We start from the raw sequence: 144,179 nt of genomic DNA, 5'->3' as shown, positions 1-144,179 counted from the left end.
GAAAGTCTGTATTCTATTGGCATCTTTTTATAGAAGATTTAGAAACACAACATAATATTTAATTTCAATCTGAAGCATAGTCCAAACTAGAAACGCCTATTAATGACAATTAAATAACACATGCATGGAGATACTGATTCCTAAAACTACTAGAGTGTCAAGCTTAAACAGAACATTATGAAAGTGCAAAGGTTGCTATTATATCCCAGAAAACTGAGAGTTTTATGTCCAGGAAACAATAGGACACAATATTTAATTATGTAATTGAATCCTAAGAATTAAAATAATAATGCCTACTGAAAAATAAAATAATAATAACTGCCTACTGAAAAGTATAACTTTACAAGTATGAATGTTTTGCAAAATGTTGGACTGACATCTATAGATAATCAATTTTAAATTAAAACAGCATTTTCCTCAAAGTAGACTACCAAGCTTCGACTAGATCTATAATGGAATGCACTATGCATTCTTTTAAGAAATAATTTTGCATATTATATTTTCTTTTTGAGAACAGAACCAAAACTATATTTTCAAACTGGAAAATGCAACCGGGAGTAATTGAATGATATGAAATGCACACAAGCTACTGTCTAGCCCAATTCTGTTGCTATTTGGAGAAGATCTGAAATATTCTAATATATATAACTTCATATTAAACTGTAGTTAAAGTGAAAATTCATTGGGTTATGCGTGCTTCAAAAATTATTTAGACCAGCAGTCCCCAACCTTCCCAGATTGGCAGCCCAGCCTGGGGCAGGGGAGGCATGTGAGTAGCAGACACGCACAGCTCCACTCAAATGGCTTGCAAGTGCACATATGTGCATGCAAAGCTCCACTTGCATGAGTAGAGGACGCTTACACTCACACATGAAGCTCCACTCGTCTGAGCGGAGGACGTTTGCATGCAAAGCTCCACTCACACAAGCGGAGGGCACTTGTGCTCGTGTGCAAAGCTCCACTTGCACAAGTGGCAGGCACTTGCACTCACACACAAAGTGGAGAGCACTTCGCCACTGCTCACACAAGTGGACCTTCATGCACATGGTCTTGCCCATCTCTCCTGCAACCTAGTTTCGTACAGGCCGCAACCCAGTAGTAGACCACGGACTGGGGTTTGGGGTCCCCTGATTTAGACAAAGTACTTCAGACCTTATACAAGCACAGCAACTCTTTATGAGTTGCTTTATGAGTCAGTTTAACTTTAATAAATCTCTTTAATGCAGATGCTCCTTTTGAAGGTTCATATGGAAGCCTGGGGGAGTAAGGGGGAGTACTTTTATTAAAAGCAGAATGATGTTCTCCTTGTGCCCACGTGCAGTTTGAAGCCCAACTTTTGAATAATCTTCAAAGTGTTCATATCTCTAAAACACAGAAAATAGAATGGGGCAATTCTATCATAATTTCTCTGGGTATCATTGGATAGGATTGATTGAGTTTGATCTTCATTTCTGAAAGTCTATCTATATAAGGTAAAGGTAAAGGTTCCCCCGCACATGCGTGCTAGTCGTTTCCGACTCTAGGGGCCGGTGCTCATCTCCGTTTCAAAGCCGAAGAGCCAGCGCTTGTCCGAGGACATCTCCGTGGTCATGTGGCCGGCATGACTAGACGCCAAAGGCGCACGGAACGCTGTTACCTTCCCACCGGAGTGGTCCCTATTTTTCTACTTGCATTTTTACGTGCTTTCGAACTGCTAGGTTGGCAGAAGCTGGGACGAGTAACAGGCGCTCACTCTGTTACGCGGCACTCGGGATTCGACCCGCCAAACTGCCGACCTTCCGATCGACAAGCTCAGCGTCCTAACCCACTGAGCCATAGTAAGAAGAATTTAATATTTATAATCTTTCCAAAGCTTTGGTCATCTTCAGGACTAGCCCCACTGAAAGAGGATAAATAACCAATCACATATATTTTAGCTATTATATCCCCATTTTGGGGATTTAATCATCATGATAGGCCATTTAAAAATCAAACAAAACTTAATTAAAACTAAAGGTTCACATATGCAAATATAAGCATGAAGTCTTTATCTGATCTGGTCAAACATCTTACACACAAACACCATCTATTTAGTATAGCTTTCTCACTAATAGTTTTCTTTATGTAGGCAAATATTAATTCAAATATGCAAGCACTCACAAGAGTCGTTAGCAGCTAGTCAAGACAAGCCAAGGGAGCAACAATAATGCATTTTCTTTCAAAAGAGTTATGAAAAATACAATTAGCACTGTTCAGAAGCAAATGTGCAATTACATGCACATTTATCTGAGAATAAACTTCATTTAAAGATGTTAAAATAGTGTTAAATGTTCCTCATCAAACCTGCATGATTCCCACTTATATTTTCAAAAGGAAAAATTTAGTTTTAATCAGGGAAGGAAGACATTGTACTCTATTAGCTGTCACTACCATTAACTGCATGATTACATAGCTAGTAATTACATGAGATATTTCTCCATTTCATTCATTCCAATACAGTATTGTAGGCCAAACTTTCCAAATCAATAATGCTAGAGGAAAATATCTATAAAGCAGCTATCACAATAAAGTTAATGATACATATTTAAGCACTGACAATACAGAGCTTGGAGATTGTTTATGAATATACTGCCAGATGGGTAGCAACAGACATTGGTAAAATCTCCAGGGATGAAAATGAGTATAAAGCAGTCAAACATTGTGCAATTCTACCAAAATATTTCTTAAACATTCATAATTTACCCTGTACTACTAGTGTAACAATAATAGCTTTTTGACAAAATAAAATAAAATAATCCATTTACCATTGTGTATCACACAGTATATTCTTGGTAAAACTATCTTAATCCCAAATACAAATTTTAGGTTATACATCCATATAAATAATGTTTCCAAATTTGTGATTACATTTTGATTCTATCAGTTTATTATAAAATTATGGAAACCTATTACCAAAAACTAGAAGCAAACAAAGTTATAACTAGTAGCCAGGATGAGTTTGTTAAAAACAGACCATGCTAAACCCATGTTATTTCATTCTTTGATAAAGTGACTAAATTAGTAGACCAGCAAAATGCTTTGGACATAGTATACTTAGATTTCAGTAAGGCATCTGACAAAGTAGACCAGGGGTCCCCAACCCCCAGTTTGTGGACCAGCACTAGGCCATGGCATGCCAGAAACCAGTTGCACAAACAAGCAAAGCCCCATCCGTGGGATGCAGGCAGTACATGAAACCACGCCCCCTCTGGTCTGTGAAAACACCCCATGGAACCAGTCCCTGGTGCTCAAAAGGTTGGGGACCTCTGAAGTAGACCACAACCTGCTGCTTAGTAAGCTAGAAAAAGGTGGGATAGACAACATCACCACCAGATGGTTTAGTAGCTGGCTGACAAACCATACTCGAGAAGTAGTCTTCAATGGCACTACATCAATATGGAGAGAAGTAAGCAGTGGGGTACCAAAAGGCTCTGTCTTAGGCCCAGTACTCTTCAATAGTTTCATAAATGACTTAGATGAGAGAAGAGATGGGGAACTCATCAGATTTGCAGATGACACTAAACTGGCAGGAATAGCCAATATCCAGAAGACAAGCTCAGGATCCAAAAAGATCTTGACAAACTTGAACAATGGGCCCTATCCAAATGAATTTTAATTTGGAGAAAAGCAAAGTTTTACATTTAGGTAGGAAAATTCAAAGGTATAAATACAGATTGGGTGAGACCTGGCTCAAAAACAGTAACTGTGAGAGAGACCTTGGAGTCCTAGTGGATGATCACTTAAATATGAGCCAGCAGTGTGCAGCAGCAGCCAAAAAAGCTAATACAATCCTGGGTTGTATAACTAGAGGCATAGAATCAAGATCACATGAAGTATTACTACCACTTTATAAAACCCTAGTAAGACCACACCTGGAATAGTACAACCAATTTTGGTTACCATACTACAAAAAAGATGTTGAGACTTTGGAAAAAGTTCAGAAAAGAGCAACCAAACTGATCAAAGGCCTGGAGACTAAAACATATGAAGAACGGTTGCAGGACTTGGGTTTGGTTAGTCCAGGGATAGGGAACCTTGGCTCTTTTATGATTTGTGGACTTCAATACCCAGAATTCCTGAACCAGCCATGCTGACTCAGGAATTCTTGGAGTTGAAGTCCAAGAGTCATAAAAGAGCCAAGGTTCCCCACCCCTGGGCTAGTCTAAAGAAAAGAATAAAAAAGGGGTGACATATCAGGGCCATATGTGAAACCACAGCCTATTTATAGCACAGTTTGTGCTATAGTGGCATAGGTTTAACATAAGCCCACAGATAATTGCTAGTTGAACTGCCCAGAAACAGGTTCTTCAACTGCTGTATTTGACAATGTTCTTGCAAGTACCTGTCTTAGAAGATAAAACCACTGGTTTTCCTGCATATGATTGGAATATTCAAGCCAAACAAATGTTTTCTGCAGAGAATTTTTCACTCTGAAAGCTTAACTTTCTATTCGTCACTGAGCCAATAGCAAGTACCAGCAGGTGGGCAGGAAGTCCTTGAAGCTCAGATTCCGAAGTTGAATCAGAAAACCAAAGTTTTTAACAGTTGGATTATTATATATGAACAGAGGAAGAGAGAGGATGAGTTCAGGATTCAGACAATTAGATTTGTACAGTAGGAGTTACAGAATACTGCAGAACTATTAATCTTTTTTATGGTTAGATAAGGTTTTAAAAAGCTTTTTGAATCTACTTCTATATCTGGTCAAAAGACCTCAAAGGTATGTAAACACACATTGTATATGTATTACATACAATATAATACAGCAATGAAAAGCTGTTAAATATCCAAAATAAAGAAAATATGCATACATTATACATCTATAGCTATCATCTATCTATCATCTATCTATTTAACTATAATATATATAGATATAGATATACATACACACACACATACATACACATATGCATACATATTTATACATATATATAAGACATACTGCAAACTGGTATTTCATGGAAATAAATAAACTACTGCTTCTTAGGCTTTTAACACAGGTGAATACAACAGACGTGCATCACACATTTCTAATACCCTCTTGTTTTCATGGAATTAGTTACACTATTGTTTAAATCCTAGTTCTAAACAGGTTTTATGAACAAAATACACTTTTTGTCCATCTGTTTGTATCTCATTGATTAAGCTAAGCATTAGATGGACAGTGTATTATTAACATAATGTAAGTGTCACAAGCAGTTTTTCTTAATGTTATACCTTATAGTTCAGTTAAGAAATAGTAAGCCATAAGATAAAATTATATAAAATGTAGTTTAGCAGCAACTAGAAACAATCTTAGAATCAAACATTAGGAATAAAGATAATAATGTGCCATTGTGCCTTAATAATGATGCATATAACAATGAGCTACAATTTAAGCTGATTTGGCCTTTTCTACAGGATTCATGTTTCTTTGTTTTTAGATTAACACTGACCTTTTCAAGTTGCATCAGGCTGAAGTAATTTGTCAGAACAGATATGAATTGCATTTGCAAACAATAATTGTGATGTATCTTGCCCATAAATTTCACCTAATTCTGGCTAAATAAATTAACATATTTTTCTAAAGCAGCCTAAACCCAAAACCACTGCACCTACTTTTTTGAAATTAGTGTTTTTCGTTGCCTTATGTATCAGATAGTCTAATATTCCTGGAAATTTTACCCCATTCTTAGAAAGATTTAAAAATTATTTGTGGTTTTTCCTTGCTAGACCAGAGTCAAAGTTATAAATATAGTTTTTAAAGGCAAGTTTGATTACAGGGCAATTAATATTCAGCCAATATTCAGCTATTTGACAGGGATGTCAAATAGCCCAAAGAAGTGACATCATTATTGGAAAATTTATAAGAAAATTTCCTTCATTCAGGCCTTTAAACAATAAACAACATTAAATTAGAAGGCAGATGAATCCCCCCAAATTATAAAATTTTTAAAAATTGTCCAAGATATTTTGATAGCAAGATATTTTGACACTTATCCCTTCCCATCCTATATTCACCAAACACAGGTTTGTATTATTCAAGTGGCAAATGATGGAAGTAATTTGTTTTGCCTCAGTGCTGTTTGTAGTTAAGTTTCAAAGCTTTTAGAAAACTATTTGATAAAAATTATGCTAGAAAATTAATTAAAAATTAAAACATTAATAGAAAAAATAGGTAGCAATTGTATGTTATTATTACTATCAGCCATATGGATTGTCTTCATATTATTTAGGCTTCATTTTGTAATATTCAAAGGAATATATTTGAATTAAATTATAAGTGTAAGATTTTAAGTAACTGCTAATTTACTCTGTCCTTTATAACTTCCATTACTAATCTAGTGATTTTGATCTCTTCTAACCTGTGCTGGATTCTAAACATGAAAAAAAAGTTCTTACTTTATTTAAAATAAATCAAGTGACAAATAGGTTCCCTGTTCTACTGTCCCGATAAAATTCTGACAAAATGGAAATATAAAGTCTCAGTCCTTAGCTACTGCTAAGCTTGTAAGCCGCCCTGAGTCTTCGGAGAAGGGCGGGATATAAATGGAATTAAAATAAATAAAATAAATTAATTAATTAATTAAAATGAGGACACTTGCTTTCTTAGGTGAATCTATGAACCTGATGTCAGTAAACAAGCAAATAAACAGATAAATCTTAATTGCAAAACAGGGTACTCTAACATAAGATTATTCCAGCATATTCAAATGCCTGCCAATTCGAATTGCATTTGTTTACATCCTTCCTTGTGTTTGCCATTATTATTATCACCAGCATTTCCTTGCCATTCTTGGGAAAGTTAATCCAAGGTAACTTCAGTGTCCAGACCAGCTACAATAAGTAGATCAAGAATACTGTGTTAGTCTTATCCAAAATATCTTGAAATTGAATAACAATAATAGGATTAAGTGTTTTGTTCAAGAAGGGAATGAATGGTGAATGAGCCCTATCATATCTCAGTTTTCTGAGTGTCTGCTAATACTCCTGGCTGGATGTTTCGCATAATGTTGATTTCAAACAGAAGAAAAACCCTGCTGGATTAGGCCAAGCCCAATTTACTCTAGACCAGTGTTTCTGAACTTCAACTTTAAAATGTGTAGACTTCAACTCACAGAATTCTACAGCCAACTCAATAACTGGTCAATTTCAAGCAATGAGAAAAGAAAATCTTAGTTGACTAAATATTTGCATTCAGTGGCTGTATTGTTTAAGTAAGCTATGATTGGCTGAAAATATTCTCTGCCAGCTCCGGAGTCCTGGCCACATTTTTTATTTCGTGAAGACAAAGGAAATTAAAATACCTCTAACGCAGGGGTGTCAAACTCACAACGTCACGTGACATGTTGCAACGTATCGCGACTTTTTTTCCATTGCCAGCAATGGGGTGGGCGTAGTTTCGGTATGATGCATCCGGCCCATGGGTCGGCAGTTTGACACCCCTGCTCTAATGCATGGTTAAGAATGAACTAAAATATACAAAGTTCAAATGATAAACAAGTTAGATTAATTAAAAATTGCATATTTCCATAGATGCAATAATTACAAAACATTCATCAATTCAGGATCACAATTATGAAGGCAACAAAGATGCATTTCCATATTTTCCTGAGGTTGGGAGAAGAACTGCAAAAACTAATCAAAACATGGCTAAATACCACTTTATATCAGGAATGAATTTTCTACCAAGAATTGCATTTTATTTCTGAATTAATTTTAGCTTGTAAAAGCTACAAGATGCATGATTAATTATATCACTGTGAGAAGTTATGGTGAAGTATTTTGACCTTTCCCCTCCTAATTTGCAGTATGTAGCAAAACTGGGAAATATGTTTGTTAAACATTGCAAAGGCTTAGTGTGTCCCTTCTGCAAGATTACAAGTGGTGCTATGATCTCAAGAGTGCTCTGTGACTGGCAAAAATTATTGCTGAGAACTACATACGACCCACCATTCTAAGCAGTTTGATTTATGTAAAGACATTAATATGGAAATATCCACAGGAATGTAAAAATGTAAAATGTAAAAAAGTCAAGATAATGGCCACACCCACACAAGAAAGCCCTAACTCATTTTACACATGCCTGCTTTGATCATGCTGTTGGGCTATCATCTTAATTTTTTTAAAACCCCCCCCTTCCCAGGTACCCTTGCATTTGCAAGGTTTATTTCATTATTAATCGTGATCTATCATCTAACTATTTTTTATTCATGTGTATCATGTATCATCTATGTCTATCTATCTATCATCTATCTATACCTACCTACCTTGAGAGCGGTAATTATAAGTAGCACTTTATGGTGGTCTACCAGACATACTACATGTGTTCTCACAATTCCTTTTTAAAAAATGAAATTTGATTGTACGTTTTTCTTGAGAAATTGATTTATGTTCCAAATTACATTCCTTATTACTATAAGATCCTGAGGCAGAATGATATAATTTATTTCATTTTTTCTTATTTTTAATTTTCCAAAAAGTCAAGAAGGGATATGCCTTTGCTCTAGTTTAGAAAGGATATCATGTGACTTTGCCTCTCCCAACACCCTGAAAGATAAAAGCTTCAGAACTATGTACAGCTACAGCAGAATAAGAAGCAAAGAGGGGCATATAGATTTAGTGAGCTTCTGGAAGAGAAGATTTGAAAATTCGACCTTTCTCTCTACAGGTCCTGCCATGTCACTATAAGAGTGATGAAACAGAACCATGGCTGACTTCAGACAAACCATGCTATTGTTTTCTGCATTGCCTGAAGTCATTAGATTTGCTTCAAAAGAAGCCTAAAAACACATTTTATATATGTACTTCTCAGAATAATTCCTAAATTGTTCATTACATTCAGAGGCTTTTTTTTCAAAAGTACTACACATTTTTGTGTGTATTTTAAATTGCTACTGTTCTGCTACTGGGCACTTTATTACTTCTCTAGCCCTATTAAATATAATAAGGTGAAAAGAAGCAACAGAGAATAAACTGTGGAGTGCAGTTCATGAACAAATCACCAAAGCAGTAAAAAAATGGTTACTTCCTGGAAGTAATGAAGATGAAAGATATAGGTAGCTCAAGTAATAAAATGAGCCCAGTGCATTTGTCAAATAAATATGATTTGCTGGTGGGACTTACAAACTAAGTTCAAGAGTCAAGGGAAACCCAGCATACAGTGAATTACAATAATCCAACTTGGAGATAACCAGGGCATGTCATAGCTGTATTTAGATGAGAACCTGAAAGAAAAGGACAGACCTGATAGAATTCACAGGTAACAGAAGCAACTCCAAATCACAGCATTAACCTGAGAAGACATGGTGGGAAATAGCTCTAAGACGGCCACTGAACCTTGGACACAATCTGTAAGTCCTCAGTTTCTAAGAATGATCAGGACAACATTCTATTTACATTCTGTCAAATGCTTCTCCCTACCTAACACCAACATTTTTGTCATGTCAAAGCAGACCTTCACGTGATTCATGAGCATTCATTGGGATAGCACACTGAAAGCCCAGCCATGTCCAAACCCATTGAAATATAGAGCTGGGTATTATCTACAGGTAGTCCTCAATTTACAAGCAGTCACTTAGCAGCTGTTCAAAGTTATAATGGACCTCCAAAAGCCACTTCCCGATTCCAAAGTTGCAGCATCTCCTGCCCAAGAGTCAACTGATAGCATTTTGGGTCTTGGCAACCAGCCCACACTCATAGCTATCTGCAGCACCAGGAGGCTATCATTCATTTATTAGTGTCCTTGGGCTCAATAGGCCCTATGACATGGGCTCCCATTGAATGAGACTTTCTAAGAGCACCTAGCATTAATTTGGGCCCTTAGCATACTTGATGTTGCTAGTATCTCTTTTCAACATCCAAAAACATTTCACTGAGCATATATATTCAAATTCATGCATCATCAAGAATTTCTTGTGAATCATGATGCAGCCATCTCCGTTAAAGGCAGGAATGTAGCAATTCCCAGCATTGCCAGTATTAGCTGAAGCTTCTGGAAGCTGTAATTCAATCACATTTAGAAAGCTATAGGTCACCAAACTGGAGAAAACTGAGATAAATGCTGGAGCAAAAGAAGTTGTGGTATTTGGTATTTGTTAAATAATGGGGAAAAATAGTATTATATTTCTACAATAGTTTTCAAAGAAGAGCAGAGTATTCTTCTTTCCACTGTACTTTTACAACTGTGAGGTAACTTTGACAACTTGGCCCAAAGTCATTCAGTGAAGTTTACAGCTTGAACTTGAGAATCACCACTTAGTTCCAATGACATATGTAATTAGTTTCAAACAGGAATGGCACTTTGCAAAGCATTGCAGGACAAAAATTTGCCATTCCTTATCAACCGGGCATTCCTTATCATCTGGCAAACAGGTTGCTACATCCCTTGCACTGAGATCACTAAAAAAAAGAATCAGAGGAATACCAGTGGCCCCACCTCAGTATGCTTGCTGATAGATGACTTATTGTAGCTGAGATCAGGGATAAACCCTATGGCATTTATACCCTTTTTTATTTCTGCCTAGGCAAATTTCTTCTCACATCTAGTTTCTTCTCTCTTCTTTCTTTTTCCCTTTTGATAGAGACATTCAATCTACCCTGCTATATTGGACCTCAAACAGAAATAAGTTATGTTGACTGATTACCACGTTGCCCCCTGATAAATGGGACGTTATAATATACACATCCATTTCTAAGATTCTGTAAACCTTTTCACCTCAATACATCAGACCATAAGAAGACTCTGGAAATTCTAGTGTCGTGGTTCCGATAGATGAAACCCATTAAAGAACTTCAAGGCAAGAATTAAAGAACATTTTATTTAGGAAACAAAGTATCAGCACTATTTAGTTGAACCTAAAACTAAATTCCCTTCCCCCAGAAACAAAGTAACAAGTTGCAATTCCCACCCCCATGAAGCAGTCATAAATCACATTCTCCAATTAGCCTGAAGCGCAGGCTCCCTCTCCAGCTCCTCAGCCCACCAAAACGTTATCAGTTTCCATCCTTGAGTTCCCACAAAGCTGCATTATTGTTATGACTAGTTGAGCTCAAGCATTCACCCCATCCCCCCCTTCTACATCTGTTTTCTAAACAGCAGAAAAAGCAAGCTGTAAGCAGAGTAAAAATGGCTGCAATTTCCCTCAGTTGTCAGAGCGGGAACATCCATTGTCACAGCGTTGACATCTAGCTTTCTTTGTTAAAAGCAGCTGTGAGGGATTGTGAGAAGTATGGCAACATTGTGACAGGCTGGCTGATTAATAAAATAAATGAAACCTAATCACAGCAGTCATGATGTCAATGCTGGTAGGTACTCTAAGAATTTGCAAACTTTGGTAGTACCTGAGCATTCCGAGTGTTGCTATGGGACCTGTCCAGATGAGTACAATAATTCTGATACAAATATGAACATGGATGCATTTTTGTTTCCAAATGGGCTGCTTGTAAGAAGGTTTGCTTCTGCATGTAACCTTCTTTGCTGTGATGGGTCAAAGGTCTGTAGGTCACTATTGAACTAACCCATCCATGTGAATTAATCCAATAGTACTGGAAGTCTAATGATGTCTGCTCCTTTTACAGATACAGCTGGGACAGAGCGTTCATAAACAGACTGCTAGTATAAAGTGACAATTTGTCATAAGGGTGACATAACTCTTGGTGTTGCAGAGTTACAGGAAATTATGAGCAGTACAAAGATAATCTTCTGAATTGCAGAGCTCTTTGTTTTAAAAGGCTACATGGAAAAGATTAAGATTACTACATAATGGCCTTTCAGAAAGGCAACAGCTCTGTGCACATGTGTTACAGGCAGAAGATCACATGTCCAGTCTCTATTAGCTACAAGTAGCATTTGGCAAAACTTCTGACTGATGACTCTAGATGTTCATAGTGAATATAAGGACCTGATTCAGCAGGCAGCTCTTTTCTGCATTCCTAGCAAGATGGAAGAGACAACACCTCAAGCATCTAAAAGCCATCTGCAAAAGTATAATCATTAGAGACAAACAAGTAATAAGTATTTTACAGTGAATTAAAAATCAAACTGTAAAGCAATTTGAATACAAAAGCAAAATGGTACCTCAGAGTGCAGATGGTCAATCTATACCTGCAACTGCCTAATTTCTATTTTTTTCTGGAATTGCACAGCTGCCCTCCATAACTGCAACACAATCCTAAGAAAAGGCATGTTGGCTTTACAGGGTTGCTTACAGATGCTATGCCTGGCCTTCTGCAGGCTCCAAAAGGAAATTTTTAATCTATCAACCCAAACTGTTTCACAGCTGTTGAGACTAAAGGTTTCAGCATCAGACCTATTTTGCTAGCTGCAGATTAAAGTTCTGCCATTCTACAAAATAATTGAATGACAAGCAGAATGAAATACTTCTGTTTCTTCAGGCTATAAAATTATTACCTTTCAAACATTTTAGGGTTTGTTTTGGTTCTGTTTTGTTTTTAGAACAGTGATGTCATCAAATTGCTAGGTGTTGCATAGCTTTACTACCTGTTTCACTTGTTTGTTTTCCCAAAAAACAATCAAGAATTTATCATTATGAAAACCAGAATGCCAGACTGGGTGAATAAAAATAATGTACTACTACAATGGGGAAATCAGTGCTAAATTTCAGTGATTATAACTGGATTTAGATTAGAATGCTTTTCATGCAGAGCCAATTTATGAAAGTTGTATTTCAAAATTTATAGAATCTTCCATATTTTCAAAATCACCATGATGATAATTATTCTTGGAAATATGTCACAAGTGTAATCTGCAATTGCATATCTGGTCTCCTCTTTTCTTTTCCCTCCCCCGCCCCCTCAAAACCATCTGTTTCAGTGATATCTTGACCATAGCAACCAGAAGTATTTCCATTAAGCCTGTTGTGGAAGCAACAGAGGAGAAAAAGTCAAATAAAGTTAGGTTTTAAATTTGTGTAAAATGAAATATATGTATATATATATATATATATATATATATATATATATATATATATATATATATATATGGATCTTTGGTCATTCGGGTTTTTTCCCGCGTAGAGTTGAAGGTGTAGGAGCAACGTTTCGACAGAATCCCATCCGTCATCCTCAGGCTGGTGGGTTCAGCTTCCTTCTTCTGGGAGAAGCATGTCCACATAATTTTGGCCATATCAGCCTCCCAAAATTCTTTATTAGCAATTTGAATAATTTGCATATATATATATATATATATATATATATATATATATATATATATATATATATATATATGCAAATTATATATATATCCTTATATTCCTTAGTTAATTTAGCCTTCTCTTTTTTTAAAAAAAGTCCACATTCTTAGTTCAACCATTTTCTTTAACCATGACAGATATCTTATTAAAGAAATTGTTTAGTAAGGATCAATACGGATTAGGAATGTACTGAGGTTACCTAATTTAACTCATTCTATAGACTATGCCTGTATCTGGACTGAGATTCAACAAATTATAATTTTGTATTCAAGTGGAAAAAGGAAATACAAAATGGTGCAATGACAAGTGCAAGCAAGATAGAAAGTAAAAGGTACTGATTCATACTGATTCAAATTTTGCATAGGTTGGTACCAGATTTTTGGAGTTTATATATTTTATTTTATTATTTTATTTTCTAAGAAGGGTTACTTGGCCACTTTGACATGGAATATACTAGAATCTGCAGTGGAAACAAAAGATTCTGAATGGAGTTAGTACAGAGCAATCAGTTATGCCCTGGGAAATTAATAGTCAATTACTTCATCACATAATCCAATGTTGATTAATCCTAATATAGATTGTTAATGGTCCTATCAGCCCCGACATGTAGAAAAGTGAATATTTTTCGCTCAATGGACCCTGGCAGGGATGGTAAAGCAAAACAAGAATTAGTGTCAGGAATATGGCAAGACTAGAACCTGGGCTCATTTGAGTTTTTCTTCAGTAAAACAAAACTTTATAGGAATGATGAAAATCATATTGTAAAATCTGCTTTTTTTTCCTCTCAGAATCTCAAGGATAGCCAGCTGGACTTATTATACAAAAAGTCATGCCACTAAAGAAACTGGAGTTCAAGCACCACTATCCAGACAGAAACAAATTGTAATAGTCAAGCTATGATGTAACTAATATGCTGTCATCCAATCTAAGTAGAAAAAATGGGGCATGCATTATATCATAAACTCAAATATAGGTAGCCTATTTTTATTCATAGCACATAGTTAGGTGGTGGATTTTGAAATGAAAAAAATACAAAAATGGGTCTTGCACTGCACAAAAATATAAGCACATATCAAATGAAAATACTAAATACTAAATTTATACCAATTTGTGCTGTAGAAAGGAGATCAGACATATTATTGGGATAAATACTAGTCATAAATATTTAAATCTGGCATTAATTATTAGTTAAGAATACAAATTCTTTGTGGAAAGATGGAGTATAATATTCTCCAGTATTGGAAGCAGAATATCAGAAATAGTGCTCTTGCATTCAAAACATGAATGCCTATTTCAATGGATATTTAAAAGCTTATCTTGTGGAGATGGATTGCTAAATTTTATGTTCTAATTCAGCACAGATTTTTTTTTAAGTAAGTAAGTACTGATTCTGCCAAGTAATGATTGATTATCTTTAGCACAATAAATTATAGCTATTTTGATTCAGGACATGCCCCTGAATGTTACCTGAAATTATAATACAGAATAGGACTGCAATGTTGTCGCTTTACCACCAAATAAGCCACAGTCAACTTCACAGAGATCCTTTTGTGCCCAGGAACCTCTCTTATTTTTTAAAATGAAACCCTGCAGATGTATAAACATTCCATACCACCCTTGCCAGATTCTGCTTCTTGAGAGAAGTCCAAGTTACAAGAAAATAGCACTTCTCAGGAGAGAAATCATACTGATGCTTTCTTTATTTTTTATTTTAATTTTGCTAAGCTGCCTCAGCTAAAGCTAGGCAATAAGGGTCAGCTCAAATCGGTCACATATTTCAGTTACTTTCCCAAACTTCACCACTGAAGACTTATGAATAACCCTTTATGATAAGACACAAGTCCCTTTGGTGTAAAGCTAAAACTTGGCTAACCATGGAAAAATGTCCACCACTTCATGAGAGTTAAACACTACAACAAATTGTCAAAAGAATCAGAAAGAACATATTTTACTTACAAGACATTAATTATGATTGATGTCCATAGGAGGAAATCAATAAACTCATATTTTTTTCCTAGAACTTCATTAGTTGGCAGTAGTCAATATTTTTGGCTATGTTCTGCAAAGGTAAGAAAATTTACTTTTAGGTTGTTGAACAACCTTCCTAAACGTACATCCTGCTATGTATCTGGGGGATGGTAAGAATTCAAACACATTTAGCTGACTGGCTGATTGGATGGCTGGTTATGAATGTGAATAGAATTCACATATGATCCGGTTTAACACGTTTAATCATGACATATTTCAACTAGTCCAAATTCTAAATATAATTTGATAAGAACTAGTCAGGTAAGGCATTTCTCTGACAGAATTGTGTTTTCATTGGTCACCTATTAATTTGTGGCTGAGTTTAAGACACAGTTATATTTTAAGGTGTGAGTGACCTGAGAGCCAGATATTTAAGGATTATCTTTTTCTCATATGTATCTTTCTAAATACTTATCACATCATCTACGATATTGTTCAGAATCTTTCTACCAGCTGATGCAAGAAATTTTCTCAGTCCTGATACTGAGAATATCCCTTGGTATTTCCAGTCCCAACCGAGGATCTGGTTCTTTAAAAGGAGGAAATATAATGAGCAATTATTTTAGCTATTAATCACTGAAGTTTGTTTTAAAGGTTGTTCTCCATTGGTTTTTAAGATGTACAATAATATTTAATTTTACTTTGTTTTTTTAATATTTGATATAAACTATAATGAGCTCCTTACAGAGATATTTTTTTCCTTTCAGAAAGTTAAATAACAGAATAATTTTAGCTCGATATTGAGGCCATAATTGTTTTGATGAAATATTAGTTTTATTCAAAGAAAAATACAAAGAGCACTTTTTTATGCATTTCTTCAGAAGTCCATTGAATTAAGTGGGTTTACCTTCAAATATGATTACAGGGTTGCAACTGAATTGCTTTTTCAGTTTGAAAATTGTGAACCAATGAGAAGCAAACTGAATATTTTATATATTTTACTCACTTCCAAACTGAATAGATTTGATTGTGCTTTTTTCTATCCTGAGTTATATTTCTTCAAGAATTATAAACCACTTTTCCATTCTTTATTCCAATTTATACTACTCAAATTCCTGCCTTTTCCTAAAACCACAAGGGGGGAAAAAGAGTAAATGTACAGTTATAAAAGTATGCATAGCATTGCTTTTACCTTTCTTTTAAGAGTTAGAATTTGGTGTTGGCAGAAAATGATTGAATTTATTGAGGTGAACTGGAATATATTGAGCAAGTAAAACTATCAGAGATCAGCATAGACTCATATGACACCATTGGGTTAAAATGTTGTCAGATACAGCCCAGTTTGTCTGGATAAGTCTCACAAGAAACAGTCTGTTGCCAAAACAAAACATTGATGGAAACCATTGCTGCTTCCCAGAAAATATAGAAGAGAAAGACATGAAAAAATGTGATTTCATTATAAATAGGTCTTGCATTTTATGCAAGAATCACTGGAATCTTTTTTTATAATGGTTTCTTTTGCTTTTCTGCAATTAGCATACTTATTAGAATTTTTTTGTACCTTTGAGTGTCGGTTTATCTGTTTTTCAGTTCAGTTTGCTGGAAGAAACAAGACAGTCTGTTTGCATCTTCTGCAATGAAATGATAAATGAATACAGTTATTTTTGCACTAATGTATTAAAATTAGATACAAGAACTTCTGAAGTCTTAAAATACCCTGATCAATAGTGTAAACGAAAAAGAGGGAATAATATAAAGGAGCAAATCACCTACTACTTTAGAATCCTGATTTGCCCCACTCCCATTTTGCCATTCAGTAACTTTTCTTCTTTTATTTTGCCCAACTCCTTCAAGAATGAGAAAATATTTATGCAAGCTACTAAAGAAACTAATGAACCCAAGACCTCCTTCTGTCTCATCAATCTTGAAGCAGGACAATAGCAAGCCTGTCCATGCTAAACCTCCCCAAAAATAGGTAAGACTTGTACTCATGGTCATAAATTCCAGAAGAAAGAATAGAAAGAACTCAATGATTCTCCCTAAGGGCCATGCAGAACAAAGAGATCTATAGTATGACTCTGGGGAACAGGGGGCAAAAAAGGTCTAAAGGGCATTCTTTGTGGTTTGAGTTAAAGCTAGGTAACTGAGCATTCCAATAGCTGTTAACTTTGGAGAAAACCAAAAAGATGAACACACATGAGCAGACTGTAATCTTACAAGCTTCTGGTGGACACCCAACCATATTTCCCGCTACAGTTGCAAACTAGATAATATTTGTTTATTTACTTTCTTATTTATTTAATATTAGACTTTTATGCTACCCATCTTGCCAAGGCAATCAAGTGGCACCCTCATGAATTGCTAAAGGTAACTTAAAAGGTAGGAAGTTACCTGCATTTATTGACTGTAGCACCTGTCTTTACTATATCAACAGATGGATAAGATCATTCATTTACTTTAATTATTCAGTTTAAATAGTTACATTCTAAATCAAGGGTGTCAAACTGCCAGCCCACGGGCCAGTTTCATCATACTGAAGCTGTGCCCACCCCATTGCCGGCAATGCAAAAAGAGTCACGATACGTCGTGACATGTCACGTGATGTGACGAATTTGACACCTGTGTTCTAAATCATTATTCCTTGCAACTATTTGGGGACCTCATGATATTCTGGATTGCTCCAGGTTTCTTGCCTCTCCTGTCCTTGCCAGAACAAAGTAGATTCTTGAGTCAACATGGCATAGGGGATAAGGGCACAATTGAAATATATTGTATATTGTTAGTTGTTATATGAGAAGAAATATAGGTAATAAAAATGGTCTCCAGGGGTGTGGGTGCACTGTAGCATTTGTACTTTTTTATACTGTTTTTTATTTAGATGTATATGTTATGTTTGTATTATTTGTATTTGAATAAAATAAAATTTAAAAAAGAGTCAATATGGCATCACAATACTAATAAAGATGCACTACAGATTTATAGAAATGTGCTAACAATTTTTTTATAGCATTGTTTCATTCCTAGCACTTTAACTACTACATTACATAGGTTTTCCTTGTCTAAAAAGTTTAACTTTGTCTCTATTATGCTTATATGAAGCTTAAAAAAGAAATAACCAAATCTTACATAAGAGATTTGGTGATTTTAAACATATCTTTGAAATGAAAGAAAAATTCAAAACCACAATATTGAATAAATAGGATTAGGCAAATGTTCAAAAGAAATAGTAGCTATGGTGTTCATTTATTATTTAGGAATATGTCACTTGTATTCAGACAGACCTTTAAGGAGTTTTATTATTGTTGAAATTTAGCCATAAAGAACATAAACATGACCAGTCTGTGCTTCAGCATAAACCTTTTAATGTACTGAATTAATGAGTATCATGTTGGTTTAGTGCCACCAAGCGACCAAAAATAAGAAGTACTTAAGTTTTCCTTTGTTTTTTGAAACATAAGGTGGGCAAGAATTAAGAGTTATTCCCACCCTTCTGAAAAGCATCAAGTTGGGAAAAGCTGTTTTACATTTACTGAGATTAGAGGCCAGATAAATGATAAATATGGAAGATGTTGTTTCTGTACAGCCAATCCCACAAACCATTTGCATTTTTAACATCTTTCATTGTGCTTAGACCTGAATTATAAAATGTAATGACAATATTTCCTTATTTCAACTGAAAATTAGATACTGATACCAAGGATAGTAGAGAGTCTGAAATTTTGTGAGATTCTAGAGAGCGCTGATGGTTGGTACACAGGGAAAGTTGAATATCCCTCTTGCTGATCTAATACCTCTTCCAATCTCTAATGCAGCCTTTTGAATCCTGATGGCCCAATATCAAATTAACCTGATTACAACTGGGAGGAAATGAATAATATTTTACAACTTACCTTTTTCTATAACTGATCATGACATGCAGATACAAAACAAGCCAAAAGAAGTTTTCAATGCTTGCTGTACTTTTGCACCTGAAAAACATTTTTAGAATACATTTCAGAATTAACAATTAAAAAATCATTCTATTCTCTGAAAGTTATTTCTAATGTCAACCATTTTATTAAAGATATACAGACCACATTTGTCATCCTTTGTATTAAAACAATGTGCATGTTGCCCATTCTCTATTTATTTTCACTATCCAGCTGACAAGTCAGGGTAGAAGGCAGTATTGTATCAAGGTTATTGATGAGTTACATAGCTGAGTAGAGATTTAAACTGGGACTTTTCTGTGACTAAACAAATGGTCTATCAACTAGGCTACAATAGTGATAATACTACAATGTCTAATGACGACTCTGCATTGCAATTAAAACTCTGTATTTTGGCTTTTTATATGTAAAAATGCAAATAAAGTGTCAGGTTTGAAAAAGAATCCACAAATTCAGTTAACTAAATGATAATGTGCTTTCCAAAGCTAAATGTGGGCTGGAAATACCAACTTTAAAATTCTATGCACAAGGTAGTTTTTTTTAATTGAAGATCTATGGAAGATCCTGGTATACTAGGAGAAACTAAAGCAAAAAATTTTCAAAAAATTCATACATGCATATTTTTGCCTTGTGAATATATGCTAAGCACCTACTAAGGCAAATTTCATTAAATTGATATCAGCTGAGAATTATTTCCCAAAACCTGAGCTGTGCTAAGCTATTTTTTAAAATTATTGTTGAACAAATTACCTTGTAATTAAGACATTAGAATTAGATTCATACATAACACATATATAAGATAGTATTTATATTTTCAAACACATCATGCAATTCTGTGTGGGAGTATACATCAAGTGGGATAAATATATAAACCAATAATGGGTATAAACCTCATTAAACTTCCAGAGGTGAGAATCTGTCTTAATTCTAATGCTTAATTCTCATTCTTGAGCCATTTTAAATGAATTATCATTATTAGGGATGTCTTGGATACTTATTAGGGTTATATGAGCTCTATTTTCTTGATCTATAACAAGCTATAACTATGTTTTGAAACCATAATAGTGGCGTTCATAGATCCTAAAATGAAATATTGTGGTTTAACATAAGGAATGAACTGAAGTGGGATTAGGTGGTATATAAAACAGTGGGAGGTTGCAGATGTTTCTAAAAGGCCAGGGAAAATGAGATTACAGATTACTCTAAGTCACAACTTGGTTTTACTTTATTTATTAAATATATCATTTTGCCATATACTAAGGAAGCTCACAGACTTACAATAAAACATTAAAATTAAAAAATACATAAAAATAGCATTTTACATGAGTCTAACCACTATGATTTGTGAAACATTATTTATAACTTAAGGGGAACTCAACTGTGACTTATTCAACAAACTATAGTTAAACTATGTTAGCTGATTAGATGAATTCACCAGAGTATGGTTTGTCTTTAGCCCTAGCCACAAACTTTCTTCCTTCATATTAATTACAGTCTTTCAGGGAAAGGTGCTAATCATTCTATAATCTTTTTAAAGAGAACATGTATAACTAATTCTGACTTGAATTGTCTTCCTATTGTTTATAAGATAGTTTAAAACTGTGATGACTGAACCTTAGTCTGATATAGAAGACATTTCCAAATACAGTACTTTCTCATAGCAATAATTAGGATTGCAAAGAAAAACAAGTAATCTCTGTTTTCAAGAACCTATTTGCCTTTAATTAGCTATTGAGCTAACCAGTTTAAATTGCTCAAGGGAACTAGTTTCTGCAGCAGTCAATACATAATAATTTTACTGAACTGACTTTCTAATTAACTAACTTTAAGATGAAACACCTTCATAGTGTTTAAGAAAGCTACGTGCTGTAACCACATATGACCACAAGAAGGAGCTCCAAATCCAGGTATTTTATAGTTAATCAAAGCAAACAATAAGGGAAGAAGAGCAAAGGAACTATAAAGTCAAAATATAACAAATTTGGGGAGCATAATAACCAATTATAATCTTTATCAACCCAAGTAGCATATCCCAAATATGATTTTAGTATGTGTATGTTTTGCTACAGAGTTTTATTTGAAAATAAGGTGGTATGTGAACAACTGATTTTAATTTTGATGAAACAGTTTAAAATACAATTTGCAAAACACTGTCTTTAACATAGCAGATTTTCTACTTCCAGGATAATAATCTAAAAAGAAATTGAGGAACTAGAGATGAAATATCATTTCCTTTGGTTTTCATATTTACTCGAATGAAATTGAAATTTGGAACAATTAAAGACGGTATCACTTCCTTTCTTAAAATATCAGCAATCAACATTTCTGAAGACTGAATTAGGACAGGCTACAGTGCTAGTCTTTCATTCTTAAAGTTATATTTCTCTTTCAAATATATAATTTAATAAAAAGTAGCACTTCTATAATTCATACAAGAAAACAGAGCCTTGGTGGAGCAGTGGGCTAATGCCTCCTTAAGTAACACCAGCTGCCTGCAATTAGTGCAGGTTCGCATCCCACCAGGCTCAAGGTTGACTCAGCCTTCCATCCTTCCGAGGTAGGTAAAATGAGGACCCAGATTGTTGGGGGCAATTAAGCTGACTTTGTAATAATGCCGCTTGGGGTGTGTGTGAAAGCCCTAATAAGCAGGCATATACATAGAATGAAGGCTACTGCTAAGCTTGTAAGCTGCCCTGAGTCTTCGGAGAAGGGCGGGATATAAATGGAATTTTAAAAAAAATAGGAACACACTTTTAGCTCAGCTCATATGGTAGTGATGACATGAACATATCAATGTTTTATTGACAACTGTGTGACATTGGTTATCTTTGCCTGATTCTGAATTTTCTCTTTTTTACTTCCCTTCTTCATTTACAATACTACCATTTGCAGGAAGCACGAAGTATGATCACATCTCACTGTTTATAACTGTAAACTGACCATGACTTTACCACACATTCAAATGATTGCTTATGAGACATTACAAAAGTACAGTTACAATTTCCAAAAGAACTGTCAACTGTATTCATGGGACACTACTCTGGTAGCATATAGAAAGAAGAAATACTTCCAATGTAGGCAAAGTTACCCCTACTACCACCAATAAGGAAAGCCCCAGGGGCATACAGTAGTTAAATTTCCAGGATAACTTCAGATAGAGATTTCAGGCTTTTTTTCTCATAGAACGCTCAGAACGGAGTTCCGGCACCTTTTTTGGATGGAACCAAGGCAGGTTGTATGACCAAGGCAGGTTGTATGACATGTGTGAGTTCTGGCACCTTTTTCTTTTACAAAAAAAGCACTGGAGATTTGTAATATTCAGTATTGGTACACACTGGTGCCAGAAAATCAACCCAAAGTTTCAAAGCAATTCTCAAAATTCACAGTTATCATGAAGATTGCAACCTGGATATACAGAAATATTCTGCTAATGAACTGTTGAGTTGTAAATTTATGCTGATATGAACAAAGTTGGAAGATGGTGGGAAAGGTTCATTTCCAGTGCACTGCATATATGCGATAAACTTGATAACTGCAACTCCAACATATTAGGTTCTGGAAGTTAGGATAAGTCAGGAAAGGGCTGGTTTTTGGTATTCTAGATACGTATGTAGTGTGCCAGAATATTACTTGTATTAGAACTGAAATTATTAAATCATGTTTAGTCTAGTGATAATTTAATATATCCTTTCTCAGAGCACTTGGGTGCCTAACTGTAGATTAATATATCTGAAGAAAGACATAATACTGCAAAGACAATATTAAGTGATATTTATTTATATTCAAAATTTTGAGATCACCCCTTTCCATCTACTTCAGATGGCAAAAACTCATCAAGAAAACTGCAGGGACCAGTCTAGAAAGTTGCAAGGAGTCAACACTGCCTTGAAAGTGTTGCAAAAAACACAATAAAAAAATCAAAAGCCAAACCTTAAAGATAGCATCACCCAAGGAAAGAATCAATTTTCTACCAACCCCAGGAAATAAAAACAGAACCGCCCCATGGGAGTTTCCTCTTCCCTGATGATATGGAAGAAATTTACTTTCAGACTTGTAACACCAGTGCCAGCCTTGTGAGGTAGTGCAGACAGGAAGCATACCCAGATGAACTAACTGCATCTTTATTGTAAAGTTGCATTAACAGAATCTTTCCAGTCTGAAAGTACATCTCTCACCCTTCACCCAAAAAATTAGGAAGGGTCCCATCTGAAATGTTCGCCATACCCCTATTCCTGCTGTAGGCTAAGATGCAGTAAGAAATAGCAACTAGCAGCACTGGAAAAAGGATTTTTAATTGCCTTCTTTGATAAAGTGACTAAATTAATAGACAAAGAAAATGCTGTGGATGTAGTATGCTTACTTTAATATGACATTTGATAAAGTAGACCACAGCCTATTTCTTGGTAAGATAGAACAATGTGGCACAGACAGTACCATGACCAGATGAATTTGCAGTTGGCTGACCAACTGCAGTGGAACTACATGCAATAGAGCAGTGTTTTTCAAACTTTTTTGGGCAAAGGCACACTTGTTTCATGAAAAAAATCACGAGGCACTCCACCATTAGAAAATGTTAAAAAATTTAACTCTGTGCCTATATTGACTATATATAAAGTAATTCTCTTGAATAGGAATCAAATAAACACAAAGAAAGTATTTTATAATTACTTTTCAATTTTTCCCACGGCACACCAGGCAACATCTCGCGGCACACTAGTGTGCCGCGGAACAGTGGTTGAAAAACACTGCAATAGAGTACCTCAAGGTTCTGTTTTGGGCCCAGAGCTCTTCAACAACTTCATAAATGACCTAGATGAGGAGACTGAAGGGGTGTTTAAATTTACAGATGTCACCAAGCTGGGGGGAATTGCTAACACTTGGAAAATAGACTCACGATTCAGAAGGATCTTGACAACTTGAGCACTAGTCCAATTAAACAAGATACAGTTCAGTGGTGAGAAAAGTAAGATCCTGCACTTACTTGGGAGGAAAACCAAATGCACAGGTATAGAATAGGCAGTACCTGGCTCAATAGTAATGTTTCAGAAAGATCTAGGTGTCCTGGTGGACCACCACTTAAGTATGAGCCAGCAGTGTACTGCAGCTGCCCAAGAGCCAATACACTACTAGACTGCATCAACAGAGGGATAGCATCAAGATCACAAGAAGTGATAGTACTGTTCTTTATACTGCACTAGTGAGGCCACACTTGGAATATTGTGTTCAGTTCTGGCCATGATACAAAAAAAGATGCTGGGGCTCTAGAGAGCAGAGAACAGTAAAAAGGTCTGCAGGTTAAACTAATATGAGAAATGTCTAAAGAAACTAGTATGTTGAACCTTACAAAGAGAAGGCTTAGATGAGACATGATAGCTGCCTTCCAATACTTGAAGGGCTGTCATGGGGAGGACGGGTTGATTTATCTCCAAAGCACCTGAGGACAGGACAAGAAGTAATGGGCAGAAGCCAGTCAGAGGGAAATCCAACATGGAACTAAAGTAGAAACTTCGTTTAGGGCAGTGAGAATAATTAATCAGTAGAACTGCTTGCCTCCAGAAGTTGTAGATAGTTCATTGTTGGAGGTTTTCAAGAAAAGATTGGACAATCATTTGTCCAGGATGGAATAAGGACCCCTGTTTTGGATGAAGATTGGACTAGCTCACCTCCAAGATCCCTTCCAGCCTTAACAATTCTAAAAGGCTGACATCCAACTGGGGCAATGCACCTTTCCTCTGTTTATAAGTGAAAGCTTTCAGTTAAACATAAATATGCATTACAAATGTTAGAGTCAGAGATGAGAATAGTGTCACACCTTCTTGAAACAAACACTTTTCAGAGGTCAGATAGCAAAGTTGACACTGCTCCTTGCTCATTCTTCTAGAGCATCCTGTACAGATCAAATGGTGAATTAAAAATCTTCTTAGGCTGCAAATATCTGATACAGAGCCAACAGGAACAACTACTATCATTTTTTTCATCAGATTTATATCCTGTTTTTCTTCCAGCTCAACCGCAAACTCATCTCTTATGGCTAATGATGGACTGGAACCTGGGTCTCCTCACTCCCAGGTTTAATTTTTAATCACTACACTTCATTTGCCTATATCCTTTCAAATGCGTGCTAAGATGATCATGGCTCAATTCCAGCTGCTCTAACATCTGTTCACGAACAGAGCAGGTGGGGGAGAAAGAAAAGGCAGAGGGGGGAAAAAGCACAGCAACTTTTTTTTTTTGCCCTTTCTTGAGTTTGCCTTTTCCAAACCGATTTTCCTCCAGATGTACCGGATGACAACTTCCACAAATACGAGTTGTAATTCAAGCCTTTCGAAAGCTGCCTGTTTGCGGAGGGAAGGGGGGCGACATCAACTACAACATAAATCATTATTACACCCCACTCGGGTGTGCAGGCACACTGAACCGAGGTGGCTCTTGATCTTGCACATTTTTTACCCCAGAAAATCTACTGTGAGGGGAAGAGGGCAAGAAGAAACCGTCAAAGGCCATAATCGGCAGGGAAATCCCGATCTCCCAAAGGCAAGCGCACATGCCTGCCACAAGGCAAGTTTGCAGAAACGAAAGCCGGCCCGAAAACCAGCCGAGACAGCAGAGCCGACGCTCCTGCGGCGGTATAAATGGCCGGCGAGGGCCGTCTGCTGCTGGGCCCCTAGCGGCGAATGAAGTTTCTGCCTCTCGGCAAGTTCCTGGTGCAAAAGAGAGGCGCTGCGGAAGGAGGGTCGGCTCAGCTCCATGGCCTTCATTCGGAAGAGACGGCAGGAGCCGGAGTTCTACTCCAAAGAAAGGTGGGTGAAGGGCCCTGGATTAGTGCCGCGCACCCAGTTCCTCCAAGGGAAGGCGGCGGCAATGTCAGCGAAGGAGCAAACGCTCAGGAGCTGGGCCGCTCTGAACGCCGCCCCTCTTCCAGCGGTAGCGCCGCTGCTGTTGAAGTGCGCTCCGATCCGGAGAAAATTGAAAGTACCCAGCGGCTCTCAAGCGGTTGGGGGAGCAGGGAGGGGAACCCGTCCCCAGAAGGCACGAAATCGCTCTTGTTAATTGTGTGCAAAGAAGCGAGAGAACCGGGAACGATTTGGGGGGCGTGGGGGCGTGAAAGAAGGGACTCCTAATGTTTGTGTGTGTGTGTGTGTGTGTGTGTGTGTGTGTGTGTGTGTGTGTGTCTGTGTTGTTGTTCCTTTTGCTTAAAACTAGCATACGGTATCGTCAACCTTCCTAGCGCCGTCCCGGTGCGCCCTATTGCGAGTCATAATCTTGCATTACGGAAGTGGCGTGGGGAACTGTTGTCTTGGGACACTGCAGTGTATGCACGTAGTTGTCCCTCCTCTTAAAGCTACAAAGGCTCCAATTCTAAAACACGGCAATTGGGGCGTAGGACGGTGTACGTGAATTTCACGAGATGTTGAAACATTGATTCGTTCAATAATATCGTTTCCCTCCGGATAAAATCGTAAAAACATGCTTCACGTTTTGCACTGCTTTGGTGTAGCCAACAAGACTACTATTGCATTGCGTGCCACACGGGCCTTTAATTAAACAAATTACGGTTTATCAAAGCAATTTGCTGGATGGTTCTGAAGGCGATAGCACTACTAAGCTAAAGGGTGGACGTCTTAATTCATGTTTGTGGGTAGTGCAGCTTAACCAATGAATAGAAAATAGTTTAACTTTGCAACTTTAGTTTCTATACATCAATCTCCTCAGTTTTGTCCTAGAACTGATTTTGGAATAATGAATGTTACGTAGTGTTTTATGTAGTATCTTTTTCTCGTTATTGTAGTGTATTTCTATACATTCAGAATAAACCCTTCTAGACAGGATTTTTTTGACAGAGGCAAGAAAAAACAAAGAATAATCACATTCTATAAATTCTGAACAAGTTTGAAAATGTTTAAAAATAAATGCTTTTCAAAAATTAAATAATTTGACTATCCATAGCTCATGTACCAGACCCAAATAGTAAGGTTTATGCAGAAAAGAAAATGAATCATACTACTTCAGATCTACTTTCTCTAACCCGTATGAAAGGTTATGTGAAAATTTCCTTATTTTATCCCTAAAATTATACAAAGTTGATTTTATTCATCACCATTCTCCCAGATTAAAAATAAGGAAACTAAAGTTAATTCCCATGCCAAGTAGTTATGTCAACATCCTTAAGCAGTTAACGTTATCTATAGATCGTTCTCATCTTATGATCGCAGTTGAGCCCAAAATTACAGTCATAATAAGTTGAGGCACCTAGTGACCAGAAGTAATTTTCTGGCCTTTTCCATAGTGGTTCTTAAATGAATGCCATGGTCATTAACTGAACCACATTCATTTGAATGGGCATTTTTTTTGCCAGAAACAGACCAAAAATAATCACAAAATATAGTCATGAGACCACAGAGCACCATGATAGATCTTAAAGCTAATTTGTCTGACACGCAGTCAACCATCAGCTTAGGCATTCATGCGAGTGAGATGGTAAGGGGTGCAAGTGGGAAAACATATCTCAAAATCATAGTACAAATGGCAAAACTGATGTATTAGCATCTGACTTAGGGGACACAAGTACAAAAGGACTGGATTTCCATTTATGATGTCACTGCGTGCATTGCAAGAATTTTTGATATTGTGGTGCTAGAAGAAAATTCTGTTCTGCAGCCAGGTAAATAAGCATAGGATACCACCTTGAAGTGGAGGTAGAATCTAATTGACAGCAAATCAAATGATTCAGCTCTCAAAGTAGCTACAAAATCAGAATACTGAGAGTAGTAATATTTATAGCAATAATGGGCTTTGATTGTGAAGTGTGTACATGTGTTAATTGAGGTCTCTTTGCCCTGGAGATCTGCAAAGTCTGGTGGAGAAAGTTATCTTTTCCCCTCCAGGATGTGTTGATCTTTTCTAGGTGTGGAATTTTATGTGGGGTCTTTGGTTGGGAACTGGTATAGGGGAGAAGTATTGTGATTAGAAGATTTCTGTATCTTTGAGGGATCTTGCTTCCTGACTGATTTGCTGGTATCGGAGGGCTTCCTGGGGATACTTCTTTTTCATCCTACATAGGGTGAAAAGGTTTAAGTGATTTTATATGTGGGTCATAGGAGTCTGCCTGTGGAATAGATAGAGAAGGGGGTTGATGTATGGCCTGTCTAGAAGAGGTATCATGGAGGCTTTTACCTTCCAAAAGTAGCTTGATGCAAGCGTCTAGGTCAGACATGTCAAACACAAGGCCCGGGGGTCGGATCCGGCCCGCGAAGTGGTTTCATGTGGCCTGTAAAGCCATCCTGGAAACAGTGAGGGAACAGCCCCCACTGCCTTGGCCCTGGCCCAGAGACCCTCCTCCTGCCAGAGACCCTCAGATCTGTCCCACTCCTGCCCAGGCCCCCATAGGCACCCTTGATGCCAACGATGTAGAGCTGGCCACGCCCACCCAGTAGGCCACACCCACTCTAGCACTCTAGCCATGCCCACCTAGTAGGCCATGCCCCACCCAGGCCACACCCACCCGGCCCCTTGAGAGCAACCGCAATGCTGATGCGGCCCTCAATGAAATTGAGTTTGACACCCCTGATCTAGGTTATCAGGCCTATAACTGGAAAAAACAGACCCTTTGCAATGTTCTTTTCTTATTATTCCGTGATAGCACATTTTCAGATATTCTTGTTAGATTGTTGTGGATATTCCAATCAATAAATATAAGTTAGAATTTTAGTGCACAGTTTTTTAATGTGTTAATCATCTGTACATATTGTTTGAAGGTTAGGCTCTGGGTGTGAAATCTTATGCTAAGGTAAATCTATTAATTCACCAACCCTCTTTGGAAGAGTGTTGCTATATCCATTACAAATCAGTATCCATGCTGTGATATTTGTGCAGATTTTTGAAATTGGGATTTCTTTTATGATAATTTACTCATCAATATTCTAAAAGGGAAGATTGTGTAGATTAGCAAGTTTGTATCAAACTACTTGGAAAAATTATGGTGTTAGGCAGTATAGTAATTACTGCTGTACCATTAAAGCTGAGCTCTAACAATTTACTTAATGTTTCAAGTTTCATTGGTAATGAAGCCCAACCTCTACAAGTTCAAAAATAGTAGTCTTATTGTGCTCTTGCTATTTTCTCTCTTCCATGAAGACTCTGAGTAAAAAGAAAAAAGCTGGGGAAAGTTCCCTGTAACACATGACATTCAGGATCTATCTTGCCTGGGAAGGATCTTTGTGATGGGGTCACATGTTAAGATATTTTATTTAAAAGTACATACTGATTACTATGTAACATTCCAAATATTTATATTTACTATGTGAAATCCTGCATGAAATCCTCTCTTAGCAGTTCATAGGAACTGCATCCTTCAAAAACAATGTAGACTTGTTTCCATTTTTTATTGGATAAAAACAGAACAGGACAGTGGAAGTCAATACTCCTTGAAGAATAAACCACTAGTGAAAATAAAGTTTCTTAATTATCTTTTAGGCTGGGTTAGTAATTAGCTGGAATTTTTTAAAAGATTCTGCTTCATTATTACTTATTGATGTTATAAAAATGTTTTTGTTTTTTTTCTTAAAGAGATACTTTTGTTACGATCATCCAAAATTTTCCAACATTAGACATTTTTTGTTATTACTGTTGGATGTATGTTTCTTTTCTGTTTTGTTTTTCTGTTTTATATTTTATTCCTATTGATAAAACATAATAAATATATACATAAAAAAGATCATCCAAGTTCTTCCCCTTGGATTGCAAACAAAATATTCTGTTGTGTGTACCAGATATCCTTAGTTATCAGATTTGCTTTCTGATCTGAAACTAAAGCACTTCCAACATGTGGTTACTTAAATACAGGGGTCTTCAAACTTCTCTGCTTTAAGACTTGTGGACTTCAACTCCTGGCTGTGGAATTCTGAGAATTGAAGTCTACAAGTCTTAAAGCAGACAAGTCTGGAGACCCCTGCTTAAACACATCAGTGATGACTTTCACTTCCATGTCTAATTGTTTCCACTGCCAAATTACTTTTACTTTTAGGCAGGGTGGATAATAATGACTTTTTAAAAAAAATATAAAATTGGATTTTTTTATTTAAATTGGATTTTTTTTATTTTTATCAAATTAATTTTAATAAAATGCTTTTGAAGTAAAAAACTATCTAAAGATAATTTTCTATTTAAGATACATTAATAATTTAATTTATTCAGCATGAAATGGAGCTTAGTTATGTAGCATGATGCTGTATATTCTGCAATATTTACATTTTTTGGTAAACTCATTGAATGAATCCAAGCTCTGCAAGAGGATATAACATGCACTGCATTGATGCATTCACACAATTTCACAGTAACCATAGGATAAATCATAAAGTTCAGGAATAGTCCTTTATCCCATTGTTTTACAAATCTATGTACACTACAAACTGTATGATTGTTTGAAGAGAAATGCCAGTCTCTAAGTGTTTAATTAAAAGAATGAGTAGTTCTCCAACTATGTGTGACCTATTAACCTAAAATTGGTTCTGATATCACTGTTTTACTAACCTGACAGCTTATTATTCTAAATAGGAAACCTTTGTTTTGTTTGCAAATAATAATATTAACGATTCTAACTACCAGCAAGAATGAGTCCTTACTTTTAAAGAGCACCTTTCATTTCAGATCCATCATGGCAGTGCCTGTTAGCGGGCATCCACTCATCTGTTGCCTGCCACGTCCCTTGGCTTGTTGTGTCACTGCCGCATCACCAACCATCCCATTAAAGTGAATGGGACTGTCGGTGAGTCAACAGCAGGTCAGAGGAGGAGCTGCTGCAGGACAGAAATGACAGTTGCTCTTTAAAAATTATGATTTAAATTGAGTTGATTTAAATCAAGCCTTTTTACTAGTGATTTAAATCACGTTTCCTAAAAATCCACCCTGCTTTTTAGGAAACGTTCTTTACCTTTTAGCCAGAAGCTACCTTCTTTGGAACACATCTAGCCTGCCCATCATGGCTGTAAGTCATGACAATTGTAAAATTACTGCCCTTTTCTGTGGTGGTGATCATTAAGCAAATGTCACAGTTGAGTGGCAGCTGAAGTAATTAAGCAAATGCCACAGCTATTAAGTGAACTAGTGGTTTGCTATGGGTAACGTTTTGCCACAAATCAGAAGTAAATGCCGGTTTTCAGCAAAATTGTTATAAAATGTGGTCACGTGATTGTGAGATGCTGCAAACAGCTGTAAAGATGGCCCAGTCACCAAGGGCTGAAATTTAGCCATTTGACTCGCAGAGCAGACAACTGCTGAATTGGGCCATAAGTAGATCTGAGGTTAGGTCCTTCATAACTTTGAACAGTCGCTAAGTGTCTGGTGATAAATCGAGGGCCATTTGTAATGCGTATTAGTAGCAAAGCACAGCTGAGTTCCATTAACACATTTTTTTATTATTTACTTTTAGATTTTCCTTACTACTCCTTAATCTGGAAGAATACTACTTTGAACAACATACAGCTAATTACATTTTAAAGAAAGATGGCAAGGGAATAAGGTATTACACTCTTGATAAAAGAGAAAACATGAATATTGTGCTGCATCAAAATTCTGCAATAACTTTCTAATGTCTTCTAATGCTTAGGAAAATTAAAGGATCATTTAAAATCTGCTCAAAATCAGTGATATTTGAGCCCGATGAAATAAGCCACCCCATTATTAAGGTGAGTAGATTAGTAAGTAATGCCAAGAATTTTACTTGGTTTTAACATCAAACTCAAATGATTTTTTTCCCTGTAAATTCACGTAGATTCCTTTGAGAGATTGTGTTAAAATTGAAGCACCAGAAGATAGTGGGAATTATTCCTTCTCAGGGTAAATGCTTTTAAAGATCTGTTAAACACTTAATTGTTTAATATCAATATAACTGAATAGTGTGATAATTATTTTCTTTTTCCCCAAATCTGTGTTTTAGTGGTACTTCTGGGCAGATCACTATTTTATCTAGTCAAGTAAGTAATGGATAATCTAAAAAGTCCTTGTTTACAGCTTTTTAAATGTCATTTTTAAATTAAAATGCAAATTCCTGTTAATTTTTTTTAGAGTTTTGCCTTAATCTCTGAAAAGGCTTTTAATTCACACCAAATTCCATTTGTTATCAAATTTGTATTTAGCTCAAGACAGTTTTGAAACTTTCATCATAATTCATACCGAAAAATTACTCCAGAAGCAATGCTTGATGATGATATATTGGTTAACACTGGAAAGATAATAAAATCAGATTTCTGTTGTATAAACTTAAGGGATATAAGAGATTTGTCAAATAATAAGCATAATAATACATAAGGAAGGTCAGTGAGGTTATGTAGTGTAACAATAGGTGACTTTGACTTTAGCTCTGCCATTTGAACAATAGTGCTACAGTGGGACATAAATCATGAATATCATAAGATAAGCACCCCTGATTGAACACTGCCAGACTGAATAAAACCGGTTTGCCTCAAAAATGTAGATTCACACAACCCTGTCAGAAAAAACTTCTCAACTTTGAACAGCAAAGCTTTTGCTGTGCCCCAGACTCATTAGCTCAGGGAGGCAAAATATTTTTATCATAAACCTTTGCACAAGCAAATATTTGTTTTAAGTTCTTCAAAGCAGAATTATACAGAGAAAAGTAACATGGTATTAAGAAAAGAACAAGAGATCTGATAGCAAATGGATAATGGATATAAAATGGATAAAGGATAACATCAGTCTGCATGCTTAATAAGTTCATAGGCAACGGGGAAGAAGATATTTTTATTTTCTTCACTCAGGAATAGATTAGCTGCATGCTTAGCACGTAAGAAGTAAAATAATACTAAAAAGGGAAGCAACAGGAAGCTCAGATAAGATCATGAAGCCAAAGAGTAGTTCTATGACAACAAAGATCAGAATGTGTCAGAATATCAAATATTCTCTTCTATCAAGATCAGAATAGTTAAAGCAGTGGATTTACTAGTGATACTGTATGGATGAGAAAGTTGGACATTGATGGATAACTTTTAACTGCAGCTTTGATTAGGGTTATTAAGAGTATCATGGGCTAAAAGAAGAACCAATCAATTAGTCCTGAAGAAAAAAGGTAGTGAGGCAGTGATTAATAAGCAAAAACTGCAGATGATGGACTAGAAAAAATAACTGCTTGGCATGATTGGAGGAAATGAAAAAAAGGGAAGGCAATGGAGAAGATAAAAGGATCAGGAATATCATTTGAATGTCAGAATAATAACTGTGATTTGCCACTATGTATGGTGAATGGCTGGCTGGGGAATTCTGGGAGTTGAAGTCCACACATCTTAGAGTTGCCAAGTTTGAGAAACACTTCACTAGAGAAACATCAAAATAGAGGATGTTTGTCTATAAAGTCATCAGGATTTGTGTCTGACAATGACATTAACTATAGGGAAATGTTTAACTTTTCAATAAAGACAAAGTTAAACTAGGTTCACAGTGAAATATTAGCCTACAATTTGGTTTTGTTTTATGTAAAAAAACTATTTTAAAATTAAAATGTAATTTTCATTTAAAATGAAAAGAAAAGGTTAGGAACATGATCTGAAGAGGAACTTTCTGAACAGTTACTATTCATATATTCATACTTTATAAGCTTCCCTGCACTTCTGATAATATCTAATAGCTACAATATATTACAGAAATAAATACTAAACAAGTTTCCTTTTCTGAAGGCTTTTCTCACTAAAGAACAAAATATCATTGCACCCTTTAAAGCCAAAAGAGTAAGTATATATTTTTCTTCCATTCAAAAAAACAACAACCAAATGTTACGTAATTATATGCTTTGTCTCTGGAAAAATATATATCATTTTTTGAAAAATAACTGTGTGTGTTAGTATTTAAACATATTCTTGTTTTTAATGTAAAAGTATTAAAGTGCCTTTTAATAGTCTAGGATATGAACTGTTAAATAGGTGAAGTTTACAAACTATGTTTGATTTGCCAAATGTCATAAACAAGAAAAAGAGTAATAAGAAACTGGAGATACAATATAGCAGCTAGGTTAGAGTATCAGAACTAACAGGGATTAAATCTAGAATTAGTTTGGATAGAATACAGATACCAGACTAGACCCTTTCCTAGTTTGAAGAGGTTGTGTGGGGTTTAACTACAGTGGGTTGTAATATAATTTTAATTATCTCTTTTTGTTAGGGTGAAACTAAATATGTATTTGAACTGGATGTTGCTGGAAAAGTCGGAGATGTCACACAAACACTTCACCAAGTATGAATAGATGTTGGTTTTGTTACTGCCTATAGCATGTGATTTATGTGATACATTGTGCGATGTCACGTGACATCGCGAGTTTGACATGCCTGCCATAGAGCAATCTCTGGTGCAAATGCTGTTGAAAATTAATAGACATTTATAGAGTCACAGTTCCAGGCAATCAAACAAAGGAGAAGTTTATATTGTTGTTGTTTTTTTTCCATTTGTAACAGTAATGGGTTTATCTCTGCTTAGAAAATCTGTGCTTACTAATCATGAACTAGTAGCAGCACCTAGCCAACTTTAAGTGATTTTGAAAAGACTAAGCAAGAATGTGATCTGATTTGTATTTACATGGGTAAATTTCTTGCTCTGCCAAGGAATCTACATGAATGCATCTGTGTAAGCACCAGAGTCAAACTTGAATCAAGGGAAACATTACTGTTGAGAATAGTACCGATTAGGGCAGAATTCTTATGAATGCATGCATATAGATGGATGTATAAAAATCTTGGTAAAGTTAAATTAGTTAAGAATCTATATCAAGAAATGACCTCTCAGTGAATGCATGAGACTCTTTGGGGGCTTTTGCTACAGTTCTTAAGTTTTTATCATTTCAAAGTGGTTATTACATAGGCTAATAGTTTTCAGCAGTTATTATTGGGGGGGCTCTTGATGATATAAAAAGGGGTTCCTGAGGGGTATATGTGGCCCTAAAGCCATGAATTGTGGCTCTTGATTTATGATTTATGATTATATATGTCTGTTGTGATGCAAGTCTGTAGATGAAAATGGATGTAATTGAAAGTGGGTAATTCTGACAGAAGTCTTGCCTTTATCTATGGTCTTCAAATCCCTTATATCTGGGAAAACATCTAAATTTCATTTGATTGCTTCTGTTTTTTCACAGTTATACAGAGCATCGCACCTGGACAAACTAGGGGACCAGGCTGCTATGGTAAATATGTAGCAGAGATGCAGTATTAATGAAGGGAAAATTGTGACAATCTTATTTGTATTAAAAATGTAAAGCTGATTATTGTTATTATTTTAAATCAGATAACTGCTATTCTACAGTCACGTTTGGCCAGAACATCATTTGATAAGAACAGGTATGTTTATGTTGATTCAGGAAACTTCTCATCTTAGTTTCTAAAAAGAAATTAACATGCTTACGTAAATATGAAAAGCAAAGAGTAGATCAGCAATAGGAATCTATTTTTTGCCTAACATCGATTTACAATATTTTCTCTATTTATATATGTTTTTCTTACTCTGATGAATTCTGAATTTTTGAATCGCTTATTTCTGTGACAAAATAATGATAACCAAAGAAGTGTAAAATATGCTTGGAGACACCCTTTGTTGGTTCATGTTTTGTTCTGCATTCATGTAGAAGGGGAAAAATCTTTCTTTCATCATGTTCTCCTTGGCAAAGCTTGGTTATTGGTCTTAGCTATCTTGAAATGCTTTTACAAATGTGTTCAGTTTTTAGGTGGATTATACCTCCTAATATGCTAAGCAGCAAAAATTTCACGTGTTTACAATATAATGTAAAGTAGATTTCACACTGGTTGTTATAAAATATGTAAAGTAATAAATATTATATTCTAAAAACGCATGTAAAGGTGTGATAGAAAACTGATGTTCTGATAAGGAATAAGTAGAAGCTTACACGGATTCTCTGTCATTTGTATAGATTTCAGAACATTTCTGAAACGCTACATATGGAATGTAAAGCGGAAATGGTCACTCCATTGGTAACTAATCCAGGACACGTATGCATCACTGATGCAAACCTGTATTTCCAGCCTCTCAGTGGATATCCTGTGAGTAACTTGCATTTTCTAGACTTCTGCTATTAAAACCTTGATAAGTGTGCTAGCAAAATGTTCTCCACATTTATAGAATATGTTCTTTATTTGGCCCTTGGATCAAATCATACAGTTTAGTCTCCTATAAGTTCTGCTTTTAATGCAAATGAAACAACCGTGTCATTTCCCCTAGATGCTATATTTCCCCAGGCTGAGGAAAACTAGTTTCAGCTTAAGTCTGCTTTTTAGAAATATCCATGTTATAATTAAAGGTAACAAAATTAAAGCACACATACAAGTACTGGCCAAGTAATACACTGCCCCATCAGTGGTGGAAAACTAGTGTTGGGTCATTTCCTAATTGGTGACTTACAGCACTGGATTCATCCAACTATTGTTGTGTCAAAGTAGCAATAAAGAGGACAGGCTTATATCACTTCATTAAGGCTCAATGATGCCATGAAGATGCTATGAATTAATAGATGGAAAATGGCCTTAATGGCTATTCTGTTACACACTAATGATTCTAGAACACAAGAATTGGGATGCTATGTTCTACATATGTAGATTTCCATTGGCATTTCTGTTGGCATGCAGATTTCCATTGGCATCCATCTGGGTTTTCTGATACAATAAGTTAAATGCTTCTAGCTGTTGTCAAGGTACCAAACTATCTCAGTTAAGAAAGGCAAAGGGTTCTTTGACTAGAAAGTAGATTCATGTATTTAGAAAGTAGAACTAGAAAGTAGATTCATGTATTTCCTTATGGGAAGCCATGGTATCTTCTGCTCACGTGTACATTTAATAATATCACACAAAGTTTCTATACTGTGAATCTGTCCTTAACATTGAGAAGAGGTTAATTTACGGTAATTTTTAATTAGCTTCCTCGGATAACAAATAGCTGGCTGTTTCCAGAACACATACAGATTACTGAACAGTCACAGAGGTAGCCTCTCTAAATTAACATAATTAACCCATCCTGTTCAAAAAAAATCCCAGCAACCCTCCAAAATGGTCTTTTCTTGGATGCAATATTGAAATTCACTGTTGGTAAAGTGCTAGAGGAGAAAATGCATCTTCTGTCTGGAACACGTGAGTAAAACTGGAAGAAATGTGTAATCTTTTCAATTCTTTCCTTACAGAAACCTGTGGTACAAGTGACACTGCGTAGTGTCAGACGCATCTATAAAAGAAGACATAGCCTGTCACCTTTGGTAAGATAATACTTGCTTTTGATCCTTGGTATCATAGATGTGCTTCATGGGTTTAAATTTAGCTATTTCAATTCCTGAGGGAAAAAGTTTTACACAGTACAAAATCCTTCTGGACTTAGTGGAGCCTGTTTCACACAACTGATACAAAATTACATTTTGATTGAATTTCCTAGCAACTTACTTTATGGAAAACCATTTAACAGATTCATGCATTATATAATCATATATTCATATATTATATAAACAAATGTGCATCTCATTGTGGAAAGCTAGGTTATTGCTTTGATCTTGGAAGAATTTTGGTAGTGATAAATGCAATAATTTAACCAAGTGCTTGCCTAGTAAAAATAAATTAATTGCAGTGACTTTTTATGCTATAAAAGTAATCTAGACATCAGTTTTGCTATTTTGAAAACAATAAGAATAAGATATCTATGCTTAACATCTGCTATATGGATTCTGAATAATTCAGTAATTTTGTTAACTTCATTACATGTTATTTTTATCTCTTTTTAATTTTCAAGGGTCTGGAAGTATTTTGCACTGAAAATGATTTATGTTCAGACATCTATTTGAAATTCTACAACACTGAGGACCGAGATAATGTCTATTTCTACGTGTCAACTTATTTAGGTTTCAACAACAATTCTAATAAATAATATAATGTGTAGGGGTTGGGAATCAGACTAACTTCAGCTTTTTGTATAGATTTAGCTTTTATAGGAGATTGGAAGTATTGCCTAGAAAAAGAGCTCTTTTTTATTTTGTGGAGATAATAGCAGATTCTTAGTACCATCTTTAAATTTGTGTAGGATTAGCAGAAGAAAGCCATTGAAAGGTGACAATCAGGCAAGGAGAGTTCTATATCTTCCATATGTTGTCATTTGATAATATCCCTGTCTATATAATCAGAAGAGCAGCTTTAATATAAGCAAGAAAAATATTGCAACTTGGGGCAAATAACAAAGATATTTTGATTAAGGCTTCCATTGTTACCTATGGCTTTTTCCCTAGTATTTTTTTAAAAAAATAAAAAAATACTCTTGGCCAATAATTTTTAGATTGGCAGATAGAATTATGGCAGAATGTATTAACAAACCAATGTATTAACAACCCAGTGTATTAACAGCCGAACTCACTTGAAACTTCAAGTAACAGAATTTACTTGTCTTTGTCATAGTGATCATCCCAGGCATAGACCCATAAAAAGTAGCAATAGCAATAGCACTTAGACTTATATACTTAGTCCTCTCTAAGCAGTTTACAGAGTCAGCATATTGGCCCCAACAGTCTGGGTCCTCATTTTTACTGACCTGAGAAGGATGGAAGGCTGAGTCAACGCTGAGCTGGTCAGTATTGAAGGAATTGAACTCCTGTCAATGTTAGCAGAGTTAGCCTGCAATACTACATCCTAACCACTATGCCACCATGGTTCTTATTATGTAACTATAATAGTAACTATTATGATTTTTTTTGCTGGAATGTTATGCCTATTTTTTATTTTGTTTTTGTTAGAAAACTACTGCTGAAGACTTTACAAACCAGTAAAAACTGGATTTTAAGTGAATTTGGAAGCCCAGCATTAGCACAAGAGCATGGATAGAGAACAAACATTAGATCTGTATAACACTTCAGAAGTAATATAGAAAAGGTGGTTCAGAATGTGCAACTCTCTAGACCAGCCAGTTTTTTTCTGCAGTTGCACAGCTGCCTTATGGAGCTGCCATGTGATATATGTAGTCCTCAACTTAAGACCGCAATTGGGACTGAAATGTACATTGCTAAGCGAAGGGGTAATTAAGTCAATTATGCTTGACTTTACAAGTCTTTTTGCTGTGGTCAGTAAGTGAATCATCATGGTTGTTAAATGAATCACAAGGTTGTTAATGAATCTAGCTTCCTCCATTGCCTTTGCTTGTTGGAAATTCACAATTGGCAATCACATGACCCCAGGATACTGAACCTTAATAAATGAACGCTAATTCCTAAACTCCCAAACTTCGATCAAATGAACGCATCGATGTTGTGACAGTAGTAAGTGCACGGACTCGTCATAAATCACTTTATTCAGTGCCTTGTAACTGAATGGTTGGTAAATAAATAGTCATAATCCAAGAACTACCTATATTTGGAAAACGTGCTGATTTAAAAAGAAACAGGTGGCACATTTTCATCAATTTCTTGGAACTGAATTGCATATCTCTTACAAGCTAATAACAAAATTCAGCAAACCAAGTCAAACCATAAATGTAGTAGCATTGGAATAACTCAGCAGTACCAGCAACACATCTGTCTGAAGCAAATGAATCATAATAGTTACTATTATAGTTATTATACTATTATTATTATTATTATTATTATTATTATTATTATTATTATTATTATTATTGTTGTTGTTGTTGTTGTTGTTATATAATAACTATAATATAATGGCACAATGGTTAGACTGCAGTACTGCAGGCTACTTCTGCTGACTGCCGGCTGCCAGCAATTCAACAATTTGATTCTGACCAGCTCAAGGTTGACTTAGCCTTCGATCCTTCCGAGATCAGTAAAATGAGGACCCAGATTGTTGGGGTCAATATGCTGACTCTGTAAACCACTTAGAGAGGGCTGTAATGTTTTCTCCTACATAACAATCTTTGTATTTGGCTATCTTTTTCAATCTCAACCCATCTGCCTAAAAAACAAAAGTGGAACATGAAAGCACCTATAGTTAATTTGCATGAAATCTAACTCCCCCACAGGAAATTTGTTTTTAAAAGGCAGCAGCATATCTACTAGGAAGGCAGGCATGAAGTTCAGAGAAATCTTCATTTATGCAGAAGAAGAAGCTGAACAAAGCCCACAACAGCTCTTATTGCTTTGTCATAGTTGTAGGAGCTGTTGCTTTTGTCCAACATTTGATCTGATTTAAATCAATACTGCTGGGGAAAAATTTAATAATTCAACCCAAGCCACAAAACTAATTCCTGACACAGCATTTGAAACAAGAAGTATAAATAGCCCTTACAATGGATTGGCTTTAATATAAATCTTGAGACACATGAAAAACCTAAAACTTGAGCTCAGAATATTTAGTACACTACAACAAAAGATGTTGAAGGATAGGAGGGCAGCTATATATGGTGTAATCCAAAATCAAATGAGGTATGAGCATGGTCAGTGGGATACTAAAAGACAAGTCTAGTCTGGATTAAAAGCAGCACATCAAAATGTGAGCAGGGTCAGGATAAAGAAGGATAAAGTCCTTAAAGAAGGGCTAAACAAAATCGTTAATATAACTGATTTTATTCCCATCATATTACATTAATTTGTGTATTTTAATACAGGCAAATTATCTTCTCCATCATCACCCATCCCAAGATTTTCATTGTTAACTTTTTTGTCATGAAATTTCCATGGAAGACAACTGCTTAGAAAACAATTACTTAGAAAAAATAGTGGAAGATTTCTTTTAATCATTGCTCATTTTTATATTAGCAAGTAGACATGCACAGAATAGGGATGGCAAGATACAGTAATTATTTTGTGGGGTACAGCTTTACCCATTTCTCATAAATCCATGAATACTTGTTGTCAGGTGAGTGATCTACCTTATCTGATCAGTGATGAACGATGGCTCTACAAGCTTTGTTGGATAGAAATTCAGCCTGATGCATGATGCATGGAGAGCCTTAATTGCAAATTACATTTATTTCTTATTTGCATTCTGTCACATTTTCTGTATCTTTCTAGAAAATCATATTACAGAGCACACTGCGGAGAGCTACATGTTACAATGGCAACGAGGGCATATCTCAAACTACCAGTACCTTCTTCATCTCAATAATCTGGCTGATCGGAGCTGCAATGATCTTTCCCAGTACCCTGTCTTTCCATGGATCATAGCAGATTATTCTAGCTCAGAACTAGGTAAGAGTTCTTTGGAGACAAGCAAAGTAAATCCAATGGGACAATACAGACCAGGTACCCTGAGCAGTTGGAGGCTTGTGCTATCAGTTCATTTTCTCAAACTACTGTTTCCAAAATGGAATAGTGTTTAGTAGCAGTTAGCATTTTTAGTTGGTTTTTTAAAGTTGGTTTTAAAAAATTGCGCAGCCTGCTGCTTACTTTGCTGCATTTAGACTTTCAAACGACTCCTTGGGGAAATACAAGTCAGGAAACATTCATAACAACCTGGGGCAGGAAGATAAGAGATTCAGTATTTAGTGAATTTAGATTCAATGTTGCAAAAATCCATTTCAATTAAGGTTCCACAATTTGCACTGTAAGCACTAACTTTGATATGTTATTCATAGAAAGTAAGGGTCTTGAATAGATTGGGAAGGGTGGTTTGCATATATGTTTTCTGCTTATCTAAGAGAAGAACTAAATAAGAGCTGTTAGCATGTTTTTTTTTTAAAAAAAGATTGATTGTACCTTTTCAGTATAGTTTTGAATAAAGTTACATGATATCTAAAATCCAAAAATCTAATTTCTTTGAATTTTCAACTTGAAGAGAGCATAAAAATGTATATCTTACCAAAATAGCGTGCAAAACTAAAATAACCTAAAATGGATAATTGTGCATAGAAAACATACATTTCCAGAAAACATATATTTTATTTTTAAATTGGTTATTTTCAAATCAGTTAAAGAAGAATCTGAATGAGATAAAAATAAATGTTAAAATATTAAAACATAAAATAGAGAGAAAAAAACCTGTGTTCATGAAGTATTTGTCTTTTGGGTATAAGAAGTTAATTACAAAACTGGAAATGGGGTGCAATTCACTAAATATATGCTTGCTGGTTTGATTGTGAAGTGAGAATTGGTCTAATTTTTCCATAAAATGATATATTTGAGGGATGAAAAAAGTCTACTTTTCCACCAAAGTAACTACAGCGCAGGTATCTGAAAAAACAAAAATGTTCAGTGAAGTTTTTTTCACTATACTGAAATTATTGGAATCAGTAAACCTGATTCCCTTCTAGCTTTATAGCTAAATATTCAAACACATTAGTCCAAATTCTTCCTAAGGATTACAATTATGCTTTAAAGTATAGCTCCTAATTAACTTTGATACCTTAAATTTTGTCCATACGCATTAGAAAATAAAGTTGTCATATCATTGTTAATAATATAATATATATTTCCATTTTTTTTATAGATCTAACAAAGCCCGAAACATTTCGTGACCTTAGTAAACCTATAGGTGCACTAAATAAAGAAAGATTGGAAAGATTACTGGTATGTAGAAAAACACCTTGTTTGTATATTTGTGTGTGTGTGTAAATTAGTTAAAACAACTTTTTTGTTTATTGTATTTTAAGTATAGTTTTTTCTAGTGAAATGTTTCAATTTGTTATAAAGGATAGATGCAAAACTGCTAGAAAACTGGTTTTAGAAGTAATTGTTAAAGAATGTTACTTTATCTGTACATATTTGAGAGAGTCTAATTTCTGGTGGGATGTGAAGGTGATTACTTGGTAAAGGTATCCAAATATGAGTACAAGGAGATGTAGTGAGAGAAAATGAGAAAGCAATAAAAGGACTGGAGGTATAGTGGCCCTTCAGGTGTTCCTAAATTAAAACTCCCCACACCTCCATCATTGCACATGTATTAAGCAAAGCTGCTATTTTTTGTGGTTCAGCAACATTTAGAATGTTTTTCTCAAGTCTGTGGTTTGGCTATTATAATTGGCTATTATCTAGGTGTAAAAAGCATCTTAGCTCAAAAGTTTATAAGTGATATATTTAGGTTGGACTATGATTTCTTAGACTGTCAATAAAAAGTTAAATATGTGAATATTTCTAACTATTTTTTATTATAAAGCAAGCCTATTTTACCAAAACATTTTAGTATATACAAGAGAAGGGTGTTTTTATATGCAGGTTGCAGTGATTTGATAGGTATTTTTTCAAATATTTTAGGATCAGATTATACTGTACATATAAAGAATCTTTTTTTACTGGACATGGGGAAGAATTCATCCAAGTAGTACTGGAGTTAAGCATGTCTGAAATATAATATATTTTGGAATTGTTCCCTGTAGCAGTCCACTGAGATTGAATATATGGTTGTGTCAGTGACTCATTTCAGTCATGGAACAATGTGCACAAATAATATAAACTCCATGTAATTACTATAGAATAATTTTATCACTGAATTGATTCTCCCCATTTCCCCCCCCCTGTGCTTTTTTTGCCTTTTTTGCACTGATAGGTACGTTATGAAGAAATGCAAGAACCAAAATTTATGTATGGCAGCCACTACTCATCACCAGGTTATGTTCTCTTTTACCTGGTCAGAGTTGGTAAGATATATGCAGAAGTATTTTAAAGAATATCTCATATATATATATATATATATATATATATATATATATATATATATATATATATATATATATATATATATATATATATATATACACTCTTTTGTTTTTATAGCACCAGAGCATATGCTTTGCTTACAAAATGGAAAGTTTGATCATCCTGACAGAATGTTCAATAGGTTAGTTCTAAATTTCGCAACCAGTTCAGTTAACTTTTATGTTTGTCACACAGTGTTGCTTTAAACTACAACTGGTTATTCTTTGTACTATTCTTATCTAGTATTGCAGAAACCTGGAAGAACTGTTTAGATGGCGCAACAGACTTCAAAGAGGTAAATTATCTTCTTGTACTTCGGTCTGTAGTAATTGGTTTTCTTTATGTTGCTGATTGAGATGCTGCAGATATGGCATCTAAAAATGAATTTCCATCTAATCTAGGAAGTTACCCCAACTTTTGGGGCCTATCATACAGAAAATCCCAAGTTGTTAGCATCCCTAGTTATAAGACTAAGATAATAAATGATACTGGATTTCTTCTAAAGACCTGCAGCCATGGAATAAATTCAATGTGACAAGCTGAAATATACTTTTATTATTCACTGAGAATTTTGCCTGATAGACGCTTCATGTTTATCATATTACAATAAGTCATCATGAGCCTGATGTTCCAGAATGTGATCTAAACATCTGTTAGATGTTTAAATAAAAACAGTTTGAATCAACATTTGAAGCCAAAAGATATGTTGTATAATGAATGTTGGTAATTAAATATCCCTTGCTATGGGTAGGTAGAACTATAGATTACATTAAGTGCTACCGTGATTGAAGTGGTATAAACACAGTTGAAATAAGCTTTATAAAACTTGGGCTTTCTTTTGTAACATATAGCAACTTTTATCTATGTTGTTTTTTTTCTGCCAAAAAATAAAACATAGGCTTTATGATATCAGTAATGGCATGACATCTTGAAGAGAAAAATTGAAGGATATGTCTTCAACATCATTGCCATTTTATATATAATCATTTCAGTTGCTGGCTTTTATCGAGCAGCATAGTACTTAGTGGAGTTTCAATAATACTCATGGGATTGGGAAAGCAATCTTCATGATCTTTTATCTTCTTGGAGGCTCTATAAAGTTGAGCTAGAGGGCATAAAAGCCATTATAGGGAGAAATGAAAATATTTTCCATTCCTGTTTCCCATATTAAAAAGCTTGTGTTGTGTTCTGCTGAGTGTTTGTGTTTTAATGAATTCATGGAACCTTTGCATTAATATGTGCAATAGAGATCCACAACTTATCCGAGAGTTGGTTGAAGAGGAGCATGCGGATCTGGCCTGCATTACGGAGACCTGATTGGGTCCAGAGGGAGGTGTCCCTCTGACTGAACTTTGCCCACCAGGTTTCCATGTGCTTCACCGGCCTCGGGCTCAGGGTAGGGGCGGGGGTGTTGCGGTGGTTGTGAGGGAGACCTTATGTCCGCGGGAGGCTACCGTTGTTCAGATAATCGGGTGTGAGTCGCTCCTCCTGAGATGTGGCCCTGGGGCTCAGTTGGGTTTGTTGCTGGCATATCTCTCGCCTACCTGTGTAGCAGCAGCCCTGCCCGACGACCTCGACATCCTCTCGGGGTTGGCGGTTGAGTTCCCCAGACTTATGGTTCTGGGGGACTTCAACCTGCCATCCCTGGGAGGTTCGTCGGGGTTGGCTCGGGAGTTCATGGCCTCCATGATGGCCATGGACCTGACCCAAGTAATTCAGGGCCCGACTCATGAGGGAGGTCACACTCGATCTTATTTTTTTATCTGGAAGGTGGTTAGATGATCTGGGAGGGGGATTTCCAGCTATTATACCCCTGTCATGGACCGATCATCACCTCCTGTGGCTGGCCTTCCGTTTTGCCACACCTCATCACCGGGTTGCGGAACCGACCAGGTGGTTCCGCCCCAGGCGCCTAATGGACCCTGAACGGTTCCAGGTGGCGCTTGGACCCGTGCCTGCCATCTTTGCTCACAGCCCGGTCGATGCCTTAGTGGAAGCCTGGGAAAGCGCAGCCACTGAGGCACTCGACCACATTGTGCCCATGCGGCTCCTGTCCCGGTGCAGATCCTGGCGGGCTCCATGGTTTTCTATGGAGCTCCAGGAGATGAAGTATCGGAGACGGAGCCTAGAGAGCTGCTGGAGATCGAGCTGGTCTGAATCTGACCGATTGCAGTTAAGAACCTTTACGAGGTCTTATCTCGCAGCTATGGAGGCAGCGAAGTCCAACTGCTTCGCTGCCCTCATCGCGTCTGCAGATAATCGCCCGGCCGCCCTGTTTAGGGTGACTCGCTCCCTCCTTAATCAGGAGGTGAGGGAGGAGCCCTTGCAGGGTCGTGCCGAGGAGTTTAGTCAGCATCTGGCGGACAAAATTGCTAGGATTTGGGCCGGTCTGGACTCCAACTGGGCGGAGTCTGACGGGGGGAGATGAGCGGTCTTGGGAATGTTATCTGGGAAGAATTCAACCCTGTGACTCTGGAAGAGGTGGACAGAATCATGGGGAGGCTGAGTTTCACCACATGTTTATTGGACCCAGGCCCCTCCTGGCTGGTGTATGCAGCTCAGGAGGGGACACGAGGCTAGCTCCAGGCAGTAATAACTGCTACTTTGAGGGAGGGTAGCTTCCCTGCTGCCTTGAAGGAGGTGGTGGTGAGGCCCCTCCTCAAGAATTTAATTTAATTTAATTTATTAATATTTCTATACCGCCCTTCTCCCGAAGGACTCAGGGCGGTGTACAGGGCAAGAATAAAACACAGAGTTACAAAAATTAAAAGGTAATTAAATACATGCCCATAAAAACAGTTGATACATAAGCCTGCCCTCGACCCAGCTATTTTGAACAACTATTGTCCGGTCTCCAACCTTCGCTTTTTAGCGAAGGTTGTTGAGAGTGTGGTGGCACATCAGCTCCCTCTGTTCCTGGAGGAAGCTGATTATCTGGACCCATACCAATCGGGTTTTAGGCCCGGGTACAGCATGGAGACGGCATTGGTCACACTGGTGAATGATCTCTGGTGGGCTCGTGACACGGGTTGATCCTCTGTCCTAGTCCTATTAGACCTCTCAGCGGCTTTTGATACCATCGACCATGGTATCTTACTGCGGCGCCTCGGGGGTTAGGAGTGGGTGGCACTGTTTTACAGTGGTTCTCCTCCTACCTACTGGGTCATTCGCAGTCAGTGTTGGCAGGGGGGCAGAGGTCGGCCTCGAGGCCTCTCGTTTGTGGAGTCCCTCAGGGGTCGGTACTCTCGCCCCTCCTGTTCAACATCTATATGAAGCCGCTGGGTGAGATCATTTGTGGTTTTGGGGTCGGGTATCATCAGTATGCTGATGATACCCAGCTTTTTATTTCCACCCCAAACCAACCCAGTGATGCCCTCGACGTGATGTCCTGTTGCCTGGAGGCAGTTAGGGTCTGGATGGGGAGGAACAGGCTTCGACTTAATCCCGACAAGACCGAGTGGCTGTACATACCGGCATCTCGGGTAACCCAGTCTGTTCCTTCTTTAACTATGGGGGGTGAGGTGTTACTCCCCATAGATAGGGCTCGCAACTTGGGCGTCCTCCTGGACTCACAGCTCAGCTTGGAAGATCATATAGGAGCTGTGACCAGGGGGGCTTTTGCCCAGGTTCGTCTGGTGTGCCAGTTGCGGCCCTATTTGGACCGAGATGCCCTACATGCAGTCACTCATGCGCTCGTGATCTCTTGAATAGACTACTGCAATGCTCTCTACATGGGGCTGCCCTTGAGGACCACCCGGAGGCTCCAACTGGTGCAGAATGCGGCTGTGCGAGTTGTGATGGGGGTCTCCCGATACTCCCATGTAACACCTCTGCTCCGTGAGCTGCATTGGCTTCCAGTTGCCCTCCAGGTGAGATTCAAGGTGCTGGTGATGACCTATAAAGCCCTAAATGACATGGGTCCGGATTATTTACGGGAGCACCTTTTGCCGGCATCAACCTCCCATCGTCCTGTGTGCTCCCACAGAGAGGGCCTCCTCAGGGTGCCATCGGCCAGGGAGTGTCGGCTGGCAGCCCCCAGGGGGAGAGCATTCTCTGTGGGCGCGCCCGCCCTCTGGAATCAGCTTCCTGCTGAGCTCCGGATGGCCCCCGACCTTCGCTCTTTTCGCCACGACCTGAAAACCTGGTTATTTGAGCTTGCCGGCCTGGACTGAGGGATTGGGATTTTAAACTTTAGAATTTATCTTGTTGGGGCTAACTTAACTTAATTTAATTTATTTTTTAACTTTGTATACCATGTTTTAACTGCCCTGTACACTGCCTCGAGTCCTGTAAACACATTCAAGAAAAGGTAGTTTTAGTGTAGCTTAAGATATACTGTGGATATATGGATGGTGGCTAATATAAATCATTGTACTATGGAATCAAGTGTCAGTGGAGATTCTCAGTCATCCAGGTTATGATTGTATCAAAGGTGCTTTTTCAAGAGGCAACAGGACTTTCTTGTTTTTCTTTGTGGAATCAAGTGTGCTAAATTCACACACTTCGAGTTCATTTATTTCACTTTAAAAGATGGCCAAATAGACATTCACCTGACCAATCTGTTGCTGGCATGTAAGAAAGGATATCCAGTTTGGGCTGATATTTTAAAGTAAGAAATTAAAACCCCACAATACTTGCCACAGAGGTTTCCTGATGCCAACTGTAGCTTAATAGTTTACTTGGAGTAGTCTGAATCTGATAACTTCATAATTAATGTGAATGCTGCATCTTTGATGTTCTGACATATTGGTGACAAATGCCCACACTTAAAAATAAATGGCCAATAGTGCATTCTACCAATTCCTACTGTGCATTCAACCCAAGAATGGGACTAGTGGTCTGCCTTCTTTTAGGAGTTAGTCAGGTTTGGATTTTCTTTTTGAAAGAGTGCGGTCTGTTGTGTGATAGTTCTTTGTGCTGGTTTAGAAGCATGAATAAGCACTAGTAAATGTTTTACTGTAATGCTGTTATGAATATAAATACAATTTTATTTCTTTGCTAACAGTTCCCCACTTTTCTTTTATCCAGTTAATCCCTGAGTTCTATGAAAATGATTCTAGTTTTTTATTAAATAATCTGAAACTGGACTTGGGGAAGACACAAGGAGGAAAGATGGTTGACAATGTAGAACTTCCTCCCTGGGCATCAGGTAAATAAAATTTTAGGTGTAACTATTATCTGGATTCTGCTCCAGAGATTTGCTGTCATACATTCCTTAAAGTTGTGAAATAATACCCATTTTTCTCCTATTCTGGGCTTTAAAGATGATTGCTACAAAATTCTGAATGCTGATTAATATGATTTCCCAAAGCTTCTTATGGTGTTTTTAATTAGTTTTTTAAGGGAGGCAGGAAAATGTGAATAGAGGCGTGCTGTCCACAACATGCAAGAAATTTGGATATTATTTATTTCAGATGCCAATGATTTTCTCCAGAAGAGTCAAGATGCTTTAGAAAGCCAGTATGTGTCAGAACATCTCCATGAATGGATTGATCTTGTGTTTGGCTATAAGCAGAAGGGCAATGAAGCTGTTGCAGCTCAGAATGGTAATTTTGATATAGATATTTAAAGTTCTTAAAGGTTATTTTTGCATTTTTCAGCTGTATGGTGTTCTCTTATACTAGGACTTCTTTGACACACTCTACCCGTTATTGAACACATAAATGTCATAATGTACCAAATTCTCTTCCATATCTATTATAAATTATAATGCTAATGAAAACAGATTCAAGAACTTTTTAATGGCATGATTCTAGATAAGTTTTCTCATAAATAAATTTTATTATGTTAAGTAATATTTGCTGCAAGGTAAATGTTTGTAAGTATTGCCGATTTTTGTTGTATGAAACAGTCTGGCTTGATTATATCCTCATTAAATTTAAGGTTCTCTTTTGTTGAAGTTACAGTTATAGGTCATAACTGTAATCTTATATAAATATACATGGAAGTAAATTATATGAATTCTGTTTGGCTTGCTTCTGAATAGAGACAAATATGTTTCCATTGTAATTAAGGTAGTAAGATCCTTCTAAAGTAGAGCGGGTTGCTTATGTACAGTATTCATTAAGAAGCCAGTCAAAAAGTATCCACCATATCTGACTGCTACTTGAAGTAGCAATGGAAGTTCAGTTCTAAGACTTCTGCAATAAAACTTTTATATCATATACTTTGATTTAGTGGATTTGGATTAAAAAACAAACCCTGCTGGCTCCACTCAGTTGCAGCTAGGCACTCCTTGGCTTCTAAGCTGCTGTTTGCTTCCTCCACTCTTTTCATTGTCTTCGGCAGCTTCTCTACCTCCCAGATCCTTAAGGCTGGATAATGATCCTACAAACATTCCTAGTTTCTGTTCCTCAAATACCAGGTGGCCTCCCTTCTGTGCTCAGGTTTTCACTAAAGTCAAAACCTGCTGGGTTTGTGGTTTCTGGAGTTGTCTTTTAGCACTGGACTGGTGCTCAAGCTGCCTCTTGGTTCTTGAATACAGCTGTCCTTCCCTCCTTTAATAGATTTGGCTTTACTAGACATCCTGAATTAGCGTGAGGCAGCAGGCACGTTTCTCAGACCTTTATTGAAGGGGAGCACCGGCTAAAGAACACGGCCGGGGTTCCCTGCTATTTATACATAACTTGCATAAGTAACAACCAATAACATTGCGGCGTTCTCCCGCCACGTGGCTGTGGCCAATCAGGCGGCGAGCTTGACAGCCGCGAGCTGTCAACAATTGCCGCGCCTCTGTTCAGCTGGTAGCAACATTTTGACAGCTTGGCGCTACTGCACATGCGTGGCCTCCGGCAACTTGACAGCTGTCATTGAGCTGTGCCTGCGCGGCCGCCTTTTGACAGCTGTCACTGTCAGCCGGTCGCTGCGCATGCGTGTTAGTGAGCGGCAGCCCGTTTGACAGCTGTCAGTGTGCTGCCGCGCTTTTCTCCTCACGGTGTTTATGTAAAATGTGATTTGTTCAATACACAACACATCCCTTCACATAATCAAAGCTTGTACCTCTGAGAAGTAAGTAGTGTAAGCCTTCAAAGGCACTGTTAGCATTGTCTGATAACAGATAATTGACAGAAGAAGGAGAAATGGGTTAAAATTCTGTTTCAGAAAGCTAGACCAATATTTATATAGCACAAGGTATCTAAGTGTTAGAAATTTACATCATCAGAGATCATAAAGAGAAGACTATTTGGATGTTAAACAGTTATAGAGAATTAGAACTTAAAAAAAATATTTCAGAGACTGCTATTTGTCTTGATATTGAATAGAGCTGAAATTTATTGTGTACAAATGACACAGCATCTTCTTTTGAGAGATTGCAGAATGCTTCTTGATAAAGAGTCTTGCCACAGCAATTGTATTTTCAAGTAAGCAGCATACTTCTCTGCTTTTTTTTTAGTATTTCATCCCTTGACCTATGAAGGAGGAGTAGATCTGAACAGGTAACTTCTATATGCTTATAGTAAGAATATAGCATTCATTTCCTTCTTTTACAAACCCTGGTTTTAATTACAAATTTTATACATCTCCCTTTGAGAGAATGCTATGTATGGTGCTTAACCCCCACTCATCCCCCAAAAGAAAAAAATGTATTGCCCCAATACAGTCTTTAGCATGAATTCTGAGGTATCTTGTATGCACTCAAAGGAGATACTGACAGTCTTTAGACAATCTTCAGGTTTGCAAAAGCACATCATCAGCAAAGTAACCTTTAGGAAAAACCCTAAAAAGAATGGAGCAAGATGCATGTTCAGCAATAGTATGCTGAACACAAAGCATGTTCCATATCCTGAATGCTCCAATGCCTGATCAAAGAGGAGGTACAAAAAAACTGGAGGTGGGCATGAAGAGGTCAAGCAATGGCATAGTTTTGAAAAGGGAATGACTACTTGATTGAAACCCTGGGTAGGATCACTGAATACTGCAACATTTTGGTGCGTAGCCCACTTATAATCCTATACATTTAATGGGATGTCCAATTTGGAAAGCTTCAAAATCCACACCTAAATAATTAATAAAGTCAGTGATTGGGCCTTTCTCAATGCCACATTCCTGATTTTATAAACATGCTGAGAATAGTTAAAGATGCTCATAGGTTTCTACTCCTCTCTGATTTCAAGTTTGGTGTTGAGATCTTGGTTTGTTTAAATCAAAGTTTGCCTTCTGAACAGGACAATTTTGGTGTGAACATTGAAGCGCTTTCTATCAAAATAGTTTTTAAAAGGGTGATGTTGGAAAAGGCTGATTAAAGAACAGAATACATTTCAAGGTAATCTTCAGGCCATTTTGAAGAGTTTGTGGAATCTGCATATGAGTTGTGTTTCCATAAATTAATTTCACAATTAGGTAGTTGATATATGTAAATCTTTTTTGCTAGTTTAAGAAATATGCAATTCTATCTAATTCAGTGTTGTAAAGGTACTTAAATTGGAGTTGGAAAAACACTGCAGATTCTCATTCCATACTGTTTACTAGAAATGAAGTTGACTCTAAATTTAAAAAGATTATCTCCAAAAAGGAAGAGCAGACATAAAAGAAAAAAATAATAGGAAAAATGCCCTTTCTCAATTTAGGGTTGCCAGTTGCTGAAAAATTTCCTCCTGCCCACATATATAACCTCAGGTTTTCTGAAGATTTCCTCCCTCACTAAATGTGTACATAGGACATATAAAAGGCAAGAGCAGAACAGAAAAGTCTATAAATGTATGTTTAGTTAAACAGTCCAAGAAAATGTATTGCCTATAAGATGACCCTCATGTGTAAATACCATCCATTCAACGATAAGATTTTTCTCTATGTTTCCAGTAGAAGTAACAAAAATAAGAATAAGAGCAATAGGTTATTGGTTGAAAATGGAGGGAAAGAGAAGAAATACAACTGAGTAAGGATAAAGGACAGACAAGAAAGCTTTAGAGGAAAAGAAAGAAACAGAAGGCCTTTTTAAATTCACCAGACAAGCAGCTTCTTCGAAGTCACAGTCTTCACAGCTGTCCTTTCAACAACAGTGTCTGCATCCCTTTGCATTTCCTGCCACTTATTTGGGGTGGAATGAAAGTCCTCATTTTTCTATTTTGTTGGAAATAATTTAGTGAACTTTATAGTTCCTGCCACAGACGTAAGGAGACAAAGTTCTGTATCTTCAATCCTATCAGCTTAAACTATTATTGGTAGAAACATACAGATTTAACCTAGTGTAATAAATATGTCCAAAGGTGCTTTTTTCAAAAGGTAACTGGATTTTCTTGTTTTTTTTATTGGAAAATGTTTCACTTCTCATCCAAGAAGTGTCAGTTCTTTGTCTTTGTCTATTCATTGCAGTCAATTGGTTATTAGCAATCTGAGGGAAGGTTGTTAGTTCTCAAGAATTTTTCAAAGAAAAAAACCCAAGAAAGTTTAGTTGCCTTTTGGAAAAAGCACCTTTGGGATAACTATGACCAGGATGATTGAGAGTCTCCACAGATATATATTGAATATACTATGATGTTTTTCTTGGTACAATGCAAGATCATTTTCCTTCTTCTTCTGAAGCATTATGGACACAAATGAAAGAGTAGCTCTGTTGACGCAAATCTTGGAATTTGGACAGACTCCAAAACAATTGTTCACAATTCCACATCCAAGAAGGATAATCCCAAAATTAAAAAGTTGGTCTCAAGCATCCAGCCATAGCCCTTCTATGACTGAATCTTCAGGTAAATTTTGTAGACTTTTAGATTCTTCTTATTGTTTAGCATATTGTCTGTTTCAGTCCCTTTTTTAATCTATGTTGCTTTATCCAACAAAATCTAAAAAAATTGCTAAACAAAATTTTCAAATGATTAAGAAACAGGATATAGTGAAAAATAGTATATGATTCATTAGGAGAACATAGTTATTAATGTTCACAAACATTCAAAATGGCATGTTCATTGTTTTTGAAAAAACCTTCAAAAATGAGAGGCAGCTATTATAGGATGCCATCTTTTAGGATATGCATGGGCAACTCAAAGTGTACTGATCATTGTTAGTGGATGAAGTATAATTCACAACATTGGAAAGATAAAATTAGACCTGATTTGCAGCAGTTGATTGTTGGTAGGTGATGACATTTGAATTACCCTTTGTGCAACAGAGTCATAAGGAAGAGAGCATTTATTGGAAGAGCTGGAAAAACATTGGTTTTTCTTTTTGAATTCTTTTTATATTACACCTGCTATATAATAATATAGTTAATTGTGAGTTCCATTCATACGGTCATTAACAAAACACTAAAAGATAGTTTTGATGATCAACAGGATTGCTTGCAGTATTGTATTACTATCACTGATACTATTTTTAAACCCTTAGTAAAACTCCATACCTGGAGGGATGATATAATGTAACATGTTACCTCTCTGTTTTGAGACTTCATAGGAAGGTGGGCTGCATATTCCATTCTGATAGCTGTTTTATATCCTTTCCTGCAAACTATTCAGCACCAGGACCCAGATAGCTCTTACAGCTAATGTGCTGTATGTAGCCATCCAAATGTAAAGGTCCCCGAATTCACTACCAGGTTTGAGCCGCATCGAATAACCTCTGGCTGCTCACGCCTGATGATTACCTATAAGGATGAAATTGATAATGTGGTGCCTCCTAAAGGACATTATAACTGTGAGGGGGCAGGGGGTTATTTAAGAGAGAAAAAATAGGACAGAAGGGAATGTGAAAAGGCCTGAATTGTCTGTTCCCTGAAATAACATCCTATAGAAAATGTTCATTTTTTGATTACATTGAGTTTACGTTATTATATTTGTCAGTCTCTCCAGGTGAAGAATCTTTTGAGGATCTGACAGAAGAGAGCATCTTACTTTCCTGGGATAACATGGCCAGTTTAAAACTTGATGGGCAATACAAGATCCACAAAGGGTAAATTGTGGCAGCTAGATGGGCAATTCTATAAAACGACACAATAAATATTTTAACTCATCCCAGTGAACTTCAACCCTATTACAAGAAATGAAGTGCTTAGCATAGGGAAGGAAATTTCTTTTTTGTCATTTTTTTAAATTTTATTCAGAACATTAAAATAAAACTCCAAAAAAAGGGAAAAATACAAAAACAAAAATAAAGACTATATCCAAAAAGTGCATAAAAACTAAAATAGACATATCCATAAATTGTCCCCCCTAGTTGAATACTGATATATTTCGAAAATAGTAACTCCTTTCCCTTGCAAAGCAAACACACAATTTATAAATTTCTATAACGTTTACCCAACCCACTTAGCCTGACATCAGTCTACTGTATGGAACCATAGTTAACAGATAAAACCAACAGTTAAATTAAATTTCAAAACCCTCTGATAACAATCTATTTATTGTATTTGACTTGCAGAAATGCTTCTGTTCTACAATAAGTCACCACAATCATTGTTATTTGGCCCGTCCAGGATCAAATATCCTCAATTGATTCTTAGTGATAAGGCTTTTCCTTAAGATATTAATCAGGATTCATTCTAGCAATTGATTTTATCCCCCAGAGTCATAATTGTCTGTGGTGTGTATCTCCACAGCATTTGTTGTACAAAAAAGTATCCTTTCTCAGAATTCTCTAACCAACTTGTAATTTTCAAGTCCACCTCATCTTTCAGGGTTGCTGGCAGCAAGTTATATTCCAATCCATTTAATTGTAAATCTTGTAATGCTTTTACTTGCATCTGATTGCCATCCTTTAAAACCATTGTTACTTTAGCAAGCTTTTTATCTAAATTTTCAAGCTGAACCTGTAAGCTGAAAAGTATTCTTTCAGCCCAGCTTTCGCAATAAACTTTACCTTGATATATTTCTTGCATTTTGACTGTAGTTTAATATAATCCAAAATACCTCAGTAGTTAATCTTTCACAACAGGAACTCCCAAAGACAGGAAAAATACTAACAGATAAACCTCAAAACACATTGGGAACAGCTTTTCCAGCATAAAAAGAGATATTTTTGTCAAAAATTTTTTTTAAAAAATTAGGACCAGGTTTTTTGTTTGTTGTTTTTTAAAAAAAACTTTATAGAATACAAAATCCATGGAGTGAAAGTATGATACTAACATAAATCCTAGATAAGAAAAAGTTGTTTGTAAAAAAAAAATCAAAGTGTCAGGTTGTTCAGAGCTTAACAGCTAAAACAAGTGTTTTGAACTGAGCCAAGGGGGAGAAAAGATAAATTCTGTGCAATTAAATGTTGAAATTTTAATTCAGGTATCACCAGCACTAACTGACTATCATTGGGAAGTTTATTTGACCATTTTCACTTTGAAAGCAGAGGGATGAGAAATCATCCTACACTTCGAATCAATGTGATACCTGCAATTTTGAAATGTTGTAAATATTTCTTCCTTTAAGACTTTATGAGTTAAGTGCTTACTTTAGTTTCTTTGGAGTAAATCCATTGAATATAGATGGATTTACATCTGAATATCAAATTTAGAATTCCCGGGTGGTTTAAATGTAATGAGTAAAATCCTTAGTTAGACACTTCAGGAAACACTGGTGTATGTTTTCAGTCAGTCTAAAGTAACTAAATAAATTACATGATTTTGTTTTGAAAAGGCCAATAACTGGAATTGCCATGTGTTCTACTTCTAATCAATCTTCTATCTTTACTACATCTCAAGGTGAGTAATCCTTTCTCAGGTGCCTACTTTCAAGTAATATGAAATGTTACAATGCCATTTAAATTGGCAAGTGTTATGGTCTGCAGAAAGATCCAAAGATTCACAGACTGTCTGAACATTTTAATATGTATATATTATTAAATGCATGTATTAACAGAAAGGAAGGAAGCTGTTGCATAGTTCTGTGGAATTACAAAAAAAATCACATGGTGTAGAAGTTAACTTCCTTATTTAAGCAGAAGTGTGGACAATTTTTTGTTAAAATATTAAAAGTTAGGGTAGCATAATACTTTCCCTAGGTGAAAAATATAATAACAGAAGTGGCTTTATATAAGAACAAGGTAGAGATTAGCATGCTTGCCACAAACACCACGTTTTGCAAAAGTACAGACAATTTGGTTTAATTGCATCTATAAAACAACCTATATTCCTTCTATGTTCAGTGAAAATAAATCTAGAATGAAGTTGAAGTTCACCCTGTACAAGCTCATTCAAAGACAGTAATGTTTTACCTTTTAATATATTTTATATAGTAATATAAAAATATTGCCTTTTCATTGCTTAAGAAATGCACTTATTGCTTATCCATCAATATGCAGGACTGCACAAACACCTATTTTTTTGCCAACTGAAAGTCTGTATCCCAACTAGGTTGATTTTTCATACTGGAAGGTGAAGAATGCCTTTAAATGAGCACAGTTCTTATTATTTTTTTCTTTCATCATTTACATTAGATTCAACTTTGAAGATGTTTTCTACAGATTCAAAAATGCTTCAAAGGAGTATATCTTTCTCAAACATGGTCAGTTCTTCCAAGCCTTTATTGTAGCCTTTTTAGATTTGTACACAAAATTTGGTTGGGACTATAATTCAGAAAACAGCTGAAATCTATGTAGGCTGAATTAGAGGCTGCCTGATTTACTTGCAAACTGGATCTTGAAGTGGGTTTCAAAATATACAAAGCTTCTTGATGCCCAGTGCCAATCTTAAGCTTTTGAATCTGACCTGCCAGGATAATACTCCTTTCAAATCCAAGCCAAGAAACTGATATAAGCTAGGGCATACAGTCTCCATTAGGAACACATACAGTAGTTAAAGGCCTGATGTAAAAATGACATCCTCTTTGCCAAGTGGTGATATTTCAACCTCCATTCATAGAAAGGTTTGGTGGTTTCGCAGGATCTGAAGAGTTGGAAAGGACCTTTGAGATTATCTAATGTAATCCTCTGCTGAGTGGAGAAACCCAGTGGTGGGATTCAAATACGTAAACAACCAGTTCTCTGTGTAGATGCCACTTCCGGAAGTCCATTCTGGGCCTGGGCAACAAAAAATTAGGTACCGGTTCTGCCGAAGTGGTGCGAACTGGCTGAACCCCACCACTGGAGAAACCATTACTATAAGCATCCCCAACAGTGGCCATTCAGCCTCTGTTTAAATGATTGGATATTGAATAATAGACAAATAGTCAGAGACATTACGTTCTATTGTTGTACTTTACTTCATATTATGGAATGTTTCCTGATGCCCATCTACTTCTGATTTAAATCCATTGTTTCTCATGGCTTCTGGAACAAGGCGGTCCCATCTACTATAAGGCAGTCATTCAGATGCTTGGGAGTCAGGGTGGATAATGTATCCACACAGTCTTCTTTAGATCAAGTACATCCACCACCTACAATATTGGCCGATAATATTTGGGAGGAGTTTGATCCTGTGACTCTGGATGAAGTGGACAGGATCATGGGGAGAAGTGCCGCCACTTGTTTGTTGGACCCGTGCCCCTCCTGGCTGGTTTATGCAGCTCGGGAGGTGACACAAGGCTGGCTCCTGGCAGTTATTAATGCTTCCTTGAGTGAGGGGTGCTTCCCTGCCGCCTTGAAGAAGGCGGTGGTGAGGCCCCTCCTCAAGAAACTTGCCTTGGATCCAGCTATTTTAAATAACTTTCGTCCTGTCTCCAACCTTCACTTTCTTGCGAAGGTTGTTGAGAGCGTGGTGGCATGGTAGCTCCCTTTGGTCCTGGAGGAAACTTAGTATCTGGATCCGTACCAATCGGGTTTCAGGCCCGGGTACAGCACGAAGACGGCATTGGTCGCACTGGTGGATGATCTCTGGCAGGCCCGGGATAGGGGTTATTCCTCTGTCCTGGTCCTATTAGATCTCTCAGCGGCTTTTGATACCATCGACCATGGTATCTTGCTGTGACGTCTTGGGGGGTTGAGAGTGGGAGGCACCGGTTTACGGTGGTTCTCCTCCTACCTTGTTCGTAGATGGTGTTGGCAGGAGGGCAGAGGTCAACCCCAAGGCCCCTTAGTTGTGGGGTGCTCCAGGGGTCGGTCCTCTCTCCCCTCCTGTTCAACATCTATATGAAGCCACTGGGTGAGATCATCCGTGGTTTCGGGGTGAGGTGTCATCAATATGCTGATGATACCCAGCTTTTCATCTCCACCCCAAACCGACCCAGTGATGCCCTCGACGTGATGTCCCACTGCCTGGAAGCGGTACGAATCTGGATGGGGAAGAACAGGCTCTAGCTCAACCCGGCCAAGACTGAGTGGCTGTACGTACCAGCATCTCGTTTAGTCCAAGAGGTTCCGTCTTTGGTTATGGGAGGAGAGTTGTTACCTCCCATTGATAGGGCGCACAACTTAGGCGCCCTCCTGGATACACGACTCAGTTTTGAAGATCATATAGGAGTTGTGGCCAGGGGGCATTTGCCCAGGTTCTCCTGGTGCACCAGTTGCGCCCCTATCTGAACCGAGATGCTCTTTGTACGGTCACTCATTCACTTGTTACCTCCCGTATAGATTACTGCAATGCTCTCTACATGGGGCTGCCCTTGAAGACCACCCGGAGGCTCCAGCTGGTGCAGAATGCGGCCGCGCGGGTTGTGATGGGAGCATCCCGATACTCCCATATTACACCCCTCCTGCGTGAGCTACATTGGTTACCGGTTGTCCTCCGGGTGAGATTTAAGGTGCTGGTTCTTACCTATAAAGCCCTACATGGCTTAGGCCCAGGATATTTGCAGGACTGTCTGCTGCCAGGAACGACCTGCCATCGCCCGGTGTGCTCACACAGGGAGGGCCTCCTCAGGGTGCCGTTGGCTAGACAATGTCGGCTGGCGACCCCCAGGGGGAGGGCCTTCTCTGTGGGAGCACCGGCCCTGTGGAATCAACTTCCCCTTGAGCTCCGGATGGCCCCGGATCTCTGGTCCTTTCGTCGCAGCCTTAAAACATTTCTCTTCCATCAGGCTGACCTGGACTGACGATAGGGATTTTTAAGTAGAATATTTTTAATATTTTATCATTTTATCATTGGGGCTTGTTAGTTTAATCTTTTTTAACATTTGTATTATTGTGTTTTATTGTTGTTAGCCGCCCTGAGTCCTTCGGGAGATAGGGCGGCATATAAGTCCCAAAAATAAATAGATAAATAAATAATAGTTTCCAGAAGTTTCTTCTCAGATCCTTTTTCATTATTGCTGTTTTCTTGATAGATCCCAGTTTGTCAATATCTTTCTTAAAACATGGCCAGAAATGGAAGCAATATTTTAAATATGGTATGACTATCTCAAGAATGATTAATTTTCTTGATTTTCACACTATTTTTCTGCTGTTGCATTTTAAGAGTGCATTTGCTTTTTTTTAAAGTTTAGGTTAGGTGATCTTGTTTGAACTTATATTTAATGATTTTTTTACATAAAGAGTAATGCATTAATAATTCTCTAGTGGGAATATTTCAGTTTATATGGCACCCTTTTTTCTTTTAGCTACCTTTGAAGATTTAGACACATCAAAATAATGTTCATATGAATCCATTAGAATCCATAAGATAGAAAAGAATAGCTTTTGAATCCATAAAATACAAAATATATTTTAATATGTAATATATAATTTAATAATATGAACCAACATTTTTCTTGTTGATTTTGTTATAGGCTTTGTCATCTTGTTTAATCTTACCAGGGAATAGCACCGTTGTATGTTCTTCATGGGACAATAATATGTACGTGATTTTACACATTCCTAAATATACAGCACTACTTCATGATTCCTTTTATTGGGGCCAGTTTTTCCATGATCTGAGTTCAAGTGAATTTGAGGATGCAAAAGATTGTGCATGTACATGAGAAATAGAATAGAATTCTTTATTCACCAAGTGTGATTGGATATAATTTGATATAATCTGTTGCACAATGGGTTACGCCAGTGACCAGATCTGGCCAGGTTTTCCTGACAGGAATAGTTATTTCTACCATGGCTAAATCTTTGAATGAAGCAGTTGTTAGCAGCTGATAAATGGCAGCAGGCTGTTAAGGAGAGATTTTTATGTTACACAGACTTCTTACAACACTGCCTTAAATTAGCCTTTGGGAACAACAAAGGTTAACAAAAGATTCAATAACCTATTGGTGCAGTTTTGTTCTTTATCTCAGGGAGCAAAATAAGTTCTACTATCTACTGCTGTTAATTGCTGACATTGCAATATTTGCCTTATTAGAGGATTTTTTCACTGAAACTAATTGACAGGACAATCCCAAATATAAATGCTGTTTAAAATACTTTAAAAATAGAAAAATGAGAAGAACTACATTTTGGCTTACTTTTGTATGTGCATGTACTGTTCTAAATAAAATTGCCTCCAAAGTATTTATAAATCCCTTTCTTTTTAATTTCTAAAAGCTATTTCTACTCAGTAGCCTTTGGAAGGCAACAGGATACCTTAATAGGCCATCACGATGCTGTCAGCAAGATCTGTTGGCATAATAATCGTTTATATTCTGCATCTTGGGATTCAACGGTAAAAGTAGGTATGATTGTGATGGAAGACATTTTGCAGGTCATTATTTCCTACCAAGTACCCTCTAGATCAGGGGTGTCAAACTGCCAGCCCACAGGCCGGTTGCATCATGCGGAGGCCACGCCCACCCCAGTTCCGGCAATGAGAAAAAAGTTGTGATATGTCGTGAAGTGACGTGGTGAGTTTGACACCCATGCTCTAGGTACAATATAAATTGACTACAATTTTCAGGATTTCACTCATGCTGATTACAATTTTCAGGATTTAACTCATGCTGACTGAAATTTTGGATTGTTGCAGTCCATTGCATCTGGAGACAGCTAATTTTAGAAATATCATACATCTGTAAAAAAAAGTTGTAACAAAAACTTTGTAATTGGATAACTGAGACTATTCAAAATCTGTCCCTTTTGCAACATTAGGTTTCTATTACAGTGCCAAAACTTTCTATCCATAAATTGTGCAAAAAGAAAATAAGTAGTAGATAAAAAGAATAGAAGGAAATAAAGATACAAATAAATGGGTTCCAATCTTTTGCTTGTAAGCACAATTATAAATTGAGCTCTGTATGTCTAAAATTACAATGTTACTTTCTTCTTGCTATCATCTATTCTATCTAATCATCAAAACTATAAATTGTAAATTCAAAAAGTCCATAAAGTCACTAATAAATGTAGATATTTTTCTTATAATCAAATAAGTCAGTTTGGCCAATTCAGCAGGTTCTGAATATTGTCACTGATCTGTTGTAGGTATTGTCAAATCTTTCTCTTTTTATGTATGCAATAATCTTACTTCTATATAAAAAAAAGTTCCATGTTTCCCCCCCCCCCAATTTCTTATATCTTTTATGAATGGCATAATGAGTGAAAGCAATGCTTATATATTTCTAGTCATTATGTATCTTATGTCCCAGGTGTGGCACTGTAATCCAACAGAATTATTAAACACTAAGAAACATTTTGAATTGCTTGCTGAATTGGAACATGATGTTAGTGTAAGTATGAAGATACATAACTCTTTTCAGATTGATTGCCTGACTCTCGCATCCGAAGATCAAAAATTTGATCAATAAATGTGATTACTTTTTAAAATGATTTAAGTAAATACGCTCTTATGATTGCTTACTTATGCTTATAGATTTAATTTTAAGTTTAAAATGTTAAAAAAATCGCTTCATTGGCTACTTTCATATATCTAAACTTTTTGGTTGGGACAGATTGTTGTATGTAGGATTCTGTTTAAAATGTGCAAATATAGTCTAGGAGGTCTGAATTGGAAATATAGTGTACATTTTATACAATTATTAAGTGTAATATGAAAAAGATTATACAAATCTTTTGTTTCTTTTCTCTTGTAAGGTTCTTTTCTCAACCTTATTTAGTGAAACTTGTATATGTAGTACTTTATAAACAATAAAGTTCAAATCCCATCTAAAAAATTATAACTATAGAATAATATGAATATTCTTCCTTCCATCCACAGTAGGACGTCTTTTGGGAATGGAATTGCCTAGTAAAACATAGATTTTATTTAAAAAATAAAATTGTTTTTACAGTGGTTAATTAGCCAGAATACATAGATATTTAAAGATAATTTCACAAAATATAGAATTTTGAAGAGATTTTGGAAATGTCTCATCTTAGTAAAATATAAGCATAAATTACTGAAAGATGAATATGTATTGTTTTGAGAATATATTGATTCTTTCATCACTGTTACCATAAAGAGCCACAGAAACTTTATGTTTAATTTGAATTTGTTTTTGGTTTAATCTGGAATTCTATGTTAAGTGGAAAATTGGACTCGAGGGACTCAATGGCCATGAAAAATATGTTCAAGAATTTACCTGATGGATCTTGCTTTCTTATATCTGGTTCTTTCTGTATACTATACCTAATCAGAATTCTAACTAGGATATTTTCCTTGCAAATTATATGAAAGAAGTGCTTTGGATATTTTGTAAACCTTTTTGTCTGTAAAAAGTGCTTACTGTATTTATTCTGGCTTCTGCACAAGGGCGATTGCTTTAAGAAGGCTCTTGATTAAAATTAATGTGACTCTTACAGTATACACAATCTTCCTTTTTCAGGCTCAGGCAGAAGCCGGAGATAATAGGGACTACTTTCATATTTAGCAAATATGTGTGTCCTCACTTTTTAGAAGCAGTCTGAAATATTTTTTCCCAAATGTTTAAGTCATGTATAGCCATCGTCCTAATGCCATCACATCTCACTTGCACTGGAAGAATCATTTGTTTTGTAAAATTTGGCATATATCTTGAAAGCTTTTGTTTTGAACAGTGAATGTTAAGTGAAAGAAAATGACAATAATCTGTTGTTTTCCTCCTGTTCTTTCAAAACATTTGCAATCCTCCAGTGCAGATTTCCAGAGATTCAAGGATATCTGCAGCATATAATAAAAAAGTTAAGATAGTGGCCACAATGATGCAGGCAAATCTCTGCCTATTTTTACATATGACAGACATAAAAAAATAAGAGTTTTGATTTTACCAACATAGCCATCATCTTGCAGATGGCAAATCCCATCTTTCTTGTGCTCATTTTCTCTGTGAAATAATCCTTCGTTGAAATACCCCCAGTTATGAAAAAAGTATGCATATAATTTTAAATGTTCGAGTGTTTCAAGCTTAAAGATTCAGTATCCTAGAGAATGTGTGGAAAACTACTTATCATTGTATCTATTATTAATAACATGCAAATTAATAACATTGACATAATTACTTAGGTAACAACTATCACCTTGAATCCTGCACATACCCTGCTAGCATCAGGAACAAAAGATGGAACGATTAGTATCTGGGATGTTACTGCTGCTTCTATACTGCATCACCTTCCATGCCACTCAGGAACTGTTTTGGATGTTGCTTTCAGTCCTGGTATGGGTAATTCAAATGTTCTTCTTAAATACCCATTCTGTCAAGGAAAACACGCACCCTGATAGATAAACAAAGCTGTTATCTAATTCTGGATTGGAAACATACAATTCCAATACAACACTTGTTTGTGTTGCTGCGGAAACAAGGACCATCACAGGTAGTCCTTGACTTTGAACCATTCGTTTAATGATCATCTGAAGTTACAACAGCACTGAAAAAAGAGACCTATGGCTTCACTTAAAATGTTGCAGCATCCCCATGGTCACATGATCAAAATTTGGACACCCGGCAACTGGCATTTATGATGGTCGCAATGTCCCAAGTTCATGAGGCCATCTTCTGTGACTATAACAAAGTCAACAGGGAAGACAGATTCACTTAACGCCTGGGTTACAAACTTAATAATTGCAGTGATTCTTTAACAGCAGTGGCAAGAAAGGTCATAAAAATGGAGCAAAACTGCCTTAACAATTCTCTTGCTTAGCAATGGAAAGTTTGGGCTCAGTTTTGGTTATAAGTTGAGGACCACCTGTATATTCAGTTAGTTTATTCTTCAGTAAATGGATTACAGATTGAGGCTGCCAGTAAGTAGCCCACCCCAATCATTTCATTTTGATCTGGGTTTTATAATCATAAAACACAATAGCAGCTGTAACAAAGTTTCAATCACCTTTACTAGCTTGCCTTCCATTGCATTTCTATGTTAGTAATTTGGAGCATATTAGTTGTTTCACAGAAGAAAGACATCAACTTATAGCAGGTGTTTTTCCTTGCATGCCTGCAGTCAAAATAGTAACTGTAATTTGGAGGGCATCTTTCTTTTATCAACTAGCTAATTTTCCTGAAACTGAACTACGATATCAGGGTTTGAGGCACAGTCAAGTATGCAATATACCTAATACCTAAAATAATTATATCATTGTATCTGTGTGAGGAATTACAGATTGTGAGTTGAAGGTCTCTCTGAATTTTATTTGGGTAAATCATGTATGGGATTGAAGCACTATGTTCTATAATGAAGACAAGGTAATTAACATCAAATACTTGAACTAAATACCCAGTGTAGCTATTCTTGTAATATAGATGGCCGGCACCTATTAAGCACAGGAGAAGATGCCTGTTTTAAAGTAACAGATGTGCAAACTGGAATGATTATCTCTTCTATAGTCTTGGAGCAGATTCAAAGGTAATCACTTTTGCCAATTTTAATTATTTTTTTAAAAAAATATTGTTAAAACTCTATCCTGTATATGAAACAGATTAGTTATTTATTTCAAGTTTTGAAACTTTTTCGTATATATTGTCTCAACATGGGACCCATAAGATTCATCTCATAAGATTACCTGGGGAGGTATAGATGAATTTTGTGATCTGGGCTCATTCCTCTAAAGTTAGCACAAAGTTTAATGTTTGAGAAATATGAAGATGCAAAACATCTAAATTACCTCCTTAGCTTGGGTACATTTGATTATAGTCATGGCTTTAATTTCCCAAATTAACACCAAAATACAAATACATTTTCTTTTCTTACAGTCTGAAACCACACTTTCTTAGCAACAAATGCCTGTGTTTATTAAACCATGGAACGTGTAGGTGTTGGCGACAGTATAATTATATAACACCAAATGATAACCAATTTTGGTTTGATGAACTTATTTTTGCAGATGTTTCAAGTGGGATGGACACATAATTTTATCAGGAAGTCAGTCAGGAGAATTGTTTGTTTGGGATATACTTGGAGGAAAAACAGTAGGAAAAATTCTGGGACATGCAGGTATGTTTGAATATATTTTTAAAATGTTTCTTGATGACATTTCAAATCTCTGAAGCCCTTAAATATTTGATAAAGTGCACACTCACCTTACAGCTTTCTCTTGCTTCTTAAACTATTGTATTAAATTATTGATCCTGATATCAAGAAGTAAGAATCCTAAAAACTTGTATACTGTAGAAAGAAGACAGAGTACTGCTGTTAAGGATTCTATTAAACCACTCAATGGAAAATCAAAACAATATTGGCTCATAAGGTTCATGACCTTTGTTATATGTATGGTAAAGCTTAGAATAAGCAAAACATTTTTGAAGCTACTAAGCTTGTGATTGTAAACAATTCCAACCAAGAAAAAAGTAGAGACAACAGAATCTGACTGCCCAAAACATTTAGTGAACTTTTAAGAATGGATATAGGAGGGGCAAAAAAATTATCAGTTTGACTTGTTGATTTATAGGCTTCCCTATAAATTGATTTATAGGCTTCTCTTTATGACTCTGGGCAGCCTTTAGCCTGAGCATTTTCAGACAATTTTAAGCAAACCAGGATCTTCAGTATAGAGTGTTGTTGTTGTTGTTAGCTGCGAAGTCGTGTCCGACCCATCACGACCCTATGGACAACATTCCTCCAGGCCTTCCTGTCTTCTACCATCTTCTGGAGTCCATTTAAGCTCACGCCTACTGCTTCAGTGACTCCATCCAGCCACCTCATTCTCTGTCGTCCCGTTCTTCTATTGCCCTCGATCTTTCCCAGCATTAGGCTCTTCTCCAGTGAGTCCTTCCTTCTCATTAGGTGGCCAAAGTATTTGAGTTTTAGCTTCAGGATCTGGCCTTCGAAAGAGCAGTCAGGGTTGATCTCCTCTAGGACTGACCGGTTTGATCTCCTTGCAGTCCAAGGAACTCGCAGGAGTCTTCTCCAGCACCATAGTTCAAAGGCTTCAATTCTTTGGCGCTCAGCCTTTCTTATGGTCCAGCTTTCACTGCCATACATTACAACTGGGAAGACCATATCCTTGACTATACACACTTCTGTTGACAGGGTGATGTCTCTGCTTTTTAGTGTGCTGTCTAGATTTGCCATTGCTTTCCTCCCAAGGAGCAAGCGTCTTTTAATTTCTTGGCTACAGTCCCCATCTGCAGTGATCTTGGAGCCCAGGAAAATAAAATCTGTCACTACCTCCATTTCTTCCCCATCTATCAGTATAGAGTAGGGGTCTTCAAACATGGCCCTTTTATGATTTGGCTGAGGAATTCTGGGAGTTGAAGTCCACAAGTCATAAAAGGGCCAAGTTTGAAGACCCTTGGTGTAGAGGCTACATTACAAGGAATTAACACTGTTGCCTTCATCCTACCAAACAGGAAGGAATGTAAAATATTATATTCACAATCCCCATAGCAAATACCTTTTAAAAAGCATTCTCTTTCCTGTTATTGGCTAATGTGCTTTCCAAAAGCTTTCCTTTTGCCCAGGTTCGCCTGGTGCGCCAGTTGCGACCCTATCTGGACCGAGATACCCTACGCACAGTCACTCATGCACTCGTGACCTCCCGTTTAGACTACTGCAACGCTCTCTACATGGGGCTGCCCTTGAGGACCACTTGGAGGCTTCAGCTGGTGCAGAATGCGGCCGCGCGAGTTGTGATGGGGGTTTCCCGATACTCCCATGTAACACCTCTACTCCACGAGCTGCATTGGCTCCTGGTTGCCCTCCGGGTGAGATTCAAGGTGCTGGTGATGACCTATAAAGCCCTAAATGGCTTGGGTCCGGGATATCTGAGGGAACACCTGCTGCCGGCATCAAGCTCCCTTCGTCCAGTGCGCTCCCACAGGGAGGGTCTTCTCAGGGTGCCACCGGTAAGAGATTGCCGGCGGACGACACCCAGGGACAGGGCCTTCTCAGTGGGTGCGCCTGCCCTTTGGAACCAGCTACCAGTGGAGCTGAGGACTGCCCCCGACCTCCGTTCATTCCGCCGGGACCTGAAGACCTGGCTCTTTGAGCTCTCTGGCCCAGGCTGAGAATTTTAATTTTAGTTTTAATCTTAATTTTAACGGGGGTTTTACTTATGCAGGGACGAATATAATTTTTTTTAATCTGTTTTTAACTTTTGTATCTTTGTTTTTTAATCACCCTGTAAACCGCCCTGAGTCCTTCGGGAAAGGGCGGTATAAAAATGTAATAAAATAAATAAAATAAAATAAATAATACAAACTAATCAAAAAGTATCAAAAACCAGAAACAATGTTGACCTCAAATTATTCTGTCTTGGCTTTGAGGGGTCCTTGGTGCTCTCTGAGCTTGGTTGTTTTCTTGCAGATATTTCATTAACCAAACTAGGTAATATCATCAGTGCTAGGAGTGAAGTTTACTCTCGGTTTATATTCTAGTGTCTTGCCCTGTCAGTGTTGGTGGGGGTGGCCTTTGAGCTTCTTTGGTTGGGCTGCTTATTGTTAGCTTGTTTGGCAGTCCCATGATTGCGGTACTATTTACTTCTTGATTGTTGGTCTGGTGTTAATTTTGCAGTTAATATATGCTCATCTTGAGTGCTGATTGCTGATGGGGAGATGTTTTGGTCTTTTTATTGGTTTTGACTCGTTGTCTCTTTTGCATAGTACGTAGAATAGATATTGTTTATGTCTATGTATCCATTGATGGCTAATTTATTAGAGTGCCAAGCTTCTAGCATTTTTGGACTTGGCTTGGTCTAGGATCGTCAGTTTCATAGATGAAACAATGGTTAAGCCTGTCCATATGTTATGAAATTAAAGAGTTTTCAACATGTCTTCTGACTACTAATTGATGTTCATGAATGCAATCAGCCTGTCTTTTCCTGTTTGTCCTACGTAGTGGCTGTTGTGTCATTACACTGTATGTTGTAGATGGCAGCAAACCCCACTCCTTATTAGAAGTGATGATGTTACCTAGTTTGGGTAATGAAACATCTGCAAAAAATAAACAACCAAGCTCAGAGACCACTAAGGACCCCTCATTTCAACCCTGAACTTCCAACAGCTACTAACAGTTTTGAAAGTACCAGTCCCAAATTAGATGTGTGAAAAGAATACCCTGCCTTGCCAATAGATGGATGCATGATATTCCTTTTTACTGTTTCCTGTTCATTAATCAACAGTTTGTAGGAGGACAATTTCATGTCCCACCAATTTTAGGTTAGCTTGGGAGCTTTTGGTATATAATTCCTGTTATAATTAAATATGACAAATTCTATAACTTGCTTCTCAAAATGTAGATTTCATAGGTGCTATGAGCTAATATCCTTTGTAGTTGGAATAAAATTATGAACAGTAGATAGCAGTCTGAGGAAGGTGGTTGCAAATGATCAATCTGAATGACTTGCATATGTGTCTTCCTTAGGTGCTGTGACTTGTATGTGGATGAATGACCAGTGCAGCAATATAATTACTGGAGGAGAAGACAGACAAATCGTGTTCTGGAAGCAACAATACTAAGTGCTTTTTCTCTGATATCTCAATCCTTAATATTTTAAACCAGAATTTTAAAAGGACCTTGCCTAAATGTAAAAATGCTTTCTATGGTTCAGACAGAACTTCTGGTCCCCTTCCCCCCCCCCCAAATTCCTGTTGTGTATTGATGAACACGTTACAGATATGTGTATGCACTTGCCTATTTACTGAAGTAATACTGTAACAGCTTGGGGTACTTGTCTTATACTTCCGTTGGAAATAAACTATTTTTTCTGTAACCAGTATGTTCTAACTTGAAATCATACTATCCTATATATTGTTTCTTGTGCATGTTTGCCTTCAAGTCAGTGTTGATGCCTGGTGACTGCCTAGACCAGGGGTGTCAAACTCAATTTCATTGAGGGCCGCATCAGCATTGCGGTTGCCCTCAAGGGGCCGGGTGGGTATGACCAGGGTGGGCGTGGCCTACTGGGTAGGCGTGGCTAGTGTGTATGGCCTACTGGGTGGGTGTGGCCAGCTCTACATCGTTCGCATCAAGGGTGCCTATGGGGGCCTGGGCAGGAGTGGGACAGATCTGAGGGTCTCTGGCAGAAGGAGGGTCTCTGGGCCAGGGCCAAGGCAGTGGGGGCCATTCCCTCACTGTTTCCAGGATGGCTTCGCGGGCCACATGAAACCACTTTGCGGGCCGGATCCGGCCCCCGGGCCTTGTGTTTGACATGTCTGGCCTAGACAAACCCTGAGGGTTTTTTGGCAGTATTTTGCCAACATTGCAATCAGTAAATTTTATCTTTATTGGAAATTAGTGGGCTTGTTTGCCATTGTCTTCTACTTAGGGCTAAAAGGGGAAATGAATGGCCAAAGTGAACCAGTGTGCTTTGTGCCTAAGAATCCACGGTCTCCTACTTTCTAACTAACAAGATTTTATTCAACGTACCTGACAGAAATGCTTTCCCAAACTTCCATCCCAATATGATCATGTTTTTACTATCTCACCCTAGACCACTCCCTGTCAAACAGCAATTATTGCTAAATCAATAATTTGACAATTCTGTATTTTTATTGGGAGTCTCTTTATAAAGCTGCTTGGAATGATATAAATCATCTCATAAGGTTAGAATATTATGTTTATTTTCATGGCCTAGTACCCATTCCTTATCAAATACCTTCCCACCTTCTTACTAAGGAGTTATCTACATATTGTCATTATTTGGCATTCAAATCACTATCAAGTGCTGTGGAAAAGTGGAGTTTAAAATTCTCATCCACATGCACTAGAGAGCTCATCATTTCTCACTAATTTTCTCGTTTCACTGACCCTTGGTATCTGTGTTTGGATTGGGTAGTGTTTCATTTACTAATAAATATTTTAACAATGTTAAATGACAGTCATTATCATTCTACCTTCAGTTAAGTCAAGTTTAATCTCTCAGAAATTTATCAACGGTGATGGTTTACTGGCCAGATCAAAATATGAATCCTTTTTCACCCTCTCTGCAAACCAATGTATACTGCTCAAAAAAATAAAGGGAACACTTAAACAACACAGTGTACTGTATTTAATAGTAGGATGTCTTATTTTCTGTTCCTTTTATTTTTTTGAGCAGTATATAATGTGCTCGCATACTCACTGCTGAGTCCCATTCAAATGCTGACCTCTCTGTATACTGTAGTGCTTAAAATTACAATATACTGTTTCAATGAATCTCTTAAACTTTTTGCGTCTGCTTGGGGTAGTAGTGGTTAAATACTGTTCATTTGCCGTAACATTGTTTAATGTTATTTCTAGTTCTCTTAAACCTCGCCTTCTAAGGCAGGGGTGTCAAACTCGCAATGTCACGTGACGTGTCGCGACATTGTCTTTTTTTCCATTGCCGGCAATGGGGTGGGCGCGGTTTCACCATGACACATACGGCCCGCAGGCCGGCAATTTGACACCCCTGTTCTAAAGTGATCAGCTTAATAGAAAAACATGTTATTAAATTGACAATGTAAGTCATAATTCCCAATGATTCTTCATTAGTATGTGCCAATAAGTCATTTACTTTTCAGAGGTAATTCTATTATTTTAATGCAGATATGATTGCTAAGCAATTAAGGATTACATCTATTTCCTTGTATTACACTGATAGAATTCACATATATGCCATTATTTGTAACTTTTTTCTTCTATTTGCCTCCTAGCATTAAAGCTTGACATCCAACTGATAGAACTTCATCAGTAAATTGCTGATTTCTTAAAATTACTGTATCAAAAGATTATCTGCTAGAGAAGAAATTAAAAACCCTAATGAGTATCCTGTTAAAATGTTAAGTCATCTCCAATATTAATTTTATTTGATATTAGTAAAATTGGTTCATGTAATAAAAGAAATACTATAGCTTACACTGAATTTTACTATTTCAAGAGCCCATGAAGCACACCATTGAGGTAAAATGTTTAACACTTTCACTGCGTCCTTTATACTGGATTATACTGCTAATAGTCAGGAAGGATTTAGAGATTCATCAATGCAAAATACTACCCATTTAGAAAGTGAATATATTTGCAACTTTATTTCAGTTTTAAGAGGATTAAGGCAACACAATATAAGCATATTAGAACGATTTTATAAGACAGCAAGATGACAAACATTATTTTAAAAGTTATGGAATGATAAATACAAGCTATGCTCAGTTTAACCAGCATGCTTTCTGTAAACAAGATTACTAAAATCAGTTAATTAACACTAAGTTATATTCTCACTGATAGATGCAGTACAAAAATGAATCTGAAAAAGTACAAAGAGCAGTAGTATATCTGGATCAAAGAAAGCAAATACTAGACGCTTTCACAAACATTAGTTTTCTTCCATTTTTAATGACAGAAATTTTCCTGACCTACATAGTACAACCCTATGAAAGAAGCATAAGTTTTGTCAAAGTAGCATGATGAATACAAAATGGAAAATTTGAGCAAGGTTTTATGTTCAAATGTGACATTCCCAGCCATGTTATATAAATGCTCAATGCAACATTTTATGTCAAAGAAAGGCTCATGTGCAGAATGTAAATATTGCAGAGATGTAGTAGCCCAGGTTTAGCAGTGTCTCAATTACAAATGCATCCAAAATAAATTTTAGACTTCAGGAATAGTATGATCCATCAAGCTTTTCATAATACTTGAAGCCATCCTAGGAAAAAAAAAGCTCACAATGTATTAGCTCATAATGGAATATGTAAGTCATTCAAAATTTGCAGAATTACAAAAAGAATAGAGCAAAATATTTGAATTATCCATAAATGAGTATTAGGAGGATTGTGTAGAAGGATTGGCAGAGCCATGAGGAGGAATAAAAAGAGGGATCAGTTTAGAGTTCTTCTGCAGCCATAAACCAAATGGTTGACACTTATCTAATACTAATCAGATAAAAGTAAAGGTAAAGTTTCCCCCGCACATGCGTGCTAGTCGTTTCCAACTCTAGGGGCCGGTGCTCATTTCCGTTTCAAAGCCGAAGAGCCAGCGCTTGTCCGAGGACGTCTCCGTGGTCATGTGGCCAGCATGACCAGTAATTGAAAATATTCCTATGCATAGACTTCTAGCAATAATTCAGTTAATTTTGAACCCTTGCACATGGACCTTTTTCCCATCTCACAGCTACAATGTTATTCTATGAGCAAATATATGCAAAGAATTATAACTCATTAATATGTGGAATCCTTGGTGCTCTCTGAGTTTGGTTGCTATCAAGCAGAAAAAATACCCCAAATCAAGGAACTACAGACGAAAAAAAACCACAACCCCTTCAAAACTGGCAGACTGTATATAAGCAGGTAGCAAACTCCACATTCACTTGTATTATCTAGTAGAGGAATGAAACATCTGCAAGTAAACAACCAAACTCACCACTAAAGACTCCCAATTAAACCCTGAACTAAATATATTCTCTTATATTAATATATTTACTCTTAAAAAAAACTTCAAGAATTAAAAGTGTTAAGTTTTCAATTATTTCAGCAGTAAAGTTTAGATGCTTTCCAATTTAACTGAGGCTAAAGTTGCTGGAATAAGGTACAGATTATCCTCACAGTGACCCTAATTGGGAAGGCAATTATCTCTAAGCGAAGCAATCATTAAATGAGAAATCATGTCACCACAACTGAGCTTTCTGGCTAGAAATAGACAAGACTACTGTTTCATATCTACAGTTTCTGTTTGCCCCCTAACTATTCCCCCATTCTTTGGAATGTTCAAGTGCCTGTTTACTGTCTACTAAAAAAGCTTCCTTTCTTGAAGTTCATTCATCAAGGGGAGAAAAAAGAAAAGTAAAATTCAGGCATAGGACAAAATGTGCCAATAGTAATGGTGATCACATTTCTGAGGGACTGTTCCAATGGTCATAAATTGGTCAGAATTATTTTTTCAGTACTGTCATAACTTTGGTCAATGAAGAAATGGTCTAGTCATGCCGGCCACATGACCACGGAGATGTCCTCGGACAAGCGCTGGCTCTTCGGCTTTGAAACGGAGATGAGCACCGGCCCCTAGAGTCGGAAACGACTAGCACGCATGCTCATCTCCGTTTCAAAGCCGAAGAGCCAGCGCTTGTCCGAGGACGTCTCCGTGGTCATGTGGCCGGCATGACTAGACGCCAAAGGCGCACGGAACGCTGTTACCTTCCCACCGTGGTGGTCCCTATTTTTCTACTTGCATTTTTACGTGCTTTCGAACTGCTAGGTTGGCAGAAGCTGGGACAAGTAACAAGCGCTCACTCTGCTAAGCGGCCCTCGGGATTCGACCCGCCAAACTGCCGACCTTCTGATCGACAAGCTCAGCGTCCTAACCCACTAAGCCACCGCGTCCCTTTACCTACCTGCATTTTATCTTCACTGTAGGTTTAATGAATTATTATCCATCCTTTCAAAAGATAAGAGCCCATACCACACATTAAAAAAATACTCATACCTTTTTAATATGTGTTCAAAGATCTGGGAAGGCATGATAGTAATGGTCACTACATTTCCAGCTGTTGATAATATGTCCGCAATCTGAGAATCCTGGTAAACAAAATGTAAAAGTCATAAATTTGTAATAAGTTTTGAAGTTGTTTAGATAACCACAATGGTTTTAACTTTGTTTCAGTCAAACTAGTTCAAGGGTGAATAAAATAGTTTAATAGTTTAAATTAAAGTACCCTCACAGGCAAAGAAGATAGTTTCACATTATTTAAGAGATGACTGCTATCATTACATGCTACTAGATCTTTAAAGCAAGCAAACTAACAGCAACAAAGTCATGCACACAGCTACAATATATGTGAACATATATTCTTTTTTTATCAGCAAGAGGAACCAGCAGCTCTTTAGAAGAAAATACCAATTGAATAGTAGCTCTAAAAGAAACTAAGTCTATTGAGCAACCAGAATGGACGGCTGAAACTACATGGAAGTACTTCCAGAAAAAAAGTAAAGATAGAAGAAGCTGACTTAAAAAACGCTGTAATCAGTAATCTACAAAAGGCAGAAACCTACATCACTATACAGAACATAAATATAGTGGCTGCTATTGCTTTCTTGTTTTAAAATAGGAAACCATATACAGTGGTATCTCAGTTTGTGTTTAATTGGTTCTTTACCATAAGGAGTAAAGTAAATTAATGCATTCCCAAACCAAAGACAATGCACATTTTAAGGCAATGCGTCAAAAGATAGGATTGTACATAATTACATGAGAAATAAAACTAATAAAATTTATTAAAATTAATAAAGATTTAGATTAAATAAAATAAAATCTCCACTTTACCTGTACTGATAAGAAAAACAATGTGCAATGTGTCATTTTGTGCAAAAATACACAAAATGACCACAGAAGCTAAAACAAGATTGCAAGGGGATGTGCACAGGGCAAAAGATACTGCATGACTAATCCATGAACCTTTGTTTCAGCTGGAAAGGGTAGAAAATCATGAGGCAACTGACACCAATAAATAAATAAAAATAATAAAATAATAATAAAATAATAAAAAATGATGATGGTGATGATGATGGAAGGGACCTTGGAGGTAGTACCAATAGTAATAGGCGCCTTGGGTGCAATCCCAAAACAACTGGAACACCACTGGCATTGACAAATTCTCCATTAGTCAATTGCAATAGGTAGCCTTACGAGGAACTGTTTCCATCCTGCGACGATATCTGTAATACTATCAAACATCCACACCTGCCTATCCCAGGTCCTTGTTAAGGACTCGATAGGTAAGCAAAAATGCCAAATCCACTCTGAACATCTGGCTGACTATGCGATGATCAATAATAATAAAAAAGTTGGAAGGGACCTTGGAGGTCATCTATTCCAACCCCCTGCTCAGGCAGGAAACCCTATACCATTTCAGACAAATGGCTGTCCAGTCTCTTCTTAAAAACTTCCAGTGTTGGAGCATTCACTGCTTCTGGAGGCAGGTTGTTCCACTGGTTAATTGTTCTAACTGTCAGGAAGTTTTTCCTTAGATCTAGGTTGCTTCTCTCCTTGACTAGTTTCCATCCGTTGCTTCTTGTCTTCCCTTCAGGTGCTTTGGAGAATAGCTTGACTCCCTCTTCTTTGTGGCACACTGCTATCATGTCCCCCCTCGCCCTTCTCTTCATTAAACTAGACATACCCAATTTCAGCAACCGTTCCTCATATGTTTTAGCCTCCAAACCTCTAATCATCCTTGTTGCTCTTCTCTGTACTCTTTCTAGAATCTCAACATCTTTTTTACATCGTGATGACCAAAACTGGATGCAGTATTCCAAGTGTAGCCTTACCAAGGCACTGTAAAGTGATCTTGATTCTATCCCTTTGTTAATGCAGCCTAAACACTGTGTTGGCTTTTTTGTCAGCTGCAGCACACTGCATATGCAAGTTATAGCTTGCATGTGGAGTACCAAACAAATGAGTACCAGGACAAAAAATTTTTCATCAAAATATGTCAGGAACCAAATTTGATGAGTTTCAAAGCAGTCAAATGCCAAGGTACAACTGTATATTACTGATATGCTTAGAAATGAGATTCTTTGGCAATTTAATTAGAGTACCATAGATTTACAAAAAACATATCTACCTTCAGGCCAATTACATTCTGTCCATTAATTTCACAAATGTTGTGTTCAGTAAGAAGTCCATTTCTTGCAGCAGAACTATCCTTTACTATTGAAGTTATTTTTCCATTTTTGAAAATAAAGCCAACATGTCCTGTGCTGTCCTTGTGCATGGTAATAGTCCTTTCAAAAGGCCTAGAAGAAAAATGTTTGTACTTCAATACTTATAAAATTTACCAATGTATTATTGAACCACTGTCTACAATAAAATTAACCCCAAATTTATTGGCTGTGCAGAAGCTTATCAAGATAACAATATAGAATGCACAGATCTTACTAATATATTAATATAATTCAGGTGAAGTACAATAATCCTGCAAATTTACCTGTCTCGAATAACCATGGAAATTCTCTCCCCAGGAGCTTGCTTCAGAATTTTATGAGCTTTTTCAGAACTCCATCCAGCACAATTTTCACCATTGATTTGGAGAACTTGGTCTCCAAATCGCAGGCCAGCCAGTGAGGCCGGGGAGTTTGCCTGAACCAGCTGAGCAAATACACCCTAAAACAATAATGTTTGTAAGTTTAAGTGCATGCGGATATAATTCCTGTATACATTAAAAGCAGAGCAAAAATATACTGAACAAATCCATCATTTTTCTAAATAAGCAAGTCCCAACCTTTTATTAACATTACTATATTACAAAGATTACATCTTCTATTTCCTAGATTTAATTATATATATATATATATATATATATATATATATATATATATATAAATTTGATAAAATTTATTAAGCTAATATTAGTTCTCTGATTGCACTATTAATTGTATTACTTATGAAAGTGTTTAATTTTTAAAAAGTTAGGAATTTCTTTCTGACTCATAAACCTTTTTCATTTTTTAAAATATTTGTTGCTGACAAACTCACATATATTGAAAGTCATATAGCAGATTAAGGGCTGAAAGATAAACTATAAAGTTATGTAACAATTTCTCTATTTTGAATTCTAGCATGAAAACATTTATTATACATACATTGTCCACTGACTTAAGACGAAGACCAATTTTTCCATCCTGATCTTTACACAACATCAGTTCACGGATCCCCTGCTTAATTTCTGCTCGACGAATTCCAACATCATTTCCAGTTACTGGAGCTACCATGTAATTTGATGCAGGTCTTGCAACAAGCTATAGAGTATAAAAACAATCCCCCCAAAAGAAATTAAAAATCATCACAAATCCTATTATTAGATATAGATCTTTGACGTAAATAAGTCAGACCTATGTGTGGTGTTATAGTAATATTTTTAGCATCAATAAAATCACAATTATGACAACGATTCAAGTAAATTCAAGCTGAGCAAATTCATCCACTGTTTTAACATAGCACATGCAAGGTTTTTTTGTTATGACTTTTTCAATTATAGGGGAGGGAATACACAACAAAGTATCCCATCTTTATTTCCCTTTTTTCATGAGTAATTCAATCCCTCAAAATCAATAAAGCCCAAAGGAATCCCCGTTCTCTATTATGACACTTACCCCCTGTGAATTTGGTGCAGGAACCATTGCCATGTTTCTCTGAATTTCTTCATCATTCAAACTTATACCCATATACTGGGAAAGTTCAGGATACAATTTAGGGTATAAATCTAAAACAAGTAAAAATTAAAAGGTTACTATAATCTTGCTACAATGGTATTTCTGTCCCCTCACTTATGCTCTTGGCAAAATCAACAGCATGCCTCATATTTCACCAATCTTATCTTTTCGAATTTTAAAAAAATTAACACACTAGTTGGAGGTACTAAATTCACTTTTGTGAAAGTCACTTTGATACCTCAGCAACATTACCGTATATTATCTTACAATGATTCTACACTACAGAAAATGGTTTTCTGTTTACAAATAAGACAACAGGTCACAAAATGTACACTGCACTCCATATAGAACATCACTGAGCTTTTTTCTTCAAATTAAAACCTGCAAAATTCATTTATTTTGAGATAAGCCAGAAATCATCGATAGACAGGATTTCAAAGGCTAAAAAATAAATATATGCTTGGATTATGAAAGTAAGAACATATTAAGAGCAAAATATATAACAATCAATTTAAAAAATAAGTTCTTCTACAATCAATGAAATTTATATAAAGTATCAAGGATTTTTCAAATCTTGTATCAACTTACTTCCATCTTGAAAGATCGGTGCTGAAGCTTCAGATAGAATTGCTGGGTTAGCTGGGTTTGTGGCAAAGGATGTCTGAGCCTATACAGAAATAAAAATTTAAGGATTAAACTACATAAAAATATAGAACGTTTTGGAGTCAGTCTTGGTTAATGATAACTTGTTAGCAACTGTTCAAAGTTACAATGGCACTGAGCATAAAGAGCATCCTATGATCCCATGATCACAATCTGGGCACTTGACACTCAGCTTACAATGGTTGCAGGATCCTGCGGTCACATAGTCACCATTTGTGATCTCCCTGCTTGTATCCCACAAGAAAAGTCAATGGGGAAGCCAGTAGGGAAGATTACAAGTTGGTCCTGTTAAGTTGCTTCCACAGCTTTTTTTCCCTAGGGTCCTGGTTTATTGGCGTACAAAATTCTGGGAATCTTATTGTAGTGTACTTATGAACCGTACTGCAATAGTTAGAATATAGTATTGCTGGCTAACTCTGCCCACAGCCAGGAGTTCGATCCTGACCGGCTCAAGGTTCACTCAATCTTCCATCCTTCTGAGGTTAGTAAAATGAGGACCCAGATTGTTAGGGGCAATATGCTGGCATTTGCAAACTGCTCAGAGAGTGTGATTGCTAGCGTGTGCAAAATCATAACACTTCCTGCCTAGACTATATTTATGTCCAGCAATGCTTGCATGGCAACCACTGGCACACCCTCCCTCACCTGGAAGCAGCCACCTGCGACTACTGACACAGCATCCTTCACTTGGCAGCAACTACTCATGGGCATAGGTGCACTCTCCCATCCTCAGTAGCTGCCAACCCAAGCCCTGTATCTTCATGTAGCTCTGCGGCAGACACTGATGCACCTTTCCCAAAATGAGAGCAGCCACCCTCCACCCAGCACAGCACATCAGCCCTTTATTTGACTGCCAGCCTGTTTCTGAGCCACCAAAGGCTTGCAACTTCCTGCGGGCTTCCTCAACTCTGCTTGTTGGAAGCATGCAGAAAGTTGTGAGGTGGTCTTTGCTTTATTACCTGTGATCCTTGCTTGGCAATGGCAACAGGAACTGCTAGGATTGCTATTCCTAAGTCATGCAATCATATGATATTGCACTTTATGATAGTGATAGAACTTCCACCCCCAGTTGCTGTCATTAAGCAAGGACTACCTGTATGTTTTTAAATATACATACGTATATGGGTACTTATACGTATACACACACACACACACACATACATATGTATATGTATGTAAAATGAACATTTATAAGATTTTGTAATTTTTCTGTTTCCTCATTATGTAAGATGCAATTTTAAGAAGGAATTCTCCAGATGCTCAACTAAATCTGAATCAACAGTAAGAACCTTGCCTTTTTATTTTATTTCAGCACAGTCACAATTAGCTGTGCTTTGATAACAGTTAAATTCACAAAGGAAAGATGGGAAGATAGCAACTTGGACAAGGAGGTTTTGATCAGAGAAACAGTGAGATGAAACAGTTATCCAACACGGCTTTCCTGTCTAAAACATTTTTGAAGTTTAAAATAGAAAGCTTAAAACATGCCCCACCCATTGTATGCATAGCTTGACTGTAACAACATTGTATCCCACTCCCCCTTCTACTTGATTTCACAAAGTGTAAAAATACTAGATGTTGGGCTTAACTAGTATGCAACAAAAGCAGTAAGAACAAAGGCATTTACAATCTCTACTTCTATGTGCACCATGACATTGATAAGGAGTCAAAAAGGAACACTAGCTTAAATGTCCTCATCACAGTAAACTATAACTTTTAAAAAAAATAGCATTCCCCACTTTCTTCCAGGAATTGAAGCTGGTATAAATGGTCTTCCCTCAAGTACTCAAGGCTGAAATTTTGATTCAAGATTACCCAATGAGCTTACTGACATTTAGAGTTAAATCTGGTCACTGAAGTTCTCATCTAACATTAATCCTGCAACAGGCATGGAGGACTTTTGTCCAAAAGGCTTAATGCAATCCAAAGATCTCATGCAACCTACATATTTCTCAGGAAAGTCATCACCTCTAAAAATTTCCCCGTTTTCTTAGCTCTTATCTTATACTTAACATCAGTTTAGAGGTAAGGTTATTTCACCGATCTGTCAGACTTTAAAATCACCTCTATTATTATTTATTTTTTTATTTTATTTTATTAAATTTATATACCGCCCTTTCCCGAAGGACTCAGGGCGGTTTACAGGGCATTTAAAACAACCAATACAAAAGTTAAAAACAAATTTAAAAAGATTAAATCATCCCTAGAATTAAATCATCCCTAGAATTAAAAACCCTAGAATTAAAAACCCCAGTTAAAAATTCTCAGCCTGGGCCGGAGAGCTCAAAGAGCCAGGTTTTCAGGTCCCGGCGAAATGTGCGGAGGTCGGGGGCAGTCCTAAGCTCCATGGGCAGCTGGTTCCAGAGGGCAGGCGCACCCACAGAGAAGGCCCTCCTGGGTGTTATCCGCCGACAATCTTTTATCGGTGGCACCCTGAGAAGGCCCTCCCTGTGGGAGCGCACTGGACGAAGGGAGCTTGATGCCAGCAGCAGGTGTTCCCTCAGATATCCCGGACCCAAGCCATTCAGGGCTTTATAGGTCATCATCAGCACCTTGAATCTCACCCGGAGGGCAACTGGAAGTCAATGCAGCTCGCAGAGTAGAGGTGTTACATGGGAGTATTGATACTGATTTTAGAGTTTTACTGTTTTTCCATTTAGTGGAAGGTCAACACTAATGAAAGAAGAGTTTATTCTTCCCCTGCAATACTACATTATCTCAAGAAATCAAGTTTTAAAGCTTTAAATATTTATACCACAAATATTTTTAAATTACTGTGATACTTAGAAATCTCAAAACCCAAGTTTTACCCACAACAAAAGTTTATTATAAAATGTATTTTGTCATACCTGAATTACTTTGTCTACCTTCAGGTCTTCCAGAGAAGGATACAGCGACATTTTCACTAGAGGAAAAAAAGTTTTTAAATAAGCAAAACAAAATTCCAATGTCCATTCTAAGTACAGTTGTAAAAAGTTATTAACAGCCACAATTCAATATTCATTTTTTATTTCTAAATTATTAAATTAATTTCTATTTCTAAAAAAATGTTATTTACTAGAATTGTATTTATTTAATCTTGAGTAACATGGAGCTCATGTGGTTAGGATGCTGTTTTGGAGGTTAGCAAGCCCGTGTTCTCGACCCATGAGCTGCCTTGGGTGGGTGAGCACTCCGTCCTGTTCCAGTTCCAACCAGGGACCTGAAAGGAGCCCCCAACGAGGCATCCCCCCGGCTAGTCAACCTCTATCTGGGCTTGCCCAAACTCTCCCAGCAAGTGCAGGTTATTTGAAAGAGAAGAAAGAACACAGTAAAACCTATTTATTCAGCTTTCGAAATACTTCCAAGAAAGCCAACAAGCATAGAATTGTTGTTGTTAGTTGCGAAGTCATATCCGACCCATCGCAACCCCATGGACAATGTTCCTCCAGGCCTTCCTGTCCTCTACCATCTTCTGGAGTCCATTTAGGCTCATGCCTACTGCTTCAATGACTCCATCCAGCCACTTCATTCTCTGTCGTCCCATTCTTCTCTTGCCCTCAATCTTTCCCAGCATTAGGCTCTTCTCCAGTGAGTCCTTCCTTCTCATTAGGTGGCCAAAGTATTTGAGTTTCAACTTCAGGATCTGGCCTTCTAAAGAGCAGTCAGGGTTGATCTCCTCTAGGACTGACCACTTTGATCGCCTTGCAGTCCAAGGGACTCACAGGAGTCTTCTCCAGCACCATAGTTCAAAGGCCTCAATTCTTTGGTGCTCAGCTTTCGCAGCCATACATTATAGAATAGAATTAACAGTACCTTAGTAGGTAGAGTTTAAGTGGACTTTGACAAAGTCTTCACCAAAGCTCCTAAGAGTATATATTGGTGTTGGGATAAGAGGGGAAGTCTCTTACAGGCTGAAGGATAGAAAGGGAGAGTTGGGGGTGAGACAGTTCTCAAAATGAATATAAACATTGGAATCTCCAATAAGCCTAATTCTTTTTAACTTGTTCCTTATGAACCTAGAGTTAGGGATGAGCAATCTAATTTTGGGGGAGGGGAGGAGAACCCAAATAATTGAGGAATCAGATCTGGCTTTACTGTTAGGCAACATGAAGCTGCAACTTCAGATTTTGGGCATCAATGAAAATACAGGGGGAAAAAAGTTTTGTTGCTTTATTTCACTGCTGGTTAAAATCCAGAAGACTTGGTAGAGGATGTTTTTGCGTTGTGTGACATAATACGTTGGTTATACTAGTAGGTACCTTGATCTGAATAAATGGAGAGACACGACAGCAAGCATAATCCTTTGGATAACAAAGTATTTTGTGGAATTAATAGAAATTAGATCACTCATTATCTCCTTAATACCTCCAAACAGATCTTTCCAAACTAATTGAGAGGCATGACAAAAGTGAAGTATGTTCAGCCAAAAAATCCTTACTTTATATTCATTGAATTCAACTGACAATAACTGACCAAGAAATGGTCATGGACTTGTAGTAGATTGCAACCTACTACAAAAAGGATAAATTGTCATCTGCTACAAAGAAGGGTAAATTATACATTAGAAATTATCAGAAAAAGAAATGAAAATATGCTACTTATGATTTCAGTTATTTTTCAGTTACAGACATATCTGCAAAATAACTGACATCGGATAACATGCTCATTCTCATAACATCTAAAGGAAAAATTGTAGAGATGAGAAAGATTACACTGGAGCTCTTTATTTTAACAAGAAGCAAAAAACCAGGAGTATATTAGAGATGTATAAACATAGTGTATGTATAATGTAGAAAAGTAAACAAGTTTTTTAATGTCAACCTTGCTGGGTAATCCTGGGCCTGTCACTCTCATCCCAACCTACCTCATCTGGCTAATATGAGGAAAAACAGGAAGAGAGAACTGAGGTTGTGTACAAAAGGCCGCATATGAATCTAAAAAAGTAAATATTTACAGGGTTTGCCTGACAAACTGAATAGAGAATACACTCAAGATAGTTTAAACCTATGGACTTCACCCCAAAAGCATACATTGTTGGCAAACCACCTGGATTATTTTACCAGGAGGATTAGTCAAATTCATGGAAGATAAACCTATCAGTGACAAGTTATTCATAATGGTTTTGTTACTTCTAACAATAATTATAATAACAAGAATACATTATAAGCAATTAGTTTTATCCAGCTCTCTAAATTGTTTAAATGTTTTATGGGTTGCCCCCTTGGAGAAGTAAAAAAAACAGCATATGATTTTTTTTCCAATTCAAGGTGTACCATCAGCATATACTATTCAGAAGTGATAACTGGAATCATAACTCTAAAAGCTTTTGCCAGAAGCAGAATTTAATTTCAAACTTCATAAACTTATACTGTTAGAATTAATCTAAAACTATTAGTAAAAATCTATGCAAATAATGGATAATTGTATTTTTTAACAATACATCTTTAATAAAATGAAGGGAGAAGTACTTCAAGATAGCAAATGCTGATTCTGTTCACCCATGACAAAACACTGTATGGTAAATCCTGTGTTACTGGAAAAAATAAAAATTCATTCTCAGAACATAAGCCAGGGAACTTGTTGCTTTCCAATTATTTTAGTTCAACCTCTTCAAACTTTCCCAACATGATCAATGGCAAAAGATCTGAGTTCAAGTTCAAACCATCACAGTTTGAATTCTAATTTAATTTAATTTAATCTAATTCTAATTTCTAATTCATCAAATTCTTCCAGCATGATCAACGACAAAATACTGTATGAGTTGAAGTTCAAGTCTTCACAGAAGTTAAAGGTTATTTTAATCCATAAACCAGGTTTTACACTAAACCCTAATGGCTAGATTCACACTATATACTACACCAACTCGGAGAAAGCTTTAATATTTTTATTATTAAATTATTATTAAATTTTTATACCACCCTTCTCCCGAAGGACTCAGGGCGGTGTACAGGGCAATAAATATCAAAATACGAAATACAAAAGTTAAAAAACATTAAATAATTATGCCCGATATAATACATTAGTTAAAATCCATATTAAAACCCCAGACCCCAAACCCATCAGACCAGGCCGGCTTGTTCAAATAAATAAGTTTTTAGATCACGTCGGAAGGAGCGAAGGTCGAGGGCCACCCGGAGCTCAACCAGTAAGCGGTTCCACAGGTCTGGCGTGCCCACAGAGAACGCCCTCCCCCTGGGGGTCACCAGTCGACATTCTCTGATTGGTGACACCCTGAGGAGGCCCTCTCTGTGGGAACGCACTGGACGGAGGGAAGTTGACGCCGGCAGCAGGTGTTGCCGTAGGTAATCCGGACCCATGCCATGTAGGGCTTTATAGGTCATCACCAGCACCTTGAATCTCACCCAGAGGGCAATTGGAAGCCAATGCAGCTCATGGAGCAGAGGTGTAACATGGGAGTATCGGGAGACCCCCCCAACACAACTCGCGCGGCTGCATTCTACTGCTAAGCTTGTAAGCCGCCCTGAGTCTTCGGAAAAGGGCGGGATATAAATGGAATTAAAATAAAAATAAAAAAATAAAAAAATTCTGCACCAGCTGAAGCCTCCGAGTGGTCCTCAAGGGCAGCCCCACGTAGAGAGCATTGCAGTAGTCTAAACGAGAGGTCACGAGCGCATGAGTGACTGTACGCAAGGCATCCCAGTCCAGATATGATGTATGAATCAGGCCGCTATCGGTTCGACCCCTTATTACTAAAGGATCGTTGCGAAAATCAAGGCACACCTCCCCGGTTAAAGGAAACCAATTCTCACAAAAAGCGCAATTACTTCCTTCTTTCCCGTCTACGCAAACAAGCTACGTAATGAAATCCAAGCGCTCCTTCACGGCCTCTTCACCATCCGCCTCAGAGCTCGGCGAAGTTTTTCTGCCAGCGCCCATTAACGAGGCCCTCCAGCGCCCTTCTTCTATTCTTTTTCCCAGCCCGGTTTTCGCCTCCCATAATTGAGCGTGGGTTTCCGTCCCTCGCCGGAGGAGGAAACCGGGGCCCAGTCCCCCCCCAGCCCCCCCACGCAGTGCTGCTCAGAGGAGCGGGACCCGAGCCAGGCTGCTTCCCTTCCTTGCCCCGCTGGGGAGTAAGGGGAAGGGGCTCCCGTCCCCTCCGGACGGCGAACTCCACACAACGAAGGGCGCGGTCCTGATCGGTCGGAACCTGAAACCTGAGAGCAGAAGGCGTAGACCAGGGGTAGGCAACCTCGGCTCTTTTATGACTCACGGACTTCAACTCCCAGAATTCCTGAGCCAGCCAAGCTGGCTCAGGAATTCTGGGAGTTGAAGTCCATGAGTCATAAAAGAGCCGAGGTTGCCTACCCCTGGCGTAGACAAAGGACCCCCGCTTTCTGCCGATCCGGAGGGGGGGGCAGATCTCCCTATTTCCCTCCTCCCTGAACGGAACGGGCCTTTCACCTAAAGCTCGCTATAGGCCCGGCGGGGCTCAGCTTTCCCGGCTCTCCCTTTCTTTGTCGGAAACCTGCCCTTCAGAACCCACCAAGAAACCTGGTGGGCGCCCGCCCGCTTCGGCCCCTGCGCCTTGCTGCCCCTCCACCCACCCCCCCAACCCCCCCGCTCCATGCCGTTCACACCGAGCGGCGGGCTGAAGGACAAGGTGCTCACCGTCTGGCTGGCGGGCGGCGGTAGTAATCTGGAGACCGTTAAGCGCTGAGGCACCACCTCTTATTCCGCCTCCCGGCGTTGCTTCGGCGAAGACTGAAACAAGCCAGGCAGAGGGAGGCTACGATGCTCATGCGCCACTCGCAGAGGCCTCGTGACGTCTGACGAAGCCGCACAAGGGAGTATTTGGAATGAGGCAAGATTGTTTGTGGTTCGGAGTTGTGTGTTTGGGAAGTTACGCAGAAAAGGACTTTCCCCCTTCGCCCTGGGTTCCTCCATCAGCGACAGACTGATAGATACTCTGGACAAGGATTTTACCGTCCAAACTTTAGACTTATGTGATCTATCCGGGAAAGAAAAGAGGAGGGCAGATCTTTCTTCCGATATCTCATTGAAACAACTGGGGGAAAAAATCCCTAGCAGATTGCCAGCGAAAGTTCCCAGAGACCATGAGCTTTAAACTGACAAGGCGCTCAAAAGTCTTCACTGTATTTTTGTGAAAGTAAACCATCATCAATATGCTAATGATGCTTGATTACACATCTGTGGGTCTCGCTTGGATTCCATGCACAATCTGGGGATCCTCTTGGATTCACAGTTCCTGCTTGAAGAACAGAGTTCTGTGTTGTGTGCCAGTTGTGCTTATTCCTGGATTTGGGGTGTGTGTGTGTGTCCTCACAGTCACTCAGGTTTGGTCATGTCAGTAATTAAGGCAACAGTCTAGAAACTAGGAGTTTGTGAGTCCCACCTTAGGCATGAAAGCAGCCTGGGTGACTTTGGACCAGTCATTCTTTCAGCCCAGCCCACCTCACAGGATTGTTGTGAGAAAAACAGGAGGAAAAACAGGAATATTGGGCATGTAATAAAGGCAGTATAAAAATCTAATAAATAAAATTATTGCAATTATTACATAGAGTTGACCTTGAAGACTTTGGAAATTTCATTTGGTCCACAATGTAGCAGCACAAATAGTTTTGGGTGTCTCTAGTTAGGTCCATATAACAGCACTATTCTGCAAGCTACACTGAATCCCAATAAGCTTTCATATGAAATTCAAGGTACTTATCACATATAAATCCCTACATGGCATAGGACTTGGTTGTTTATGTGATCACCTGCTCCTGGGATGTCTGCCTTTTATTTCCAATAAAAATGTATACATCAACAATACAAAAAGAATAGAAGATATTAAAACTAATTCTGAACAAAACTTTCCTCAGAGATATAATGAGGCTAAATTATATAATATCAGTTGGTAGTAGAATCAGAAGATGTGCAATTATTCTGTTTCTCTTTTTAGTATGTCAGAAAAAAGAGCACCAAAACTTGCAAAGGCTTAAATTAAAAGCCCTCACAAAAGCACTGGTAAAGTACATCCATATAGACTACTTATTCATAGTATAAAGACATTCCACTTTAGGACATCACCTCAATGGACCCTACATCTCATAGGCTACCTACTGCTTAGGTCCAAAGTATTCTGACATGTTTCCCTTGGAATACAAAAAAAAACCCCACACTTCACATCCATACAATCCATAGAGGAATTGGCTTGAAGTGATGTGGTTGATGGGAATGATGTGTTTGGCAGCAACTGTATGATTGATACCACTTCGTTCCATCTGGTCCCTCTGCTTGATGCCTGCTCTGCAACGCTGCTTGGGTGGCAAGGGATATTGAAACTATTTCCTTTCCACTTTGTTTTTCTTTTTAAATGAGTTGGTTGGTTGACCATCAACCCTGAGAGTGAATCTTTGAAGCTGAGCAGCCCATTCCTGGCTTCATTCAACAAGAGTAAGCCCAACATGTCTCTAATGCACTCAAAATTTCTTGCTTGAACTCTGACTCCAGAAACACTTAACATAGCAGCTACATTTGGGCCACACAAGCTCATGTGGCCACTTTGCTGCAGTTAAGAGAAACACATGCTTTGAAACCATCTCACACTCATTAGTTAATAGGATGATAGTCATTGGGAGAAGAAAAAAGCATGATTGGATAGAGCACATAGACTGTGTAAGTGCCTCTGAAATATATTGCTTATTTTTGTGGAGGAAGGCTCCCAGTCACTTGCAATACAGTGTTGAAGGAGAAAGCAGTACAAAATGGCCACGTTTCAGAAGCATATTAAGGGCACAATGTAAGGTCAAAATAATTTATGTCAATTTGGTTTATTCCCACTTCTAGGATGGGAAAAAAGCACAGCAAAGCTGCTTGTAAATGAGTCATTAGTTTGTGATGACACTTGATGGGTATTGTTATTGTTGTTATTACCTCTATTATTTCATTTGTAAAGAGTTGAACTATTACTGCATCTTTTTTTTTAGCCCTTACCTTGCTGATATCTTCCTGCAAATTTCCATCTCTTGTCTGTGGATAGGGCCTGCTTAGAAATGCTGTTAATTTCTTTTTCTTGGGCTATTGCTATCAGTGCAATCCCTCTTTTATATGCTCAGTTTGGATGCTAATTTATACATCAGAAATATGTTAGTATTGCTTACAGGAAAAAAAGACTAACTATCACTACATGTGTGGATTAGCATAACATGTCCTTACTCATTTTTATCCTGGAATATGTGGACTAATTTTGTTATGGGTTGCTTCACAGATTATCATTCCTTTTTTTTCATTGAAGCATACATGGATGAAAGATGAGATCTGAAAGTAGTATGGCTTTCTGAATTATATTAAAGGATTAACTTGACAAGTTTGTTCAATAGAAGCTATTTTCTAAGTGAGTCTCATGACAAACTTCCTCATAGTTCATTTGATACAGATCATGCAAATGAAGAAAGAAAATTTCTGCTTTTGATCAGCTGATTTTTTTTAATGTCAGAGTCTACAGTTCAACAAAATGCATGATAGATTTCAAATTATTTCCAAGCATACCCTAGTTTGTTATTATTTTACTATGTAATACTCAATAATTTTACAGGATAGTGATCCCAGTCCCTCAAATATATCTGAGGCTCAATTGATACATACTAATATATCATAACCTGGGTTGAAATCCATTTTAATCATGCTAAATACTAGTGCCCTTACCTGGAAGGAAAACAACCTATCATCTCACCAGAATTTACAATATCTCCAGCCATTTTCCCCATTGTTAGTAAATATTTAATAGAATGTGCACATCATGGGTGTCAAACTTGCCGTGTCACGTGCTATATCGTGACATATTGTGACTTTTTTTTGCATTGCTGGAGCTGGGGTGGGCGAGGCCTCCGTATAATTTGTTGTTCAAGGAAAAGTCTTCATCATGGTTCATTCCAAGTCGGGAATAAACAACATGGTGACTGCTAGAAAGAAGGTTGCAGTTTATTGAAGAGGAGAGCCAGACAAAAAGATGGTTCTGGAAATAAAGAATGAGCACATGTAGTAGGGAGTGGGTTTTTATACCCTCAGGGGCTCTTGAGGTTGTTTGATTAAGATTAAGATAATCTTTATTGTCATTTCTTACTGTGGGCACAATGGCGCACATCAGAAATGAAATTTAGTTGCCTGCTCTCAAAGTGAGACACATACATGACACACACCTAAAACATACTACATACAACATACATATAGACTCACACCCCTACATATAGGTTAATGCTACAGATACCACAAAGCCTCCTCCCAGAAGGTAACAAGGAAAACAGGTTGTGAAGAGGATGAGTAGTGTCCCAGATAATCTTATGGACCCTGTTCAAACAACGCTTCTGTGCTATGTCCTGGATGGGAGGGAGGAAACTGCCAATGGTCTTTTCAGCCATCCTCACCACTCTCTGCACCGCCTTCCTGTCTGAAGCAGTGATGCTTCCAAACCAGACTGTGATGCTGTATGACAGGATGCTCTCAATTGTCCCCCTGTAGAAAGTGGTTAGGACAGGGGAAGGAAGATGAGCTTTTCTCATGCGATGCAGAAAGTGCAGACGCTGCTGTGCCCGCTTACCAGTTTCTCACTGTTGAGCGACCAAGCCAGTCTACTTGTTAGCTGCACACCCAGGAATTTGATGCTGGTAATCATCTCCACAGGTGAATCATTAATGCACAGAGAAGTGTGGCTGTGCCTGACTTTTCTGAAATTGACAATGATTTCTTTGGTTTTTCCGGTATTTAAAACTAGGCTGTTTTCTTTACACCAGTTCACCAACCCCTCAACCTCCTTGAGGTAAGCTTCCACATTGTCATCATGAATAAGGCCCACTAGTGTTGTATCATCTGCGAACTTTACAATATGGTTGATGGCAAACCTAACACAACAGTCATGGGTCAACAGGGTGAACAGCAGCGGACTTAGGACACAGCCCTGAGGAGAACCTGTGCTCAAGAAAACGGTATTAGAGGTATTTGTTCCAGCTTGCACATATTGGGGCCTATTGGTAAGAAAATCCAGAATCCAGTTGCACAAAGGGGTGTTTACGCCTAAAAAGCCCAGTTTGCCTACTAGATGCTGGGGAATGATTGTGTTAAATGCTGAACTGAAGTCAACAAACAACAAACGCACACGAGCATTTCTTTCCTCTAAGTGCTTCAAGTTCAGATGGAGAACAGAAGAGATAGCATCCTCCGTAGAGTGATTTGGTCGGTAGGCAAACTGAAGCGGGTCAAATTCTGGTGGGAGGCTAGATACAATAAAGTCCTTTATCAGCTTCTCAAAGCATTTCATAATGGTGGATGTCAGTGCAACTGGACGGTAATCATTGAGGCCTGTAATTGTGGACTTTTTTGGCACTGGCAAGATGATGGCCATCTTAAAACATGATGGGACCACTGCCTGTTGCAATGAGAGATTGAAAATATCTGTGAGAACACAGCTCATCTGCACAATCTCTAAGGACACGTCCAGGGATGTTATCTGGGCCTGCTGCTTTCTGAATGTTAACTTTCCTCACTGTTTTCCAGACAGAGGTAACATTAAAGCTTAGCACATGCTCATCAGGATGGGGCACAGCTTTCCAAGCAGGAGTGCTATTTGATGTCTCAAATCTACCAAAAAATGCATTCATTTTGTTTAGGAAGTCCGTGTCGTCCTTGAATCTCAGTGGATTCACCTTGTAATCCCAGTGGCGTAGCGTGGGTTGTCAGCACCCGGGGCAAGGCAAGTAATTTGCGCCCCCTAACCCGTGGATTTTAGCACTCGAGTCTGCCGCAGGGAGCCCCGCATCCTGGGCGTCCGCCGCACCCCCCACCCACGCCTCCCCCGGGAAAAGAGGGAAGGTCCGGCATCCCCTCTCTCACGTGCGGCAGAAGCGCCGGGACCCGAGGCCGTGCCAGGAGGCGGGCGGCGCAGCGGAGCCTCTGCTTTGGAGCCGGCAGGAGGGGCGGCTGGGGGCGCCGCCGTCCCTTTCTTACCTCTGATGCCTGGAAGAGAGCGGGACCCGCCAGCGCAGCTGCCCGTCTCGCTCAGGCATGCACCGCGGCTGGCCAGGGCTTCCGCCGGGGGCGCATCCGGGCGCGGGGAGCGAGGGAGGGGGCCGGCACGACGCCCCGTGAGCTTGGCAGCCCTTGGCCGGAGCTGTGGCTGAGCCTGGAGCCGCACCAGCCCGCACCTGCTGCCCCGGGAGAGCTCGGCTCGCTCCTCTGACCCCCCTCCCGCCACCGCCGCCCCCTCAGCCACGTGCGCCGGGCCGCCACCGCGGGGCTGCTCTAGCGCGGAGAGGGGGAGGCCGGTCCCCGTTCGGCCCGCCAGCCCCGGGAGAGCCCCGCGCGAGCGCCTCGCCAGCCGCTGAACTCTGGCTTTTGAGCAGGAGCGACCTTGCCCTGCTTGCCCTTGCCCGGCGCCGGGAGCAGCCGCAGCCGCCCGCCCCGCTTTTCACAAGCCCCGCTACGCCGCCACCACCTGCCGCGGGGTGAGGGAGTCGGGGCCGCACTGGCGGGCACTTCTCTGGCAGTGGGGCATGCTGGTGCCCTGCACTGCACTCCGTCTGCGGGGGCTGCCCTGGGAAAGGTGGAAGTGCAGCTGTGGTCTGGGATGGCTCCGAGCCCTGTCTGGCCGGCTTTGTGCCTCCGTCCCCCAAGAGTAGCTGGTTGTGAGTTACTGCTTCCCCGAGTGCGCCTCAGCCCCGGATCCCCCCCGCGGGACTCCAGCCGCGCGAAGGGCGCTTCGGCTCGTCTTCCATCCCTCCTGAGTGCGAGCGCGCCCCCCCAGATGTTGCGCCCGGTGCGGCCGGCCCCCCCTACACCCCCCACGCTACGCCACTGTGTAATCCGTAATGGTCTGGATTCCTTTCCACATTCTCCTGGTGTTTGTAGGGTCTTGAAAAAAGTTCTGAATTTTCTGGCAATGGGCTTGCTTTGCATCTTTTATGGCACTTTTCAGATTTGCTCTGGCTGTTCTAAGTGCCAGCATGTCACCAGATTTAAAAGCCACGTTCCGTGCTTTCAGCATCTTGCGGACCTCATAAGTCATCCACGGTTTATCATTCAGCCTCACAACAATGGTTTTCAGATCACAGACATGATCTATGCACTTTTGGACATATGCAGACACCGTGGTGGTATACTCCTCAACATTTATATGTTGGTTATCAGTAGCTGCTTCCTTAAACATTCTGTGCACTCAAAACACTCAAAGTTTCCTGTTCCTGTTTGAAGCTTTATATTTCCTGTGTCATGTATTTTGACCTGAGTCTGAGTGTGCCCTTTGGCATCTGTGAGTTAATCCTATTATGTCCTGTCTTAGAGTTTGGATGGGATATGTAGATTTTAGGTGTCTTTGTCTTCTTAAGCTTCTAGCTGGAGGCCTCCAACCTTCCTGACTGGATTACCACATCTGCATTTCTATAGAGCTGGTTCCTGCTTGGGGGAGGGAGACTTGGGGCTATTAAGAAAAAACTGGGCATGCTTTTCTGCCTCTTTAAGATCCTTTGAGGAAATATATTTTTCTGCCCTTTTAATATCTCCTTCTCTGGGGGGCTGACTTCCCACATTGTCATACCTTTTTCCTTCCTTTTGCAATTCTAATAATTTCTTTCTAGTATTTTGTTTCCACCCCCATTCTTCAAAAATGCATGTAAATATTTTACATCATGACTGGCTTTCAAGCTCTCAGGCAAACCACACAGGAACTATTTTAACTCCCTCTCCAAATGAATTTAACATACACTTAAATGATTCATTAAAATAAACTTTTTTTAAGTATCCTAGAGTTTGTATAAAGCTTGAATAAATATTTGTTCAATAATTTTAGTTACATACACAGTATGTTATAAAAATATCTTAGTGTGTTATATTTTTTAGATTTTTTTTATCAACCAAAACTGAGTATACATTTGCAAATAATAATAATGTAGAATGAGTTCTTACTCGATTTAAAATTAATGATAATTTATAGGTTTTATAGGTTGCTGGGTATTCTACCAGAAAAACCTTCTCAAATTTGAAACCTTTGAACTTGGCAAAAAGAAAAAAGGGAAAAATCAGTATTTATGTCATGAATGGATAATCTTGCATCACTCTCAGCTCATCTTGATCTGCTTATTCAATGTCAGATTTCTGACTTCAAGAAATAACTATTGGTGAAGTCCCCTAACACTAGAAGGAAGTATCTGAGGATAAGCTTCTGTTGTTCTATCTCTACCCTTGTGATATCTGAGAATCCAGTGACTTTCAAAAGATAGAAATTCTTATTTAGAAGAATGTAGCTTAGGTCATTTCTGTTCCATAAAAATGTTGAAGGACTTTATTTCAGTTACACTTCCTTTGAATATATAAGAAGGCTGGTGTCCAAGGACAGGATATAAATTTTAAATTATCTTTAAAAAATGATATAAGCTTTCCTTTATTATTAGCTCATGGTCTGTATAAACTTTTCAAGGCTTTTAAAATAGTTTTTATTTCAAAATTGCAAACAATAAAGTTTCAAAATTCCAAAGTACAAAAATACAAAAGATAAAGATAAATGTTTTAATAGCCTGGTATTTAATACCGCAATATAAAACTTAAGTTATTATACCTTTTTTATGCAAAGAGTAGTGGTGGGACTTAGGTTTAATCATGTTTAAATAATATAAATTAAATTAATTAACTATAATAATAAAATCTCTCCTAATGTAATAATAATTTTCTCCTTTTGCCATAAAACGTGGGTGGCAACTCTGGAATAGCTGAAGGACTACATGCAAAGTTTTCATGAGTTACTAGCATCTGGAATTTCAGGGTTTTCATCTTTGGCTAAATCTCTAGAGGTCTGTGGCTAAGATAGACAAAACTAGACTGTGTAAGGAAGTATGAAATACACTTGTGGAGGATAATTATATGAATGGCTTATTCTCTGTGAAGGAACTATTTAGCAATACAGGCAGAATACCTCTTCATAATTATGGCTAAGTTAAATAAACAGGAAAAGGTGCTTTGGCATTGATTCCCTTCCTTACAAAGGAATAATAACAACAACAACAACAACAACAATAACAATAGTAAAAAAAAGTCAGGAAATTTCTCCTTAGTTCTAGGTTGCTTCTCTCCTTGATTAGTTTCCATCCGTTGCTTCTTGTCCTTCCTTCAGGTGCTTTAGAGAATAGCTTGATTCCCTCTTCTTTGTGGCAGCCCACTCCTTATCTTCAGCAACCTTGATCATGCAGGGTTGGGGTGAAAGTGTCCACATTTGGGCTGTAAAAATCTAGATGCTCCAGATAATCATTAGTTGGCCTCAGGGTCAGGTTTTTTGGTGTCTTTTTTGCTGCCATCTAGTGTGTCTACAAGGGACGCAGTGGCTCAGTGGGTTAGGACGCTGAGCTTGTCAATCAGATGGTCGGCAGTTTGGTGGGTCAAATCCCAAGTGCCGCGTAGCAGAGTGAGAGCCTGTTACTCATCCCAGCTTCTGCCAACCTAGCAGTTAGAAAGCACGTAAAAAATGCAAGTAGAAAAATAGGGACCGCTACAGTGGGAAGGTAACAGCGTTCCGTGCGCCTTTGGCGTCTAGTTATGCCGGCCACATGACCATGGATACGTCCTCGGACAAGCGCTGGCTCTTCGGCTTTGAAACAGAGATGAGCACCGGCCCCTAGAGTCGGAAACGACTAGCACACATGTGCGGGGGAACCTTTACCTTCACCTTTACCTAGTGTGTCTACAGGAGGAGTTTCGGATAAGAGGGAGAAGATCTTTGGAGAGAAGGGAACAGGAATGCAACATGCATTTGTGATTGTGTTTTGAACATGACAGGAGACAAGTCTCCCTGAGTTAAAGGAGAAGATGGAAGGAATATTAAGGACGGAACCCTGTAGCTTTCAGGCCCTTAGCTGTTAGGAGAGCAAGGGAGAAGAGACCCTATTACCATCCTCTTCTGCCAACCTCTGTTAACTGTTGCAGCCCGAGAGGGCATAGTGCTTGAAATCACTCACCATTAGAGGTCCCCATTTGACAAGCTTGCCATATGGAGCCCAGGGAACTCTACTTCTGACTCCCTCCCTGCAAGAAACAATATCTCAAAGAAACCAACTATACCAGTGTTCTGTTTTAGCAGAACTGACACTTTTACCTTGATTTATTTTTAATTGACATTAATTGATTTTAAAGTTATAGTGATCACTGAACTTCAGTGGATAAGAAGACTATGAAAAGGCAGTGCAGCAATAAAAGGCTAAAAAAAAGCTAGCACTACTTCTTGAGATACTTTTTCCTTTTGCTATTTAGTGTAGTTATCTCTCAAAGGATGTGGAAATATTTGAACAAGGGCAGATGATTAAACAGGTTGAACTAATCTAAATTCAGCTTTAAATACAGAACAATACTATCAGGCATTTATATACTGATGAAACCAAAACTACTGCCTTACTAAGAGATACTCTACAACTATTCACAGCGCTTAAATTAACTTGAAGGTTAAATATTCTGAACAGGAGACACATATGTATAACTCCCCCCTTACACAAAGGGACCATCATTTAATTTTGATTTCAAATATGATTTTATTTTAATTCTGAAGTTTTGCTGTACATCAATTTAAGGAATCTTTTTGTTGATATGGAAAGCAGTTTATGGATTAACAAAATCCTCATATAAAGAAATAAATCAGTTGTTCAATTTTTTTGCAATTGTGCATTTTGCTAAAATAAAATTATTTCTTAACAATAGAATGTAGTCCAAAAATCAAGGGTTTAAATCAAGCAAATATTAATAAAATAATGCATTATCTATTAAAACAGCTATACTTTATTAAACTAGGTTTCCTCTTGTAGTCCAAGTGATCATAAGAATAGTAAAATGATGGCCTTGCCTTGCCTTGCCTTCTTTTCAGTGGTATACTGGTAGGTGTACCAGATAGACAAGTATTCATTATGAAGAGGATTCAGCAGATGGACACTCACACTCTATCATGGAAACCACATGTCTTTAAAGACCTGGAAAGGAAATTGATTGGTGCTTGTTTTACTAGCATGAATGGGAAAGGTAAAGAAGTATACATAAACTGTGGTCAGAGTGGATCCAAACTTCAGCCGTCCCTATGGAGGAAAGGATGGAAATCTTGACAATAATCTTCATTTCAGCCACTTTATGCATAGGAATCAAGCAGCTTAAGACTGTAGTCCAGAAAAGCCTTAATTCTTAGCTGATATTAAGTGAGAAGATCTAGTATTATGAGGCTTCCATTCTGTACAACTTTAAAATTAGAATGCTGAATTGAAATCAGTTGATTTGAAAGGAGCTCTATGCTAAATTCACTGTAATCATCAAATGTGCATGTCAGAACCATGGGTAGGTATAGGAAAGTCTAAAAGTATGTTTAAGAGTAGCTTAAGAGAGGAGATATTTCTAGAAATAATTCTTACCTCCTTAACAGGTCTAAATTCTTCACTAATGGTGGGCTAGAGATTGTGATCATTCATCTCAGCATTATTGCCACCTTTTCTGTATTCTGTTTTAATTAGTTCCTGAACATCCATAAATACGTCCTCTTGACATGGTTCTGAAGGGAGCATTCATGGTGGTAGATTTCAGACATGTTTGGGAGAACAAGAATGAATCATTATAATCCAAGCTGTCCTTAAAATCTGTGGATGGATTCTTTTGATATTTATTATTAACCACAAATGATTATATGTACACTCACAAAATTTTTTATAGAGCAATAGCTTCTATCTTCTAAATGGGAAAGCAATTACAACATGTAACAATAGAATACTTATTTTTTTCTGTTGCATCACTAAATGAGAAATATGACCTGTAGTGTATGCAGCTAAAGCATACACAGGATGTCAGCATAGCAGGGGGCTGGACAGCTCCAGGCTATAACCGCATTTGGCGGGAAAGCCTGGTTTGAACAAGTTTGACAGCCCCGGGTGATGGCCAGCTCTGGCGGGAAGCCAGGGTTTAAATCTATTGATCACCTGCACTGGTGGGAAGCCAGGTTTGAATCCATTGGTTGGTATTCACCTGGGCAGGTATAAAGATACGCCAGGTAACCCCCTTTCCCCAGCTTCGTTCCTGACCTGAATAAAGAAGTTACTACCCAGCTGTGTGTCCGTCTCTGTGTGCGCCCACGCTACTTTACACTGGCGACGAAGGTGGGATCCTGCTCTGGACATCGCTAGCCGTGGAGGAAGCCCATCGGCAGCAGCAACTGAGAAAGCAGCAACACTGGAGCAGGACGCAGGACGACCCGAGACAGTGGAATGGCACAGCTGGGTCAGTATCCCCTCTTTAATAGTACCCGTCCCAAAGAGTGGGAGGCTTTCATGGGACAGCTGGAGTGCTACCTCCGGGCAAACGGGGTCAAGGATGACCGCCAGAAAGCGGCGGCGCTGCTGTGCAGCTGCGGGATGGAGACCTACCAGCTGGCAGTCGGTCTCTGCTCACCGGACAACATCAATACCATCAGCTACAATGAACTGCTGGCCAAGCTGACCGAGCATTTCCGACCGGACACGTCCGAGATCGTGTGGTGGTATCGTTTTGAGAAGCGGGACCAGCGTCCGGGTGAGTCCGCCAAACAGTACATGGCCGCTCTAAGGCAGGTAGCCCGTCTGCAATTTTGAAAATCTAGAAATCAGGCTACGGGATCACATCGTCTGCTGCCTGAGGGAGCGGAAACTGCAGCAGAAGCTATTCACCAAGCAAAAACTGACCCTGAGAGATGTCCAGGAGGAGTTCCTAACCTGGGACGCGGCAGAGGAGTCCAACACGAGGGCAAGCGGAACCATCCACCAGCTGAGTGGCTGCAGCAGGAAGGAACGGTCAGTATCCAAAGTGGACGCCATACACCGAACCCCTTAGCCCTTCGCCACTAACCGAGACAACTTGAGACAAGCAAGACCGGCCGCGGTGGAGCAGAAGTACCAGGAATGCAGGTGCCGGGCGAACACCCCCCGGTCTACCCGGTTCCCTGGTTGTGGCGCGAACCGGCCCCAGTCTACCCAGCATCGTGGCTGCGGGTCCCGGTCTACCCAGCACAGTGGCTGCGGAAAACCCCGGTCTACCCAGTGTTCTGGCTGTGGCACGAACAGCCCCCAGTCTACCCACTGTGCAAGCTGCGGAGGACAGCATCCCCGGTCTACCTGCCGTTTCAAATCAGTGAAGTGTTGAGCGTGCGGGAAGACTGGGCACTTCGCGTCGGTCTGCAGAAGCAAGCAACGGGACAGCCTGCACGAGGTGGAAGCAGAGTTCCAGTTTGCCACAGGTACCGGGGAGCGGTTGCAGAGACTGACGGTCAGCCACACGAAGGGACGGGCGGCTGTCTGCTCAACGGGGGGTCCACAGGTACTCACTCCTAAAATAAAATTAAGAGTGAAGCTGCAAGGGGTCCCCTGCACGATGGAACTGGACTCGGGGTCGGCCATCTCAATCATCTCTGCCAGAACTTTTAAAGCAATTTGCGAGCGGAGCGGCCAGTGGGTTCCCTTGAGGTCATCCAGAGTGACCCTCTCTGACTTCCAAAATTCACCGATAAACATTCGAGGGGAGGCATCAGTGATGGTGCAGTAGGTTCTTGGGCAAACTGAATGTGTTGGTTGTTGAAGGGCAGCGAACCAGCCTCGTGGGGCTGGGGTGATTCAAAGTGCTGGGCATTGGAATCACCGGGATTCACCAGACGCGAAGCTGCCGTTCACTTGAAACTGTCTGCGAAGAGTTTGCAGATGTCTTTGATGAGCAGCTGGGAAAATACACAGGTTCCCCAATTTCATTTAAGTTAAATCCACAGGTCCAGCCCATCAGAATGAAGGCTAGGAGAGTCCTGTTTGCTTTAAAGCACAAAATAGAGCGGGAACTAGACAAGCTGGTAGACCAGGGGGTGTTAACTCCGGTCTATGGGGCAGAATGGGAAACTCCCATTGTGACACCCCTCAAATCAAATGGTGAGGTCCGTATCTGCGCTGACTATAAGGAGACCATCAACCGAGCCCTGAGCGCCCACTCCTACCCGGTCCCCGCAGTCAGTAGCATCCTCGCATCCCTGCAAGGTGGGTCAGTGTTTGCAAAGCTGGATCTTGCTCAGGCTTATCAGCAGCTGCCGGTAGACCCGGAGGCTGCTAAAGCGCAAACGATAGTCACACACAAGGGGGTGTTCTGGGTAGACCGGTTGCAGTTCGGAGTCAGTGTGGCTCCTGGAATTTTCCAAGAGGTCATGGAAAGCACTCTCAAGGGCATACCAGGGGTTTGCCCATACTTTGATGACGTTCTAATTGCAGGTAACTCTGAGGACGTCTTGGCAGACCGCCTGCAAGCTGTGTTGGAAAGGTTTAGGGCTGCAGGATTAAAACTCAAAAGGGACAAGTGCAGGATTGGGGTGACAGAAACAGAGTTCCTAGGGTTCAGGATAGATGCTCAAAGCATCCATCCCTCGGCATCCAAGGTCAGGGCAATCAAAGAGGCCCCAATTCCACAAAATAAGGCAGAGCTACAGGCATTCCTGGGCCTGCTCAACTTCTACCACACTTTCCTGCCACACAAAGCAAAGATAGCAGAGCCCTTACACAGGCTGCTAGACAAGCAATCACCCTGGAACTGGTCTGCCACACACACTGACACATTCAACGCACTAAAAAACCTGTTAGCAGGAAATGCCACAGTTACACATTTCAGGGAAAACAAGCCAATCTGCATTGCTTGTGATGCATCCCCTTATGAGATTGGGGCCGTGCTCAGCCATCTAGAGGAGGATGGAACGCAAGCCCCCATTGCATACTACTCCAGGACCTTGTCAGCTGCTGAGAGGAATTTTGCTCAGATAGATAAGGAGGCACTGGCAGTGGTCGCAGGAGTAAAGAAGTTGCATGATTACCTGTATGGTAGGGATTTCCTAATATACACAGACCATAAACCGCTATTAGGGTTGTTCACCACTGATAAACAGACACCACAAATTCTGTCACCCAGGATGCTACGCTGGTCTATTTTTCTGTCAGCATACTCCTGCAAATTGGTTCACAGACCAGGCTAAGAGATGGGGCATGCAGATGGCCTCAGCAGACTTCCCTTAAGGGATGCTGAGCCAGACGCAGCACCTGCTGCCCAAATACTGGCAATCCAAGAGCTGCCAGAATGCCCCCTCAACACCAAAGACGTGGCCACAGAGACCCCCAAAGACAAAATCCTGAGCCGGGTGCAATCATAGGTAAGCACTGGGTGTCAGGACAAATCGCCAGGTCAAGAGTTCATTGCTTATTTCACCAGGAGACATGAGTTTTCAACCCACAAGGGGTGCCTGTTATGGGGAAGTAGGGTCATAATACCAAAAGGCCTAAGAGAAAGGGTCCTTCAGTCACTGCACGAGGGCCACCCAGGGGTAGTAAGGATGAAGGCACTGCCAAGGAGCTACCTCTGGTGGCTGGGGTTAGACAAGGAAATAGAGGGGTTAGTAGCAGGGTGCTACATGTGCCAGAGGTCACGCCCTGAACAACCACATGCACCAGTGCACAAATGGGAGGAGACACACACCCCAAGGTCCAGAGTGCACGTAGACTATGCGGGACCATTCCAGGGCCACACATTCCTAGTAGTGGTAGACAGCCATTCTAAATGGTTGGAGGTGGTGCCTGTGAGCAACATGACCTCAGCAGGAACCATTCAGGCACTAAGAGGTCTGTTTGCAACCCATGGACTTCCTGATGTGATTGTGTCGGATAATGGAACACAATTTACCTCATTGGATTTTCAGGTGTTCCTGAGGACCTTGGGGATTAGACAATGGGAGGAGACACACACCCCAAGGTCCAGAGTGCACGTAGACTATGCGGGACCATTCCAGGGCCACACATTCCTAGTAGTGGTAGACAGCCATTCTAAATGGTTGGAGGTGGTGCCTGTGAGCAACATGACCTCAGCAGGAACCATTCAGGCACTAAGAGGTCTGTTTGCAACCCATGGACTTCCTGATGTGATTGTGTCGGATAATGGAACGCAATTTACCTCATTGGATTTTCAGGTGTTCCTGAGGACCTTGGGGATTAGACACACCACCTCAGCCCCCTTCCATCCGGCCAGTAATGGGTTGGCCGAACGATTTGTGCACACCACAAAAGATGCCCTCAAATGCATAGTCCAAGGGGAATGGAAGCAACATCTGGCCACCTTCCTTGTTCACCAATACTCAACGCCCTGCTCTGCAACAGGCAAAAGCCCAGCAGAACTCAGATGGGGTAGACGCCTGATAACAACACTGGACAGGCTCCACCCAGACAGGGTAACAGCAGACGTCAGGACCCCAAACATCAAAAAAGTCTTCAATACAGGCGATACCATCTGGGCAAGGAACTATAGCTCGGGTCACCCATGGGTGCCAGGGGAAATACTGGACCAAACAGGCCCCCTATCCTACAATGTAAGGGTAGAGGGGGGACTACTGTGGAGAAGGCATTTGGACCAGTTAAGGAAAAGGGCTCCTGAAAGAGTTTTGGGGGACAATCTGGGGCCGGATGATGAGGAGGAGTTATTAACACAACCATCCAGGAGGGCTACCAGAGGGTCACAGGGGCAGCCCTGCTCCAGGCAGGAGACTGGCAGTGGGGACAGGGCAACACCTGACCCAGACAACAGGAGGACACTGCGACACCAACAAAACAGCCCCTCAAGTCCCAGGCTCACACAATCCCCTGAAACCACAGCACCCACACCTACACTCCACGGTCCACCACCCCAACAACAAGGAAAGGCTGGAAACAACAAAGATGCAATCAGCAACTCACCACCGGGTGAACCAGTCCTAAGGAGATCTAGCAGGGCTCACAAGACTCCAAGCTACCTCTCTGATTATGTACGGACCTAAGAGGGGAGGAAGGGGGAAGTGTCAATAAAAATAATAGGTTGTAAATAGTGTATATAGTTAAGGGTAGGAATGTTAGGGGGATAAAAACTCACTATGGGGGAAGGGGTGTAGTGTATGCAGCTAAAGTATACACAGGATGTCAGCACAGCAGGGGGCTGGACAGCTCCAGGCTATAACCGCATTTGGCGGGAAAGCCTGGTTTGAACGACTTTGACAGCCCCGGGTGATGGCCAGCTCTGGCGGGAAGCCAGGGTTTAAATCTATTGGTCACCTGCACTGGCGGGAAGTCAGGTTTGAATCCATTGGTTGGTATTCACCTGGGCAGGTATAAAGATACGCCAGGTAACCCCCTTTCCTCAGCTTCGTTCCTGACCTGAATAAAGAAGTTACTACCCAGCTGAGTGTCCGTCTCTGTGTGCGCCCACGCTACTTTACATGACCCTTCTGGAAAAGTGATAGACAGGAAATGTATATTAGAAAATGAGTGGAGTCGGGGCTTTTTTTCTCATAGAACGCTCAGAATGGAGTTCCGGCACCTTTTTTGGATGGAACCTTGTAGGGTAGGCAAGGCGGGTTGTATGGCATGTGCGAGTTCTAGCACCTTTTTCTTTTACAAAAAAAGCACTGAGTGGAGTAATGTGAGAAATGAGCAACCAAAGGAATTGTGCATTTCCTGTAGTTAAATCTTAGAAGGAATATTCTGTAATAAGATGTTGCAACAAGTTGTCCCTCCATTACTAACAATAATTACAGATTTATTGAAAACTTTACAATGTATAGAACAGCATTCAAAGATATTCAAAATAGCATTATAAAATGCTATATTGATAATACTGATAATAAATAAAATTAAAATATACATCAACATTAAATAGAGAATTAATTTAACTTTTCAGAGGTTTTATTTGTGAATCAGCACTTGAAATCAGGATCCATGCAAGTTACAGCATATATCACATTACTCTATATGTAGAGGAAAAAATAGTAAATGGTATCCATGTGGAAAAGGAATTAAAACTACAATGTTTTCATAAGACTTAGAGAGAATATAATTTTGATGGAATATTTAAGAATAGTTGTTGGAATTAGCTAGATTTAATTTTAAAAGGTGGTCAAAAAAACTTGCTTTTTTAGTTAACTGTCCAATTATTAATATAAGATCATAAAACAGAAAATGCTTTTTAAAACATGCTTGATAGTGAGTGGTCATCATTGCTAACCCAATGCAATGATTCAAACATTTCTATCAGTAGAAATAGTACTCTTTATCACATAATATCAAAAGCTTTTCTTTAATTTTCCACCCCTTCAATATGCTTGTATGGTGATAAACTAGAAAACGATTTTGCTCTAAAAGTTTTGTTGCAACAAATTCACAGAACAAATTCACATAACATATATATATAATTTATTTATTTTTAAATTTTAATTCCATTTATATCCCGCCCTTCTCCGAAGACTCAGGGCGGCTTACAAGCTTAGCAGTAAGCCGCCCTGAGTAAGAACAAAGTATATAATTATAAAATATGTAAAATATCAGAACAGAACACACATTGCAAGTCTTTCCCATGGCTAAATCAAAGTGATATTCATCCATCTTTAAGTCAGTAGGATTTTTTATTCTTCCAGTCTTGCCTTTCTTGGTTTCTATTCTGTTGGACCACTAGGTGGTGGTGTTCTGATCCTAGTTGTATTGGCCCTCTTAAGTAAAGCCGTTGGTTGAAGTCTCTGACCTTTCTATTTTCCTCCTTTCTGAATGTCACCAGCTGGTAAGAAAGCATCTGTCAAATACAGAATAACAGCTGATCCAGGGAGTGGATGCCTTGCCCAATAAAGTAAGAGGACTTCTCCCACTTTGTCGACTCCCACCTAGTTATTAGATAGCTCCTCCCACACTCACACCCCCAATTGACAATCTGGGCATGCGTGACTGCCAGGTCTCTAACATTATTTTGCTCCAGCTGTTGATCAGTTCCTCACTGAAACGGCAGGGAACTGCCAATACAGCAGCTCTTTCTTCCAGGAAGAGAAAATGGCAGTAGAGGAGAGTGTATCAACTACAAGAAACAAATTGTTGCTGGGCGGCCCTAGTACAAAAGGGCATCAGATACGATCTGTTAAATGCTGCCTTGAATATCTGTTGACTTAATGAGAAAACTGTTTTAAAACAGAAGCAATTAAGTTAAACAACTTAAGCCTGATTCATTCATGATGTGGATGTGAGATGAAAATATGACAGACATATTTATAGCATACCACGTTCCCCATTCATGTGGGAAAATATTACAAGAGTAGAAATAATCAATTTGACTTAACATTATGGACTCCCATATATCATGATGAATAAGTATGATTTTAGCTGTAGCAAGATCTATATATGTATGTTTTATTTCAAAGGGGAGGTGATTGTAGAGAATTAGTGCTACAGTCACTTCAGGCTGAAGTTAGGCTGCATCTTTGAGTTTATCCTTCTCTCAAGAGTTTATCCTTTCTATCTTGATATAAGATACATGAAACAAACTTGGCCAAGAATCCAGGCACACCAGAATAGAATAGAATAACAGAGTTGGAAGGGACCTTGTAGGTCATCTAGTCCAACGCCCCCACCCAAGCAAGAGAACCTACACCATTTCTGACAAATGGTAATCCAGTCTCTTCTTGAAAGCTTCCAGTGATGAAGCTTCCACAATTTTTGAAGGCAATTTGTTCCATTGGTTTATTGTTCTCACTGTCAGAAAAGTTCTCCTTATTTTTAGATTGAATCTCTCCTTGATCAGTTTCCATCCATTATTTCTTATCTGGCCTTCAGGTGCTTTGGAAAATAAGTTGATCACCTCCTTTCTGTGACAGCGCCTCAAATATTGGAACACTGCTATCATGTCTCCCCTGGTCCTTCTCTTCACTAGACTAGCCATGCCCGGTTCCTGTAACCGTTCTTCATATGTTTTAGCCTCCAGTCCCCTAATCATCATTGTTGCTCTTCTCTGCCCTTTTTCTAGAGTCTCAACATCTTTTTTATAGTGTGGAGACCAAAATTGGTTGCAGCATTCTAGTGTGGTCTTACTAAGGCTTTAGAGAGTGGTATTAGTACCTCATGTGATCTTGATTGAATCTCTCTGTTAATGCAACTTAGAATTACATTGGCTTTTTTGGCTGCCACCACACACTGTTTACTCATATTTAATTGATTGCCACTAAGACTCCAAGGTCCCTCTGAAAGTTACTGCTATTAAGCCTGTACGTGTCCTTTTGGTTTTTCTTGCCTAAGTATAAGACTTTACTTTTCTCTACATTGAATTTCATTTTGTTAGATTGGGTCCAATGTTCAAGTCTGTCAAGATCCATCTGGATCTTGAGCCTGTCATAGGCTCATCTATCATCAAGGGCAGAGATATCAAACTCACAATGTCATTTGATAGGTTCCCCTTCTATACCCTTATCTAAGTCATTTATGAAGATATTGAAGAGTACTGGGCCTAAGATGGAACCTTGTGGTACCCCTCTGCTTACTTCTTTCCATGTGGATGTAGTGCCATTGAGGACGACTCATAGAAAAAAGAATTTGCAGGAAACAAATTATAAATGCCATTGTTGCTGGAGCAGCTACACTGGTTGCCATCTAATCTCATCTTCAATCTGCTGTAATGCATAAATGTACAGATTGTATAGAACAGCCAGTCCCAACCCTATCAAATCTGTGTGAAGCCCACTAAGTCATTGGGGAGAAGTGGGGCTGGCACCCAATTCAGAATTCTCAACTGTGATTGGTTTCTCTGTTGCTCAGAAATAAAGGAAAACCTATAGTAGTCCTAAACTCCATCCCAGCTGACAGACCTAAAGGAATGCCATGGCAGATGATGACAAATGCTTCTGAAAAGTACAAAACCTCCAGAGTTCTTTCTCCTTTCTAGATCTCAGCATGAGTCTCCTATTAAGATGACCAAAAGATTGGAAGAGATACATGGATTCACATTATTTCTGGTGTTGTGTACTGGGTTTGTTGCGCAGGAATGAAGACGAGGCGAGTGAGTTCAGCAAAGATCATGGTTTATTGCTTGCAGGATCTGAACTAGAGAACAGGGCTGCAGATGCAGCAATTTATACCCTGGCCCCTAGGCGGTGGCCAATAGGTTTGAAGCAGCCTATTGCCGCCTAGGGGCAACCAATAGCAGCACTGGAGATGGGCTGGCTGAGATGCTGGGAGCCGTTAGCTAGCTCCCTGCTCCAGCAGCCTGCCAGCCGTTACCACTTGGTGTTAACAAGCAAGCCCAATACATTACACCCCTCCCCCCTTAGAACGAACAGCACTGTAGCAACAATAGAAAGTAATTACAGCAATACACTTTACAAAGAGTTAACACTGGTATGAATAGGTTCCACTTAGCAGCACCATAAAGTACTTACAACATTATAGCTCCATTGTCCATTACAATCTTGTAGGTCAGCATTAAATACAAGGGTACATACAACATTATAGCTTTATTATTTCAGAACAAAATCTTGCAGATAAGCAGGAGGTTTGTGTGGCCTTGTGGAATGCCTGGGGGATCCAGGCACATCCTGGCCTACCAGCTTGCCCGCCGGGCTGGGTAGACCAGTGTCTCTTAGTTCAAGTGATTCAGAGTGGCTCGGTGTTCTCTGGCTGGCCTTTCCAGGTTGGCCCACCCAGAGTCAGTTTGTTCAGCAGAGTTAGCACAGCGGCTGTAGCCATCAGGTTGGCTTTCTCCATCAGGGGACCCATGTTGCACTTCCGGGCTCCCCTCCTCTATGGCCAACTCCCTGTTGCTTGGGCTGTGTGAGCCTTCAGGGTCTATGCATGGGCTGGCTTGGCTGCCGGTTTGTGGACCTTGGTAAGGAATTGTGATGAAGTCCTCCCTTTGTGGCCGTTCTGGGAAATGCTTCCTAAGCGGATCGATGTGGCACTGGACAACTCGCCCACCCTCCAGCCCCACTTCGTAAGAGAGGGGGCCTGACATTTTAGTAATTTTTCCAGGCACCCACAAATTCCCATGCCCATAGTTTCTGGCCCACACCCTATCGCCCACTTGCAGCCCCCTCGGGGGTTTTGGGCACGAAGCTTCTGCTGCCACCCTATCTGGATGCAACCTGTCCAGTTTTGTAATCAGTTGCCTCCCCCAGCACAGCTCTGCTGGGCTTTTCCCTGTAGCTGTGCAGGGCATAGAATGCTGGCAAAGTAAAAAATCTGCCAATCTGTGATGCCAGTCCCCAGTCACTATATGCTTCAGTGACTCTTTTGTGGTCCGGACCATTCGTTCAGCTTGACCATTAGAAGAAGGGTGAAACGGGGCCAACGTTGCATGCCTGATGAGGTTTGCTCTCAGGAATGTCTGAAATTCTGCCGCTGTAAATTGGGCTCCATTGTCAGATACTATGACGTCTGGCAGCCCATGCGTGGCAAAGAGTTTCCTAAGCACCTGGATGGTCCTAGCAGTAGTCATGTTAGCAACTGGAATTACTTCAAGCCATTTGGAGTGGCTGTCGACCACTATAAGGAAGAGCTGTCCCTGAAAGGGCCCAGTGAAGTCTATGTGAATTCTAGACCAGGGAGTGTGAGTCTCCTCTCACCTGTGAATTGGAGCGTGTGGCATTTCAGGCCTTGATTGTTGGCATGTGTAACATCCATGCACCTGGGCTTCAATGGCCTTGTCTAAACCTGGCCACCATAAGTAGCTTCTAGCTAAAGCTTTCATACAGACAATACCCAGATGACATTCATGCAGCGATTGTAAGACCCTGTCTCTTAGTGAGGTGGGGACTATGACCCTGTTCCCCCATAGGATGCAACCCTTGTGGGCTGATAGCTCATGTCTTCTAGTAAAATAACTCTGAAATTCAGGGCCTGGGCTTTTATTCAGCCACCCTGTGTGCACCCAAGAAAGCGCTCTACTTAGTGTCTTATCAGGTGCTGTTTCTGCAGCTATGTCCCCTGCGTGGAGGAGAAACTCTGGCAAGTCCTGAATGGACAATATGCGGGCCGCTGGGGCTGGATCTGGTTTGATTTGTGGCAGTGGAAGCCTACTTAGGCCATCTGCATGGCTCATTTCTTTGCCGGGTTTGTGAATCAGCTTAAACATGTACGCTGATAAAAAAATAGACCATCTCAGCATTCTAGAGGATAATATATGGGGTGTCTGTTTGTCTGTGGTGAATAACCCCAGTAGCGGTTTGTGGTCTGTGAAGACCGTGAAGTCCCTGCTATATAAGTAGTCGTGGAATTTTTTAACTCCAGCTACCATGGCCAATGCCTCTTTGTCAATTTGAGTGTAGTTACGCTCAGCAGAGGACAGTGTCCTCAAATAAAATGCAATGGGAACTTGGGTTCCATCTTTCTCTAAGTGACTCAAGACTGCACCCACACCGTATGGGGATGCATCACATGCTAAGCAGACTGGTTTAGACTCCCTGAAATGAGTGATAGTGGAACTGACTGACAGAAGTGCCTTCAGGTCCTGAAAACATTTTTCATGAATGCTGGTCCACTTCCAAGAAGCTTTTTTATCTAAGAGCCTGTGAAGCGGCTCTGCCACTGTGGCCTTGTTAGGAAGGAACGCGTGGTAGAAGTTGAGGAGGCCCAAGAATGCTTGCAGCTCTCCTTTTGTTTTAGGGCTAGGTGCCATCTGAATGGCCTTCACTTTGGACTCAGCTGGGTGGATGCCATTAGCATCAATGCGAAACCCCAAAAATTCAGTCGAGGGAACCCCAATGCTGCATTTGCTCTTTTTTAGTTTGAGGACTGCTTCACGCAGCCTCTGCAGGACGGCTCTGAGCCTCCTTACTAGCACCTCTGTGGATTCCCCGGCAACAAGCACGTCGTCAAAATAGGGGCAAACTCCTGGAATGCCTTTGAGTGTGCATTCCATGATTTTCTGAAAAATGCCCGGGGCTACACTGACCCCAAATTGCAAGTGCTTTACTCTGAAAGCCCCCCTGTGGGTCACAATTGTCTGTGCTGTGGCCGTGGCCTCATCAACAGGTAGTTTCTGATAGGCCTGCGCCAAATCTAATTTCGCAAAAGTGGTGCCACCCTGCAAAGATGCCAGGATGTGGCTCACCACTGGGACTGGGTATGCATGCTGTTTAAGGGCCCGGTTAATTGTGTATTTATAATCTGTGCATATTCTGACTTCCCCGTTGGCTTTAAGTGGTGTTACAATAGGAGTTTCCCACTCCCCACCATCTACTGGTTGCAAAATGCCCTGTTCCACAAGCTTGTCTAGTTCCATATCTATTTTGTGCTTGAGGGCAAAGGAGACGCTACGAGGCTTAATCCTGATGGGAACCACATTTGGGTCTAGTTTGAATGCTATTGGCGGGCCCGTGTAAGTTCCTAAGGCTGAATCAAATATGTCTGCGAAGTCCTCGCAATCTGATGCTAGACTCGTGACTTGTGTCTGGTTGATTCTGGTTACTTGGATGCCTAGTGCATCAAACCAATTGAGCCCAATTAGGCTCGTTCTCTGGCCCCCTACTACAACAACATCCAGGTGCCCTGAAAACCCCTTAAATTTAATGGCCAAAGTGGCTTCACCCTTGACTACGACTTTTGCGTTCTGAAAATCTGTTAAAAGTATGCACATGAAATTAAATGTGTCCAGAGAAATAATGGAAACGGCGGAGCCTGTGTCCAGCTCCATCTTATAGGGGACCCCTTACAGCTCCACCTGAAGTCTATATTTGGGTTTAAGGGGGTGTCGGGCCCCGGTACGGCAGACACTTCTACGGCTTGAGCAAAACCCCATGCTGAACGGCCCCGGGGCCCCGGTACCTCTCCTGGTTGGACCTTCCGACTGGTGATTCGATGGCCGGTCCTTTTGGCGACCTCTGCAAACTGATGCAATGTGGCCGGTTTTTCTGCAAGCCTAGCATGTGGATGTCCGGAACCTGCAGTCCAAGTGTTGGTGGCGGCTGCCAGAACCTGGACATCTAGGCAAGAGATCTGCCTTGTAAGTAGTCTCTTGCTGCTTGCTGCTGCCGAGCTGTTGGTCGGGTTATCTGTGCAACTTGTCAACTTTGGCGTCTTCTTCGGAGTCCTCGGTGAGTTCTGTGTCCTTGTGGTGGATGGCTTCTTTGCATTGCATCGTTCTGGCAGGCCGGATCGTTTGGACGGCTCTACCGGCATCTTCGTCCACCATGACTTCATTCTGGGCATCTGCGAACGACAGGACCTCTTTGGCAAAAAGTTTCTGCTGCAGCTCTCTGTTGTGGAGGCCCCAGACGAGCCGGTCTCAAAGTCGCTCTTCGATGTCTGTGTGCAGCCTGCCTCAAGGCCGCAATGTACTTAGATGCGATCTCTCCCGGCTACTGTATTCGTTGTTCAAAGGCGTAGTGCCATGCAATCACCGACATCTTTGGTTGGAAGTGTTCTCCGAGCTTTTTCTTCAGTTCGGCATAGGAGATGGATTCCAATGGCATGGGCGCAAACAGGCTTTTGGCCAGATCGAACGTTGCTGGGCCTCACACACAAAGCAGCGTGGCGGCCTTCAGTCCGTCCTCTGCAACCTGGTTTGCCCAAAGGTAGTTCTCGACCTGGGACAGGTACGAGGGCCATCCTTCTCATTGCTTGATGTCAAATTATCACAGCCTTCTGACCTTGGGCATTCTGCTGGTCTTCGCGGTTGGATCTCAGCGTCGTTGATTCCTGCCTCTCCGGTGCCCAGAGACTGGTCCTCTGAGCATGTGGTCGCTAGCGTGGCTTAGCTAGCCGACCGTTGGGGGGGGGAATTTGCTTTTCTTGCCAGGCATGCGCTGCCTCTCCCCTAGTGACTTTCAGCTTTGACGGAGAAGCAGGATCCCACCCTCATCGCCAGTGTTGTGTACTGGGTTGTTTGCACAGAAATGAAGATGAGGCGAGTGAGTTCAGCAAAGATCATGGTTTATTGCTTGCAGGATCTGAACTAGAGAACAGGACTGCAGATGCAGCAATTTATACCCTGGCCCCTAGGTGGCAGCCAATAGGTTTGAAGCAACCTATTGCCACCTACGGGCAACCAATAGCAGCACTGGAGGCAGGCTGTCTGAGATGCTTGGAGCCGTTAGCTAGCTCCCTGCTCCAGCAGCCTGCCAGCCGTTACCACATGGTGTTAACAAGCAAGCCCAATACATTACATCTGGAAAACTTTGAAAGGAAAAAAAAGAAAAGAAAACAAATGTGTTCCAAATCCCATACACCTACAAGGATGAACACTAGAATTTTCTTTTGCATGCTGTATTTCCTCATTATTTACAGCATTGCATAGAAATTGTGGCTCCCTCTAGTGGAAATTCTAAATGCTTATGTTCTTATAATTTTACATTTTAAAATATATCATTTGATAGGATAAATAAAAAACTCTGGATACTATCTATCATTCTTTCCTTGACCCTTATTTAGTCATAGTATTTCAGCTTACATCCAACAATTACATTCTAGAAATATGTTCTATACAATGCATATTAATCCTATAGCTTGGAAAGACAGATAAAGAAGAGAACGTAATTTCTATTTATTTGAGATAATTCATCTTCAGCTCTTTCTTTTCTTTGTAAAAGAAGCATTGAAGCTGTAATGAACTTACACTGCAACTACTTTGTGTGACAGGCCAATAGTAGGCAACAGTTTTCTATCAAAATTTATTTCCCTTTTGCTATGACTGGGGATGAAATCTAGAAAGTCAAAACAATTATCTTTTTGCAAGAAGTAGCAACTGGAATTGGACAGCACTTCAGATTCAAAAGCAAATAGGTGTCTGAGAACATGTAAGCATATGACTGCAACTTCCTCAACCAAACCCATGTTTCCTGGTATCATTCTGCTAGTAGAGAGCAGTTGTGAACCTTCCAGGGAAAGGTCCAGTTGCCTTAAGGAGCTGCAGGTGAGTACTAGATAAAAAAAATTCTAAAGTATGGCACAACTCTTGTAGCAGTCAATCAGGTAAAATTTATCTGTTACAATGGGCAAAGATAGATTCCTTTCCTATTTTTTCCTAGGATGTATTAGACTACATCTTCCAGAATTCTCAGCCAACATATGTAAATTGTAATATAACAAATTGGAGGGCAACTGCTTAGAGAAGGGTGCCTAAGGCAAAAATAGGTGGCAATATTCCAGATAACTTGGTGGGTCTGTGAAGTCATCAAATAAAGCAAAGTTATTCACATAAATCCAAGACTTGAACTATAAACTGTATTTGTTAAGTCTGTTTGATAGATGAAAACACATCTGATAGACCTTTAATATAAGCTGGTAATTTTTTTGATTACTTTGGACATTTCCTGATAAGTGATAATCAGCTCAAGGTCAAATCTAAGGTGTGCAATCTGATTTTTTCACAAACCTTTTGCTCCAAATGCAAGCATAGAAATTTTGTCCAGAAATAGTTAATTAATAGCTTGCATAGGTTATTTTAGTTCAATGAAATAAATAGGTGAGCCTGCTGAATCTAAGTAGTGGCCCTTTGAAATTGCCTGTATCAGTCTCAGACATTCATTTCATTTTTGGAATTTATTATAGTTATCTGACATGTTGGCTTTGCTTTTGACATGGGGAGCAATGATGATATTGTGCAGTAGTTTGTGGTATGTTCTGGGAGCAAGAAGAAGGTAAAGAAAATTACTTTCAAACATTCTGTCATGAATTCTGATTTTCCTTCCTTTTAATAATATTAAAGTTTTCTTTTTTAAAAAAACTATATGTTTAACACTTTTATTAACTAATTGATACAATGATTACAATGATTGATTATTCATATGTATATGCACGGGAAAGCAACATAAATGTATTATATAAATATATATGTATGTATGTATAGTGTAAATAGACATTATAATCATATATAAATAGATGATTCATATATTATCATGAATCAGCATTTTATTCAAAGGGTTAGATAAACTGCCCCAAATTATAAAGGATATCTTTAGCATGGCAAATAGATTTCATTGAATTTGATTTACAATAGGTCTAAAGTATTCTAGTTATTGGGGCTATATTAAGCTTCTGGACTGGACTCAAATCATGGAGTTCTTATCAGTTCTCTACTATCTCCTCAATAGATTTATCCCTCAGGGGAGAGCAAAGTACCAAACATCAAGGCAAAACTTTAATATATACTGTAAATTTACACTCTATGTAAATATGAATATATATTCCTTTCTTTAGACATGCAGGGGAGCCACCTTTGGAGAATGGAATGCTGCCATATCTTGGCTGTGCTTTACAGTTTGGAGTCAATCCTCTCAAATTCCTCAGGGAACGACAAAAGAAGCATGGTTCCACTTTCACATGCCAATTGGCTGGAAAATATGTCCACTTCCTCACAGATCCATTCTCCTATCATGCTGTGATGCAACAAGGAAGAAACCTGGATTGGAAAAAATTCCATTTTACAACTTCAGCAAAGGTACTATTTCAAAAGAATAACTATAGTAATTAAGTTCTTTTTCTGTTAAACGTGCGCAGGGCGAAGGGCTCAGTTTTAAAACCATGCCACCAAATATTGATTGGTGTGGGTTTTGGGGTTGTTAACACAATGTAAGGATGCTGTCCCAATATTCTTCAGATCCAAGCTTTTAAGTCCAATGGGATGAAACCAAATTTCACATTAATTTGTAATTATTGTTTTTTCTTATTTATAGTTCAGTAGTTCAAACTGCTTCTACTGCTTTTACAACCTCGAAGAATGTTCCTTAATGTATATAGATATTGATTTTCTTTATGGATTTTGATAAATCAATGCCAGCATATTTAAAGCAAAGAAAGCAAGAATATAAATGTAGGATTTTAATTATCAGTTTAGTAATTGGCCTGACTGATTCAGGGTGTAATTTTGTGCTCTCTTGCCTAATACATCTTTGCTTGCAGGCTGGCATCAGATGATTTACCGCATATCTTTCAAATAAAGTCACAGTTCAGTGTCAAATTTTATCTCCCCACCTTTGTAATTTAGATTACTGTTGGAAAACAGAAGTGTAAACACTGCTTTGTTCAGAATACATAAAGTAACAGCAAATTATTTTCAAGCATAACTATTCTGCCATATAGACAACCATTAATATGATGGATTTTTAATCTGGAAGATAAGTTTTAGATTAGTTTCAGATTTAGTATTTGCTATCATTTTCTCATCCAGCATAGAAAGCCAATGATGGATGTAAACCCATTTCCTATTGTAGATGAATCTCCTGAGTTTAAATGGTTACTAAATGGAGATTCTAAATGGCTGTACTCTATCACTTAGAATCCATCAGTAGGCAGTATGTTTAGGTATACCTCATCCCTAAGTTTTTCTTTCTCTTTTATAAATTGTATAAAAAAATAAAGTGCTTTCAATTTCAGATGCACAGGACACACAACACTCTAAGTAGTGCCATTCAGTTCTACCTTTAAGATGATTTGTGGTGAGTTAAATGCCATCAAAATAGGGTGAAAAGAGAGGAGAAGAGATTAGATAATTAATTAGTGGCAATTAATATTCTCAATATTTTGTGACAGGCCTTTGGACACGCAAGCATTGATCCAAGTGATGGATTCACTACTGAGAATATGCACCATACCTTCACAAGAACATTGCAGGGTAATGCCTTAACATTTCTCAGTGAAACTATGATGGAGAACTTGCATTATGTCATGGTGGAGTCAACTGCAGGAAAAATGAACTCTGGTGACTGGGTCACGGATAAGCTTTATGAATTCTGCTGTCGTGTGATATTTGAATCTGGGTTTTTAACACTTTTTGGTACAGAATTTAATACACATCACGACAGGGTCCTTGCTTCTAGTCAACAAGCCCAGAGAGCACGTATTCTCAGTGCCCTAGAGAACTTCAAGGAATTTGACCAAATCTTTCCAGCTCTTGTAGCAGGTCTTCCTATTCATCTATTTAAAAATGCTTACAGTGCACGAGAGAAGCTAGCTGAGACTCTGCTCCACGAGAACCTTAAAAAAAGAGAAAACATTTCTGAACTCATTTCTCTCCGAATGTACTTGAATGATACATTGTCCACTTTTGATGATATGGATAAAGCAAAGACACATGTTGCAACACTGTGGGCATCACAAGCTAACACAATACCTGCTACATTTTGGAGTTCATTCTATCTTATTAGGTGAGTTCATACAAATGGTGGTCTACAAGTACACTATTTCTATTATAGTCAGTTTATTTACTGTTGACTAAGTGGTGATATTAGTATTAGTTGATATGCTGGATGAATGTTGTTAAATATATTAATGATATTTGTTAAAAAAAATTCTTCTGCCTGTCTGGATTTCAGACCCTATTCATAAAGCATGTTATTAGAGCTCTATAAAGAAGGATTGGCAGGGGACAAGTAAAAAAGAAAGATCAGCCTAGAATCATTATGTAGCCACAGAGAAACTCCAGCCTTCCTTGATTTCTGTTGACCTATTAACCAGATGCTGACTGTTCATAGAGATGATTCCTGTACGTAAGCTTTTAGCAATAAATCAATTAAATTGACCTCTCACATGTGGACCTGTTTTTTTTGCAACTGACACCATAGACATGATAGATATGGTTTGTTAATAAATGAGCAGTGCAAATGTCCTCAAAACTGGGAAGAATTTAACAACCAGCTCTTTTGCAAATGTACTGCTGTAGGGTATTATTTTATAAAACAAAATATGTTTCATTTTTGCTACAAAGCTTAGCCTTTTCCAAACCAATATTACCTAATGACTTTAAATCAGAACTCTTACAAAGCTTATGCTGGACAGGAATTCAGGATTTGTTATCCTAGGATTTGAGGACATCAGGCTGGGAAAGGCTGAACCAGAGAAACTTAATTTGCCAATTCCATGATGGCCAGAAATCTTTTCAAGAACCTCTCTGAAGATAAGGAGTCTCATGAAACCGATATTACAAAAGGAAGAGTATTAAAATGAACTCTAAAAAAGGCCATTTATATTTGCTCAGAGTTAGATTGGGTAAATACACTATAACGCAGGGGTGTCAAACTGCCAGCCCATAGGCCGGATGCATCATGCCGAAACCGCACCCACCCCATTGCCAGCAATGGAAAAAAGTTGCGATACATCATGACACGTCACGTGATGTTGTGAGTTTGACACCCCTGTTATAACGGATGCTTGCAGCATCCTAACGTTTGGTGATAAAATTTAGGAACACTGGTGAGGTTATTCTGATGATACATGTTCCCAATTTATCCATTCATCCTTAATCTGACCTCCATAAGGGTTAATTGGAGTATGGATTCAGGAAAAAGGATGAAACTACATAATACCTCCATAGAAGTTTGATGCCAACAAGATTGGTAGTTTTACACCATCAGCAGAAATACTAGCTCTACAGGATCAAACATGATTCTGAACCACAAAGTTGGAATCATGGTCCAAATTTGGGCCCTAGTGCTTGGAACATTAGCTTTAGGCTTCACAATTGCATTAGGGACACATTTTGGCGAACTGAACTGATTCCCAATAAACATGATTGAAGGGTTTAATATGCTCGAAGGGTTGTAAAAGGACTGAACTACATACTATGCAATAATTGTGTGACTCGTTTAGGTATAATTGCTGCAGAAATATAAATTTAGTTCTGTTAAAGTTACAACATGCCAACTTCCAGGTTATGATGCTTGAGTCTCCAGTACTTTGGGTGAGATAACTTCTCAATTGTGTCCTTTTTGGAATATATGAGGTTAAAAACAAACTTTCAGAATACATTTTGATAGTGGGATTCTAAGACTGAGAAGTAAAATGGAAAGCAATAAAGCTGATCATAGAGAGAATGTAGATAGAATACTTCCACAGGTAAACTGAACCATGCAACCACATTTTCATAGCTGAGTCAAGAGAGAAATGTTGCCAATGGCCATACTTTCTGTTTTGGTTGTTTAAGATTTTATTATCCTGGCCAAGGCCTGCCTGTAACTCAACACAACCTGGAGCTATTTCTAAGGATAGCGCACAATGACTGTAATAATGCATTTTATTGATGTTCATTGTATGGCTTAGACTAATGTCTAGAGTCGCCTTGGCAAGATGGACAACACAGATAATTAATAATAAACAAATAAAATAATGTGAATATTTGTATTGTGATGTCACTATGTCTTTCTCTTTCAGGAATCCCAGTGCAATGAAAGCAGCTACAAAAGAGGCAGAACGAGTGCTAAAAGATGCTGGCGAAAAGATCTGTACAAGCAGGGAACCCATTTGCTTGAATCAAAAACAGCTGGATGACATGCCTATATTAGGTACGCTTGGTTAACTTTTACTGAAATATATGAACTCCCATCTGCTAGAATTTAGAAACCACTAATCATCAGAACAAATCAGCTGGGTAATAGTCTTAGTCTTGCTCTAATGATGAAATATAGTACGCTTGGCGGGAACAACAGTTCATGCATTGGTTTTGCTCTTTCATTTTTACTGGATCAGGTTTGACTGTAATATCAGTATAGTAGCACAGCTGTTTATCTTACATTTATGTGAAATTTCATTTTCACTCTCTCTACATAGACAGCATTATAAAAGAAGCACTAAGACTCTCCAGTGCATCCATGACAGTCCGAGTTGCAAAGAAAGATTTCATTTTGCAATTAGGCAGTGATTCCTACAATATCCGCAAAGATGACATCATAGCTGTTTATCCCCAGCTGTTGCATCTTGATCCTGAAATCTACCCTGATCCACTGGTGAGTTTTCCAACAATCAATTTGCCAGACTACTAACAGGAAGAAATAATTCTATATTATAAAACAATTTGGGTTTTGCTCAGTGAATTCTCCCACAGGTAAGAACTTAATACCATAGGAAGAATAATATCAGTATTTGTCCAGGCTCCACCTTTGCCTTAGTATTAGCTACAATAAGGTGCATTAATACTTTTCATTTGTGATTATATAATCAGTTTAAATATCATCCCAATAATGATTTCAGTTTTAGTTTCCTAAGACATTATGTTTTACCAACGTTGATAAACTACTGGGAAAGAAATGGACTGAAATAACCATTCTACCCTAAGATTATTAAACAAACCATGTTCATAGGTAGAAAGTGTTAATGTACAGCATACTACTTTGGATATAGTAAGACAGATGCCATAAATACCATAATTAGCTGCCAAATAATCTGTTTTGGTGATAATTTTACTAAAGTGTACAATACAAAGATGAATACAAATACAAAGTAAGAAAAATATAAACAGTAAGGAAAAAGTGCAAAGATATAGATTAGAAGAAAGAAAGAAATCTTCATACTATTTTAAATATCTCACAGGAAATATTATTTCAAGTCCATCTAGCCCTTACGTTTCCCAAGTCCCCTTTTTGCTATTTTCAAAAGTTATTTTTTAATCCTTAAATTTAAATAAAACTTCATTAATCTAGGATACAAGGAAACTCCCAGCATAAATCTAGCATTCAGAAGATTATTAATAACCAAACAGGTAACCTCCTAGAGTAGTTAAGAAAGGTAATAGGTAAATCCAGGGTGCTTTTGAAGACCTAAACCATGGCTTAGGTTAGATGATTTTCCATAGATTCCCGGAACTCTCAAACCTGCTGGAGATTACTATGTTGCTATCTCTTTGTGGGGAGCTTGTTTATAAAGCAAACCTGTGGGTAATTTGAGCTGTCTCCTTGATCTGGAAAGGAGTTCCAAGGAGCCAATGCATTCACAGGCGTCTCTCCCCCCCCCCACAATATCTGGCAGTTTCATTCATATGGATCCATCTTCAATCTGCCATTATTCCCCAGAAGTCCATAATTTTTGTGAAAGTTAAAATTAAATGATAATGCATGTGTATACATATATGGTTGAAACTTAACATTAAGAAAACCAAGATCATGGCATCTGGCCCTCTCAAATCCTGGCAAATAGATGGGGAAAAATGGAGGTAGTGACAGATTTTATTTTCCTGGGCTCAAAGATCACCACAGATGGGGACTGCAGCCAAGAAATTAAAAGACACTTGCTCCTGGGGAGGAAAGCCATGGCAAATCTAGACAGCACACTAAAAAGCAGAGACATCACCCTGCCAACAAAAGTGCGTATAGTCAAGGCTATGGTCTTCCCAGTTGTAATGTATGGCTGTGAAAGTTGGACCATAAGAAAGGTTGAACACCAAAGAATTGAGGCCTTTGAACTAGAGGAGATCAACCCTGACTGCTCTTTAGAAGGCCAGATCCTGAAGTTGAAGCTCAAATACTTTGGCCACCTAATGAGAAGGAAGGACTCACTGGAGAAGAGCCTAATGCTGGGAAAGGTTGAGGGCAAGAGAAGAAAGGGACAACAGAGAATGAGGTGGCTGGATGGAGTCACTGAAGCACTAGGCGTGAGCTTAAATGGACTCCAGAAAATGGTAGAGGACAGGAAGGCCTGGAGGAACGTTGTCCATGGGGTCGCGATGGGTCAGACACAACTTCGCAACTAACAATACATATATGGAGAGAGAGAGAGACAGAGAGAGTGTGTGTTTGGTGTAGTGGTAAAAGTGCTGGTCTAGAAACCAGGAGATTGTTAATTCTTGTCCCATCTTAGACAAGAAAGCAAGCTGGGTCAGTCACACCCCTTCAGCCTAAACCATCTCATACAGTTAATTGTTGGGAAAATAAAAGGAAGGAGTATTAATGTGGGTTTTCCACCTTGAGCTATTGATAAAAATCATAGAAAGATAAAAATGTAATAAATAAATAATATATAGATTGAAAGAGAGTGATTGTTGCTTTTGGATCCATACTTACTAATGATAAGGAGGAAAAAACTTACTCCCTCAAGAATTTCTGTAATAAGTAGAAAGCAAAGTAAAAAATATCTATATCTATAGACAGTGATAACATTAGAAGTGACAAACTAAATGCAAAATATCAAGGCTATGACTACTCATTGGGTTAAAAGAAAGGAAGCAGGGTTTATTGCTTATTTCATCACCCAAGGTTTTCCCACTTCAAAGTGCTGTTTTAAAGTATATTCAATCAAGTGTTCATTTGATCTGAAACGTTTATATATTTCCAACATTTTATCTAATATTTTATCTGAAAGTTGTTTAATATTCTGAAATATATTATCATATTTAATTTATCTGGCTAGTAACATATTCAGCAATTGATTTCCAAATCATCAGAAAAAAGAATACATATTCAGTTTTCATTTGCAACTCTTAAATTATCTTAAGGTTGCTGAGTTAACAAATAACACTATTTTGAATTTTGTTACAGACATTCAAATTTGATCGTTATCTTGGAGAAAATGGAGAAGAAAAAACTTTTTATCGTAATGGTCACAAATTAAAATATTATTATATGCCATTTGGAACAGGATTGGCAAAATGTCCTGGAAGATTATTTGCTATTAATGAAATCAAACAATTTCTGAGTTTCTTGCTTTTCTATTTTGAAGTGGAACTAATTGACAAGAATGTAAAGTGCCCTTCTTTGGATCAATCGCGAGCTGGACTTGGTGTTTTGCAACCTTCGAATGATATAGATTTCAAGTACAGATTAAAACTTTCATGAATGTGAAGAGCATTATTATATCTTAGTAGCAGTCCTCCAAAGAATTGTAAAGATGCTGCAATATACTAGAAAAAAATGAGACAGCTTGGAGAAACTGCTATCATTATTTTATATGATAGTATAGGAAATATTTTCCAGTGTAAATTAGATTTCTGGACTGATTCTTGTGAGTTCTGGAGACAGTTCTTTCCACTAAATGTGCTTGTATTGGTTTTGAGAGCAGATCAGAGTAAAGGGAATAATTGAAAGGATATAAATTGACCATCTATAACCCCAAAGCCTTTGAGACAAGATTACGTCAGCACATTTTGAAAAACAATACATAACCTTGCGCCATACTGCCTTTTACGTACTTGTAAATAAAGCTTGCAAACATAAGACCATGGGTTAGACTTTAGGTCACTGATAAAATGTGTACAAAACTCATCCTAATACCAAATGAGTATGAATATTTTTTCAGGCAGGGGTGGTCCAGCTTTTCTTACGGTTTTTGTAGACCCTGGTCTTAACATCATCCCAAATTAAGGTCTGGTTTTTGTGGGTTTTTGTTTATTTGTATAAAGCTACAAATATACTGTTGTATTTTTCTTCAATAAAATATTTTATTCATTCTGGAAAGCTTTAAGAGTGTTTTCTTATTCTTCAGCTCAGACAATTTTCAGTGGTGATGACATCTCCTATTACAGAACCAATCAAAAATCTGCTCAGTATGTATCATCTAAAAAATATTGAGAGGAAAACGTCAGGGGAAAATAAGGATTCTGGGTCATGAGCAAATAGAAGGCCACTGTCAGTTTACTTAATGATAGACCAAAGTAACCTCACACTATTTTATTCTTTCTCTGGCATAGTCAGCAAAACTACACAAGCTTCCTAATATATCAAATGGGATACAGGCTGTGCTATTTATTTAACCTATAATAACCTTCAAAACAAGCAGGCAAAGACTTTTTAACATGAGTAGTGAAAAGAAATAATAAGAATTCATCCTTCAGGCCGGCAAATGAATTCATGTCACTTTTTTAAAAAAAAATACTACAGTACCTAGCGAAGTTCCTTTTCTTAGTCTAACAACTGTTAAATCAATGCAAGGAGAAATCCCATCCACATGTGTTACCCATCTTAGAGTCAGGGTGAGGGAACATAGTTTTGAAAATAGTGTCTACCTTCAACTGAGTATTTTCTATAAGCAAATGCACAGAAGTTAAGCAAAGAACTTTTAACCTGGAAAAAGGATGACTGGAAAAAGATAGAAGTGTACTGAATAAAATTACGCATGGCATGGAGAAAGTAACTAGGGAATCCTTTTTTTCTGCCTCTCAAAATACTAGGACCTGAGACCATCCTATAAAGTAGAGTGGAAGGACATATAAAATGATCACAGGAACTATTTATTTGTATGGATGTACGTATGTATGTAGGGACATGGTGGCTCAGTAGGTTAGGACGCGGAGCTTGTCGATCAGAAGGTCGGCAGTTTGGCGGGTCGAATCCCGAGTGCCGCATAACAGAGTGAGCGCCTGTTACTCGTCCCAGCTTCTGCCAACCTAGAAGTTCGAAAGCATGTAAAAATGCAAGTAGAAAAATAGGGACCACTATGGTGGGAAGGTAACAGCGTTCTGTGCGCCTTTGGCATCTAGTCATGCCGGCCACATGACCACGGAGACGTCCTCGGACAAATGCTGGCTCTTCGGCTTTGAAACGGAGATGAGCACCGGCCCCTAGAGTTGGAAACGACTAGCACGCATGTGTGGGGGAACCTTTACCTTTACCTTTTATGTATGTATGTATGTATGTATGTATGTATGTATGTATGTATGTATGTGTTGGGTGGAGAACCCGGTCTACCAAATATAAAGCAGTCTGTTCTGCATTTCGCTCCAGTCTAGGAGCATCTTTTGCAGGCAGATGTCACTACTGTGAACACTGTATGTATATGTATGTGTGTGTGTGTGTATGTATGTATGTATGCATATTGTGTGTGTGTGTATAAGCTTGTAAGCCGCCCTGAGTCTTCGGAGAAGGGCGGGATATAAATGGAATTAAAAATAAAATTATATATATATATATATATATATATATATATATATATATATATATATATATATTCCAGTGACCCCTGCTCTATGGAACATCCTCCCTTCAGAGAGCACAATGGCCTGAACCCTATTAGCCTTTTATAAGGCCTTAAAAACTTGACTATGTTCCCGAACCTGGGGCATTAAATGTGCCAAGGGCCCGTTTCCTGCTTATATTGCTAACAGGCCAAATATTTTTCTCTTGTGTACCTTGAATTGGACAAAAAGGCCTTATTATTTAAAAACAAACAAACAAACAAAAAGAGATTTGGAACAAGGAGCTCATTGGCTTGTAAACAGCTCCCTGAAATTATAATAATAGTGATTGGTTTGCCTGGAGAAAGTATGAAATGAAATTTTTGTATGTGAAATTGTTTGTGCCGGCAGTTGGAATGGACATGAATGAGTTAATTTGCTGATGTGTAAAATGTGTGTGTGTTAGCCCTAAAAAACACCTACCACCCCCACGACCATCCCAGGCTGTGAAAGCAACAGTAAATTGCTGATTTTATTGTTGTAAGTGTTTGCATGAGAAGAGTTTTATGGGGGATCTGTGAGTGAATTTATGGAAAATGCATGTGAAGGAAAATTCATTTTACCTTTTCTTTTTCCCCTCCAGTCTCTTTCTCCCCCCCCCTCCCCGCTGTGTTACTTTAAGAATGAAAGATCTTCATTGTTTTGTTTAGATTTGTAAGTTTTAACCTACTTCACAGAAGTTTGTTTCCATCTGATTGGAATCTGATTTTCAATTTTCAGAATAACCTATTTCTTTAGTGTGCTTTAACTGACTATGTGGGCTATATTGCATATCATTTGCCTAAAGATCCTAGGCTTGTGTGTTTAATGACTTCTTCTTTTCCTATCCGCCCATTGCTTTCGTCTTCTCCGCTTTTGCAAGCTCCAACTGTTTTTTCAGACAGAGGACGAATGAGAGGAGTGATTGCTTACAAGGATTCTAATAATGATACATGGAAAGTGTCCTATATTGCAATACAGTCGTCTTCCCAACGCTCAGAATTGTCTGCTGCTATTTTAGCTTTTTATACTTTTTCTCAACAGCCTTTTAATTTAATCTCTGATTCTCATTATGTGTGTCAACTTACTTTTAATCTTCCGGGTGCTTACATCCAGTGCTTTTTTTGTAAAAGAAAAAGGTGCTGGAACTCACACATGTCAAACAACTCGCCTTGTCTACCCTATAAGGTTCCATCCAAAAAAGGTTCCGGAACTCCGTTCTGAGTGTTCTATGAGAAAAAAAGCCCTGCTTACATCACACCCAGGATTGACTCCAATCTCATGGCTTTGTTTTTAACTTTACAGCACTTACTACAAGACAGAAAGCATTTATATTTTGTTTCTCATATATGCAGTCACTCGTCTCTTCCTGGACCTCTTTCTGAAGGCAACAGTTGTGCCGATACTGCTGTTCATGTTTTACCCAGTTTGTTTTCAGATCCTTTTTTCAGTCACTCTTTTTTCATCAAAATTCCAGGGGGCTGGCACAAGCTTGCCATATTCCACTTGACCAAGCCAAGCAAATTGTTTCATCCTGTCCCCAATGTTCTGTGGCATCCCCTCGGGGGACACGGGAGTTAATCCCCATGGTTTTGCCTCTAATCAACTATGGCAAATGGATGTCACTCATGTTCCATCCTTGGCTCCCTGGAAGTATATTCACTTATCTATTGATACCTATTCAGAGGCACTTTGGGCCACACTTCAACGAGGGGAAACGGCTAATCATGTTATTTCTCATCTTTTTTCAGCCATTACTGCCTTGGGCAAACCTTCCTCTTTAAAAACTGATAACGGCCTGGCCTATTCTTCATCAGCCTCTTTGCAATTTTGTACAACCTGGAATATTGTTCTTACTCATGGGTTACCCTACAATTCCACAGGTCAAGCCATCATGGAACGTGCTAATCAGTCCTTTAAGGACTGTTTTCACAATCAAATAAAAAAGGAGGGATCTAGGGTACCCAATTTGTCGTTGATAAGGCAACAGGTTAAAAAGTTTTATTTACCTTAAATCAGTTGAATGTCTCTATTCAAAATTCCACCACTTATCAGAGACACTTTCAACAGAAAACAAGTTTGCCTCCCCCTCTAGTATATTATCGGGCATTGCCAGACAAAACATGGTTAGGGCCAGTCCCTCTAATTACTTGGGGAGGAGGATATGCTGCTCTGCTTGCTCCTACAGGACCTTTGTGGATTCTAGCACGTTGCGTCCGCCCAGCTAAGGATGTCGTGGAACCAGTCCCAGAATCTGGTTCCTGAAATGGCAAAAATGACTTTACAGATGGCACAGTGGCCAATACGATCTTGCCAGACCAGCCGTCCAGTAACGTGGGGAGATATGAAAAGCCTGACCACCAAAGCACAGGCAGTACTGCAACAGCAGCATATAACAATAACAATAACAACAACAACAACTATTATTATTATTATTATTATTATTATTATTATTATTATTATTATTATTATTATTATTATTATTTTATTTGTATACCGCCCTTCTCCCGAAGGACTCAGGGTGGTGAACAGGGCAAACATATAAAAATACAAGACTACAAATATTAAAAAAAGATTAAACAAAGTGCCCAAAACTAACAACAATAAGTTAAAATGCACTAAAACAATATTAAAATCCAAACCCATCACCCATCAGGCCAGGCCGGCTTGTACGAACAAGTAGGTCTTCAGATCGCGTCGGAAGGAGCGAAGGTTGGGCGCCATCCGGAGCTCAACCGGCAAATGGTCCCACAAATCCGGCGCGCCCACAGAGAAGGACCTCCCCCTGGGGGCCACCAGACGACATTCTCTGATCGGTGGCACCCTGAGGCCCTCTCTGTGGGAGCGCACAGGGCGGAGGGAAGTTGATCCCGGCAGCAGGTGATCCCTAAGGTACGCCGGACCCATGCCATGTAGGGCTTTAAAGACCATTACCAGCACCTTGAATCTCACACGGAAGACAACTGGGAGCCAATGCAGCTCACAGAGCAGAGGTGTAACATGGGAGTATCGGGAAACTCCCAACACAACTCTCGCGGCTGCATTCTGTACCAGTTGGAGCCTCCGAGTGGTCCTCAAGGGCAGCCCCATGTAGAGAGCGTTGCAGTAGTCTAAACGAGAGGTCACGAGCGCATGAGTGACCGTACGCAGGGCATCCCGGTCTAATTTAATTTTTAATTTAATAACATTTATATACCGCCCTTCTCCCTGAGGACTCAGGGCGGTTCACAGGGCAGAATAAAATACCAAATACAAACATTAAAAAAGATTAAACAGTTGCCCTAGTTAAAACAATAAAAGTACAATTCTAAAAACCCCAAGATAAAATTAAGAGACCAAAGATAAAACAACCCCACCGATCCCCATCAGGCTAGGCCAGCTTGTACAAACAGGAACGTCTTGAGATCGCGACGAAAGGAGCGAAGATCGGGCGCCATCCGGAGCTCAACCGGTAGCTGATTCCACAGCTCCGGAGCGCCCACAGAGAAGGATCTCCCCCTGGGGGCCACCAATCGACATTCTCTGACCGGTGGCACCCTGAGGAGGCCCTCTCTGTGGGAACGCACAGGGCGCAGGGAGCTTAATGCCGGCAGCAGATGTTCCCTAAGGTACTCCGGCCCCATGCCATGGAGGGCTTTAAACACCGTTACCAGTACCTTGAATCTCACCCGGAAGACAACTGGCAACCAATTCAGCTCACGGAGCAGAGGTGTAACGTGGGAGTATCGGGAGACTCCCAACACAACTCTCGAGGCTGCATTCTGTACCAGTTGGAGCCTCCGGGTGGTCCTCAAGGGCAGCCCCATGTAGAGAGCGTTGCAGTAGTCCAGACGAGAGGACACGAGCACATGAGTGACCGTGCACAAATCATCCCGGCTAAGATAGGGCCGCAACTGGCGCACCAGGCGAACCTGGGCGAAGGCCCCCCTAGTCACAGCTCCTATATGGTCTTCCAAAGTGAGCTGTGAATCTAGGAGGACTCCCAAGTTGCGAGCCCTATCTACGGGGGGTAATAGTTCACCCCCCATAGCCAAAGGTGGAATGTCCGAATAGACCCGGGATGAAGGTATGCAAAGCCACTCAGTCTTGTCGGGGTTGAGTTGAAGTCTGTTCCTCCCCATCCAGACCCGAACCGCCTCCAGGCAACGGGACATCACGTTGAGGGCATCACTGGGGTGGTTTGGGGTCGAAAAGAAAAGTTGGGTATCATCAGCATACTGATGATACCCAACTCCGAAGCCACGAATGATCTCACCCAGCGGTTTCATATAGATGTTGAACAGGAGAGGCGAGAGGACCGACCCCTGAGGAACTCCACAAATGAGAGACCTCGCGGTCGACCTCTGCCCCCCTGCCAACACCGACTGCGAACGTCCCCGGAGATAGGAGGAGAACCACTGTAAAACTGTGCCTCCCACTCCCAATCCCCTGAGACGCCGCAGCAAGATACCATGGTCGATGGTATCGAAAGCCGCCGAGAGGTCTAATAGGACTAGAACAGAGGAATGCCCCCTGTCCCGAGCCCTCCAGAGATCATTCACCAGCGCGACCAATGCCGTCTCCGTGCTGTGCCCGGGCCTGAAACCCGATTGGAACGGGTCTAGATAATCCGCTTCATCCAGGACCAGAGGGAGCTGATGTGCCACCACACTCTCAACAACCTTCGCAAGAAAGCGAAGGTTGGAGACAGGACGAAAGTTGTTCAATACAGCTGGGTCCAAGGCCGGCTTCTTGAGGAGAGGCCTCACCACCGCCTCCTTCAAGACGGCGGGGAAGATACCCTCACTCAAAGAAGCAGATATAACTGCCTGAAACCAGCTGCGTGTCCTCTCCCGGGCTGCATAGACCAGCCAGGAAGGGCACGGGTCCAATAAACATGTGGTGGTGCTCAGCCTCCCCATGATCCTGTCCACTTCCTCCGGAGTCACAGAATCAAACTCCTCCCAGGTGATATCGACAAGACCGCCCGTGTCCTGATCGTCAGACTCTGCCCAGTCAGAGTCCAGACCGGTCCGAATCCGAGCGATTTTGTCCGACAGATGTTGGTTAAACTCCTCGGCACGGCCCTGCAAGGGATCCTCCCTCACCTCCTGATTTAGGAGGGAGCGCGTCACCCTAAACAAGGTGGCCGGGCGATTATCTGCGGACGCGATAAGGGTGGCGAAGTGGTTAGACCTCGCCTCCCTTATCGCAGCGAGATAAGACCTAATATAGGCTCTTAGTCGCAATCGGTCGGATTCGGATCGGCTGGACCTCCAACCGCTCTCTAGGCCCCGTCTCCGACGCTTCATCTCCCGGAGCTCCGCAGAGAACCATGGAGCTCGACGGGATCTGCACCGGGTCAGGGGCCGCAGGGGTACAACTCGGTCAAGAGCCTCAGTGGCCGTCCTTTCCCAGGCTTCCACTAAGGCATCTGCCGAGCTGTGAGCAAGGGAGGCAGGTGGGGACCCCAGCGCCGCCTGGAACCTCTGGGGATCCATTAAGCGTCTGGGGCGGTACCATTTAATTGGCTCCAAACACCCACGGCGGGGGGTGGCAAAACAGAAGACCAGCCGCAGGAGATGATGATCGGTCCATGACAGGGGCATAATAATTGGAGAGCCCCCACCAAGATCATCTAACCACCGTCCAGACAAGAAAACTAGGTCAAGGGTGTGGCCCCCTTCATGAGTCGGTCCCAAAATTACTTGTGTCAGGTCCATGGCCGTCATGGAAGCCATGAACTCCCGAGCCAACTCAGATGATCCTCCCAGCGATGGTAGGTTGAAGTCCCCCAAAACTATGAGTTTCGGGAACTCAACCACCAGCCCAGAGAGGACATCGAGCAGCTCAGGCAGGGCTGCTGCTGCGTGACTAGGCGAAAGGTACACCAGCAGCAAGCCCAGCTGCGCACCAGGGCTGCATCTCAAAAAGAGAGACTCACACCCGACTATCTGGGGAACGGTGGCCTCCCGTGGACACAAGGTCTCCCTCATAACAACAGCCACTCCCCCACCCCTACCCTGAGCCCGAGGCCGGTGTAGCACCTGGAAACCTGGTGGGCAAAGATCAACCAGAGGAATGCCGCCCTCTGGGCCCAACCAAGTTTCCGTGATGCAAGCCAGGTCCGCCTGCTCGCCCTCGACCAAGTCACGGACGAGAGGAGCCTTGTTAGCGACCGACCTGGCATTCAAGTACACCAGCCGGAGCTCAGGAGGCTGCACATCCTCACTCCCGGGACCTCGGGGCGGCACCAGAGGGTCGGAGTGCCTCACCGCTTGTAAGCAGCGGAGAGGCCTTCCCTGAGACCAATACGGCCCTCTGTTCCTACACCTGCTGCCATTCCCTATCGTCGTGGGAATGGGTAGTCCCACGACTGGTCCTGGAGCCCCAGAAGCAGCCGACCCCCGCTCCTCCCGCCCGCGATCCGCCTCAGCACTAGCCTGAACAGAGGTGGTTGGACTGCCCCCCTCGTCCAATCAACCAGAAAAAGAACCCTCCCTCCTCCCTAACCCCCGAAAAATTTTTAACAAAAAGCAAACCAAGGACCTCTTATTAGGTTTACGTCGGAGGCCCATAACCGTGCCCAGCCATCTCTCAGGATCCCAATAAATGGGCCCTTCCTCGAGACTGTACTCGGCTGGAAAAGCGGGCCGCCTCCAGGAAGGGGGAGCACCCCTGAGGTCGAGCAAGTCCGTAGAGGAGTACCTAAGACAAGGCATAAAAGCAGTCCAGATATAGGCAGTCCATGATCAATTAATTTAAGGAGGGACCAAACAGAGAGCAAATAGGTGTCCCGAGCCTCCACCCAGCCACTGCCACTCAGCTGGGTGCCACCCCAGGACAGGCCAGCCACCGTCCTCTCACGACAGTTGGAAAGCCTATTCCTGGGGGAATGGTCCGAAACATCCATCCTGGGTACAGCATGTCCCCTAGAGCTCTCACCTCTAGGGGCAGCAGATGTAAATTCAAGCCACCCTCTCACTGTGGCCAGTACCCAGGGAACTCTGAATCCTTTGGGGACGATATGTGAGTGGCAATAAACAACAGTCCGAAGGCAGGGATAAGATAGTATATCAAAGTCTGCACTACTAAATGGCCAAATCCTCCGCTGCTCTGCCCTTCGAGAAGATTGAACATGGCCAGTTCTGCAGTCATTGGGGTCTTCCAAATTATCTAGTTCTTTTAGGTCCACAAATCCAATGGCACCAGCTAAAGTCACAACTGGTGCCACGGAAAGCGTAGGTCTTTCAAAGGACCACTGGGCTCCACTGGGATCCACCGGAATTGACCGGCTAGCCCAGGAACCTTCGAGGCCACCAACAGCAGTGAAAATACCAGGCCATCTAGAGAGAGTGAAGCAAGCAGAGGAAGAGACAGGTTGAGTGCAGCGTCGCCGCTGAGCCGCCAAGGCCGCTGCCACCACCGGAGCGATGCTGCAGACGCCACCGCCATTACTGCCGCCGCCAGGACGCTGATGGAACCGAGAAGAATCCAGCTCTACCCGCCGCCGATTGAAAACGGGCCAAAAAGGCTCAGGCGGGAACGGGCAAACAGTCAAACAGACAGCCCAGCAAGCAGTCGATGGAAAAAAAGGCCTAGAGAGGCCCCGGAGCAACGCCGCCGCCGCCGCCGTCACCGGCGCCATCGAGACGAGCCAGGAACGCCGCCGCCGCCACAGCCGAGGGAGACCAAGCCGACCACAGAAGCGGCCCGAAACGGCCCGAAACGCCCCCGCCGAGCTCACCAGCAGCCAGGGACCATCCGAGGATGACGGCTCCGACACCGCCGAGGACGCCGCTGCCGAAAACCGCCGGCTGCCGAAAGTACCAGGTACCGCGAAAACGGCCCAGAAAACGCCCGAGGCAGCGGGAAGGCGTCGCAACCATCCAGTCCGAAAAAGCAGCAGAGCCGACAGCAAAACAGCAGTCCAGCAGCCTTCACCCTTCAGCTGCCAAATCATTGCCCTCACTATCCCCCCAACCCAGAGGGTGTAAACACCCCTGGGGGGCTCCTAGGACGCCTATTTTCTGAGACTTGCAGGGCTCACCCTAACAGATCCGCCTGCACGTCCGCCATCTTGGATCTCTATATCTAGATAGGGTCGCAACTGGCGCACCAGGCGAACCTGGGCGAAGGCCCCCCGGGAGCAAACCCCCGAGAACTTATGCACTGCCATTTTTGTGGTTAGCCATTATTTGTTTATGCTTGATTATTAATTGTTGCCCTTTAGTGTCAGCAGCTGTCATCTCACCCAAACATTCACTTAGCAAATGAAGCAAAACCTATGGGTGCAGCTAGCTAACATTACACAAAATGAAATCTTTTGTTTATCTGAATCGTATGACATGGAAAATTTGTTTTCTACATGTCTAATCCCTGTCTGTACTCCTTCTGCAGTAATTCAAAACTTCACTGGCTTGAGCAAATTTCTATTGTATAAAAACTTTAACTATGGGACTATATCTAGTTGGGGGTTGACTGCCTATGATTTACCCCCTGATGTAATTGCTTTGCACACCCCGATAGTAGCAATCCCTGAGAATATAACATGCGCTAAAATAGTTAATTGTACATCTTTAAGTAAAAAAACATCACTGTTTATTTCACCTGTTTTAAATTGTACAGCTTTTGAGGAAACTTCCTTTAATTTTGCTCATGTTTGGCTCCCGCAAGGATGGTTTTTTACATGTGGTCAAGAAACTTTTAATTACATTCCTGCTAATATTAGTGAAGCACAGTGTTGTCTCAGCCGGTTGATTCATTTTGCTTTCCAAACAGCAAATTCACTCAAATCGTTTTTGACGAGGAGTCACGCTAGATAACACCTGTGATTCTGAAACAGCTTTACTTAATAAAGCAGAATACGTAGCTTTGGCTATATCTATAGTGGGTGTGCCAGCGCTTGCTGTTTGTGCTCATTTTAACATTAACACCATTGCGTGTAATTTGGCAAAAGCAATTAATGCTACTTCTATAGCTATTTCAGCTATTAACCACGAGCTGCAAGCTTTGCGTAAAGGTATTTTACAAAATCGTGCTGCTATTGATTATTTGCTTTTGCGTCAGCATTTGGGTTGTGAGTTTTGAAGGAATGTGTTGTTTCAATCTTTCAGATGAATCATGAACCATCCAACACCAGCTCAACATTTTACACAATTTGGCCTCTGATTTAAAAATTGACCCTTTAAAATCTTGGTGGGAGAGCCTATGGACCTGGCTACCCAAAAATTTATTGGGGAATATCCTATGCTATTTAGTCATTATTTTGATTGGTGGATGCTGCTTTGCTCAGTGTCTCCCTTCCTTTTGCAACATATGTACAACCTGGCCTTGGCAAACAAAATAAAAAAGAGCTCGATGTATAGATGGAGGTCAAAGATATGAAGGGACCGTGCACAGAAAACTGCCTGCCCCAATATTCTGTTATCCACATGTCTATGAGCTCATTCCAATTGGCCTTGCCAGGCACTGCCAAGAACCAGCTAGATAAGGAAGACTGCCCTGGCTTGGGGTGTTCGGATGTTCTCTAAGATTGACTAGGGAGTACACCAATAAACAATGCTTTTGCTGTACATTATTTCCTGCTTGTTAAACTGTATAAATACAATAAACTCTGCGTAGGCAGACAGACATATTTGGGACACCCTGCGTTGACTGGTCTCTGAATCCCACACCCCGCTGCCTGCCAAAACGAGGGAGGCTGGGGTCTGGGCAGCATTGCGCAGGTAACATCGACTGTCATGCTGCTCATGGCATTCCCTCCCCCATAGCCCACCAAGCCGGATATGTGAAGTAGGCAAGGGCCATGTGCTGGCCACTTCCAGGCAATGGTGCATTTCTTCATTCCTCATGAAGGATAACACTTTCCCAGCTGAGTTTCTTGCCTGTTTTTCTTCCTCCCTCATCTCAAATATTTTCCCACCACTCTAGGAAGGAAGGAAGGAAGGAAGGAAGGAAGGAAGGAAGGAAGGAAGGAAGGAAGGAAGGAAGGAAGGAAGGAAGGAAGGAAGGAAGGAAGGAGAGGGAGGGTGTGAGGGAAGTCCTGCCTTAGTCCTTCCCTGCTGCCCTTTCACCATCCCCTTGCCCCCTCCTCCTGGCATATCCTGGGGGGTCTCCCATCCTATTGCTAAGGAAGCTTTGGATACAAAGCCAGGTCTCCTCACATGGAAAGGGAGTGGGCCTTCCTCCTGACTTTGCCCTCGTACCCATCATGAACAACCTAGCTAAGGAGAGCAAGCACAGCAGCAGCAGCCTCGAGGAGGAGGTAAGTGCAGCTGGGTGGACCCTTGGGGAAATGGGGCTGGGCTTAGTGCCGCAGGTGCTTGAGGCTGGTCTAGTCATTTGACCTCTGTGCCACTGTCCAGGCCCCCCTGCATGGCCTGAGAGGAACAGTGAGGCTCCTCCTGTGGACCATGCTTTGGCACTTGCCCCAGTACCATCTCCTTTTGCCAGAGACCCTCCTGCCCAGGCCCCCATAGGCACCCTTGAGGCGAACGATGTAGAGCTGGCCATGGCCACCCAGTAGGTCACACGCACTCCAGCCACGCCCACCCAGTAGGCTGCACCCACCCTGGCCACCCCCACCCCACCCCCCAAGGGCAACGCAATGCTGATGCAGCCCTCAATGAAATTGAGTTTGACACCCCTGACATAGTAGATCTAATCTGCTATTTTAGGGAGTTGTCTGGATGCAAACATTTGATGAATGTGTGATTCAGTGCCATTTTTCATACACAAAATGTTTTATCCAAGAATGCCATTCCTGGTCTTCCTCCAAATTTGAAAATGAGTTTTATTTTAATGTTCTTTTTATACTGTTTTTTTCTTCCAAAGTATCCTATCCATTTTACCAAGTTCTATGCCATTAATCCCATTTTGGTTCATTTTACAGTATGTGTTTAAAAAAAACCTTGTGTCCTGGCTTTTTCCATAGCCTGCATAAAATGCTTACTTCAACATAGAAGTTATTAATTCTAACACTAGGTATATTAAGAGAGAGTGGATTTTTCACTCTGGACATGCTGTTTCCCCCTTAACTATAGACACTTTCCCACTGAAATGCAGGCCTAAAATATTCAACAATGGCCTTCAAGGCAAAACAACATGAAATTGTCTATCCTGTTTTACTCAGCTAACATACTCTCCACTGATCTGGACTTAAATTAGTATGAATTTGCTATGAGGAACCTTTCCTGGCTGCTCCTGATCTCAAAGGCATCAAAGAGGTTTTCATTTCCAGCCGGTTATTAATTTACATATTTCATAGTGTAATGGAAAGAAGGCCTAGAAGCGTAAAAAGAGCCCTGAGGCTGGAGCAGGTTAAAGCAAGGATATCCAAAGAAAGTTAAAAAGTGGTCCAAAAAGTTAAGATGGTGTCTTCAAAACTCTACCTTTTTTATGTGTGTCTCTATTTAGGAAACTTACCAGCAAGAATGTGTGAAATATAGTTGATATTTCATTTACCTTGGATTCAAAAATTGTAAACGCACATGAAGACTAACAGCTGTTATTAGCCCAACTAAATTTGACCAGACTCTTTTGAAAAGAGTTTAAAACTGTAGCCATCATTATGTCTAATGGCAGAGGATTCCATAGTTTAGTGGCATAAGGTATAGATAGAATGCTGTTTCCCCTAATTCTAATTTGTTTATGAATGGACAACTGAAACACAGAGATTAACTGTGTGTCAATGTAGCTAGAGCCTAAGGCTATAGTGTCTGCTTAACAGAAATACATGTGGTAATTTTTTTTACAACATTGTAGATAAAGCTGCATGTAATACAGTGATTATTTGATAAGGACTTAGCCTTAAGAATTCGGCCTTGAGTATATAGCCTTGACCGGCATCAGTCAAGGATTATCGATATAATAGGCATTTTTAATCTGTAATACAGCAAAATATGCCATCAATTATCCTTGAACTTTTGGACAACTGAAGTGATTTTTTTCCCATCAAATAGTGGGATGACCAAATAGATCACCAAACTAGACACACTGCATTAAATCAAGAGCAATACAGAGACCTTGATTATTTTAATCAGATGAGGTATAGACAGTAAACATATTAGAGAAATGAGGAAATGTTAAGACAACAATATTGCTGTACTTTGAAATCAAAGATGCACAAGAATGATTCCTGAAACCTTGCCTGAGGCCTCTTGAGCTAAAGTTATACCTGAAGTGATATTTTTAAGAGGGAAATTTTTAAGAAGAGCCTTGGTGGAGCAGTGGGCTAATGCCTCCTTAAGTAATACCAGCTGCCTGCAATTAGTGCAGGTTCGCATCCCACCAGGCTCAAGGTTGACTCAGCCTTCCATCCTTCCGAGGTAGGTAAAATGAGGACCCAGATTGTTGGGGGCAATTAAGCTGACTTTGTAATAATGCCGCTTGGGGTGTGTGTGAAAGCCCTAATAAGCAGGCATATACATAGAATGAAGGCTACTGCTAAGCTTGTAAGCCGCCCTGAGTCTTCGGAGAAGGGCGGGATATAAATGGAATTTAAAAAAAAAATACTATATTCACTGAAAGGAAACCTATTTGATGTTTCTAATGTATTTTTAAAAATATTTTTGCAGCATCAGTTTTAATTTTTGGACATTAAAAGATGTATATTATTTGATAAAAAGGTTTATTTGTTGAGTCCTTGGTGCTCTCTGAGTTTGTTTTCTTGCAGTCATTTCATTATCTAATTACTGTAGGTAATATCGTCAATGGTAGAATGGAGTGGGGATTGCTCTCTCAGAGTTCTAGCTTTAATGATGTTACCTACAGTAGCTAGGTAGTGAAATGTCTGCAAGAAAACAACCAAGCTCATAGAGCACCAAGGACTCCACAGTTCAATCCTAAACTACAAATATTCTCTTCTATTAATGCTCATTTGATTTTAAAAATATCTCTCATCTTATGTCCAGAAGGTCTCAATGCAGAGAGAATGCATTAGTCAGTGTAAGTATTTTGACTCTCCATTAACTGTTAGGCTAGGAAAGAAGATTTACCATTAAGCAAGTTATCTGTCCTGCAGCTTTCGTAACTCCATTAGACTGAACTATAAAAGGTCTAAGAATTATTTATTTCCTGTTTTAGATTTTTTTTTATCTACCTGCCATAACAGTAGGAACTGTCACTTATTTAAAGTTAACTGAAGGAAGTTTTAAGAACAATCCCACTAAAATAGTAACTTATAATTTGCAACAACAACAAAAACAACAACGATCCTCTGAATCTGAAAATCTTCCAAACAGCAGCTGTGACAAAATTATTGCAGAATGGAATCATTTTGAATGCCTTTCAGTGTCAGACTTCCACTAGCTGTTCGTCTATAATAGTTAAAATTGAAACATAAATTCCAAAGAACTTCTCTGCAAAAGTCCGTATTTTGTAAGGGGTATGACAATGAGGACAATTGTTGTATCTTTCACATACAGAGTAATAAAGGTGGTTCAGTATCTGAAAGTATAATCCAATTTGCTGAGCCATTGATGTTAATGGACAAATCAATATAAAAAAGCATTGTTGTAATATGAACATTCAATGAATGTTCTGTTTGTGACTGAGTCTCCTAAGAATTTCCAACTTTAGAAAGATAATCCAGTTATATTACAGAAATCTTGTTCTAGCCATACAAAAATAGGAGAAAGAGCTGAAAATCCCTGTAAATCACCTTCTGACAATTTTTCAGGCTTAGTCTGTAAAAGGCACAAAGTGGTATTGACCTAGGTACATTCCACTTGCATGTTTTACTTTGGAAAACAGGAATCAAACTACTTCTTTTGTATGAGAGAGATGTCGACAATTTGAGTCACTGAACTCCTGTGTCAATTCCATCTCTTATGCTCTTGTGCAAGATGTTTCTTGGCTGAAAGCAGCCAAGGTTATAGATATACAATGTGTAGTATCTTCAGGAAACAGTTAATTTACTACATCTTATCTGAGTCATCAAATGATATCTAAGATTCTAAATTGGCTGTTCCAATAAAGACTATTTCAAACAGGGATGGGCTGTAGTGAGTTAGGAAGATGGCCTTTATGGAGATAAACAGATTCTATTGCCAAAGTGAGGATGACTAAAAAAAATTTTAAATCCAGAATGTCCAGATAATGTTTAGAAGTAGATCACTTATTGCACTACAAAAAAAGATGTGCAACAAAATCAGATTTGCAAGAGTCTGTGGTTGAAGTCAATCTCAATCTCAGTTGTACACACCTAGTGGAGTTGATTTCCTGGTCCGGTCTACCTAATGAGGCAGACATAAGTAGTTTGGTGCCATCCTTGGTGAGTTTATATAATTCCTTTTCCCAAATTGATAAATTGAGAAATATTGTGTAATCCGCTATATCCAAAACTGAATGAGAGTGATATCTCCTCTCGCATATAGTTTGTTATAATCAACAGTTCTTCATTTAATTAATACATAAACATCAAGATTCCAACTCAGATGGAATTGGCAACTCTATGCTAATAAAGTGGAATGTTGGCCATTGTACAAAATTTTTGTCTCCATTTGTCCACTCTTTTTTCTTATGGGAGAAATTATTTCAAGTTCAAGATATATTTTATTTTTTTTATAAAATGCTTTCCCATTCTTAGTGGTGCTCAAGTCAACCCACTTCAGTTTTTTTTCTGCACTACTGTATCTTCCACCCCCGTGAGATAAACTGAAAGATGATGACTGGCCCAAAGATAAGACACCTCTCCGTATAAAAGTAAATTATGGAGCTTTATGGGCACTGGCCTCCAGAAACACACATTTTCCATCAGTGGCAATATCGCTAAAGAGAGGGAAGCAGGCAAATAGGGGCATGGGGAGAAGTAGGAAGAAACTTTAATGTTTATCAAGCATCAGAACTGCCTCAAGATTGCTAGAACGAAGGAAAATAAACTGTGTAAGAAGGAGCATGTCTTTATTCATGCCTGTACTGCAGCATCCCTGACCCAGTGCCCTATGCAGTTTGGGCTAAATTGTTCTTCCCCTCCACTGCCTTTGAACGGAAGAGAAGCAGAAAAAAGGATCCCGCGGAGTGGGGCAGACAGTCTCCTCTGAAAGGAGATCATTTTTGCTCACCGTGGCCTTTAAATCCTTGAATACATTTTTTTTGAATATGTACTTTATTGCAGCAGTTTGAGAATTAAACTCCTGGGATTATGAATTGCCTTTAAAATATTATTATTATTATTATTATTATTATTATTATTATTATTATTATTATTATTATTATTATTATTATTATTATTATTTATGGACTTTCCACCCTTAGAATTGGCTGCTTCTGTCCATGGTTACTTAGAACAAGAAGCCAATATAAAAATTCCCTTGAGTTTTCTTCGCTCCCAAACACATCTAGATAAATTGATGTTCTTTCCTTAGAACAAATATAGAAGTCCACTGCTTTTGGATTTTTTAAAAATATTTCCTAACCTTAATCTACATGGGGTGTCTTGATGTTCTTCCACCTAAGTACTCACAAGACCTGATGTTGCTTATTTTTTTTTTCAAAATCAGTCAAGACAAGCTAGGTACAATGACAATCTCATGAATAATAGTTGCTTTGAACAACTAAACAGCAGTATCTATGAAGTAAATTTATTTTACTAAAAATATTATAAACTAGTATACATTATAGGTATTGCAGTACTATAATAAAGATATTTAGGTTATTATAATTGCATTTGCTAAGTATTTAATGGGATTAGTGGTGGTGCTGTGGTTAGAATACAGTATTGCAGGCTAACTGCCCATTGCCAGGTGTTTGAATTTGAGCTTAAGGTTGACTTAGCCTTCCATCCTTCTCAGGTTGGTAAAATGAGAACCCAGATTGTTCGGGGCAATATGCTGGTTCTGTAAACTGCTTAGAGAGGCTGTAAAGCACTGTGAAGCGGTATATAAGTCTAAGTCCTATTGCTAATTTAACTGAAGTAGCACTAGAAAATAATTATCAATAAAGCCTTATGATTCTTGGTTCTAATTCACAGATGATATCTAATTTCAATCAAAATTAGATTTTATGTAAGATGGATATTCAAAGTCCAATGACGATAAAAGTTCAAGTTGTAGTATTCAATGTGTCAATCTACATTATCTTGTATTACACAATAGTGTGATAAATAGTTTATACACATTCACATGGACTAAAGGTTGAAACAGCTTCCATGTTGGCTAGGTTTATTATTTATTATGGTTATAAACTAGACATGAGATAAATCAGAGTGCTTGAATATAAACCAATCTTTTTCCATTATTGTGAATAGGGTCATTTCAAATTTATGATCAATTGATGGACTGAATCACTTCAAAATAAAGCAAGATAAGCATAATTCAGTATGGTTCAGAATTTCAGTAATTGAGTATATCTAATTTATTTCATAATATCTTCCTTGTATCAGCTTTTTGATTAATATGGAAACCCAAACATGCACTGGCAAAAGAGATATATTTAACAATCTTATATTGAAACTGAAAATGTATGTTTTCATATATTTTGAGTTGAGTTGGAATAACTATTATTCCAACTATTCCACTAGTTAACTATTAGTTGGAAATTAGAGCTAAAGTTGCCTCTCGTTAAATGATAAACATTGAATAATTCACAAGATTATTCTAGAGAACTTTTTCAGAAGCTTAATGACAGCTGGTATATTAGGAGCTTGATGACTTGCATGATTAGGATGCTGGGTTGGAGGTTAGCAAGCTTGTGTTCAAGACCTGAGTACTGCTGTGGGATGGGATTGAGCTGCCATCCTTTGATCCAGCTCCTGCTGGAGAATAAAAGGGGCTTCCAACTGCGCATTCCCAAGGCAACAGTGATGTCACTGGCTAATCCTTTAACCCAGAAGTGCTTCAGTGCTTCTGACATGTGTGCAAAAAAGCTAGTATATTGGTCTTGGTGATGACAGCACCTGGCCAATTTTGTCTCAGCTAGGAAGCTAAGTAGGGTCAGGCCTTCTTAATAAGCGAAGGTAGTTTTCAAGCAATACCACTGCTATGGGTTAAACTGGAAAATAATCTGCCCATCCTTGAAGATAGCAATAGGAAATTCCTTCTATATTTTTGTCTACTACACAGATACGTCCATGTAAACAACAGAGATTAAGCTTCACTCTGAGGATGATTTATTTTTTAGTATACAGTATATTATCAGGCAGTGTATGTGGATAATTTATTCTTTTTTGCTGTACTTATAGTCCTTATTTTTTTGGACTTACTCCCATCTTCAATTATTCTTGTATACCTGTAAATTCCCCTTTGCACAAAAAAATGAACATATTAGGACATAACCGATAAACAAGTTCTTTTATGAAAAATTTACATTATACTGTAACCTCTCATGTATTGTTCACGGCGGGTTCCCGGTAAGAAAGCAGGACAGCTGGCTTAACACAACAGTTGTTTTATTTGCCTCACAGGAACGAACAAGTAGGGGACAATCTCCCCTTATATAGGGATGCCAGCGGGTGGCTAGCCAATCCGTCTTAGAACACTTCCTGCCATTTCGGCTCCTTCCAATCCGCGCGGACCATGCGTGCAGCTGTCAAACTCAGCTGTCAACTGTAGCCACGTGTGGAGCTGTCAACAGAAACCGCGTGTCAAAGGGAGCTGACACGCGTTTCTTATTTTGAACAGTGTTGATAATTACATACAATACATCTCAGATATGTTTTTTTTTTAACCAAATGCCAACCCAGACTTTGGTCTCTTGCTTTTTGGCAACTGCACATCAGCTCCTATTTTTGGCTCTTGGGGAATGATCTTTCCCAAGGGGGGATAATCTTTGCCCTAGGCTCAGTGGCAAGTCACTGAAGCAGGCAGAAAGTTGTACCTGAATCACAGAGCAACATTCCTCTTAATTAGCGTAGGCATTGGATTGCCTCTGAAGAGAAGCTTCAGATGGTGCAAAATGTAGTGGCATGGGCAGTTATCTATTCTTCTAGAACAGCGTGTTACACTTCTACTCTGTAAGCCACATTGGTTGTCAGTCTGTGTCTTGATTCCTATTCAAGGTGCTGATTTTGACCTTTTAAAGTGATTCATGGCATGTGATGATTTATCTCAGTCCTGATTACATAAGTCCATCCTATCAATTCTGGCAGAAGAGGCATGCTACAGGCCCTGTCTGTCACAACTACACTTGGCAGGCTCCCAATGATGGTTTTCTGTTGTGGTGCTTTCCCCCTTGCACAAAAAAACGAACATATTAGGACACAATAGTTATCACTCCCCACCCTCTGTCCCAAGTGAGATATGTGCAATCCTTGTTTTTCTAGAAGTTCCTCAGACATGGTTATGCCATCAGATCTCGGTTTTCCAGCAAACTTTTGAGATCTTGAGGTAGTTTCATTATATTATTGTTATTAACACCTGCTTTTCTTTCTTAGCCTTGCGGCTTTTAATTTTAAAACAATAATTGGTTTTTATTTGTTTAATGTTTTATAATTTTGTTATATAACACCCAAAGTCACTTTTCTGAGATGAACAGCCATATAAATTCGATAAATGAATGACTGAATTGAATGAATGAATGCATGAATGTGAACAACATACTAAGCAATTCCAAGTATCTGAAGCAAATAGGAGTTTTCTATCATAGCATTTTTTTCTTGTTTTCCATATCTATTGCAAATCAGCTGGCCAGTTGAAAGATGCCAATTTAGTATGCATTGTCTTCAAAATCAGTTAAAAGTTCTGTCTTATGAACTAACTTCTTTGATCCTCAGATTTAATAGGAGCAGACTGAACCAATCTGTTTTTCAAATTAATAAACATATGAAAATATACAGAAGAATTGTAGTTTAAACATGTTCTTTATTAATTACAACATAATGGTAATTTATTTTTAGTTTAATCATGCACATATTCTACTTTCAAAATCTTGCTTTCATTTCAATATCTTTTCACTTTTTAAAAATGTTTATGTCTTTGAAAAAAACTAAAGTAGTCTGCGTCAATTACAAACAACTTGTAGAAATCTGGAGCTAACCCTACTTAAAGTTTACAGCCAAGCATTACATCCTACATTTAAAGGCAACCTCCTTTATTGATAGACTTGGATTCCTGGGCACAAAACTGAAGAAAAAAATACTATAAAGATATTTAAATCTTTGAATATATTTTTTATAAACCTAGCTTAAAAGGGAGAAAAAAATATATTGGCTTCTTTCCACTGAATGAGTTATGAGTAGGGTCTCTGAAAAGCTGCCACTGAAAATACTTAACATTTGATAACATTTTCATTATCTTAAATGAAACTATGCTGGTAAAATAATTATTGATATAATACTATGAACTGTCTATTAACAAAAGATTCATATATTGTGATTAGAAGATATAAGTGCAATACTGTTAAAATACAAAGTGATTATCACATGTCATCTAAGTTTCAGACATTTTTATAGTCAAGTGGGAACAGTGGAATTTGTATCTAGAACTTTGTGTTGATAAATTTTGCTCTGCCTTGATAACCAAGCATTTGTGGTTGCTACTTTTTTTTTTAAAAAAGTTTTATTTCCGTTCTTTTCCTTACTTCAATTGATGCTATGCTTTAAAATGGTACAAGTAGAATCTTAATCCAGTATTCTACACCTGGGGATGAAATTCCAAGATAATCTGTACATCCTGTGTGTGCACATTTTCTTCTTTATTATTTACAACAGAGTATAACCAGAAGCAAAGTTAAATATGGGACACCACTAAAATCCTTAACTTGGATTTATGAAGTTTGCAAATTTGTGCTTTTGGAAAATGGTTTGAAAAAGCAACCAGCCATATAAATTAACCTGGAATAGAAATGATTTATGATATCCAAAGTTCAATGATCAATAATTTTCAGTGGCAGAAGCTAATCTGCATACTCAAAACAAAGATACATGTTGTTGAAAGATTCATATTAAGGACTCACTGCTATTCAAATCCAGGTGTAAAAGTGATACTGCAAAGTGGTTTTATTCATTGGTTCCCAATTACATATTTAATACAACATATCACACTATTTTCTCTTATACCAGACTTTAAAAATCATAAATATTATTTTATTATATTTCTCTTTTTAGTCATAAAAGTTAGGAATTCACATTGGATAACAGGAAAACTGTTTACAGAATAAAAGTAAAAAATACTTTGTTCTGCAATCTGGCACTTAAAAGTATGGTTAATAATAACTGATATTAAAAGGGAATTGTAGGGCAAACAAAATAACTTGCAGCACAACAATGAGATTATGTTAAAATCATGTTGGGTAAGTGAAAGACATCCTATGAACAAAATATTTCTAAATGACAGAATGGGACTAAGAAACTGAAGTTCTCAATAGCTATAGCCTGATACAGTAAAAAGTTCTTCTATAGTTCAATTTTTACAAATCTTCAGAAAATGAATCCCCTGGTATACACAACCGCCCACACTGCATACCTATAAATTCCAAATGTAAATTTCTATACATTTTCTGTTAATATATTTTTTTCTCTCCCTGTTCCCCACTTCCCTAAAAGTACTTGGACTCACAAAAGTTGAACTAGGTAGAATACAAATTCAACATTTGTTTAACAAATCTTTTTGACCTGAAATTTGGATAAACTGTTACTGGAAGACTGAACAGGTTTAAAAGTCAATTGTTATATTTAACTGGAAAATGATGGAATTCTTTTGGTCTTTTCCTCATTTATTTGAAGCAATCTTGCAAATCAACATGCAACATTATCTATTGCCAGAATTCACCTTGCACTGATAGGCTTAAAGTTTATTTCAGCTGTTGTAATATCACAGTATTCAATATATCGGATTCTTGTAACGTCAGGCTTTCATCTGTAAGTTCTTTATGTGGAAATGTAGTCAAAAGAACAAAGTCAGTTGTGGCAAACAAAGGCCGAGACTGGACAATAAAATTTCGTATATCTGTAATCCTGTTGGCATGAATAAGATTTACAATTTAGTTGTTGGATCAGCAGAATGTTATGATATTATAGAATTATAGAAGATTGGAAGGAATTCTGGACATCATCTGTTCAGTTCCAAGATCCTACAGTGCAGGAAAATTATCTTACTTACCTATGTGTTTGATTAAATCTTTGTATTAAACGACTGCCATCAGCTAGACGAATCTGGATCTTAGTTGTTGGTACAGCGTCATCTATTGGAACAGTGGCATCAAGAAAAGGTTTGTTTTCTTCTTCTGGAGATGAAGGTGTACTAACAATCTCAGGAGTAAGGCTAAAACGAAATAAAACAAGGTACGGAAAAGA

At 39.3% G+C, this 144,179-nt stretch overlaps 4 protein-coding genes across 8 annotated transcripts in view; 2 read left to right on the top strand and 2 right to left on the bottom strand.

Moving 5' to 3' along the window:
- Nucleotides 1-25,800: 25,800 nt before the first annotated feature.
- NSMAF (neutral sphingomyelinase activation associated factor) lies at nt 25,801-71,633 on the top strand. Of its 4 annotated transcripts, XM_083359805.1 has the most exons (32): nt 25,806-25,908; nt 31,536-31,625; nt 31,713-31,791; nt 31,878-31,942; nt 32,043-32,079; nt 33,796-33,846; nt 34,277-34,348; nt 35,244-35,291; nt 35,393-35,445; nt 36,033-36,162; nt 37,293-37,364; nt 37,889-37,997; nt 41,103-41,279; nt 42,517-42,596; nt 43,573-43,663; nt 43,800-43,863; nt 43,965-44,016; nt 48,750-48,870; nt 49,136-49,267; nt 51,115-51,157; nt 53,244-53,407; nt 54,494-54,602; nt 56,276-56,340; nt 57,075-57,142; nt 60,278-60,345; nt 61,023-61,146; nt 62,057-62,137; nt 63,889-64,039; nt 65,123-65,225; nt 65,704-65,813; nt 69,180-69,274; nt 71,432-71,633. In XM_083359805.1, exons 1-31 carry the CDS (start codon nt 25,856-25,858, stop codon nt 69,272-69,274), a joined length of 2,757 nt encoding a protein of 918 aa, XP_083215931.1. In that variant the 5' UTR covers nt 25,806-25,855; the 3' UTR covers nt 71,432-71,633. The 4 variants fall into 4 exon arrangements, 3 of the variants coding, with proteins under 3 accessions (XP_083215931.1, XP_083215932.1, XP_083215930.1); XM_083359806.1 differs by lacking the exon at nt 71,432-71,633 and having other exon boundaries at nt 25,807-25,908; nt 61,023-61,140; nt 69,180-69,532; XM_083359804.1 differs by lacking the exon at nt 71,432-71,633 and having other exon boundaries at nt 25,807-25,908; nt 69,180-69,532.
- A 142-nt stretch (nt 71,634-71,775) lies between these two features.
- Nucleotides 71,776-86,353, bottom strand: SDCBP (syndecan binding protein). 2 transcript variants are annotated; one of them, XM_083359808.1, is made up of 10 exons: nt 86,189-86,300; nt 82,373-82,470; nt 81,427-81,482; nt 78,503-78,581; nt 77,855-77,964; nt 77,345-77,500; nt 76,690-76,865; nt 76,327-76,498; nt 74,193-74,284; nt 71,776-72,420 (listed from the first exon to the last, which is right to left on the bottom strand). In XM_083359808.1, exons 3-10 carry the CDS (start codon nt 81,475-81,477, stop codon nt 72,366-72,368), a joined length of 891 nt encoding a protein of 296 aa, XP_083215934.1. In that variant the 5' UTR covers nt 81,478-81,482; nt 82,373-82,470; nt 86,189-86,300; the 3' UTR covers nt 71,776-72,365. The 2 variants fall into 2 exon arrangements, with proteins under 2 accessions (XP_083215934.1, XP_083215933.1); XM_083359807.1 differs by lacking the exon at nt 82,373-82,470 and having other exon boundaries at nt 86,189-86,353.
- Nucleotides 86,354-112,896: 26,543 nt separating this feature from the next.
- On the top strand, nt 112,897-120,875 carry CYP7A1 (cytochrome P450 family 7 subfamily A member 1; the record flags this gene model as incomplete). Its single annotated transcript, XM_083360321.1, has 6 exons — nt 112,897-112,976; nt 113,536-113,776; nt 114,868-115,481; nt 117,484-117,614; nt 117,880-118,055; nt 120,579-120,875. 6 exons carry the CDS (start codon nt 112,897-112,899, stop codon nt 120,873-120,875), a joined length of 1,539 nt encoding a protein of 512 aa, XP_083216447.1.
- A 22,802-nt stretch (nt 120,876-143,677) lies between these two features.
- UBXN2B (UBX domain protein 2B) overlaps nt 143,678-144,179 on the bottom strand; it is a gene marked incomplete at both ends in the record, with an annotated part of 16,881 nt that continues 16,379 nt past the window's right edge. Inside the window, 2 exons of the mRNA XM_083357389.1 lie at nt 143,678-143,840; nt 143,986-144,147. Of these exons, the coding sequence (XP_083213515.1) occupies nt 143,678-143,840; nt 143,986-144,147 (325 nt within the window). The remainder of the gene's footprint in view (nt 143,841-143,985; nt 144,148-144,179) is intronic.

Source organism: Vipera ursinii (genome assembly GCF_947247035.1).
Source record: "Vipera ursinii genome assembly, chromosome: 3".
In the NCBI taxonomy this organism is placed as follows: Eukaryota; Metazoa; Chordata; class Lepidosauria; order Squamata; family Viperidae; genus Vipera; species Vipera ursinii.
Note: the sequence above shows the minus strand (reverse complement) of the source record. Positions and strands in the feature narration are given on the sequence as shown.

Bases quoted from the DNA above. Each gene is read 5' to 3' on its own strand.
- SDCBP (XM_083359807.1), bottom strand. From the start codon at position 81,477: ATGTCGCTGTATCCTTCTCTGGAAGACCTGAAGGTAGACAAAGTAATT. The intron at 77,501-77,854 runs GTAAGTGTCATA...TATACTCTATAG, and splicing joins CTGCACCAAATTCACAGGGG to CTTGTTGCAAGACCTGCATC. The intron at 76,499-76,689 runs GTAAATTTGCAG...TTTTTCTTCTAG, and splicing joins TCCATGGTTATTCGAGACAG to GCCTTTTGAAAGGACTATTA.
- NSMAF (XM_083359805.1), top strand. From the start codon at position 25,856: ATGGCCTTCATTCGGAAGAGACGGCAGGAGCCGGAGTTCTACTCCAAA. The intron at 32,080-33,795 runs GTAAGTAATGGA...CCTTTTCTGAAG, and splicing joins TCACTATTTTATCTAGTCAA to GCTTTTCTCACTAAAGAACA. The intron at 35,292-35,392 runs GTAAATATGTAG...ATTTTAAATCAG, and splicing joins TAGGGGACCAGGCTGCTATG to ATAACTGCTATTCTACAGTC.